Source organism: Mesocricetus auratus, unplaced genomic scaffold (genome assembly GCF_017639785.1).
Source record: "Mesocricetus auratus isolate SY011 unplaced genomic scaffold, BCM_Maur_2.0 Super-Scaffold_100007, whole genome shotgun sequence".
Lineage (NCBI taxonomy): Eukaryota > Metazoa > Chordata > Mammalia > Rodentia > Cricetidae > Mesocricetus > Mesocricetus auratus.
This window is the reverse complement of record NW_024429191.1, coordinates 46,221,772-46,365,627: the sequence shown is the minus strand read 5'-3', so window position 1 is coordinate 46,365,627 and position 143,856 is coordinate 46,221,772. Positions and strand designations below refer to the sequence as shown.

The 143,856-nt window shown below is 43.7% G+C and overlaps 2 protein-coding genes across 6 annotated transcripts; both read right to left on the bottom strand.

Annotated features, from left to right (window-relative positions):
- Positions 1-34,754: 34,754 nt before the first annotated feature.
- Myh13 (myosin heavy chain 13) lies at positions 34,755-97,615 on the bottom strand. Of its 5 annotated transcripts, none has more exons than XM_040748898.1 (42): positions 97,579-97,615; positions 87,982-88,039; positions 86,071-86,122; positions 83,653-83,868; positions 81,872-82,015; positions 81,634-81,790; positions 80,238-80,265; positions 80,037-80,148; positions 79,211-79,303; positions 77,568-77,631; positions 77,375-77,473; positions 77,170-77,273; positions 74,481-74,619; positions 70,735-70,853; positions 69,719-69,868; positions 69,445-69,615; positions 68,486-68,795; positions 67,176-67,249; positions 66,986-67,073; positions 64,753-64,870; positions 63,866-63,989; positions 62,769-62,905; positions 62,128-62,383; positions 59,855-60,097; positions 57,124-57,300; positions 56,083-56,228; positions 55,848-55,938; positions 54,682-55,071; positions 49,720-49,846; positions 49,511-49,629; positions 47,085-47,281; positions 46,075-46,258; positions 44,954-45,119; positions 43,973-44,097; positions 42,827-43,135; positions 42,542-42,745; positions 40,170-40,295; positions 39,713-39,883; positions 37,604-37,708; positions 37,410-37,505; positions 35,289-35,423; positions 34,755-34,856 (listed from the first exon to the last, which is right to left on the bottom strand). In XM_040748898.1, the coding sequence occupies exons 4-42, from the start codon at positions 83,854-83,856 to the stop codon at positions 34,842-34,844; spliced, it is 5,817 nt and encodes a 1,938-aa protein (XP_040604832.1). In that variant the 5' UTR covers positions 83,857-83,868; positions 86,071-86,122; positions 87,982-88,039; positions 97,579-97,615; the 3' UTR covers positions 34,755-34,841. The 5 variants fall into 5 exon arrangements, with proteins under 5 accessions (XP_040604832.1, XP_040604834.1, XP_005067661.2 ...); XM_040748900.1 differs by lacking the exon at positions 97,579-97,615 and adding an exon at positions 97,413-97,459 and having other exon boundaries at positions 34,755-34,853; XM_005067604.4 differs by lacking the exon at positions 97,579-97,615 and adding an exon at positions 97,413-97,458.
- Positions 97,616-112,907: 15,292 nt separating this feature from the next.
- On the bottom strand, positions 112,908-142,696 carry LOC101825198 (myosin-8). Its single transcript, XM_005067606.4, has 39 exons — positions 142,653-142,696; positions 141,009-141,248; positions 139,929-140,072; positions 139,690-139,846; positions 136,675-136,702; positions 136,469-136,577; positions 136,284-136,376; positions 136,090-136,153; positions 135,395-135,493; positions 135,200-135,303; positions 134,904-135,042; positions 133,636-133,754; positions 133,398-133,547; positions 132,400-132,570; positions 130,921-131,230; positions 130,746-130,813; positions 129,053-129,140; positions 128,854-128,971; positions 128,429-128,552; positions 128,196-128,332; positions 126,599-126,854; positions 124,373-124,615; positions 124,085-124,261; positions 123,861-124,006; positions 123,689-123,779; positions 123,067-123,456; positions 122,528-122,654; positions 122,090-122,208; positions 121,779-121,975; positions 120,359-120,542; positions 120,109-120,274; positions 119,806-119,930; positions 118,000-118,308; positions 116,842-117,045; positions 115,771-115,896; positions 115,514-115,684; positions 115,241-115,345; positions 114,499-114,594; positions 112,908-113,180 (listed from the first exon to the last, which is right to left on the bottom strand). The coding sequence occupies exons 2-39, from the start codon at positions 141,216-141,218 to the stop codon at positions 113,031-113,033; spliced, it is 5,814 nt and encodes a 1,937-aa protein (XP_005067663.2). The 5' UTR covers positions 141,219-141,248; positions 142,653-142,696; the 3' UTR covers positions 112,908-113,030.
- Between the last annotated feature and the right edge of the window lie 1,160 nt (positions 142,697-143,856).

Below are 143,856 nucleotides of genomic sequence, written 5' to 3'. Positions count from 1 at the left end.
TATAAAAGGGAGATGTCCCTGTGTGGACGAAATGTAGTGACAGAAGAACAACTGCTCACAAATCTATTTCTCAGAGGTAAGTGGTTTGGTTTGTATCATATGCCTGATGCTGGCTAAGTATCACACCAATAGGCTTCTTCACTTCCCACGGAAATTTAAGAGGCAAGGTGGAGTGTGACCTTCACTTTGTAGATGGGGGACTAAAGCTGAGCAAGGCTGAAAACTGAAGTCCTATGGTCATCCACACAGATTGGTGCTAGAGTCAGGGTTTGAACTCAATGGGATGGGATGGTGACCACTGGATTCATTCTGTATTTACCTTCATGTACATACATCTCTATTAAAGTTCATACTTAGCATTTCATGACTGGCTTTCCTATTCCCCTTAATTTTACATGTGAACTCTCTTATTTTATTCAATATCCTGGTTATTTATTCATTCATTCTTGAGATGGAGAGTTTTGCAATATTGTTCAGACTTGTCTTGAACTTGTAATCCTCCTGCCTTAGCCTCCCCAGTAGCTAGGGTTACAGATGTATTCCTCAGTGCCTGGCTTCAACTCTTACTTTTTAGGTTAAAATATTTATACATTTACCTTTCTGTTACTGTGACAAAGTAAACACCTGTCTTGGTTAGGATTTCTATTGCTGTGAAGAGACACCATGGCCACAGCAACTTATAAAGGAAAAACATTTAATTGGGGGTGGCTTACATTTTCAGGGGTCCAGTCCATTATCATCATGGAGGGACATGGCAGCATGCAGGCAGACATGGTGCTAGAAGGAGCGGAGCGTCCTACATCATGATCTGCAGGCAACAGGAAGTGGTCTGAGACAATGGACATGGCTTGAACATATATGAGACCTCAAAGCCCATCCTCACAATAACACACTTCCTTTCAGGAAGGCCATACCTGAGCTGGTCGTTGGTGGTGCACGCCTTTAATCCCAGCACTTGGGAGGCAGAGACAGGGTTATCTCTGTGAGTTCAAGGACAGCCTGGTCTACAGAGTGAGTTCCAGGACAGCCTCCAAAACAATACAGAGAAACCCTGTCTCGAAAAATTTAAAAAAAAAAACAAGGCCATACCTACTTCAACAAAGCCACACCTCCTAATAGTGCCATTCCCTATGAGCTTATGGGGACAGTTACATTCAAACTACCACAATACCTTAGTTAATTAACTTAAAAGGTAGAAAGATTTGTTTTGGATCAAGGTTTCAGATGTTTCAGTTCATAGTTGGCTCTGTCCTTTTGGGTGTATGGAGGTATCATAGAGGCAACACAAGGTAGAGGGGCCTATTCACCTCCTTGTGGGTGTTAGAAAGCAGGGAGGGAGGGAGGGAAGAAGAGAAAGAGACTGGAATAAGGCTCCCCTTGCAAGGATACCCCTTGTTCTATGACTTTATTTGCTCACATTAGTCCCCACATCCTTAATGCCCTACCACTTACTAATAACTCCACAGGCTTTTATGGAGTATTTCAGTTTCACACTATATAAACATTTATAAAGGAGAGAGCCAGCCTAAGAGACTCCCAAGAACCCATCCCACAACTTCAACAATTACCATCCAACCTTGTTTCTTCATCTGCTTCCCACTACAATAGCTAGATCACATGGTCAATATCATGCGACTATTTCAGAGTGTAGTTTTAGTAACTCTGCAATATTACCAGATATCTGCTTAAGACTCAAAATTGCCTCGTGCAGATGTTATTGTGAATGAAATTTGACTCTGGAAGAGCTGATGAATGGTGTACAAGAACCAGAGACCCAAATGACCTTGCTACTTCATGATAACCAGTAAGTCTGACTGGTCTGGAACTGGCTTTGTAGACCAGGCTGGCTTGGAATTCAGTGATCCTCCTGTCTCTGTCTTGCTAGTGCTAGGATTAAAAGCATGAACCCTCTTGCCTGCTGACCCTGATACTTTAGAGCTTGCAATAGCCAAAAGAAAAGATTTACTGGGAATCCAGATTTCCACAAGTTACAGAAGGAAAAAAGTTTGTAATTAAGATGACTCAATGTTGTGGCATTAGTCACACTCAGCTATTGACATTTAAATGAATTACAATTCAATAAAATTTAAAAACATGTCCCACATGTGGTCAGTGGCTATCATATTGGAGAGACACAGAACAGTCTCTCAGCACAGGAAGTTGTGTAAGACACAGTTGACCTAGCAACTAAGAAGGCATTGTATTTGGAAGAGGCCAGGAGCATCCTAAGCAAGTTTTAGATTTCTGCATCTCTTGTTGTGAATGGTGTTAAGGCGCGGGAGTCTCGTCCCCTGAGCCTTCAGGAGGACAACAGCTTTACCACAAGTGTCCTCACTTTGCCCGGTGCCAGCAAGAAGTTTGCCTTGATCCAGGCATGGTGGTGCATGCTCTCCGTTGATTCCAGCACTCAGAGGCAGACCCAGGTGTTCAGAGCAAGTCCAGGACAGTCAGTGCTACATAAGAGAAACCCTGTATCAAAACAAAAGCAAAAACAATGAAAAAGTTTTCTGTATCCTTCCTTGGTAGCGCAGGCCTGTCTTCCCAGCTACTGGGGAGACTGAGCCAGGGAGGTTCTAAATTCAAGGCCTGTCTGGGTTAGAGTAAGTTCAAGGCCAGCCTGGCTGACTTAGGAAGAACTTGTTTTAGTATTGCTCTGTGGTAGAGTTTGCCTAGCATCTGTGAGGCCTTAGCTTCAATTTCCAGTATTTTGGCTTTAATTTTGTAACTCACTTCCTTTCCCCCCAAAACCCCACCTTCAGCCTTAGCAGTGGAAAAACTGAAGTTAGTCCAATTTTATAAATATCAGTCCTGTCTGGTCACTTCCAGTTCCAAAGTTTCATTTTGGGTAAACATTTCATGACATGCAGATATTTTTATCCACTGTCACTGTCTGGTGTGGGGGTGCAGGCTCAGAGGTTAAGTGTTTAGCTTAGGTCTTGTTCCCGTTTGGCCTTCTCACTACCTCCCAACCCCTCAAGTCTACTCCAGAAGCTCCTTGCATAGATGAGAAGGACCATTTCCTTTTCCATATGGTCAGGTGTCACAACCTGATAAGTCCCATATATAGTCCGGCTGTGTATACTTGGCTTGCTTCATCCAGCTGGCATCCTGGATAACACTGTACTGAGATGTGGTATAAGGTAAAAGTGACAGCCAGTGTGTCTCTGTCCAAGGTGGTAGGGCAGGTAGACCCTCAAAGGCTGACAGCCAGGTCTTCAGAACCCTCATTCCTCCAGCCTCCAGCAAGTGTTCTCCTTACTCCCTCCAGACGTGGCTCTTAAGGATCAGCCCACCCTCACCTAGGATAGTGGATCTCCCCTACACAGAGGGATGATCTGTGATGCTTTTGGTACCCAGGTACCCACAGCCACTCACAGAGGCTTCCAGCTGGTGGTATGTGACTCTGGGAGAGGAGGTTCCTGTCCTTGCTTCCAGTGTCACTCTTCTACCCCACAGGCACCTCCTTTGGGGATCTATCGATCTTAGAAGATGGGCCAGATTCCTCATATTTCATCGAATGAGGGGGTGGGTAAAGTTATAATTCATTAGGAATCCAGCTTCCTCTCAAAAATGACCCTTTCCCTCTTTGTCTCTTCTCCATCCCTCCCACTTCTTTTTGTCATCAGACCCAGTAATCTGCTTGGATGGTTGTGCTATATTGGTTATGAATTTTTGGCAGACATAATTACCCCCAAACTTAGCATATAAAAATGACAATCTTATTATCTCCGTGTTTGTGGCAATTTGAATAAGGATGTCCCTCATAGGCTCATATATTTGTATGTTTGGTCTCTGGATGATGGACTGTTTAGGAAGGATTAGAAAGTGTGGCCTTATTGGAGTAGGCATGTCACTTGAGGTAGGCTTTGATGTTTCAAAAGCCCATGCCAGGTCCAGTCTCTCCTTCTGCTTCCAACTTGTGGCTAAGCTCTCTGTTGCTGCTCTCTCATCATTCCTGCCTGCTGCCATGCTCTCTGACATGATGGTCATGGACTGACACTCTGAACCTGTAAGCAAGGCTCCAGTTAAATGCTTCCTTTTATGACTTGCCTTGGTCATGATGTCTCTTTATAGCAATGGGAAAGTAGCTAAGACTACCTGAGGGTGTGGAATTCAGTGTGGCCTGGCTGGCTGGTTCTCTAGTAGGCTTTTATGCAAGCATAGTCATAATTTTAAGAATTTAAAACTCTTTTTTATCAACATTTAATTAAATAATTCAAAAAGACAAAACAATGCTTATTCATTTTTTAAATGCTGGGAGTTGAACTGAGGGTTTGTTTGCTGAGCAAACACTCTCATCCTGAGCTGCATCCCCAACCTACAGATTATTTATCACATACAAGATCCAAGCTATCATAACTGGCTTAGGCATCTAAACAATGACAGTATCTTAGAAGCTGCCCTCTCCCTTGTAACTACTACACTGCAAACTGTGGTATCATCCCCTCAAAATTTCTGTAGTGTGCCAGTAAACCCATGGTGTAGGTCTTCTTATACAAAGTGTTGTCTAGCTGGGTGGAAATTTCCTGTATGAAGATGGAATTGAGTTGTACATCTGACCTTTCCTGGGAACTTCCCCCTCCCCCATTCTACCTATGTGAGAATCATCCTTACAGGAGAGTGTGGCCACAATAAGCATGTGGATACTGGAATATTTCAGGGTTCTTGCAATTTTAAGCAGTGTTGCTGTGGCACATTCTAGGTCATGTCATTCTTTGCACATGTACAAGGATGGCTCTAGGGCAGCCTTTCCCAACCTTGTTCATACATTGGATCATGATGCTGCTAAAACTAGGGGTAGCTGGACTTCCAAGACAATGGTCGACCGTTGGTAGAGGGTCTGGCTTGGCAACCTGCTTTTTAAATTTTATTCTTAATTATATGTAGCGATGTGGGTGTGTTCTCTTGTGTGCAGGTGCCTTTAGGGGACAGAAGAGGAGGATGCTGGATCCCCTGGGGCTGGAGCTACAGGTGGTCGTGAGCCTACCCATGGCCCTCTGCAAGAGCAGCAGCCACCATCTCTTTAGTCTTGTCAATACAGTTTATGTTTTATTTTATTCTATTTTAGTTACTTTTTTTTTTTGGAAACAGTCTCAGGCAGCTCAAACTGACAGCAAACTCTCCCTATAGCCAAAGATGACCTTGAACTTAAAAAAATTAATATGTTCTTTCTTTAAGATATTTTTCCATTCCATTTTATATGTATGGGTGTTTTGTCTGCATGTGGGTTTGTGTACCATATCTGTGTAATGAACATGGAAGCCAGAAGAGAGTGTTGGATCTCCTGGGACATGAGATACAGATAGTTATAAGCTGTTGTGTGCGTGCTGGGGATTGCAGTCAGTGCTTTTGATTGCTGAGCTATCTCCCAAGCCCTGACCCTGAAGATCTTCCTACTTCCATTCTCTGAGTGCTGTGATCGTGAGACACATGGTTCATGTCATTCTTGGAATCAAACTCCAGATCTCATGTATGCTAGGCAAGCATTATCCCAATTAAGCTATATCCCCAACCCTCAATATATTATATCTACATCATATATATGATATAGTATGTGTATATATATTTAGCAAGCAATTCTGTTGGTCAACAAGATTTGGATGTCCTGCATCAGAGTATGTCCTGACCCACAGGACACTCAATGTGGGTCTGGTGGACACCTAGGAAAAAGATGGGGAGCAGGGGACACAAGGACGGACGTCAAGACAAGAATCTGATCAAGGCGACAACTTTATTCATCCCAAAGGGATTTATATAGGGGAAGGGAGGAGGGGAAGGAATGTGCTGTAGCTGCAGTGAGCCTGGGGGAGTGAAGGTCAGTGGGATGGGTAGGTCATCCTGTGTCCTCTGGTAACCTAACTGCAGATTCTAACTTTATCTTTCACATTCCACCTTCTATTGTTTAAGCCTACGCCCTAGATAAGCCGCAGGTCTGTTTCTGGAATTTAGCAGGTAGCAGGGCGGTCCAGAGTCACGTACTTTCTATGAGGGTTGAGTCACGCGAGGCAGCCACACCTGGTTGATGGCCGGAGGACCCTGACAAGAGTATATACTTTGCAATGGAATTCTAGTCTAAGGGAGTGTGCATTCGCACATGTGCACCTGCATACATAGTAAAAACTGTCAATTTTTTCCCCATAAGGAATGCACAAGAGTTCTAATTTTTCCACTTTCCCACCAATATATGGTATCTTCTGCTTCTATTATTTTGGAGCAGACTTGGTTCTATCACTGTGAGAGGATTATGAATTTTAATGTCATTGTTCTGTTTCTTCATGATCGTTCTTTATGGCCTTTGGAATGCTCTTTTACTAATCTCAGTCTGTTGCCTTTCATGTGCATCTGTTTTTGCCTAATGATGTCATGTTTCAGAAGTACATGCCTTCTTGTACCCTACAGTGGGTGCGATAAGCGTGTCCTGGCATCTTCCTTTCTATTGATCTGTCAATGGGCACTTTTGCTCTAGGTTCAGGCATCATTTGCTTTTTTCTTTTTGTACTTTTAAGTGTTGATGGTATTTTCTTAATGCATTCCTGAAAAAGATAAGACCTGATACTTGTCAGTGGCTTAGAAGGCAAACTGTTCTGTGCTCTTAATGGAGTGAGGCTTTGTCTCATTCCTTCTTGGTCAACAGTTGCAGTGAAGTTTGATAAGCCTGGGTCCTGGCACATGCTCTGGCCCACTTTTTTGACCAGCCCAGGCCGTGGCTCACTTTCGGGAGTAGTTCAGGCCCTGATTTGTTTTTTTTTTTTTTTTTTGTTTTGTTTTTTTGTTTTTCAAGACAGGGTTTCTCTGTATTGTTTTGGAGCCTGTCCTGGAACTCACTCATTGGACCAGGCTGGTCTCGAACTCACAGTGATTGGCCTGTCTCTGCCTCCCGAGTTCAGGCCCTGATTTACTTCCTTAACTAAAACAAGGTCTCTGTCTTCCCTTTGCTTCCTCCAGTGAGGATCACAGGCTTTGGGGAAGGGTCAGTTTAACTGATTGACACCAGTCCTGCCTACATTAATGGAGGGGCAGGGAAAATAGGGCCTTGGGGAGGGGAAGAGACAGACAATAATAGAATCTGAAGATTAACTGCAAAGAATGAGTTTAGAATTGCGTCTGCCAGATGGCAAACATTTAAAAATGGCCCTGCCATCATTATTGTTTTGTTATTGGCAAATTATCAGCTAGACCATGTGTTTGCCATGAATGTCTTCTATTATGCTCCTTCCTTGTTGATAGGGGTCTTTATCTATTTTACTTACTTCCTTACCCTCAAATGGGGCACTGTGTTTGGGAAACTCTCAAGATTATCTGTCAAATGTAAGAATTTTTGAGACTGTGGAGAGGCTGTAGGAAGAGTCCCTAACCAATTCAGAATGTGCCATTTTGAGTCAGACTTTGCACTGTTATTTATAACAGTGAACAATTTAAGTCAACCTGCACATCAAACATCAGCAATAAGGTCAACAAATCATACTTAATCCTATGCTGCAGGCTCTGCCGTTACAGCAAACTAAATTGTGGAATACTTTCAACAGAAAGGAGTTACAGAACAGTCTGCCCCTGCAATACGATCTCCCATAAAAAGTGTACATATTGAAAAATACTGACTGGTCGGGAGTTCAGCTCAGCCAGCAGACTGCTTGCTTAGCACGCACCAAGAAGCCCTAGGTTTAATCACCATCACCTTGTAAACCAGACAAGGAGGTGCATGCCTGTTACCCTGGCACTCAGGTGGTGGAGGCAGGAGGGTCAGACATTTGGGATCTTCTTCAGCTATGTATTCAGGCCAGGATCGACCAGTCTTCTTTGCTGCAAGCAATGAAACTATTCTGACCAGGTTCGAGCAGCAATGGACTCCATTTAGAAGAAGTGGGTAACAGATTGTCAGGAGCCCGGAGTACTGACGTTAGCAACAACCTAGCCAGTAACCACACTCCGAATCCTACCACCAAATACACTCAGCGTCCCCTGCAAACGCAGGCTGCAAGAGTCACTCTGCCATCCCAGGAGCACACTTCGATCACCAGGATAGTTGCTCTGTCTGAAGCATAGGTTTTCACCCAGGATTTCAACTATCATGTGGGAACAAGTCAGTCTTGTGCATATGAATGTCTCATCCAGACTCACGGCATCGGTCTTTTGGGGTGATACTTAGGAAACTGCTTAAATTAAGACACAATGATAATTCTTATGGGTACTAAGATTTGAAGTCTCTTTTCAGAGTCTATAGTAATATATTTGGATTGGCAGATTCTTGGTCATGTGCATATCCTTGTAGCAGGAAAGGCTGGAAAGTGAGTGCCAGAAATGTCTTATTCTGTTTTCTATTGCTAAAACAGAATATCACAGAATGGGTAATTTATAAGGCTTGGATGTTTGAGACCAGGTGGCTGTATCTGGCAAGGTCCTTTGTGCTAGAAGGGAACTCTGTAGTGGTTCGGGCATCAGATAGAAGAAGATGCATTCTATTAATAGCTCCAGCATCTCCTCCTCTTATAAAGCCACAGCCCCCTTGGATTAAGACCTCAGCCTTATGGCCTGCTTAACCTTAATTACTTCCCAAAGGTCTCACCTGCAAATACTGCAGTTGGATTTAGTTTCTACATTCTTAATGTCTCACAGTAGGGATTAAGTTTCCATATATTTTCGGATGAGGACATACAAACCACGGCGAGTAATGATCAGTTTCCATAGTGATAGCTGCCTCTACTTTGGACTAAGTTTTTGGGAAGGGGTTCTCAAGACAAAGGGACCAGAGTTAGAGATGCTGATATGTACAAAGCAATGACTAGAGTCTACAACCTACTCCAGTGTTTGGAGCAATTCAGGAAATAAGAATGGGACATTTCCATTGTGTCTAAGATGATGGTGTAGGTAACATTACTTGAAAATATTTTCCTCTGATCTTTGTCAAGAACAAATTTTCAAACAGAAAAACATACAGTAAGGTTGGATGCCATGGGGCACACCTCTTCTCCTAGAACTCAGGAGGTATTGTGAGCTCTGGGCCAGCCTGGGCTACATAGTGAGACCCACCTCAAAAAAACAAACAAAAAATAACAAATTATTTTGAAAGTAAATTGTAAACAAGAGTGCTAGGAGAGAGATTTTATTTAAATCAATTAAATTACTACTTCTAGGTTAACTAATTAAAAGTAAAAGGATAAAACTTAAAATATTTAAGGGCAAACAAGAAGACATTTTTATACTGAGGTAGTAAGAGATTCTATAAATCAGGCCAAAGAGCTTACATTGCGGCTGGAGCTCCAGTCCAGCAGTTAAAATCTACTGCCCCCTCCTGGCTTCTGAGGGTACCGACATAAGTGTGTGCACACACACAAATAAAACTGAAGATATATATTTGAAAAGAAACTTAAATTATAAAGTAAAAAATTGTCAAATGTGTGATAGCAAATTTTAAATATTTAGTATTTTATAAAAACACCAAGATCAAGAGCTGGAGAGATGCGCTCAGTGGTTAACAGCGCTGGTGGACTGCCATGCAGAGCAAGAGAGTCACATAAAGTTGATGTATGTGCCTTATGGTTCAGAAATCACACTATGTGCCCATCTTTCAGGAATCCCTGACTATGTGCATAAGGAATTTGGGAAGACTTATTTCCTTGCTCTCCATGGAAATCTCTCTTTCAGCAGGGTATTTTGAAGTGGTATGTTAAGATGAGTGGATTTGATTAGGCACCAAGATGGACACTCCCCCAAACCATCAAAAATGAGAAAGCCATGATGACACACTTATACAAAATTTTCATTGCAAAACCCAGTGATATATACTATTACTTTTTCATCATCAACTTTGTTCTTTTTAGGCAGGGTCTTGCCTTATAGTCCAGATTGTTTTCAAATTCACAATCCTCCTGCTTTCAGAATGCTGACATTACAGGTGTGTACTTCCAAGATCAGCTGTGCTGCCTATTATTTGTGGATGCATTCAAGTGTACCAAAAGTATAACACACAAAGAAATTTTTCTTTGAAGGTGGAGGGAGGTAGGAGTTGGACTTCAGTTTTACTGAGACATTTTATTTCCTAAAAATAATGACACAAATGTGATAGGATAGCTCTTGCCATTGGTTTCATCGGGGTAGGGGGTACAGTATTTATCTACTAACACAATGTAGGTATCAGCTGGTCAGTATTGTTGACTGTTGTAGGAGTTCAGTACAATGCCAGGCATTGCCTCATTAGCTATTGGATGTGGGCAAGACTGAGGGTCCTTGAAGGGATGGTGGAGGTGTAATGTGTCACCAGAGATAGGAGATGGGTTTGCAGATGGCAATCACTCAGATGGAGGGTGTTCCTAGCAGACTTAGCTTTGTTATGTTCAACAACGGAGTTTATAACTTGCATGAACAGTGTCACTGACCAAAGTTGAAGATGGTAGAAGACCAGAAAGAATGTTTAATTCCATATGTGGTTGAACCATCCACATATGTAATAATTTCAACAGGTGCAATGAGGGACCGGAGCCAAGTAGATATAATAAAGTCTCCTATTTAGTTTCAAAGCAGTTACTGTGGCTCAGTGGTAGAATGCTTGCCTAGTTTACTCAAGATTCTTGATTCAGTCTCTAGCATTGGGAAAAAACCTTGGCTTTAAAGCCAATTATAGGAGAGGGACAGCTGGCTGTATAAATGTCATTAGAAAATTCTGGTAATCTTAGACGTTTTATAATTTTATGCTAGAACTGAAATTTGATTTCTGAAGATAATTTGTTAATACATAGTTAAAGGCTACATAAAAAACATTTGTTTTGAAGTAGAGTCTTTTCATATAGCCCAGACTGGCCTTGAACTCAAAATTCTCCAGCTTCAACGTAAGTGTTAGGATTACAGGTGTGCACTAACTACAGCTAACTTGAAAGCAAATATTTGGATCCATAAATTCTATACATAGGTTATTAAGAAACTGTCAGGCAAGTATGCAGTATGTACAGACATATGTGTAGAATTGTTGTCAAGTCATTGTTTGTAATAGCAAAAACCCAAATGATATTTTAAAAAATCTGCTAATAACCAAATTGCACATCCAGCGAATACTAATTAACTATATGCATTGGAATATTATACTGTCAGTAGAAAAGACAACATAACTGAGAACATAAAATAGTCTGGATTTTATAAATGTATGTTCACAGCAATTATCACTTCAAGGTGGGGTGTCATAGTTTTTATTTATCTTTTTTATGTTTTTCAATTTTCTACAGAAATTATATATTGCTTATTATCATTATGCTACTTCTAAAGGAGTAGCATTGAGATTTTACAAATTAGTTTTCTATTAATAATAATATAATACAGCATGTGAAGGAATGATCATTTATTAAAATATGAGATTGGAAACTTGAATTATCCATGGGTCTCTTCATGTGTGTCTTGTGTTGGGGCAGTGGCCACATTTTAATGTTCTTGAGCAGGACACTAAGATGTTGATGAACTTGGAAACTATGTCTGTAAAGAACTCTTGGGAAGTCAGGACTATTTATTTCTTTTAAAGGCAACCAGTGGAAAATATGTTTCAATCAATGTCTGAATGGCCATAAAACGGAGAATGTTAATGTCATCCCAGAAAACAGCCTCAGGACACAGTGGTGAAAATGGAATGAGGGAGAGCTCCTTTGGATAGAGGAAGTTCCTGATAATTAGTGACAGTACCACTGTCACCATAGTGAGCTAAACGGATTCCAGTGTGTACATGCAGGAAAAATATTGGAGGGTTTGGGGTGCCTCATAGAGGTAAGTCAGGGGACCTGGGAATGCAAAATGACAGAATAGATGTCTAGAAGTCTAGGCAGTAGGAACCACTCCGGAGGATGGAGATGTTGGACTCATCTGGTCCTACCTGCCTTTAAAGGTCATGGTATTGTTCTATCCAGAATTAAAAGTTTGTAGAACAGACTGAGAGCTCTGGCTTGGGTAAGGAGAAACATGCCAACTTTACCATGGTGGAGGGAAGAGGAGGAGGAATAGGGCAAATGCATGAACTCTGGGTCCAGAAACAACAAATGGCTTTGTATCACCACCTTGTTCTCTGGAGCTGAGCTTTGCTTTCATCACTGAAAGGTGAAGCAAGACCTTAGTAGCTGATGATGGACAACTGAGGCTCTGGCTTCTTTTGGGAGCGACCTATGTGGGACTTGAGGGAGGGAGCATACTGACTAAGTGACTTCTGGGTTACTAAGGACCACAGAAGTTTCTCCCTCTGAGCCATGCTAGAGTGTCCTGTGGATAGTGGTGTCAATGTTCATCTAAGAACACCAAGAATGTATTCTCAAAGCTCTCCGGGGCCTACTCGGCCATGGTACCCATGAGCCAGGAAAAGCTTTCATGAACCAATACATGTGAAGTCTGCCTCTTTTCAGTGCTTAGTCATGTCTCTGGGGTTCATAGGTTCATGAAAAAGGGTGGTTACTATGTATGGTAGTTAATGTCAATTGCCACCTTGATTGGATTGAGAAATAATGGAAAGATTAGTAAATAGCATGTCTGAGTGTGTCTGTGGTGGAGTTTCCAGAGTCAATCAGATTATTAAGGTTCTGATGTGATGGACTGTTTTACCCATGGATAGATTCAAAATTCAAATAAATTCTTGGGAAGTGGCACGACTTCCTGCCTAATTGGAGGAGGTAGGTCACTAGAGCTGTGTCTTTGGGGACTATATCTTACCCTGTCCCCTTTTCTGTTGCTTCTTTCTCTTTGTCATGATGTGCACACCTTACTGTGTGTTCCTGTCACCTCATTGTAATCCCAGAAACAGATCCCAGTGACTATGGACAAAGCCCCTGAATCTATGAACCAAAGAAATCTGTCTTCCCTCAAGTAGTTCTCAGAGGTGTTTTTGTCACAGCAGTGTGACAGTAACGCATATACTATGAAAACAATTCATTCAGTCTCTGTGTTCTCCACTTCTGCTTCTGAACTTCACTGCTTCTTCCTTACTATCGTGTTTATCTATCAAACATCACTACTTAGGATAAAACCTGGGCGGAAAACAAGAAACCACTACTAATTGGCAGTAACAGTGGGCACTGGGGTTAGTAATTTGGCAGTTAGAATCCCAGTCATAAACCCAGAAAACTACTGATGATGATTAAATCAGTTAAAAAAATCTCTGTGTGAAGAGGGTAGTGTGTAGATTTTTCGGAAAGTTTGAGTACTTAGGTAAAGTGGTCAAGTAGGAACAAAATGGTGTTTTTGAGTTAATGAGCAGCATAAATCAGCCCACAAAACTTGTTGCCTAGTTCATTAAATTTAGAGACCAAGAGTATACACCATTGACCCCCTTGTCCTAGACACTGGGTGTTGACACAATGACTAAGACCACCATGGTCCCTGAAACTTCAGTAGGGCTCCTAAAAGTATCTTTGTCACCTTTCTTACCCTAGTTATCTTCCTCATCCTTATTCACAGCATGAGAACATGCATATCTGATTGACTGAATCTAGGCAACTGCCATGTCTCAGCTTCCAGGGACAAGGGAGGAGTACCCAAACTCTCCTATCTCTCTACAAGAGGACTATGTCATGTGTATAGCCCAACACAGCTGCAATCTGTTCATTCACTTAGCACATCCAGCTCTTCCCATTACCCCGTGAGTGGGTATTTCTCCCATTTGATAGGTACATAGTGGGTACTTCTCCCATAGTTACTTCAGCTGATTGAAGTAATTGGACTGAGATCAGACAATAGTGACTCAACTATGGTGAGGACCCCAGGCTACAATACCCCTTCTACACCAGACACTTTGCTTAGCCTTTGCCATAACAGCCTCCAAGTTAGCCATCAAGCCTATCTCATGAATGAGGAGACCAAAACCATTGAGTGTCTCAGCCTGTATGTAAGTGATGAGGACCAGGTGGCATGACATCGGAGTCAGATCATCCCACATCCTCCTTACTGACTCTGAAAGAGAATGATGGTGGACAGATTCCTTTCTCATGTTTTCAGTCTTTGTCAGGTAGACCTTGGAGCTATGCCAAATGATCACTCCAACACTCTTCTCCAGCAGGGAGACACTCATCACCCTGTCACCCAAGATTTAAAACTTAGAGTACCACCCTCTTTTGAAACCACCCCTGGATTCTCCTTTATGGAGCATGGCATACAAGATGACTCTTAAATCCCCTCCTTCTTCATGTCTACAGACACATCTCAGGCCTTGCTACTATTACTCTATGTTAATAATCTGCAGAATTTTCTCAAATGGTCTCCTGTCTCCAGCTATGGTAAACACCTGTATCTTATCACAGGGTATTGTGACCCAATGAGATATGATGGCTTGAGGGAGATGCTTTGGGATTTGTCTGTGTTTGGGTGTGTCACTAGAACTGCCATCATGACACCACTCAAGAATAAAGCCAACAAAGTGTTTTCAGAGTCTGCAGAGTGAAACATGGAAGGCTCATATGCTTCTGAGGGACCAGTGATGTTGTACCAGAGCCTGCCCCGCCCCCAACCTCTCACTTCAGGGAGATCATACTTGTCCTCATCGCTGAAACCAATTGTTTTTTCATTTGTAGGCAGGGTTTTGTTATGTATCGCTGACTGGCCTTGAACTCAGTGTGATCCATTGGCTTCAGTGCCCCCAAGTGCTGGGACACTATGACTATCCCCATATCCACAATCTTACTCTTCTCCTAGAATGCCAATATTATCCTCATGTCATATGTGAAGACTGTGCATCCAATCAATGTGGTACATTTGCTGAGTGCCTAAAATTTGCATACTATTAGGTAAGACACCAGCTGTGGAGGGAGGTTGCAAAGGACTGAAAACCAGTCTCTCATCTCACAAAGTTTGCAATTTACTTGGAGAGAGAAGAAATACTGCAGAATATTTCAATCACAAGAGATGAGAGCAATGCAACATGATTGAGGAGACACAGAAGGCAGCAATTTATTATACCATGAAAGAGGGACATAAAGAGTAAGAATTAAAGTGGAATATAGCACTTCTGTCTCAAAGGGGTCCGTGGAGGACCTCTGAAAGAGAGTTCATGTGGATTTTAGGGATCTGTGGAGGAAATCATTCCTTGTAAAAAATAGATTTAAAAAGTAAAAAGTGGCCAAGTATGGCGGCACATGCCTCAATCCAGCACTCAGGAGGCAGGGGCAGGTCAGTAACTTTAAGTTGTAGTCCAGCCTAGTCTACATAATGAGTTCAAGGCCAGCCAAGACTCAAAAACAAACAAAACAGAAAAAAGTGAAAAGTGCATTATTTCTAGACAAAGAAGAATAAAGAATAGAGAAAGCCCCCAAATAATGAATAAATATTTGTTACATGAATGGATGGCCTGATAGAAGGATATTTGGATGGATAGGTATGGGTTTATGAGGAAATATATGGATAAATGACTGTTTTGTTAGAAGGATAGTTGGCTGCCTGAGTAGGTGAATGGAAAGGCAGAGGGGTGGAAAAATGAATGGATGGATTGATGGGAGGATGGATAGATGAATAGTGGGTAGGTGGGTTGATATATTGGTGAGTAGGTAGATGGACAAATGAGTAGGTGAATAGATGAACAGACAGACAGACAGACAGGAACATAGGTAGATGAGTAGGCAGGTGGTTAGGTGAGTAGACAGAAATAGCCTCAGCTTGCAGAGGCCAGGACTACTTTACCAAGATTGCTTCCAAACACAGCAAGCATGCTGACGAAGTGTATTCTCTTCACAGAACAACACAATTTAGCTTGTCTACATGAAAGACAAGTGTGTGGGAATGAAAAATTATTTGTTGCAGTAAAATATCTAGATGTGGTCAATATCATAAGGACAGGCCTGGGCTTCGGATATAATCAGACCAGTGTGGCCTTTTGACATTTTTTTTTTGTGGGTTTGTTTTCCCACAAACACATGGGCAGAGACACAGAGAATTTTGTTTGGGTTTTTTCCTCTTTTCCTTTTTACTATGTGATGCCAAACTTATGTTTTGACTAGAGTGTCACTTTCCAACTTCCTATGTGTGGGAGAGCAGAGCCCCAGAATTGGCTTAACTGAGGCATTTTGACTCATGATGACAGTGAGAGCAGGAAGTTATATAAGAAAGAGCAGGACTGAGTTCAGCTGGTTAGGGCAAAGGATGGGCTTGGCTGGAAAGTGCACTTTATTTCTTAGCCCCAAGTCCAAGGTCAATGTTCTCCCATTATGACTGAGAAGGGGACTTGCTTTGAATCTCTAATAACAGAAGAAATGGAAGAAACCAAAGTATTGACCCAATAGTGCCCACTTCTGCCTTACTGCACAAGAATATGTGCCACTTTTCTTTCTGGTACCGATTGTCCAGCTATGCACAGAGCCTGGAATCACACAGCTGAGCCTGTATGCCTTCCCTACAGCAGCGGGGCTTTCCAGCCTTGGTTTTCCCCAAATTGACCCAGCTTGGATCCAAGACACAATGTTTAGGCTCAGTTTGAAGTGTACTATTTTTCTTTTCTTTTCTTTTTTTTAGATTTCCCACTCTAAGATGGCTTGAGCAACCTTCAGCCTTATGTCATGTGTAGTTACAAGCTTTTCTGCCAGACACTGTTTGTCTCTACAAGGCATTGCTGACACATTTCTTTCTCCTTACAGTCTCTGATTATGGGAGACTGGAATCAAAGTACAGGATTTCTCAGCCTCCTCTGCACTAGATGTAATCAATGTCATTTGAATGAGGCCAACGAGAAAGAGGGGAAGCCTATTTAGGGTCTTCTAGGAAAACTTTCCTTTTTTGTGTAGGAGATAGGTTGAGATGCTACCGGTGCTGGTAAATCTTAATTGTCAACTTGATGAGCTCGAGTCTCCTGGGAGATGTTAATTGAGATGAGAAGAACTGCCCATTGTGGGTGGCATCATTCCCTTGGATGAGATTCTGGATTTTGAGTGAGCCAGGAAACACAAGCATTGTTGTTCTCTGCTTCCTTCCTTCAGAGATATAATGTAGCCAGCCACCTTAAGATCCTGCTACCTTGTTGTTCCTGCTTGAGTTCCCCTCCTTTCTCCTCTCCAAAACTCTCTTGGCCTGAGAGTGTTTGCTTGCTTTCTTGTTTGTCCAGTTGCAAACCCAGGGCCTTGTGCATGCTAGACAGGTGCTCTACCACTAAGATACATCTTCATTTTGCCTTGAATGTCAATATATGAAATTCCTTTCTAGAAAATCTTATTCTCATGGCAAAGTGCCTTGTGCCAGCAGTTGTATTAGTAGTAAATTGAAAACTATCTTCACCTGGAATCACCCCTAAAACTTTCTTGCTGTCTTGTTTAGGGTTTATTTCTAAAGGCTGTAATAGTGTCTAGACAGTAGTAGCTCATTCACTGTTTGTTGAGTGACTTATCAAGTCTTTGTATTCAGGAGTTAGTTGTTAATCTGAAAGGCAGAAGCTTGGTAGATTGAGAGGCAGGAAACTTTCCGATGTGGCATGACATTTGACTGTGGTTGTCATTCTTCTTCCCATTAGTTCTTAGCTCTGCCTTGCCAACACATAAATAAAAATACATAAAAAGCACCAGTTTTGGGTGAATGGTCTTGGAAAAGGTGTTAATCCCTTGTGAATTTCCAGGCATGGTTCTGATGAAAGGAAATGCAGCTGGGCCTTGAAGTTGGTCCAGGAAAGGCTGGTTCACAGATATTTTGAGATACCTGAACAGCCCATGAGGATTCTTGTTTTATTAATTTTAATAGTACTTGAAGTAGCAGGTATCGACCCTTGGACAGTTAGGCTCAGTTACCCCTCTGCCCTCCAGCATCATCTCTCCCTCCTCCTTCCTGTCCCTGAGCCACACGCCTGAAGTGCTTTGCACTGCTGCTTAGGTGGCAAGCTTCCACACAACTCCTGACTGGGGTGGAACGTTTCCCAACTCACTCCCCACAGGGACAGTTGATTTGATCTCAGGGAGCCTCCAGTCTCTCCTTCCAGCCTCTGGATAGCAGCTGGTCACTCTACCTCACAAGCCCTGCTCTGTCCTTCCTATGTTCTTTCTTAACACAGACTGGGTTTATAGCGTGAATAATGATGGCGGTAGCTACTGTGTGCTGGGACACCCCTCTTCCCACATGGTTTTGGGTGCTTTGTAGTACTTAACTCTTTGCCTTTCCTAGTAGCCCCAGGGCAGGTACAGGTGAGCTCACTTGTGAGGATTTCACACATTCAGCAAACACTCACTGAACTGTTAACTCTGACACTGTTCTGGGGACAAGGGTTGCAGTATTGAGCTCAGGGTTCCTGTTCTTATAGAGTTATTAGTCTTGGCCCAAGGTAGGGGTCTCAATCTGTTCTCTTTGTCTAGTAACAAAACACTGCAGGTTGGATAAGTTGTAAAGAAAAGATGTTCCAACTCCCACTCCCAATGTCTGTACAGTCTGAAGAGCTCAGCCCCAGTGTCTGGTGAGGCACTGAGCTAATCAGCTATCTGTTACTGTGACAAAATGCCCAAGGTTACCAACTGAAGGGAAAAGGCTTACTTTGTCTCTTGGTCTCAGAGGTGTCAGTCTATTGTTGCTTGAGCCTGAGGTGGGTTAGTACATCATGGCAGGAGTATGGCCTGCTTACCTCATGATGACCAGAAAGCAAAGGGATAAGACCTCCAGCATCTCTTCCAAGGGCAGGCAGGTGGGCAGGCAGGTGGGCAGGCTGCTGGGCAGGCTGGTGGGCATATTCCTGTGATCTAACTCTCACTAGTCTCCATCTCTAAATGTTCCACTTTTCAAGAACAAAAAGGGCTGATGAGCAAGACTTTGTGGGGATACTCAAGATCCAAAGACTACAGGCCCTTCATGTGCAGCAGAACGGGTGTCAGGGGTCAGTGGAAGAGAGCAGCTAAGGAAGTCAAGCTTACTTTGCAAATGCTTAACAACCCACTGTGGTGCTAACTAGTTCAATTCCTTACAGACACACAAACACACACAAAGACACACACATGTATATAGACACAGACATACACATACATAGACACATAAACACATATAGAACACATAGACATAGACATAGACATACACAGACACACACACACACACACACACACACACACACACGAACACAAAGACAAACTACAGTCAAACAACAGCAGACGGTAAAGTCGCCAGAGTAGACAGATTGATGGGTTAGTATGTGTGGACATTGGAATAGATGAACCGATGTGTCTGGAAGGGACTTTCCTAGTCCATGGGCAGGAAGGGGATGCATCCTTGCATAGAGTACCACTATTAAAACACCCGCCGAGGCAGGTGCAGATAAAAGCCTCATCTAGGGAAACTTCCCAGCCCCCGCTGGGCAGAGATCAATCTTCACCTTGAAAAGAAAGCATGAAGAGGAGAGAGCAAAGCAGAAAGAGCAATGGGGTGCTGAGATGCACGTGTCCCAGCAGCAGGGGAGAGAGGAGAGTGCTTGCAGAAAAGCCTTCCCACATTGTCAGGGCAGCCAGGAGCCAGCAGTAATGAAAGGGATTCTTACAAGTGGCTGGAAATAGCTGGCAATGATGGTACAGGCTTCCCCTAAAAAGCCTTTGTTGTACTGGATAAGAAACGCCATTGTGGTCTGCAGGAAATAAGGGGCTCTTGGGTGCATGTGTGATTGATGGGTGAGGGGAGACACTTCTTATTCTATTCTGCCCTTGCACTTGCATCTGCTTGAGCTGAGGTCCTGGAACTGTACTTATAGGGATCACCATGGCGGAGCTGGGTTAGAGAGCCCCCAGAAGGCTGACTGGGCCTGCAGGACAGGATCTGACCTTACATGATCCCACATAACTCACCATATCCACAGCTGAACATAGAAGCTCTCGCCTGTGAACCAGACTGAACAAAGACCAGATTGACCACCTCTAAGGAGTCTACTCCTTGGGCGTCTGAATCAAAGAGCCAGGGATCTCTGGTTTTAGCTAGCCCATGGAGTCCCTTGGGAGTCCCAAGGAGCTCTAGGCATGGTGAGGACCTTTGTCAGGGTTGGGATTTTCTGCCTCCCTTCCATTCCTGCTGCTAGGCAGTGTGGTGAAGTACCCCGAAGCCTCGTTCTGAGGGGCAAATCCAGGCTCTCTTCCTTTCCACAGAATTGGCTTGGAGCAAATTCTAATCTGCTTCTGCAGCTACCGAGTGGGCTCCATCACATCTGCCATGTAAGGTTGTACGTAGATAAGTTTAGGAAGGGATGATCATAGCAGGCATTCAGTAAACATGTCACTACTAGTTTACTGTTTATTATTATTATTAAAATGGGGTCTCACTTTGCAGCCTCTGACTATCCTGAAATTCACTCTACAGACCAGGCTGGCCTTGAACTCACACAGGTCTGCTGCATGCCTTTGCTTCACATGTGAAACTAAAGGCATGCGCCACCACACTTGGCTATTTTTAAGATTTAGTTTATTATGTATCTGTGTATATGTTTCTTTTTGAGTGTGTATGCATGTGTGTGAGTGCAGTTACCCTACGAGGCTAGAAAAGGGAGACAGATTCTCTAGAACTGGAATTACAGATGATTGTAAGCTCCCCAACCCGTATGCTGGGAACTGAACTTGGTTCCTCGGCAACATCAAGAGCTGAGCCATCTCTCCAGCCCTGTTGTTGTTGTTGTTGTTGTTATTATTATTATTATCATCATCATCATTATGATTACTGCCCCTGAAGTTGTTTGGCAAGGAAAAAGCCCAGCTCTTTAGAATATATCGTTTTGCTTATTTCTTAGTTCCAAAGGCAGCAAAAATTTCAGTGTAGGGTAAAGTTAATTGGAGCCTTAAACTGAAATCCTGGACCTTTTGTGAGCTTCCTGTATTCTGTGTGGAGTTAAGGAAGCCTTCTGGCAGAGTGGGGTGACCTTGGGGTGATAACAGCTAGGAGTCACATGTGGAAACAAACAAGCTCACTTCCGCACTTCTTTCCAGAAATTGCAATCGCTGAGTGGCATTAGTGAGGTGCTCTGGATGTCTGATGACCTTCCGCCTACCCCACAAGTCTGTCCTTTTTTCTGGGGAGACACTGGAATGCTGGCCATGAGGAGACACTTAGAATGCTGGCGGAACCTCTCCTTCCCCCAACACCTGCTCCCTGCTCTGTTTTTTCTCTCTGGAGTCTTCTAGAGCAGGCAGGAGTAAGGATACATTTTAAGAACAGATTTTTTTGTAGCTCTTGTTAGATGCCAGGAGTTTGGAGAAGGGCATAGATATTAAAGAAGAAAAACAAAGAGAAATATTCTGGGAATTTCCAGTTTGTTCTTGGCACCAAATGAGAATGGGAATGTACTGAAAAGTTTCTCATGTGGAATTTGTTTCCATCCTGTTCACCCTGTCTGTGTCCACTCCTTCCTATTCATACCTACTGAGCTTCCTCAATGCTTGGGAGCTAATGTGAACCTGAAAGGAACTCCAGCTTATCCTAGTGTTCCCCCTCCATCCAGCTCAGAGGGGTACTAATCTCTCTCAAGTGGACCTACCGCAGGAGAGACTCCACTACAGAACCTGGCTATGGCGTGGCTCTCACAGCTACTCTTTGGAACTTTGGAGCCTTGCCGGTATATCACCACATGAGAAGATCACCCCCGAGCAGGAGTTTTCATCTTGAGGGACCCAGATTAGTTCCTGTAAGCCAACAGAACTTCTTCAAACTGCTTTGCAGAAACAGAGGAGGGAGTGGCTCATGAGAGCACAGCTCGGCCTTCCCGGCTGACCTCCAAAGTCCACCTCATGTACTGTACCAGTTCTTCCTCTGGGAGACCTAAAAGTTATGTCAGCTCCCAAAGATGAACTTAACCACCCGATCCCTTACGTGTTCTCCCCAGAGCATACATTTTCACTACATCTTTTTGTTTTCTGTCTTTAGTTGATATATTGGTTTGGATAGCTGAACCTAGTCTGTTAAGACCAGTGGAGCTGGGGCTAATATTGTCTTAAAACTGCAGGGACACCAGTGTTTCTGTGGGTGCATAAATGCTGGTGGAAACCTTGACTATTCATTGGCTTCACAGAGGTATCCCCAACTCCCCAAAGATAAAACAAGTGAAATAAACAAATTAAAAGTCAAAAAATGAGCCGTTTTGTTTAAGACAAGGTCTTACTCTGTAGTCTAGGCTGAACTGGAACTCACTATGTACGCATGTTGGTGTTGAACACACAGTGATCCTCCTGCCACAGTCTGCATAATGCTGGGACTATAGGCATGAGCCACTATGCCATTTCGAATTAGCATGATTGAGGGAAGTCTGTGATGGGTGTTATGACAAGGTGTTTTTTGTTTGTTTGTTTTTTGTCATTTTTGTTTTGGTGGGGCTGGTGGTTGAACTGTACATTTGGGGTTTTGAGACAGTATATATAGCCAGGATGGCCTCTAATGCTCCTCCCTCCTGCTTTCAGTCTCCTATATTGTGGTATTGCAACCGTGCTTTACTGTACCAGGCTTGCTTGTTGAATTTTATCACACAGTATTTTCTTAAGTAGATTAAACAGGCTGCCTGGCCAGCAAACCCCATGGATCAGCCTCTCTCAGCTTCCCCAGCACTGGGATTACAAGCAAGTGCCACCATACCTAGCCCCTCCCTTTTTAAAAAAATATGGGCCCTGGGGCTCAAATTTATACAATACCAACTGGGATGTCTCCCCAGGCCCACTAATAAGTTTTCTAATGTTGAGTCAAACTTAAAAACCTGAAATTCACTCAGTCTACCTTGGTGTGTATTATCTTCTTAAATTGTCCTGGTTTGTGCTAGCCCATTTACTTTCTAGAATTCTGTTGCATCTGAACTCACGAGTGGGATGGAACTATAACTTTTGTTCTGACATCAGGATGTTAGTAGCCTCCTGAAATGACCTGATTGTCACTGCCCTTCTCTGGAAACTCAGCTGAGACTGGAATTATTTTTTTCCTTAATTGCTTTCTTCTCATAGGTGTTGAAAGCTACAAACTGTGGCAATCCTAATTTGAACCGCTCAAGGCATCTTACACCATTTTTTTTCTAGAGCCACAAGTGCCCTTTTGTGGCAACCTTAGTGATTGATGGCTGAGCAGAGCATATATCTGGGCTTCATAATGCCAGGGGTAATGGGTTGTTTCTTAGGTGGGTGGAGAGCTAGTTTTTATAAGCTTGTAGTATATGGGATGGAGGGCATACCTGGCTATGTGCTTGTTGAGGAGCGAGAGGCTTTAGCTTGTTTAGAAAGCCAAGGGCTTGAGTCTCCACAACTCAGTGTAGCAGCTAAATTCATATCTACCACAGAACTATGAACTGCAGCCTTTGCAGAGCCATGCCAGCATCATGTTCTGACAAATGCTTCTCGTTACATGGCTAGGGATCATCCTCCGTTTCCCTCTTTTCCCTTTAGTCTTGACATCTTCAGCCCCGTCAGTGATAGGGAAACTGCCATGGCCATCTGTTTCAGAGCATGGGGTGTGTTACTTCCCCTGGCACTTGTAGATAGGCTGTTCATATTTCAAGAAAGGAAGGGAGAAAAGGTTTCTTGTTCCCTTTCCTGAACTATGCCCTGGGAAGCTTCCCTCACTGGGGGCACGTTGAACTAATGTTGGAAGAGTAGTGGAAGAAGACATCTGCCTTACATCCCAAGGCTCTGCTCACAGCAGGCTTCTTCAATGTCCTGTTGAAAGAAATTGTAGACCTTATGATCCTATGGTTTATGTGGGTCCTAAATGTTAATATTTACTTGAGTAGGAAACAAAAAGGAAATTTTAAAATAATTGATTCATTTGAAATAGGAATTATTGGGTCAAGTGTGGTAGCACACATATGGTATTGGATTTCTAGTTGAGAGTCCTAGTTTTCCCCATGTGGTCCCTGGACCAGTAATATCAGCATTGTTTGGAGAGGGAACCTGCTAGAAATGTAAGTTCTTGTCAGGTCCCACCTCAGGACAGTTTAGGCTTTAACCAGCTCTCTTCTGGATCCTGAGATAGGCTGGAGGTTGAGAGAAACATGTTTGAACTCAAAATCCCACAGTGATGGATTTCCCTCTCAATCTGAGTGTGTCTACAAGGTATAGCCTGCACCTCATCCTATAGTACTAGAAATGCATCTCACTCAATGGATGGGCCTCCTGACCATGATATGGATGTCATAGCAATGTCAAGTTGTTTTAAAAACCTACAAACACTTGGTTTCTGTTTGTGTCTTGTAGAAGAACATTACTGAACAGTTCAGAAATGAACCCTAGTCCTAGACCATAACTTGAATGAAAGTGCTCCAGATCTGTGCCTCTTACATTTAATGTGTTCACAAATCACCTGGGGATTTGGTGATGGTGCACTGTGGCATTCATTACATCCGGGAAGGGCTTGTGATTCAGCATTTCTAATCACCCACAGATATTGATGCTAGATCATGACCACACCAGACTCCAGATTAGAGCAATATGTAATTCTTTCTTTCCTTACTACCATCTATGCCAAGATGTGAAGCTCCCATCACCTCCCATTTCCCAGGGTTCATCTTTAGGCCAGACGGGACCAGTTCCCTTAATTGTTCTTTATGCATGGTTCTCACATCCCTGAACCCAATTCAGGCTGCCTTATATGGATGCCATGTGACCTCCATCCTTGAGCTGATACCCCTCCTCTCCCAGCTTCTTTCTCCACATCACTCCGGCACAGCAGGCACTTCCTTTCACATTTCCTGGAATGGTTGTGGGTGTGGGTATTTTCATATTGCTGATTTTAGGAAGCATGTGAGACTTGAAGAAGTAAACTACCACTGGGCTGGAAAGTGAAATGTCTACCTGCTTGACTTGGACATAAGCCCTTTTGGATTTCTTATTCCCTCTCCCCTCTTGGAAGCTCCTTTCTGTTTTACCCCATCCAGAGTCCCCTTCACTCAAGACTGCCAACCTGAGATTTCTATTCTCTTTTCATCCTTAGACACTCTGTAGAAGTAAGGATGAAGGGTAATAGGGCTTCTGTACCCTGATAATGGGTTTCTCCACCAACGCAGTGAGCCAGATGAAGCCAAATTGAGAAAGTATAAAAACAGGTTTATTTGAACAAAGCAACTCCCAGGTAGGTTCCCCAGTTCCATAGATCAAGACCAGAGAAGCTGTCCACTGGAACTGAAGCAGGGAGATTGTATAGCCTGTACTCAAGGGGTGATGACAAGATGGGTTTGTGCCTAAGTATGGTCAAAAGCTAGAATGCTTAGGTGGGTACTTAGGCTGCTGGTGGCAACAGGGGAGGAAGTTGCAATAGTTACCAGGAATGGGGAGCTGGGCTTTTTGATGCCTTTTCTTTGTTGGAGATTCTCTGAGAGGGCAGGGTTTGGAGAGAGACAGAGAGATAGGAATGGGGCTTTCTGGGTCATACAGGGGTGAACTAGAGGTTCCAGCTGAACAAAGGGAACAGAAGCTAACAGTGAGAGAGAAAGCCTTCCTTTGCAGTAGGTCATGATGAAATGGCTATTGTGACCCTGTGACTCTGTGATCACTTTCTTTAGGACCCCTCTGACAACTAGCCCCTGCTTAGCCACTCAGGACTACCATGGCCAGTCCTTCTCCAAAGGCAGCCTTGAGCCAAAGCCTTGTTTCCAGAAGTTCTGCGGCAGTGCCTCCTGGCGGTGTGCAGAGGGATTGAGGCTGCCTCTCTTGAACATTTTTTTTTTTTTTTTGGTTTTTCGAGACAGGGTTTCTCTGTGGCTTTGGAGGCTGTCCTGGAACTCGCTCTGTAGACTAGGCTGGCCTCGAACTCACAGAGATCTGCCTGCCTCTGCCTCCTGAGTGCTGGGATTAAAGGCGTGAGCCACCAACGCCCAGCCTCTCATGAAGATTTTAACAAGATTCTTCTGTCAAATTAGTGAATCACTTGCTGAGCCCTGAGGACAGAGCCCCTGAAGCAGTTAACTTACAAATGTTATTCACACCACTGCAAAGAAAGGAAGATTCATGTACAGTAGAAATCCCATTTCATTCCCCCAAATGTGGGCTTTCCTGACACAGCTGTATGTTTTCACATGATGAAGACTTGTATGTACATATTAACGTGGACTTTAGTTTAGCACCCACTAGTATAAGCATTAATATGTACATTTGGATGTAGCTGGATTTCATTTGTGCTTTTGCCTTTTAAAATATACATAGTCCTGGAGTAGCATGGTGGATGCAAGCCTGGGTTCTGACATACGCGTGTAACACTGACAGATTTTTTTTTTAAACTATCTGTGCCACATCTGTCAAATAAAGCAAGAGCCTCCAGCACAGGACTGCAGTGAGAAATGAGATGATCCACAGAAAACCCTTCAAACAGCACCGAGCATGTAATATGCACCCAAGTCTGGCTGCAACCACAATGCTTATTACCATATCAGACCCAGGCAGACCTTTGCTACTGAGCATTTTAGGTTTTAATCGTTCAATTATAACAGTGCAGTTATGCATGCCCTTCCTTTCCAACACTCTCCTGTATGTGCAGAGCCTGGTCTATGCAGGATATAAGGTGACAAAGAGCCTGCCAGCTCTTGATATAGTTGGCAATCCTGTGGTGAGAAATGAGTGATTCCAACAGAGCAAAGGGTTGTATGGGATGTGATGTAAGGATGGGAGAAACTGAGGCAGGCGTGTGTCTTGGAGAGGACCACACTAGTCATTCTTGTTTATTTAACCAATGGCTTGTTTCCCGTACCAGAACAGCTCCTGGCATGTCATGGGACCTCAGTTAATTCACTGTTAATCAGAGGAGCTGCCTGACAACTCTCCAGAAGGAGCAATCCTCTTAGCCAAGCCAGCAGCCTGCTGTGGGTGGCCCTGGGTCCTGATGGAAACCATCGTCCTGATTGGGGTCCAGATGTTTTGACTGGCACCACCCACATCTGTCCTTCCTGACTCATGGGACAGGAAGTTCCTAATGGTGGTGGGGCACTGACTCCGAACAAGAGTCTCTCCCTCCTGCTGTCAGCAGCCAGAGGCATCATGTGCAATTGGAGGCATTGGCTGAGGAGGAAATGATGAGCTGTTAGGAGAGGCTGGAGTCTGTGGATGAACTGTGAAGGATGGGAGTTGTCTGCTGGTCTGAGCGCTGACTGATTCAACAGTGAGCAAGGAAAGGGGCATATCCATATTAAGGGTCTCATGGAGTGGCGTTGTCATTCCTGGGAAAGAGACACATGAGGGTGAGTGAGAAAGAGAGAGAGATGCCCACTGGCATTTGTGCTAGTGAGGTGAGAGCCATTGTATCACTTTGTCCCTCCAATGACCCATTGGGAAGGCAGGGTGTGCCCAGCCTTAAGAAATGCAGACTCATTCAGCATCGTCTCCAGCTACAACATGAGCCACAAACTGAGCATCTACTGCCCTCCCCCAAACATACAGTGTTTCTTTGGGGAACAGGAACTTGACCCAGTGGGAGGGTAGGAAACACCTTTTTTACTCTCACTTTACAGAGCTGGGAAGGAGCTGATGCTACTCAAACTTCTAGACCCATGACTCAGACCTGACCAGCCAGGCTCCACACCCTCCCACCATCTCCTGCCCACGGACATGGCACCATATTCAGCAGTTGAAGCCAAGCAGTTCTTTGTTTTTCTTCTTCCTTGCAAGTACCTTTATGCTGCTATTTTCAAGTATCAGTTATAAGTCCATCCATTTTTCCATTTTGGAACCACAGAGGCAGCTGTTCTTGTTTGTTTGTTTTCTCTATTGGTGGTGCTGTTGATTTAGGACTGATGAGATGGCTCAGCAGGTCAACACACTTCCTAAAGCCCTACAACCTGAATGAAATCCCCAGAACCTACATAATGGAAGAGAAAACTGACTGCCAGAAGTTGTCCTGTGATCCACACATGTGCATTATGACACACACATACCGACACACGTATGCACATACAGGCATGCACACACACATAAATGTAATAAAAATTTTAGAAATTAAAAAAACACAGTTAGTTTAGAGAGGAAAGAAAGAATGAATCATTTGAATGCCTATACCTGGCCATGATGTATCCGTGAATACAGCCAGTCTGAAGATTGACTGCTCTTCGAATTTCATTTAGATGAACTAATAAATTTCCTTTTTGCCTAAGTATTTGGAGCTGACTTTCTGAAATAGTGAACTCAGTTCTTACATTTGGAGCATAGCAGCAGCATGGGGATGCCACAGCAGAGACACACCCCCAACCTTGAGCTGAGCAAGATAGAATCCCTCATCTTAAAAGCTTTTCAATTTGCTACCTTGATTAAGCTGACATGGGCTAGTGGGCCAGGCAGGCTGGGTTTGGCTCTCAGTATTCCAACAACTTTCATAGACAGAATTTTAGGTTTCCTTTTGCCTATATTTCATTGTTTCCACTCAGTGACATACTGGTAAAGGGCTTACAAGCCTCTACCTGTACTTTGTCACGTTTACCAATTTTCATGGTGTGATATTCACGCTATGGCCAATTTCAAGGAAGCGACATCACATGTCTGAATGGAAGATGAAAAAGTACATCATTAGATAGTATTTCCACCACACAGATTTCCTAATTGTAGATAAACTCAAGAGATTAGAGGTAATAAAATACTATAGGTCATTAAGAATGGGTGGCCTTAAATATTTTGCCTTTGTTTTAAATTCATGTCATTTAGTTATAAGTTTATAAAATTTAAGATTTTAATAATGCTGGGTCCAATAATTGGCTCACAGAGTCCCTGAATTTTATAATTGGCTCTGCAAACTAGTTATAGCTCACCACAAACTTCACTTTGATGGGATGTGTGGCCTCTACATGGGTCAACAGTTTTTAGTGAAGATTGATGACAGATGAAGTATGTAAGGAAACAGAATGCATTATCACCCATCTGCATAGGACTGTGATTTCGCTGATAGCTGGGAAGTAGCAAGAACTCTTACCGGTATGCGTACCTCCAAAGGAAAACAGATAAGTCCATCACGTACATGTGTAGAATAGGAATCCTGTATCAGCCATTTTCCCTAAGAAGTAGCTAGCACACCCAAGTTACTACACTAGGAAGAATGTTTGAGGAAAAGACTCTTTGCAAACCTGTGGCCAAGCATGGGAAACTACAGGCTAGCAGGGCTGTAGTTTTACTAGCTGAGGTCTCCATTAACATGTCTAGGTCTAAGGTGCCTTAAGGGAGCGAGAAGAACCTACCAGAGCCTGGAATACCTGACAGAGAATACTAGGATACCTGACAGGCAATGGGGCCTTTGGCAGCAGCAAAGGATGATGAGAACAAATTTGATCCAATCTCATCTTTCCCTCTGTTTTTCAGTCTTGACTCCCTGTTGGCAGGACCCAACCAAAAGCCAGAGTACAATGGAGCCCATGGATGTCAACCTCCTGGGGGCAATGAACAGGGTGGGAAGAGATAGAAATGGTATAGTCCCACAGAGTGGACAGCTAGCTAGTCTTTTCTCTTGGGTCTGAGAACAGTTAGAGAGAACCTGCTTTTGGAACTGCTGTTTGCTCCCTACTCACCTGTGCTAGAGGGAGGGAGCTTCCCCTGCAGGAACAAGGCATTTTTTTCTGGTCTGACTGAGGCTCCTGTGGTGAGAAAGGGTCAGTTAAACAGACTATGCTGTGGTCCTGTACTCTCCCATCCCTGAAACAGGGGCCATCAACAGGGACCATTTTCTCTACTCGGCCATTTTAGTCTCATTGATGTCTGAGGGTCCTTTTCTGTGGATAGTCGTTTTCAGGGAGCCCTGGTCTGGGACCCAAGAGACCAGATACTGGGATGGGTATCTGGCTCAGATCCCATTACTAATCTAAATTTTCTAGTTTGAAAAACCAGGGACTAGGAACAGATTATCATGATTCTCCAGGACACCTCTGGCTCTCAATGTCTCTTCCAAGAAATGAGTTTAAATCTCCAGATCATTTGCATAACGCAAAGCACATCTTTCCATAGCCAGAAGGTGGCAGCAAAGTTCTGTTTTGGAGGGGGCTATAGACCAGGGTAAGAGACCTCAGTGCCCTTGGTAGGGCTCAAAGTTCACATTCTATACCTAGGTTTTAGTGCCAAATAATAATTAATAATAAACAGCAGAACTATCATAACCATTGGTAGTCGAATAACAGTGACGATCCCACCTTCATTTGGGGGGAGGGCTGCACAGTTAGGGGAAACATTTGCATGTTGTTGTGTAGGAACCTTTTACCAAGCTCATCTCATAGGCAGCTGGCGGATAATCAGACTTTCTATTCCATGTTGAGACTTGGGGGTGTTTCTTGACTTGTGCACAGCCTTTGGAAAGTAGAGATGTCCTGGGAGAACCCCAAGTTTTCTTGTTTCATCCTGTGTCTGCTCTAGCTTGTGGCAGACTCCCTTCCTCTTCATCTGCATTTTGAAGGACAGTCAGGAAGCCAGAAGGACCTGAGGGCTCAAGACTGGTCCAAGCTGCAAGTTAGACCTTAACATGTAGATGCTGATGAGGGAAAATCAGGGCATGAATCTCATCTTCACTCTTTCTCTTTCAGTTCCAGAAAAGGAAATTATCTTGAGTTGCTTGGTTCTTACAGGTGATACCTGGTGGCTTGGCATTAGAGCCTGGCATCCATCCATCAGTCTATCCATGCTTCCATCTATCAGTCTGTCCTTGCGTCTTTTTATTTGGCAATAAGAATATTGATTAAGTATAAAACACTACTCTGTGAAGAATTACGAGCATTGCTTTTCCTTTAACTCAGAGACCCAGGCAGGGGCCAACATCTCAAAAACAAAGGCTGGGTAAGGGCAAGGGGAGCTCCAAATAAACTGTGAAGATAAAACTCATATCTCATTTTTGGGGCTACCAAAGAGAGATTGTACCATAGCAATTTCACAGAGCATAGCATGTTAACTTCTCAAACCATAGGAGACTTGTAGAGAAAGGTCAAGACTCAGACTGTTTTCCATCTGGGCCTGCACCTTGTGACCACAGCCCCTCCCCGAGGGTGAAGTCTCAACTCTTCCTATCACAATATAAGAATGTTAAAGTGTTTACTGTATATCAGACTCCACACCAAGTGTATTTCTTAAATGTATGCCTGGGCGCCTGATCTCCAGGGCAGAACTTCCCCTCTGCCCTGGATGTAAATAGAGTGGTTAGTCATCTGAGCCCACTAAACCTTCAGTTAATTTGGGGAGAAGATAGAAACCCTCCTTCTTTTTTCCTTTCTTTCTCTCTCTCTCTCTTTCTCTCTCTCTCTCTCTCTTTCTTTCTTTCTTTCTCTCTCTTTCTCTCTCTCTTTCTCTCTCTCTCTCTCTCTCTCTCTCTTTCTTTCTTTCTTTCTTTCTTTCTTTCTTTCTTTCTTTCTTTCTTTCTTTCTTTCTTTCTTTCTGAGACATGGTCTGTCTATATAGCCCTGACTGTCTATATAGTCCTGGCTGTCCTGGAACTCACTATGTAGATCAGGCTCGCTTCAAATTCACAGAGATTCTTCTGCCTCTGCCTCCCCAGTGCTAGAATTAAAAGTCACCATAACTGGCTTTCTCTTCTTGAAGTATTTGTTTTTCAGATTTCTTGAGGTATAATGGAGAAACAGAGGTTTTTACAGTGCTAAGGTGTATAGCTTCCCCTGCCCCACGTGTGATGGGTTTGAACACAGCATCTCACAGATACATTGGCTGGAGTTTCTGTGCACATCAACACATCTCCAGAAATATTCACCATGCAACCTGAGACTGACTTTCTTTTGGCCAGCATTGTTAAGAGAAGCTTTTTCCTTGAGAAGGAGCCGTTCCGCCAGCCTGGTTCCAGAGCCGCTTTCCCGCCAGCCTGGTTCTAGAGCCGTATCAGTCCCAAATAAACACACAGGAGGCTATATGAATTATGAAGCTGTTGGCCTTGCTTGTTTCTTACTGGCTAGCTCTGACTTAAGTATTTACCCCATAATTGTTAATCTAAGTATGTCTCTTACTGGAGAGGTTTCCGGGCTTCCTACCCCAATGGCGTTACATCTCAACTCTCTTGTGTTTCTCCTTCCCAGAATCCTTCTGGACTCCTAGTCCCACCTATCTAGATTCCTATTGGCCAGACAGTCTTTATTGACAAATAACAGGCAAATAACAGGACTTCCCCAACACAGCATTTTCTCATTTCCTCCAACTTCTAGCCCTTTCCAACTACCACTATGCCTCTATGAGTGATTGTTTTAATTCCACACACGTGATGACCACTCAAGAGTTGGCTTTCTGTATCTGGCTTATATCATGTAGCATAGTGTCCTCTGAATTTATCCATGTTGCCACAACACAGCAGGATTTCCTTCTGCCTAAAGGCTGAAAATAGTCTGTTGAAGTTCAAGGTGTCAGCCCACCAGGAGGAGACTCTGATGGGTGAATCTTGTTTAGGCAAGGCCATGGGACTGCAGACCCTGCAATGTCTTTTGCTTCTGCTGTGTCTTTACATGTTTGCTGCTGCTCTCTTTCTCTGGTATCAAGCATGGTGTGAGTGAATGTGGGGAGATGTCCCCTGCCTGTAATATAGTGTATTTATCTCTTAGAAACACCATGTTCTAGGGGTCTGGAGAGATGGTTCAGAGGTTAAGAGCACTGACTGCTCTTCCAGAGGTCCTGAGTTCAATTCCCAGCCACCACATGGTGGCTTACAACCATCTACAATTCAATCTGGTGCCCTCTCCTGGCAGAACACTGTATATGTAATAAATAAATAAATCTTAAAAAAAAAGAAACACCATGTCCTACTAGGCATTTTAACCTGTGGATTGTCAAGAAGATGACCCTTCCATAAGCTGTACTGTCTAAATTAATGGTAATAATGATAGCCTATACAGAGTTTTGATGAATAAAAATAAATACAAGGATACGCTTCATAGCCAGGGCCTGTGAGTTTCACCTAAGGAGCTGCATAGATTGTAGCTCAAGTTAATGACTAAGAAAAAAATTGAGTCCCAGTAGCCCAGCTAGTTTAAATTCTTTTAACCTTAATATCTGGAGATGGGTTCATAGGTTTTGGAGTGCATCACAGCTGAAACAAAGCTTTGAAAATAACAAAGTTTTTCTAAGATGTTTTTGTTAAATAGCATTAAGGCGGAAAAAAAAAAACCCAAGAAGGCAATCTGAAGTTTTAGAAAGGCACATAGCTGAATGAGGAACTCATGAAGGTCAGGAAACAAGAAACAAAGCATCCCAATTACTATAGGTTGGCATACCTTTCCTGCTAGGATTGGTTGATGACCAAAGAAAGGTGATGATTAATTCCTTATACCCATCTCTTCCCTCAGTCTCCTGATATAAAAAACTATTAATAAGTGGGTATGTATCCTAAAGGTTAAAGTAGAGCTGACTTATTCTTTTTCATATATAAAAGTTTAGGTTTGTGATTCCTTTAAGATTCCTTGTATTGATTGACATTGAAGCATGCATGTTTCTAATTTAAATAAAAAATACATAAAATAAAAAGATTACCTTTTAATCTAAGTAATAAACCACCTGGTCTTTTTTTTTTTTTTTTTTTGTAACTACAAAATGCAGCCTGCCAGTAAAAGTCCTGACAAGAACACCTTGCTTGCCCTCACGGAGAATCTATAACAAGTTGTTTGGGTACAAATGTATGTGGGTTCTTGGGATAATTTGTTTTTCCACAAGTAGTACGTAAAATGTTTAATCATGTAAGGGATCTGGAAAACATGCTGTTTTTTCCCCATTTGTTTTGTATTCACTGCAATCATTCACTTGAAAAACAAAATGTTAACACACTATAATTCCTATATTGCCTGAAAAACTTTTTTTGGGATATATAAGCTGTAGGAAAAAAAAGGTATACAGTTAAAAAAAACAGAGAAAGAATAGAGAATGAACACAAGTTAAGAATAAATAAGGAAGCCAACAAGAGAGCATGTGTTTCTTTTCCTAAATACCCCTGGGATAGAAAAGTGTAGTTTATACTGACTCTATAGACTCCTCTTAAAGCCCTGTGTGGCTGGAGGCCAGCCTCCCAGACAGCAGTATTGACATCCTTTTCTATTGTTCTCCATCTTATTTTATTTTTGTGACAGTGTCTCTCACTGAACATAGAGGACAGCAGTTGGCTAGAGGGTAGACTAGCTACCTAACAAGCCCCCAGGATCCTCCTATCTCTGCCCTCTCAGCACTGGGGTTACAGGTACACACTACTCCTCCTGGGATTAAATCTGAAACTGAACTCAGTTCTCATGCTTGCACAGCAATCACTTTACCCACTGAGCCATTTTCCCATCCCAAGACACCATTGTTTTGGATAGTAGATTTCTAAAATGTACTCATCCAGCACAGACATTTAGGGTGCTTCTTTATTTTTGGCTATTGTGAATAATTCTTTAATAGACAGAAGTGCAACAGCATTATCAAGATCTTGACCCCGTTTCCTTCAAAAATGCACCCAGAAGATTTCAGGGTCATACCGCTGCCTTGCTTTTGTTTACTGAGGAGCCTTCACACTGTTTTCCATGATGGCCGACCCACTCACTTTCTCAGCAACAGAGCACAATAGTTCCCTCTCTCTCTGTCATCACCGACCCTTGTTAGGCGTCATCTTTCTGTAAGAGCTGTTTTAACAGGTGTCAGGTGTGGGCTGGCTGATACAGGGTCTGTGGCTTCTGTTTATTTTTGTTGTGTGTGGTGGTAAGGATGGAAAGTAGAGCCTCCCATATGTCAGGCAAACACTACCACTGAGCTGCACCCCCAGTCAGGTGTTTAGTTGAAAAATGTTTGTGGAAACTGAAGTTTACCTGGAAACGGACTTGGTTTTCATCTTTTCTACTTGAAGCAATAAGCAAACATTTTCCCATTTCTGATTTTCTTAACATTTACAGTAAAGCAGGCAAGAATCTAAAACTCAACCCCATAATAACAAACACAGCAGAGCCTGGATTCTAGGTGTTCTGGACAGTTTATTTTTCCCACATTCTCCTTCCACTCTCCCGGGGGTGGCCCATGGCAACCAGCCTCAGGAGACTCTCATTCTTCCATCTTCTGTGGGAGAAAAGAAATTGTACACAGGAAATGAGTCAAACTCCATGGGAGGTTCAGCATCCCCTTCAAGGGGAGCAGATCAGAGTTGGGAATTTCAGAAAAAATGGCATTAAGGAATGGCCTTGTCTCACTTTGTGTTGACAAAGAAACCAGTTAAGCTACTAGGGACAGGACAAGTCACCTCAAAAGCAGGGGCTTACTGGACTGCATCTTTACCAATAAGGAGAGAGGGAAATGACATGCATGCCCCCTGTGCTCCTTGCAAGAGCCTGGTACATAGGAAGTTATGCTAAAAGAGCATTTGTGGGTGCGTGAGCAGTGACAAGGATGAAGACACCAAAAGGCATCCTCCAGACTGTCCCTGGTTGGTCTGTCGGTTCTTGAGTGTGAAGAATCTGTTGGGAGGACACCATCTCAGATATTTGCTCTTACCTGGCCACCCACATCACGGCTCTTGGCCCTTAGCTTGTTAACTTGAGACTCTGCAATGTCTGCCCTCTCCTCAGCCTCCTCCAGCTCATGCTGGACTCTCCGGCACCTGGACAGCTGTGTGTTGGCTTGCTCCTCCTACACGGAAAGAAGACAGGGTCTATACAGTTGTGGAATTTCTCTGTGGCTCTGAGGCTCTGAGGAGTTGGTGGAACCAGGAAAATGGGAGCTTTGTTTTCACTGACAGCAGTGAGGGAAGAGGAGCTGAGTTTTCTGAAGAATATTGAACAGTGTCCCACTCACGACTAGGGTGGTCTGTGCCTCACAAGCTCTTCTTGCTGTTCTCCCAAGGGTCATCACATACCTCCTTGAATTCCCTCTCTACAATAGCTCTCCCAAGCAACTCCTATACACCCCAGAGATGGCCCAAGTCCAGATCTCTCAAGGCATCTGGAGATATCAGACCAATGGTCCAAGTCTCTTTTGTTTTATGCTTTTGATAATTGCCATGAATCTGGGACAGACTATTATATAGTTCTGTATAGTCTTGTGGAGACTGTACTAATCTGATGTGCACAACCCCCCTACTCTTCTTCAAGGTAACTGACCAGGCTCCTGAGTAGAGAAGAAAGGGTGGTGCTGGTGGTAGTGGTAATGATGGTAGCAGGATTAGTTGTAGTGCTGGTTTTTGTGGTGGAGGTTGTGTTGTTGTTGTTGTTATTGATGCTGGCAGTGGTGGTTTTGGTAGTTGTGGTGCTGGTGGTAGTGGTATTATAGGAGGTGGAACTGATGGTAGTCATAATGGTGGTAGTGGTAGCTGTGGTGGTGTTAGTGTTATAAGTGGGTCCTGGTGGTGGTAGTTATGGTGGTTGTAGTGATGCTGGTGGTAGTGGTGCTTGTGGTTGAGGTATTGGTGGTGGTCATAGTTGTGTTCGAGGAGGTAGTGGTGGTGTTGGTGGGTTATGGTGGCAGTGGTGATGGTGGGTTGTGTTGAGGGTGGTGTTATTGGTGAGATTGTTAGAGGTGCTGTTTTTCGTGTTGGTAGTGTTAGTGGTAGAAGTAAGAGTTCATGGTGGTTGTGGTAGTGGTGGATATTATAGTAGTGGTGGTGATGGCTGTGGTAAATGTGGTGGTGGTGGTGCTTCCTTCTTCTAAAGGAAGACCAATTTTTTCCTTGAGACATTGGTCTTGAGAGATGCTCTGCAGGTATTAATATGGTCCCCAAGGCAAGAAACTGCAGGAAATGCTCTGTTCTAAAGGGCCCTTTACTTTGGAGAGTTAATTACGTATTAGCTATAAAATCTGAGAAATCCTTGAAGGCAACAAGTTTAACCTCATTAGACTGAAATTTTTCTTTTTGTTTCATTTTTAAGACAAAGTATCTCCATGTAGTAATGCAGGCTTGTCTCAGATTTGCAATCTTCCTGACTCAATTTTGGAGTACTGGAGATCACAGGACAGTGTCAACACCCTGCATAATTATTTTTTATAAAGCAAAGGCTTCCTCTCATCTTGGTCCCAGCATTTTACTATTTAATAGCCCTCAGACCCAAAGCCCCTGGAAGACATCTTTCAAAGTGCTGGTTTTGGCCTGTCTACTGTTGATTTTATCTATTTGATCAGGGAGGCAGCTAAACAGGGATGGAAAGGAGTGTGGAGGTGTTGCTATAGAAGTCTGGGGGGTGGGGGATCAGGAGAGTAGAGTGTAGTGGGATGACAAACATTAGGATGGGGCGTTTCAGAACAGGAGGGCAGGAGCTGGTACCGGAAGTGGTCTGGTCTGGTTAGCGAGAGTTGGGATGATGCAAGGTCAGCAGAGAAAACTAAGATGCTCTAGGGCAGATAGAGTGAAGAAGGGTGGGGTGGGATAAAGGGATGTAGGCTGGGGATGGAGGTGGCTGGGAGAAGTTGGGGAGCTATGAGGGTACAAGAAATTAGGAGGTGGAGAAGATTCAATAGACACAGACCAAGGGAACATGCAGGGTACGTGCTTGTGTCATGACCTGCAGATGCAAAGTCAGCCCTGGGCTCTCTGAATGATCCTAATCAGGCGCTGGTTCCCACTCAGGCTTCACGAGGACACCCTGGTGGGTGACAAGACACACATGGACCTCTAGTACTCACAGCCTCCTCTGCCTGCCTCTTGTAGGACTTCACTTTGGCCTGCAGCTTGTCCACCAGGTCCTGGAGCCGGAGAATGTTCTTGCGGTCCTCCTCAGCCTGCAAGCAGAACATCCACAGCGGAGACCTCCAGCCCCTGCCTCCTTTTGCTGAGGTCTGCTCCACACAGCAGTGCCTGAGGGCTTGCAGCTTGCTACCTGGTAAGTCATCTCTTTGACTTTGCGTTCGTATTTGTGGGCCCCCTTCAGAGCTTCGGCTCCTCTCTTCTGCTCAGAATCCAGCTCACTTTCCAACTCCCGCACCTGCGTGGGATGACGGGCATACGGAAATGAGGTTGAGGCGACTAGCTTTCTCTGGCAGACTCACATCCTAGTCATCCTAAAGTAGCCTCAAGACCTTGCTGTGATTTATAGAGGCATCTCCTCTAGGGCCAGTCCACGTAGTGGCTTTGTACATATTGCAGCCATATGCCCTCTTAGGGTAAAGGCAGCCCCTGGTGCATAGCACTTGGCTCCTGGTTAGACTTGGCAAAGAGGCTCCTTCTTCTGGGACTGTTACTTTGACAAGGGTACCACAGGTTGGGAGTCTACCCTGTTTATCCTCATAGGTAAAACCTGCTGGGCTTTTTATGGATGTCTTGATTCCAATTAGTCAAGGGATTAAACATAGGCACACCAAAGTATGTCCAAGCCCAAGGCCATTTGATAGATCTAAAGCAAGCCAGTCACTATCACTGAGCATGGCTGCCAAGAGTGCTGCCCAACCCACCTCAAAGAGGCTGAGGAATCACCCTGATGCCATAGTTTTCTTTTGCCTTTTGTGAAGTCTCAGGGAAGAAGGGGGGCACTGAGATGGCAGATCATCAACTGTGGTGCCAATAACCCGATGCCACAACCCAGTGAGATTCAAGTGGGAATGGGGTTTCCAACCAGCCACACAGCCCCCTCCCTGGGGACTTTAGCAGCATCAGAAAGAGAGTACAGCTCATGCTAGGAGCCTCATTGTATCAACTTGGAAAACTCCCAGGGAAACAGGCTTCCCTTGGGCTCTGTTTCAAATGGAGTCCCACCTTCTTTCATCAGGTCTTATAACAAATCTCCCCACCCCCAGGCTTGCTCTCCACACCTTTGTAAGCTGTATTGGATATGTGAAACTGGGCAGCTGGGATCAGAGGACAGTTAAAGTGGCTGACTGTGCAAGGGCAAGGGGACTGCAGGCTCATGGCCACGCTAAGAAAAACCAGAAGGTATCATGGGAGTTGATCCTCTCCTTCTGGAAGGGGTCCATGAGAAGGATGGGCCACACTCCTTTTCATGGAAAGGAAGGGAAGAATTTTTTATTTGGAATGGGGAGGCAAAAATAAATAAATAAATAAAAACCTTTGCATCTTTAAAAGGAACCATGTGCCTAGTGACAGTGTTCTATGGAAACTCCAATAAAGAACAATTGTACCAGGGGCTTCCTGTTGGGAAAATTCCCTCCTCTTCCCTCCTCCTCCTCCTCCTCATTCCTGCCCACTCTTCCATTTTCTCTCTTCCTGGGACAAAAGAGATATTCTAATAACCTCCTCCATGCAGCCCTTCTCTGAAATGTCAATTGTTCCTGCAGCCCATTTCAAAAATGATTGAAATAATTCAACGCAGATCTGAAGGGAAAATCAAGAGGCTGAGGAAACAAAGCGCAGATCAGCCAAGGAAGTGAGCGACTGAGCCGCGTTCCAAGAGTGAGTCTGGAGCTCCGGCGCTGGGGAGTGAAGTGTCTCTGGAATGTTAATTTGGAGGAAGAAGCGCCAATCAAGCTCCTTTGGGGCTGGGGTGGGATGTACCCTAAAACTGCATCTGCAGATAGAGGTTAGAAAAGCTGCCAAGAGAATAACCTGAGTGTAGGAGACAGAGGGACTAGGACACTATACAGAAGGAGCACCGCTTATCAAAAGGAAGCTTGGTCTGAGATAGAACCATGCCCAAGTGTGGAATTTCATGATCACAGAGCACTTTTATATATGAGTATAATTGTGAATCTACATGGGTAACAGGAAGTGAACATTAAAAGATGTCATCTTTGCCCATTGTGTTGATACACACTGTTAATCCCAGTACTTGGGAGACAGAGGTAGGCAGGTCTCTGTGAGTTAGAGGCCAGCCTGATCTACATAGTGTGTTCTGCACAGTGAGAACCTGTTATGGGCTGGGGAGGTGGTGTTCGCCTACCACCTAAATCTAAATTTCTGGTTGGGGGGGTGGTCCTGCCCCAAGATGGCTGAAGCAAGACCACTTGGTACGACAGTGCCTTCTCAAATCACCCACCCTGGCCTCCAGTTTCTGGATCTGCTTCTTGCCGCCCTTCAGCGCCAGCTGCTCAGCCTCGTCTAGACGGTGCTGCAGGTCCTTCACCGTCTGCTCCAGGTTCTTCTTCATCCGCTCCAGGTGGGCGCTGGTGTCCTGCTCCTTCTTCAGCTCCTCTGCCATCATGGCGGCCTGGGTCAGTTTAGGGGACACATCTGTGGGCTACCCACTCAGCACCACCCAGGGCACACAGACAGTGCTGTGATCCTGTGCCTCGTCCTGAGCATCCCTTCCCCGTCATCACGTCCCACTATGCCTCTCCAATGACCCTCTCTCCTGGCATCTCTCCAGGAAGCCACCACAGACTGGCTGTGCTCAGCGGAGATGGGACCACCCCAACCCCCTGCCCTTGCCATACCCTGGATCTGAAATCCCCCTTTCTCATCTCCCACTACCATCTCAGCAGAGAACGACGCACATCAGTGATGGCCTTCTTGGCCTTCTCTTCTGCATTTCTGGACTCCTGGATGGAGTTCTCCACCTCTGCCTGGCACTGAGCCAAGTCAGCCTCTAGTTTCTTCTTGGTGTTTATCAGGCTTGTGTTCTGTAAGAAAAATTAGATCTGAGGGTGAAGGTTTCATATGGGCACTTAAAACAATGGGAAGGGAGGGCGGTGGGTGGGGAGGGAAGTGAATCACAGTCATGTTCCACTTCTTATTTTCCACATGAGTGGTCTGCTGGGTACAATATCATTCCTGACTGAACAGAAAGTTCTGAAACAGAGCCAAGAGCTGTACATCAGAAAATTGACTAAATGATAAAGGGAGAATTTCAAACATTTGAGGATGGATAGATTTTTCAGTAAAAAGGCATTGGAACAAGAACATGATTGATAGACACATCTATGTAAGATGAAAAGTATTTCTGCTAATTAAAATATGCCATGCATGCATTTGAAACTGGAACGGTAATGACAAACCAGAAAACAGTATCTATATATGAAAAACACTCCTGTCCTTACATAAATAATATATATATATATTTATGAAAAAGGGGAAAGAAGCATAAATAGTTAAAACACATAAGAAATATGATGGATACCCAAGTGATGAAATGTTTTATCTCATCCTTAATAAAAAATAGTAATAATAATAATAATAATAAACCAATGACCAACAATAAAGTTGGTGAAGATTTAACAGCTATGGTCTTTTGGAATTTGTAGGAGAGTCCTCACATGGGAATAAATGGGAATAAAAATTGGGACAGTCTAGTTAAGTAGAAATTTGCATGTGTTATATACAAGTGTCTTTGTTGTTTTGGCCCTGAATTTATTTTCTTCTAGATATATTGACAACAGATGAATTCAAAAAATTAGTTATGACAATATTAATTAGTCTTTATAAAAGTAACAATTTTATTGGTAACAATCTAAAATAGCCAGCCATAGAGGACTGACTGCAGTAATAATATTCAATTTTCATAGCCTGCCTTTATTTTTTTATTTTATTTTTTGGTATTGAGATCCATGGCATTGAAAACTATTTAAAGAGTTAGAAATGCATTCTAGACATATTGTTAAATGAAAGTTAGAAGCTGCAAAAGATTGGTCAAAGTTTCACAAAAGTGTAATATTTGTGTAATTCACAAAGACCTAAGAATGAGAGAAAATAGCACGTTAACCATTTGATTGATTTTTTTCCTTCTATGTGCTTGCTTATGATTTGTGTTTTAGATCAAGTATTTTTAAAATTATTGTAAAATTAATAAAAATAGGTTCTTTGGGGGGAAAAATCACAATATCCTAAGATTTCAGCTTTGAATTATGAGGTTGAACATTCATTCTCATTTGAACATCTGAAATCCAGACAAGATCAAAATCCAAAACTTTGAGTAGCAACATGATAGCGTAAGTGGAAAATTCTACATCCAACCTCATGCAATGGACCATAGTCACAATCATCTTCAGGGTGTGTATATGAAGAAATAAGCTGAGTGTTGCGGGATTCCCGCCTGGATCCACTGCTTTAGCCCCCAAATAGCACACAAGACACTATATTAATTATAAGCTGTTGGCTGTTGGCTATGGTTTCTTATTGACTGGCTCTGTCTAAATTAATCCATTTTAATAATCTAAGTATTTCCTTGAGGCCTTATCTTACTGGAGAATAGGTTTGGGCCTCTTACCCCCTTGGAGCCTACATAGTGTCGATTTCCTGCTTGTTCCAGCTTATACACTGATTCTGCCTTGCTATGTCACTTCCTGCCTGGATCACATGGTTACTTCTCTTTACTACATTTCCCAGAATCCTCCTTGACTCTTAGTCTCACCTATCTTGCTTCCCTATTGGCCAACAATGCTTTCATCAACCAATAAGACAAACGTAGACAGAAGACCATTCCCCATTAGCTAAGTTTCAGGTTTAGGCTTGTATTCTCATGTATATGCAAATATCCACACTGGCAAATCATCCCAAATTGAAAACACTTTTGGCCCCAAGTAAATACCTGCCATGTGTACTTTGGATAAGGGATTTTACCCTGTATTTTCTCTGTGAATCGTCTGTACTTCCTTGCTCCAATCCTGCTGCATACAGCCTGCAAGATTGTTCATCTTTATTTCTGGTCAAACAGATCTCAGATCTCTATCAGCTAAGAACCAGGGTTTTCCTGGCTTGGTCTTGATTGCTAGTCTGGGAGAAATGGGGAGTTCCTTGCCAAGGCACCTGGGGCGCTATATTACCTCAGGTGGATCATGGAGTAGGGGGAGGTAGAGGAGAAGTTATCTGTTGAGAGGAGTCAGAGCCACTGCCCTACTGCCCAGGGTGGAGCTGAGTTGAGACAGTATACCTGGGAGTGCAGCAGCTGGACACGGTCACTGGAGTCCAGTAGCTCCTGCTCCGACAGCCTGCGGGTCCGCTCTGTCTGCTCCAGGGCCACCTTCATCTCCTCCAGCTCTTCCTGCAGAAGGCCATTCCTGCGCTCCACGATGGCCAGCTGCTCCTTGAGGTCCTCGTTGCTTCTCAGGGCATCATCTAGGTGCAGCTGGGAATCCTTCAAGGGAAACCAGGAATGAGGGCAGAGCTTCAGCATGGGCTCTGGGACGGCAGGTCTACCAAACTGGCTGGAGCTCACCTTAAGCTGGCCCTGGACGGTGCGCAAGTGTTTCTGGGTCTCTGCTAGCTGACGGTTGGCATGACTCAGCTGAATCTCCATCTCATTGAGATCACCCTCCATCTTCTTCTTCAGTCTTAGGGCGTCGTTGCGGCTGCGGATTTCCGCATCCAGCACACTCTGCATGGCCTCCACAGCACGTTGGCTATTTCTTTTTATTTGTTCTATTTCCTCATCCTTTTCTGTGACCTTGCGGTCAAGCTCAGATTTTACTTGGCTTAACTCCAGCTGGACACGCAAGATCTTGCTTTCTTCGTGTTCCAAGGAACCCTAAGAGCAACGAGAATTTTGTGAGTAGCACTGTATCTTCCCCCTTCTCCCCGAAAGGGTCATGTAGTCCAGGCTAGCCTGGAACTTACTATGTAACCTAGGCTGTTCCGAAACTCATGATCCTCCTGAATGCTGGGATTACAGGTGTGGGCCATTACACTTTATACACACGTGAACAGTGCTCTGAGGTTCGAACCTTTGACAGGCTCCTGAACTACCCCAAGAGTAATGAAAGTTAGATTAAAACTTTATATCTGCTGTTATCAATCTTACATCTTGAGATGGGTATAACATCTTTTTGGCTGTTAAATAATGTATAAACGGCGTATTTAACAGCAACTATAATATAATGTATATGATAGTGACTATAATAGTGTTCTAGTCTCTGCTGCTCTCCTGTTATTCTGCATGAGCCAAATTCTAGAAGCAGCTTGGCTGGTTGTCATGTATGGACCACCACTGGTCATGACACCGGGAGACTCTGGGTCTATTTTGATGATGCAGGATTTCCAGTAGCCAAGGATGTTACATGCCTCCATATGAAACAGGCACTGGGGGATTCTGAGCTGGCTCTGGGGATGCTTGGTGATTAACAGTTTCCTTCCTGAGAGGAAGATATTGAGGACATAAAGAATACACTTATTTTTTTTCTCAAAAGGGGACACAGGATAAATGACACCAGAGGATAAAGTGGCTCAACCCAGGGTTTGCAGATCCAGGGCTGGCTGACTGCTCTTTCCAGTGAGGATTCCATGGCCCTGGCAAGCATGGCTCCATGTGGGTGGATGAGCACTGTTTCTTTCCATTTTCACATCTGATTGCAGACAAGACACTTGCCTCCACTTCTTCTAATGCAGCCTGGAGCTCAGACTTCTCCTGTTCCACTTGTTTCTTTGTCTTCTCCACTTCCTGGAGGTTTTTACCCATTTCTGCAATCTGTTCAGTTAAGTCAGAAATCTCTTCTACAAAAGACAGAATGGTTTAGGCTTTCAGTGGGCTCCAGCTCCCAGCATAGGCGTTTACCAGGCAAAGCTAGTGGATGGCAGTTCTCTCATGGCATTCACACAGGAGAGAATACAGGAAGCTGTTCTGATGAACTGTAGGTAAGACACAAGAGTGTTGCTTCACCTGAACTGTGTAGAGAATGAGTTCTGTGGAACAATCATTGTACACTGTAAACATGTATTACTCTCACTGGTTAATAAAGAGCTGGCCTGCCAATAGCTGGGCAGGAAGAGAATGGGTGGGAGAGCCAGAGTAGGAGGACAATGGGAAGAAGAAGGGTGGAGTCTGGGGAGTCTGGAGAGATGCAAAGAGAAGCAATATGCACTCGAGGTAATGCCAAGTAGTAGAATGTGGATTAATATAAGTGGATTAATTTAAGTTGTAAGAGTTAGTTAGTAACAAGCCTGAGCTACTGGCCTAGCATTTATAATACTAAGTCTCCATTTTGGTTACCAGCAGAGACTTGGGGAAACATGGATGCTGTCTAATTATAGAAGTCTGAAGTTGTCAAGAGCTTTAGCCACAGGCACAAGTGAGGTCACACCTGAAGCCTAGAATCCCAGAAGTCTCTTGTTTTCTAATAGCAATGCACTTAGCAACTCATTAGGTATCTCTAATCCTCCATCTGAGAACCAGCTGCCATCATATCAACGTTCATGTAGAGGGTTTGAACCTTGCAGAACACTAGTAAATGGGAGGTTTGATGGATGAGGGTGTTGTAGGGTCATGGGGAGGAGTAATCTGTGGCTAAATGGGGCTAGAGTTGGTAGGAGAAGGGCAGTATGACCCAGCTGTGCTCCTGAGGAAGCTCACCTTGCAGGTTTTTATTCTCTCGCTTCAGTGTCTCTAACTGATCCACCACCTCCTCATAGGCATTCCTCATCTTGAAGATTTCAGTACTGAGAGACCTGGACTCTTTCTGGGCAGCTTCCAGCTCAGCTTGACTTTCATCCAGTTTTTGCTTCCACTCTGCAAGGACCTGTAATGAGGGAATGGGAAACATGAGAAACAGAAAGGCCAAGAGTAGGAGAAGGAGGGAGGGAGGGAAGGAGGGAGGGAGGGAGGGAGGGAGGGAGGGAGGGAGGGAGGGAGGGAGGGAGAGAGAGAACCAAAGGAAGATGGTAGGCTCTACTCTAGACCAGGAACTCCAAAGTCTGATGTCTCTACACATGGCCTGCTGGGTTCTTAAAAATACAGACAGGATCACTGAGATGACAGGTAGTTTTTTTAGATTTCAGAATTTGGAGTGTTTGTGTAGACATGAGATACCTTGGAAATGAGACCCAAGCTCCATGCAAATATGTTTCCTATGCTCTGCTATGGACATAAGGCACTTTGTACAGTACTTTTAGCATGCTTTGGTGTATGGGGTGTATATGAGTACATGATACATACATGTGTGTGTACATGATGTTTGTGCATGTACAATACGTGTGTGAGAGAATTTGTGTGTGAATGTAGGTGTGAGCATGTTGTGATATGCTTGTGAAGGTTGGAGGACAACCTCAGATGTTGGTCTTTACCTTCTACCTCAAGGGAAGATGTTGAGTATGCCAGACTAGCTGGTCTGTGGGTTTCTGGGGATTGCCCTGTCTGTCTCCCATCTTCCAGTAGGAGTTCAGGGACCATAGATGCTCATGCTTTGTATTCAGCTTTTATGTGAGTTCGGGGACTTGAACTCAAGCTCTCATGCTTGGGTGGCAAGTATTTTTACCCCACTGAGCCATTTCCCCAGCTAAGCATATTCATGTTTTAACTACCACTTGTCACATGAAATCAGAGTGGAATTTTCTTCCCTTTGTAGCATCATGGTGTTTAGAAATGTCATACTTGGGATTTGGGGGATTAAAAATATTCAGTCTTCAGCTCATCAAATTCATGAGTGTAAAGTTATCACTGATACCACCATGTCCATGAAGCAATTGGTGAAAGACCTTGTCGAAGTTCCTCTGCTTCTTGTCCAGGGTGGCGCAGGCAGTGTTGGCTCTCTCCAAGTCCAGCATCAGGTCATCCACTTCTCCTTGAAGCCTCTGCTTGGTTTTCTCCAAGGAAGCACACTTGGAGTTGGCTGCCTCAGTGTTTTCTTCTGCCTCCTGGAGCCTCTGGGCCAGCTTTTTCCTAGGAGAACAAGACATTGTTTTGTCTCCATAGAATGGGATATTTTAGCAAGTAACTATCATGTTGAAGGAGAATGGACAGTCTGAAAGAGGCTGATCAAGACCTTTCATGTGAGTGGGGAGTCACATGCTACATAATGATGTGCCATAGACCACAGAACCAACAGTGTTATTGCAAGACCATGACAGAAGTGAGAAACTCCCATCACCTATCAACACACAGCCATTCTAACATTGCAGTACAACATATTATTTGTTTGTAGGATGCTGGAATAGATAAAACTACTATGCTTCTGGATATTGGAAAGCAAGGCACAGGCAACATTGTGCAGGTGCTTACACCTTCATAGTGACAGTTAACGGCTGTGTCACTGGGTACGTATCTGCTATGCTACACTTTTTGTTCTACTTATTAAGGAGAAGTTCACTATAAAATGCTATTCTTTGTTAGGCTGGTAGAAGTTCACATATGCCAGGAATACTGAGTCTCTTGACTTTATCAAGAGGCTATACAGAGGATTGGCTTTCACACCATTTAGGTTTGTGGACTCACTTTTGAAGATTCTTGTGATGATAAAATCCCTAATGACAATTTCTCAGAACACATCCCCATTGCTAAGCTGTGTGTCTATGTCACCAGAGTAATCCTGAAATTCTTGGTGGCAATTGAGCCAGGTGGAAGGACAGTCCCTAGGAGAGTGGGGAAACTTTGAAAGCATAGGAAACTGCAAAGGAGAGAAAGAGGCACTTTCTAGGTGGGGGCAGGGCTGCTCTCTATCTGAGACTTTTTCTAGGGCTTTCTTTCCCATGGGGAACTTGGGCTATACTTGGCCTCCTCGAGTTCCTCCGTGCGCTGGATGGCATCCGTCTCATATTTGGTCCTCCACTGGGCCACCTCGCTGTTGGCCTTGGACAGCGCCCTCTGCAGCTCAGCCTTGCCTTCCTGCTCCTCCTCATACTGTTCCCGCAGCAGGTCACAGTCATGGCGGGAGGACTGCAGGGCGTGGGCCAGTGCGTTCTTGGCCTGGGGATTACAATGGTAGCCAATTAATAAGCACCAGTAAAAGTGTGCTCACTTAAATAACTACTCCAAATATGAATCATTTCCATGTTGCTTTGCAAGTTTTGTAGTATCAGCATACCTAATTTTTAATTCTTCAAAATTCTCCCCATAATTATTATATATTTACTTTTTTTGTTTGTTTTTCCAGACAAGGTTTCTTTGTGTAGCCCTGGCTATCCTGGAACTCACTATGTAGATCAGGCTGCCTTTGAACTCACAGAGATTCCCCTGCTTCTGCCTCCTGAGCGCTGGGATTAAGGTTATACACCCACCACCACCTGGCATATATTTATTTTTTTAAAGAAATAATTGTACTATAAGAGAGAAGGGCATTAATATTTAGCCAACCATGCATGGTAGCACATATCTATAATCCCAGTACTTAGGAAGCTGAAGCAGGAGGATGGTGAATTCAAGAGCTGCCTAAGACACATGATGAATTCTAGGACATCCTGAACTAAATAGTAAAATCCTCTCTCAACCCCCTTCCAAAATGCCATAAGAAACATTAGAAATACATACAATGGACATAAAGCAACACCTTCAGCATTTATCTAGACAGTTTGTATGTTGTAGCTATGTGTTTGAGGCTTGCCCTCTGTTTCTTAATAAAATAATAGAAACTGCTAAAGGGCTATTGTCCGCATTGAGACTTTCTCATGGCTATAATGCCAAGAATTAAAAAGGAATTAAAAGGAAATCATCTCCTTACTACTTCATGCAGTATGATGGGATGCTGTGACCACAAACAACTACAGCATCCTTCGGTGTCTCCATAGACCAGCATCCCCACACTGGGACCACTGGTGTGGACAGATGCCCAGAGCCTCCTCCCTCCCTCATGACTCTCTGGTCAGGACAAATGTTTACCTCTAGCTTTAACAGTTACAACACATCCTTGGCTGCCACCACCAAAGAAAAAAGTTCTATTGAACCAGGACAAAGATTTCTGCATTTTCACCACTTTTAGAAAAGACAAGAAAAGGCTGAACTTTGCCTAAGGATGGAGTCTCACAGCTGCAGTGAGAGACAAGAAAGGGTGGCCTCTGGCCTCCAGTGACCTGCACTGCTTTCTCAGTCTCTGGTTCTTACCACTTCTCTCTTGTTCCCTAGTCCACCTAAAGCCTTCCCTTGGAATCGAAGCAGAAAGACAAGAGATAAATACGGTAATGTTCTTTGCCAGACATGAAAGATAAAAAGAATTTCAAAAGATTGCCTTGTAAATCTCACCCAGATCACAGCAATCACAACCAGATCAAAGTAAATTCCTTTCATGTGGGTTCTTCGAATGTCTAGATTCCTCTAATTTAATGCTTGAAACACTAGCATCAGTAGCACTTACTGTGTGCACTGCTCTACTGAAGTTTGTTTACTGTCCACGACTACAGTGGGGGAACAATCATTCCTATCAGTTTACAGATCAGTGGGTAGACTGTATTATATGTGCGTTAGACTATATCTAGATGCTGGAGATGTTTATGCTGAAACACCCAAAGGTTTTCCCCAAGTCATGTAGTCTTTTGGGAGAAGGGGTACTTAAGAACAGATGTTATAGGAGGTGGTCCACAAAGAGGGCCGTGCTCTAAGCAGCTGGTGTGAATTTCTGCATGAGATGGTCTAACTAGTGTGGTAGTGGGAAGGGGTGCTCCTGACTGGAGAGGAAGTTCATCAGGCCACCCTATGGGAGATGGAGGTGTAAAGGATATGGAGTGTCTTGTTAGGGCTTTCGGGTCCTGAGGAAAGAGATCCAATGCCAAGGTCCTCTATCATTCAGGGATAGGTCATTATGGCATTCCACGGCAGAGGGATGAATCATCGTTGATACTGTACTGCCTACAGCTGGTCTTCCCTCTAAGCCACCCACCCCTAGTCAACTTCACCCAAGGGTTTCAACCTACCTCCTGCCAGCCTTACCTGAGGGTCACAATCCACTTCATGTCAGCCTCACCTGAGGGTCTCAACCCACCTCCCATCAGCCTCACCCGAGGGTCACAACCCACCTCCCATCAGCCTCACCCGAGGGTCTCAACCCACCTCCCATCAGCCTCACCCGAGGGTCACAACCCACCTCCCATCAGCCTCACCCGAGGGTCACAACCTACCTCCCATCAACCTCAATCAAGCCAAGGGTCATATCACTTGGCTTCTCAGATTTTGTCCGGCAGCTGTTCCCCACAGAGTCCACCTTACCTTGGTCTCTTCCTCCAGCTGCCTCTTCAGCTCCTCCAGCTGCTGGGTGAGGGCCTGCTTGCTTTTGGTTAACTGTGAGACCAAAGACTCCTTCTCTTCTACTTGGTGGCTCAGCTCCCCTGCCCAACAGATGTGACTCCACTTGAGCATTGCTGTGCCACCAACCACCATGTCCTCCCCGCGGGGCCCTGGAGGCCTGCCATCCTCACCATTCTGGGTTTGCAGCCTTGCCTTCTGCATGTTCAGATCGTGGATTAACTGGGTCTGTTGGTCATCCTTGGCTTTGATTTCGTTAAATTGGTCTTCTACGGACCGGCACATTCTTTCCATGTTACTCTGAAAAACAAAAAGGCGAGTGGGAATGTGGAAGTGGGTTCCTGGTGCACAACACTGGAATTGGACGTTTTGATAGTCTGGCTTCTCGTTGGGCCAAATGAATACACGGAGCATATAAAGGTTGGTTTTAAGAATCATCATTTTGAATTTGCTTTATTTTTTGTGTACGGTTGCTCTTTAATGAACAATAATGTGGAGCGTCAGCTTTGATAGGTCTGTATCTGATGATTAGTAAACCAGTTTCTGATATGATGCCACTCACAAGAACCCTGGGATCACAGTGGAAGAGAAGCAAGTCTATTGCCAGATGGCTACTATCCTCAAGCCCCATGTTCATGCTTAAGTGTTTCTTTAAACACTGCATGGTTTGGGGGTTATTGAGATGAGGGAGTCAGTATCCCAGCCTGTCTTCCCTCCTCATAACAATATTGAATAAAGTGAGCATGTGCTTTCCCTTAGACTGGAAGCAGCAGAAGCAGAGGTGTTCAATCCAAGATGATCCTCAAGGAGCTCCAGACCTATTTCAGGATGATGCCCAAGGGAGAACTTCAGCAGGGGAAGGGTCTGCAAGGCATGATAACTCACAAATAGAAAACTCAAAGGACACAATAACTTAGAAAAAAACATAAGGCAAATACAAACGCTGGACTTTAAAACTGAGCACAGAGTGACATAAAGCCATTTCAGAAGTAGGATGCTGTGAGGTGATGCTTGACTTCTGAGGTGGTGGTATCAAGGGGTGGTGAAACTTTTTATGAGGCAGGGCCTAGTGAGAGGTACTTAGGTATATCTGAAGGGATTAGTACTGGTCTCCTAAGACTAGATTAGTTAGTATGAGTTGATATAAAATCGACTGGCATCTATGTTCCTCTAACAAACACTCCTACCACTGTGCTGTCACGTGCTGTGAGGTCCTTACTTGAGCTAAGTAAATGCTGATGCATTTTCAGAACTATAGGCTAAATAAAACTCTTTACTTTATAATGTACCAAGCCTCAGGTATTTTACTACAGAAATGGAAAATGAGTTAAGGAAGTAACCAGGTTTGATTCCCAGTATCCCTGTCAGGCAGCTCACAACCACTTGTAAGTACAGCTTCAGGTGATCCAATGATTCTTCTGGGCTCAGTGGGCACCTGCACACATATGCTCTCCTCCAATAAAATAAATCTTTAAAAACAGAAGAGAGAAAGCAATACTATGTGAAACAGACCCTAAAAATAGACAGTGAAGGAGCCTGTGGTGGTAGCTCAAGGGTAGAGCATTTGCCTAGCATGTTCAAGGCCCAGTGTGTGTGTGAGGGAGGGAGAGAGGGAGAGAGAGAGAGAGAGAGAGAGAGAGAGAGAGAGAGAGAGAGAGAGAGAGAGAGAGAGAGAGAGAGAGCACAAAGCATACGATATTCCACGGGGCTCATTTTTCTTCCCTGTCTTCACCTCCTGCTCCTGTCTGGTACACTTCCCGACCTCCTAAAGATCCCCTTGAGAGGCTCACATGCCCACTGGGGTCAGCGGTCCTTCTCCCAGTCCAGCTAGCCAAGCAGTTCCAAGTATGTCCTGGAACACCCTGAGACAAAAGCAGCCCTTAAATCAAGGAGGCCATGATTGCTCTCTGAGGAGGATTTTGTGTGAAGTCACAGGGAGGGAGCTTTGCTGTGAAGGTGGTTGGGTTTAAGTGTCAAAACCTCCCTTTGCATGAGTCCCAGGGAGCGTGAGGAGCCCTAGAAAGTTCCACGTATGGAGGGAGGGGAGACAGAATATATTTGTGGATAAGCATTTCTGGGAAATGACTTAGCGAGGCCTTAAAGGAAAGGAGACCCTGTGTCCCAGGCTTCAGTGATCTGTGCCTTTTCTTGCTTACTTTCACATCTGTAATAGTGTGCTGGCTAGTGACAGAACGCTGTCCTGCATGTATGAGGGCCTAGACTCCTGCCTCATCAAAATCTCTAAGCAAGAAAAAAGAAACAAGCAACTTAATGCATGTTCATTACAGGCTTCATCTCTCTAATTTTGTATACACATAGTCCTCAGTATTCCATGTACTAGCATCCTTAGATCGAACTCACAGCAGATCCAAACAACTAAAACAGCTGTGTGGTGGCCCATGCCTTGAAATCCTAGCACTTGCACTTGGGAGCTGAGGCAGGAGAGTGCCACAAGTTCAGGGCCACTCTGGGCTGTATAGGAAAAACTTGTTTTTTTTTTTTGTTTGTTTTTTTAAAGATAGAGAATGCCCTTTCAATAACTGGGAAACACACAAGATGGAGACAGAGACACAGAAGACTGTACACACACACACACACATCAGAGAGTGCAGGCAAGGAGAAAGGAAAGGACACATGTAATCACCTTCACTAGTTCAGGGCATTATCTGAACAGGTTTTGTGTGAGGAGTTTTAACTGAGTTTAAAAACACACAAGTTGGGTGTTGGTGGTGCACACCTTTAATCCCAGCACTCGGGAGGCAGAGGCAGGCGGATCTCTGTGAGTTCAGGATCAGCCTGGTCTACAGAGCAAGTTCTAGGACAGCCACCAAAACAATACAGAAAAACTTTGTCTCGAAAAACAAAACAAAACAAACAAATAAACAAACAAAAAGCACACAAACACTAGTCCTAGGTGGTTACACTGTGACTGTGAGGTGGTAAAATGTTTATACATTTTTTACTATACCAATTAAAAATAAATTTAACTTAGACTAGGGCAATGGCTCAGTGGATAAAACCACTTGCCCTGAAAGTCTGGTAGCACGTGTTCCATTCCCAGAACCCCCTGTGGAAGGGAAGAACTGACTCCCAAAAGTCATCCTATGACCTCTACATATGTATGTTCCTACACACATCTCAGGCACCTTAATAATTAATATAAGTAAATAAAAAACCCAAAGAAATGAAAATATTAACAGCAAATGACCAGTGCTTAGCACATCCAGATTACTTTAGCTTTAGTTTGCCTCAGTTTTAGGGTTTTCTGAGACAGCATCTCCCTGTGTAGGCCTGACTGGTTTAGAACTTGCTATGAAGGTGGCCGACCTTGAACTTATGGCAGTCCTCCTTCTCTGTCTCCCAAGTGGTGGGGTCACAGGTGATCACACCCTAGACTTTTCCTTCTGGTCATTATTGCCCGAATAACAGAACATAATGACTTGCATAGATTTTATATTTACATTAGCTGAGGAGTGTGAGTTGAAAAAGATTTAAGTGGGAAGGTGTACACAGGAGAGAATGTGTGCATGTTCTCATGCCGTCCTATTGAGGCCCTGCACCATGGCTTTGGTATCCATGGAAGCACTGGAACCCATCCACTGCAGATACTAAGAGGTGATTATTCCTTTCTATTCTCTCCTTTCCTCCCTTCCTCCCTTTCTCCTTCTCATCCCCCCCCCTTTTGTTGAGACTAAGTCTCATATAGCTCAGGTTGGCCTCACTACGTATCTGAGGATGACTTTGAACTCCTTTTTTTTTTCCTCAGACAGGGTCTATATAGCTCTGGTTGGAACTCAAAATGTAGACCAGACTAGCCTCCAACTCACAGAGATCCACCTGCCTCTGTCTCCTAAGTGCTCAGATTAAAAGTGTATACTACCACACCAGTCTGATTTTGAACTCTTGACCTTGCCTCAGCCTTTCAAATGTTGGGATTGTGGGTAAGCGCCACCATGTCTGACTTGTACTCTCTTTCTCTGTAGGAAGATTATTTATTTTATTTTTATTTATGTGTATGCGTGTTGGTGCAGGATGTGTGCACATATGTGTAGGTGCCACTGGAGGCCAGAGCTACTAGATCTCCTGGAGCTAGGCTCATATGCTATTGTATAGCTACCAGACTTGGGTGCTGGGAAATGAACTTGGGTCCTCTGCAAGAGCAGGATATGCTCTTAGCCCTGAGCCATCTCTCCTGCCTCTTATCTGGAGTTTTATCTTCAAGATCTCTGGCTCTGCTATCTCTGTCTCAAGAGCCTGCAACTACCAATGACCCTGAATGCTAATTTCACATTGACTGTGTCTCCCAGTGACAAATACTGTGTGCTGAGAAAGAAGGTGGCATAGAGGAAACCGTAGCCACAAAGCCTAGGTGTTAACTAAGCTGTGAATTCGGTTCTAGGACACACCGGATGGATTGGAAGAGTCAGGAGGGAAACTACGACTTTGGTGGTAGATCACTAAACCAAGTTGGAACAATTTTGCTTTGCATTTTTGTGTTTTCTCCAAATCCATAAGTTGAAATGAAATCTCTATATATTGATAGGTAAGGGCCTCTGGAGGTGGGTGGTAGTTAGGTCCCCACCTTCATAGGGAGTGACAGTCTATAAAAGAGGTGAGACGATGGGTATGTTCTCACACGCCTTTAATCCCAGCATTCTGAAGGCACAGGCAGGCAGATCTCTGTGAGTTTGAGGCTAGCCTGGTCTACGTAGTGTTCCAGGCTATCCAGGGTTGCGTAGATAGACCCTTTCTCAAAAATAAATAAAGAGCTGAGAGCTTGCTCTCTTGCTCCTTGTGACATGGGAGGACATGGAGAGAAGGTACCGTCTTTGAAGCAGAGAGTGAGTCCTGGACAGACACCGAGTCTACTGGTCGTTTGTTCTCAGACTTTGTAGCTCCCAAACCATAAGCAATGCTTTCTTTGTTTATAAAATCACCCAGTCTAAGGTATTTTGCTGCAGTAATCTCAGGTATTTAGGACATGTGGCTTGAATGAATTTGAGGAGTTGGAAAGATCGAGAGGGGAGAGGGGAGAAGGTAACAGTTTAGAACACAGAGTGAGTTTGGGACATTAAATTCCACTTGCTCACAGGGTGGGAAGATATGACTGCCAAGACCAGGAGGGTTAGTCATACCTTGGACTTGGAGACTGCTTCAATGTTGCTGGCCATGTCATCGATCTCCATCTTCAGCTCGCTCTTCTCCTTCTCCAGCTTCTGCTTGACCCTCTGCAGGTTGTCGATCTGCTCCCCAAGCTCAGCCACGCTGTCTGCGTGCTTCTTCCTCAGGGTGGCTGCTGTGGCTTCATGCTGCAGGGTTGCCTCCTCCAGGTCCCTGCGCATCTTCTGGAACTCAGCCTCTCTCTTCTTGTTCATCTCGATCTGGGCTGCAGTGGCCCCACTGGCTTCCTCCAGCCTCTCACTGATCTCCTCCAGTTCCCGGGCTAGGTCTGATCGCTGCTTCTCGATTTTGGCTCTGACTGTGTGTTCTGCCTCGATCTCCTCCTCCAGTTCTTCTGTACGGGCCTGAAAGGGTCAGTGTAAGGAAAGGTTGTTAGGTAGAGAACAATCAATTCCGGAGCGACTAGGAGCTAAAGGAATGGAGGTAGGCAGTACAAAGTTGAGAATGGGTTATGATTTAGTGGGGGACAAAAGGCCAAAGGCAGTTGTTTGGAAACAGCCGAATTGTTCATCACTAGGGGAATGGTCAACCAGTTGTGATGAGGGCTTGTCCTGATGCCGAGCAGCAACGCAATGCTGCAGCAAGTCCACCATGGAAAGCCCTGCAGGACATGCTGATATTTGAAAGGAATAAGTTGCATTCTGTGTTTAGGATGAAGAGACTTACACTCAACATATGAAGAAATGTGAATAAATTCTTGCATATATGCCATATCTTTTCTCTGAGTCTTCAGTATATCCATAAACACATAGCAAAGGGATCCTGAATGATCCATAACTACAGGAAACCAGCAGTTCCTCCTCAGAAGACTGGGAGGGCCCGGGGCTTAGGGACACTGGTCAGTGCATCTTTACCAGCAACAATTGGCCTGCTAGATCACATTCTGATTCTTTCAAAGGAAATGTATACTTAAATGCCACTTAGAAATTTTAAAATATGTATTTCAGGAACTACGGACAAAGGCCCGCTGTGGTGGCATGCTGCTGACGTGGGGAGGAGAAAGAAAAGAAAACAAAGAAAGAACAGCTCTGATACAACAAGGAAAGGAAAGTGGGGGAGAGCAGGCTGGGCATTTGCAGGCAACCCGTGTGGCTGGGAGGGCCCTGATGCTGTCCGTCACCTGCAGTTCTTTGATCTTCTTTTGCAGCTGCAGGCTGAGGACTTGTTCATCATCGATTTTGGTTTGTAACTGACTCATTTCAAACTCCTTTCTGCAAGCAGATAGAACAACAACAACACAAACAAAAAAAAAACAAAAACAAAACAAAAAACACAGAGTGAAGCAAAGGCCGTTGAAGGGGGACGCCCTTGGCTTTCGGGCTCAAATGGAGGGGGTAGAGCACGAGTCACCCTACTTCTTGAGTTTCTCCTCTGTTTGTTGCTTGTCGTTCTCTAGGTCCATGATGGATTCCTGGGACATTTTCAAGTCTCCTTCCAGCTTCCTCTTCACTCTCTCCAGGTCAGCCCGCAGTTTCTTCTCCTGCTCTAAACTGCCCTCCAGCTGGGAAGACACAGGTGGAGAGAGAGGCTGGGACAAGGCTGAGGAAGCAGGCTTACCAACATCAGCCAGCATTGTCACACTCACGCTCTGGAAGGAAGGAAGCCGCACCTTCTGTCCCCCACTTCCCTGTTCCGTATCTTAGGGGGTGGGGTATACTGGAGGCCTCCTGGTACCTCCATTCAGCCCATTCCCGCTTGACCTGTCCCAGGCCATGTCTCCCAAGGGAACACGTGACAGATACTGTGGAGGCCTGTCACTCCTCAGCCCACCTATATCACTCAGCCCTCAGGTCAGTCAGGCAAGGAACTCAAGTGTGTGTGTAGGACTGGGCTCAGGAAAAGAAGGTGTAACAGGGAACATGCCTACCTTGGCCTTGTTAAGGTAGAGACCTATGAAAGGTCTAGTCACCAAAGGGACTAAAAATGGCTAACTTGAAACCTGGGTCCTACATCATGAACAGTAATTCATCATGAAGGAGAAACAGGTTCATTTTTCTAGCCATAAATGGAAGCATTTGGGGGGGGGATTACATGTAGAAGCCAGGGCCTCATGCATGCTGTCCCACTGAGCTATACCCCTGACTAAAACGAGTCTTTAAACACTGTAGAGAAGAATTGGAAGTTTCTGAACCCAAATTGTCCACAAGTGGATGGTAAGGACAGCAGCAGTTTGTTTTACTGAAAATGTTGTGTGGAACGCTGTCCTTAGATGTCCTCTGAAGTGGGAACTGAGACCTCAGAAGGTCACGTGGCCTGCGTGTCACTTCAGATGTGTGTGTCTGGGATCGGGGCACAGCTGGGCTCTGGACTCAGGCTCTGACTCCAGCATCTGAGTTCTCTGGCCTGGTTCCTACTCAGCCCATTCTTTGCAAAGCACAGAGGTCACGTGTTCTCACGTCATCTGTCTGCTGCTCCAGCTTGACGTTGATCTTGATGAGACCGTTGACTTTATCCTCTTCAGCCTGGAGGTCATCCAGCGCCTGCTGATGGGCCTCTTGGAGAGATTTCTTTTCTTTCGTCAGTTTAGAAATGTTTTCTTCAAGCGCTGTCATTTCTTCAGAGAGATTCTTCACCTAGGAGTAAATCAGCACCTCATTTAATATTGAAACAATTAATCCAGTGGCTCCCAGCAACAGAAGCTGTGGTGGCTTCCTGTCTCTCTAGCTGCCTAGCATTCAGGGACAGCTAGCTTCTCAATTCTTTTTCTTAATTTCTTTTTTTAAATTATTTTGATTTTATTTCATCTTATTTTGGGGAAAGGTCTTTGTACAGTTCCCAGGCTGGTTCCAAATACCCAGGCTTAAGAGATCTTGCCTTGGCCTCCTGAGTAGCTGAGACAAAGCACATAGGTCAGCCAGCCTTGCAGGTTTGTATGACACAAGTCTCATGTGGCCTAAAGTGACCACATCAAACTTGTTATCAGTCAGGGCCGTCTCAGACTTCCAACCTCCCTGCCTCTCCCTTCCAAACGCTGAGTTGTAGGCATGAGTCACCATGTTTAGTTTTACATGGTTCTGCGATCAAACGCAGGGATTCTCCCATGCTAGGCAAACACTCTACCAAGTGAGCCACAGCCCAGCCTTTCCACTTCTAGTCTTCCTGGCCTGCCATGGCGTCTCAGATCCTTCCAGTAGGACTGTTTCTTTCAGAGTACACTCCCTATATCTCACTAGGAAGACACTTTTCAAATGCAAATCCACTAGGTGTGAAGGGCAACACATCAATCTGTCAGTCTGTGTTTCCTCATCATATACCTCCGAGTGTTTATCAGATGGGCTGACGGGGCTTCGGGATGAAGCAGGAAGGGGAAGGAGAGGCCTGAGGTGTGAGGCATGAAAATCTAGATGTGCTGACAGGATGGGGCCTGGGCACCATGCACGGAGCTTTCAGGCATTAAAAAGAAACTTCCCTTGAACAGCAGTCTTCCAGGTGAGAGGTCGTTAACTCTCACCTGTGACCTGACTCCAACCACAGATACATTTAAGTTATAAATTTTTTGAAACGATATCAACATTGGAAAATAAGAGTCCACACAAAATCTGGAGTTTAGGCTTCTTGTGGAAGTCCAAACCTCCGGCAGTGCCAGCTTCGCCTTCCCATCTGACAACCATTTGCTGGGGTTGAGTCATGGCTGCCACCTGTGGGCAGCATTTGCCGCAGTCTCCACCCTCCCTATTGTCTATTTCCACTGCTATTGTTTATCCGTCACTGACTCTGAGGTCAGCTGTCATTGTCATCTCACACCCAGCAGACCTCCCCCTTCGGGTAGCCCTTGTTAGGTGAACCATGCCAAGTTTTTAGCATCCTTGTGAAGCATATACTTTTGCGCTGTGTGCATGGACTTTTCCTATGAGCAAATGTTACCACGCTGCTCATGTCCCTCACACTTCTCCCCACTGAGCACTGGGTGCTTCACATTCATCCTGGGTACCAGATTCACCCAGCCTGGGGCCCCCAGTGCTGTATGGTTCCCTCTGTGTGACCCCATCACATTCTTCCTCTCCACCCTGTGACATGGTCCCCAGCTCTGTCTCAAGCAGAGTTGCTGCAAGTGTCCCTATATATGCAAGCACTTTTATGTGTGTTTCCCAAGCCACGAAGAGAGAAGAGACTTCCTTGGTTTACATCCAGAACAGAATTGTGGGTTCATAGGGTTTGTAAATTCCTGTCTCTCTCCCTCCTTCCCTCTCTTTCTTTCTCTCCCTCCCTCTCCCTCCCTCCCTCCCTCCCTCCCTCCCTCCCTCCCTCCCTCCCTTCCTTCCTCCCTCCCTCCCTTCCTTCCTCCCTCCCTCTCTTCCTTCCTTTTTTATGCAGGGTTTTTATTTAGCTCTGTCTATTCTGGGACTTGTTATGTAGACCAGGCTGGTCCCAGACTCACAGAAATCTGTCTACCTATGCCTCCTGAGTTCTGGGATTAAAGGTGTGCCCCGCTACCTTTAAGTTTTGTGTTATTTGTGTGTGTGTTTTGCCTGCATTTGTGTATATCATGTGTGTGCAATGCCCACAGAGACCAGAAGAGGGCATCAACTCTCCTGGGAAAGGAGTTACAGATGTGTAAACCACCTTTGGAAAAGCAGCCAAAGCTTTTAACCACTGAGCTATCTCTTCAGCCACTACATTCTTAATTGGACTAAGTAATGCCAACTGGCTTCCTCTGCATCCTTCCAGTAATACATGAAGGTCCTTGTAACTCACTTTTGTCCAACCCTTGCTGTTACCCAGTTTTCTGCCTCCTCCATCATCTACCTGACTCTGCCTGCATTTTTGTTGGCTTTCCCTGCACTTGGTAAACGAGAGACAAAGATGAGCAGGGCACAATCCTTGTTGTCAAGGAAATATACAAGTTAGCAACACTACCAGGGAGAGTTGAGGAGATGCTATGGCACTTGGTAAACAAGAGACAAAGATGAGCACGGCACAATCCTTGTTGTCAAGGAAATATACAAGTTAGCAACACTACCAGGGAGAGTTGAGGAGATGCTATGGAGTGGAGGTCGAGGAGGAGGGACCGGACCTGCCAACTGCTTGTTATGTAGACCAGGCTGGCCCTAGTTCCTGCCTCCCACTTCTAGGCCATGAGTGAGGATTGGTTGAGAGCCTATGAGGAACCTTCAGTGCCCCGCTCACCTTGTTCTCCGTGGCGTGCTTCTCCTTCTCAACCTTGGTCAGGGTCAACTCCAGGTCGTCGATGTCTCTCTTGAGAGAAGAGCATTTGTCTTCCAGATTCCTCTTCTTGGCAACCAATTCAGCATTCATCTCCTCCTCCTCTTCCAGCCTCTCATTCAGCTCCTTGACTTTTGCCTCCAGTTGGATCTTGCTTTTGATGAGCCCCTCACACCGTTCCTCGGCATCCATCAGATTTTCTGTTTCCTGAAAAAGCCAGGTCACCGGAAGTTCTAGTCAGCTGCTTTGTAAACCCTGGGAAGGAAGGGCTTGACCCTATGGAAGACCACACCTAAGCCGAGCTGGAGTGGGTGAAGTGCAGGTGTACACAGGGGTTTACACATATGTCACGTATGTGCTCTCTTAACTACTGAGGACATCATTTGACAGCCAACCGTTCAAAGTAATTTCACATGAAGGCATTCATGGAGGTGCAGGTTCATGGTAAACAAGAGAGCCTTTAACTTTTGGTGAGTGTGGTGTCTGGGTATCTCATTCTCCCACCAGTCAAAAAATCACGTGACCCACATGTACTCTATGCTGTACATAGCAGATCAATGTTTTCAAAACTCTACTACATGTTAACTTTCAACAGAAGGGGGCTGTCCATGTGCCCTTGGCTGTGCTTTCTCCAGCAACAGGATAGGAAATTAGAAACACATGAATAGTTGACTGAGAAAGTCCATGTCCAGGAAGACTGTAGCATGTTTTGAGGATGGGACTGAGACTGGCTAATTATGTTTTCAAGCTAACCCAGCTGCTGCCTTCCCACCGTAGAGGATGTAAGCCCTAGATACACAGCACAGGGAAATGGATGGAAGAGCTGGGAAGAATCCAAGCTATGCGTTCTAACCCTCTCCACACCTAAGCACATGCTGAGCACTTGACACGGGTCAAGCCTCGGATTCCTTGACCACCATCCACCCTGAGTCCTGGTACGATGTTCACTTTCCGATGGGAAAAGGAAGGCAGAACGAGAACGGACTGGGCTGAGGCGACACTGCTAACAAGTGGGGCACCTGGGAGGTCAACCCTGCAGGTTCTTGGACATCCTGTCCTCTGAGCCTGGGAGGGGATGCTCCTGTGAAGAGCGCTGTCGCCACCTGGCAAATGTAAGCCAGAGCGTGCGACTCTGTCCACATTAGGCGGAGACACAAAGAAAGTCTCTGAGGGTTCATTAAGGGAAAAACTTATAAATTTCACAGAGAGGAGACAATTATGCTGCTGGAATATTGTGGCCTGCAGATGTGGCTCTGCCCCCCCCCTCATAATTTGGATAAAAATGAATTCTCTGAAGCACTTTTTGGAGCATGATCATATTAATTGAAAATCGTATGTGGAGAATTACTTTCTGTTTTCAGTTGGGTTATTTAATTTTGATGATTTATTCTTACTGATATATTTTTTTAAAATGTGTGCATTTAAACTTAAAAAAACACTTTATGTGTATGAGTGAGTGTTTTGTTTGCCTGCATGAACGTGCAACAAATGCATGCCTAGTGTACAAGGAGGTCAGAGGGAGGTGGATCCCATAGAACTGGAGTTACATGTGGTTGTGATCTTCCCTGTGGGTGCTGGGAACTGAACCCAGGTCCTCTGCAAGAGCAAGTGTTTCTTATCCACTGAGGTACCTCTCCAGCCCCAAGATGTACACTTGCCCCCCCAACCCCAAGAAGGGTTTCTCTGTGTATCCATGGCTGTCCTAGAACTCACTCTGTAGACCAGGCTGGCCTCAAACTTAGAGATTTGCCCTCCTCTGCCTCCTGAGTGCTGGGATTAAAGGCGTGCGCCACCACCACTGGGCTAAGACATGCACTTTTGAAAGATTTTTTTGTTTTTGCTTTTTGCTTTTTTGTTAAGACAGGATCTGATATTGTTACCTAAGCATCTTAGCTTTCACTGTGTATCCCAGGCTAGCCTTGAACCATGGCAATCCTCCTGCCTTAGACTTCTGAGTAGGAATTAGTTATGTCATACCCAACTCTGACAAATTTACACTCTTAGCCTTCATGTTTACTGAAAAATATGTCAAAATCTACTGTGGAAGACAAAGAGGAGACCAGAGAGAGCACGAATTCACTCTGCCAACGTGTTTTCTGACAGGGTAGTACTGCAATACTCGGCGTGACCACTGGGTGGCACCACTGCCTCTTAAATAGACAGCTTATGGGGTCCTTCCTGCTCCTTCACTGTCCTGGGAATCTGTGTTTTGCACTCTCAGGTAGAAAAAAACTTACAGTCTGGACTTGCAACTGGAGGTCATTTTTTTCCTGCAGCAAGGAGACCATTTTCTCTTCTAGCTCCTTCCGGCGAGCCTCAGACCTAGCCAGTTCTTCCTTGGCCCGTTCGAAGTCTTCCTTCATGGTGGCCATCTCCTTCTCAGCCTCTGCGCTCTTCAGCAGGGGTTTGATCTTGAAGAACAGGCTCATCCAGGGCCAGTGCTTGACATTCATGAAGGAGCGGACATTGTACTGGATGCAGAAGATGGACTCCCTGTGCACCCGCAGAACTCGGATTAATTACCCACAGCACTCTTAACCTGTTTTCCACTTGAACCCTCTGCCCCCCCCCCATCATGTGTCTGCTTCCCACGTCTCTGTGAACCGATGGAGGGCAGGGTTCATTTCCATAACCCCAGTGCACAGGACAGCAGTGCAGTCAATGTGGCCAAATGATTGATCGAATGAATGAATGAAGAGTAGGTGAATATTCAAAGACTCAAAGCAGGAAGTAATAACTAGCAGCTGATTAGGAAGGGTAGGCCAGAGATGTAAGACTGCCTACCTTCTCTCCATCATCTTCTTGAACTCCACCCTCATCAGGTGGCCCCTGCACACAGCCTGAGTGCATGTCATCAGAGAGGTAAGACTCTGCCTACCTTCTCTCCATCATCTTCTTGAACTCCACCCTCATCAGGTAGCCCCTACACACGGCCTGCGTGCGTGTCATCAGGGTCACCAGCTTCTCATCTCTCATCTCCTCCAGAAGCCCCAGGAGCCCGGCTTTGAAAAACACCTGTATCAAAAGAGCGAGAGCCCATTTCATCCTCAGCAGGTGTTCAATCAGCCTCAAGATGGAACCCGTTTCTTCCCCAATCCAGCCTTGACACCGAGTGTTTCCAGGCCTCACTTCCCCGTGGCTTTGCTCTCTGTATTTGCACCTCTCGGGTTACTGGTAAGACAGTGTGCTCTCATGTGGGTCCCAGGCCCATCAACCACCTGGACTAATTCTGCAGAGACCACATCACGGCAGTCAAGATGCCCAGATTCTGAGATAGTCACAGGTGCATCTGTCTCCCACCTCCCGGGCTCTTTGTCCCACCCTCAGACCCATTGACCCTAGTGTCCCCACTGTCCTAAGCAGGAGCATCCCCTGGACCAGCTGGCAGCCCAGGTTCTTCTTTCTTAGGAGCAGGCTGCCATGGAAGCTAGCCTTTGGCACTCAGTGCTTCTTATGTGGCTTACCTGTCCAAGTGGCCTTGAGTATTTAGCTGCCCTTGGCACCCTGGGACCTCTGATTCTCTGACCTCCTAAGATCTCAGTGAATGGAGTGCTCCTCCTTATCAGCTCCCACTTTAGTTATTGTGAGAAGTCAGTGAAACTTGTCTGGATGGCTGTGCACTGGGCACACACGCACACCCACAGTGATTAGAAGTCCTTCCATTGGTCCTAATGACCCTTCTCAAGTCCTCATCCACCCCGGAGTTTGTCCTATGATCTATGCACTCTGGGATTTTTCCCCCTTTGAGAGTCTCTCTCTCTCTAGGGCACCAGGGGTCTCCAGATTGATGCTCCATTTTCTAACTTACTAATTCTTGCCTCTTAAAGATCAACACAGAGCCAGAGCTGTCAGCCACAGTCCCAGGGCTCCTCTGCCTGAGCTAGGAGTCAAGGTTGGTCAAGCTGACCAGAAACAAGCCTCTTCCCTCTGACTGGCTGCCAGGGTTGAGGGAGTGTCCAGGCCACTGCCTCTCACCTTGGTGTGGCCAAACCGGAACTGCTCCCGGTCCACATCGATGGAGTTCAGGAGTTTCTCAGAGGCGTTCTTGCTGTCAATGAACTGCCCTTCAGGGATGGCACTGGCATTGAGGATCCGGTATCTGGGGAGAAGACAGTGTTTTTGATCTTTCAGAATGTCCTCATGCCTGAGACTAGACCTTCTAGAACTTTCTGCTCCAGTCTTAAGAAGGTGAATACTGTGCTGCTAGTCTGGGAGTGGAGAGTCCAGGGGTGGGTCCCGGAGTGTGGAGGAAGAGAAGCATGAAGGATGGAAGATGAGCTGAGCACATATTTCAGAAAACTTGTCTTCATAAGAAATGGCTCTTCTCTGACCTGGAAGAGCTTTGGATTTAGCTGTGGCTTCGAGACTTCATTCATCCTACCTCTCAAGGGGTCTGAACTTCCGGAAGGAAAGAGGTGTTCCTACTAAAGCAGTGGGTTTCACCTGGCAGATTTGGCTTCCAGGGAACACCTGGTAAGGTCTGGTACTTTAGACAGTCACAATGCGGGAATGTGGTGTGTGACTTGGTAGCAGCATCTTTGGGTAGGGGCTAGAGATGTGGGTAGTCTCCTCTAACATACAAGAGCATCTCTAGACAAAGGATCATATAGTTCCAGATGCCAATCACGATGACACGCTCCTTTAGAGCGACTGTCAGGCTAGGTCTGACTATGACTGATAGATCAGTTAGGGCCATCCCAAGACTCACTGTGGACATGGAGTTGTCATTCTGGCACAACAAAGTCCAGAAACCCTGAGAGTCTTGTTAGTTTTCCAACTTCCGAGGCAAAGGGTGCTTTGGATGGGGTGTGTTTGCAAAAGTTATCCTCAGAGGAGATAGACACGGGGAAGTGGTGACCTACCGCTGTTTGAAGTCAGCATAGAGGATTCGGCTGGGGAATCCTTTCCTGCAGATCCGGATGCCCTCCAGGACCCCATTACAGCGGAGCTGATGCATGACCAAGTAGTGGTCCATCACTCCTGGGGGAAGAGGGGAGTGGGAAGTGGGTGACTTTCATTATTTGTCTTTAATGATCTGAAACATGATGAACTTAGTGTGTTGATATCAGCACTAACTGACTCCAACTTCTATAAGAAGCATCACAGAGGAAGTGTTCCAGTCTTCCGGAGACTCCAGCACCCCAAGGCTATAGAAAGATCTTTATCCTGCTAGAGGTCCAGTATTTAACTGGGCTCCAAGGAAAGGCAGGGATGTGTGGAAAGGCCCCGGGACTTCTTGTTAGACGGCCTGGAGAGTCTTCCCATCTCTGCTCTGGGGAAGCCGGGGATGAGTAGAAATGTTGGGGCCAGAGGGATAGGAGAGACCAGTGGCAGAGATGCCATGGCCATTCTTGTTAAACAACCTAACCAGAGGGTTAAAGGAGAGATAATATGGCAGTGGTGAGTTCTCACTGTAAGCACCCTGAGTTGCTGGGAAGAACTGGGGATAAAGCTGTGTTTGACTTCGTCTTACAGAAATTTCTAGAATGCCTACAGGCTTTCCTGCTTGCTCCAAAAAGAGATCCTTGTAACAGTTTTCACAACTTGACTAGAACGGTAGCCCCTCCCACTGCAACAATTATCATCTTTCACACCTAAATTTATTAACAACAGGATTTATCTTATTTGCCTTAAGCTAAACTTTGTGCGGCTGGCAGCTACAATACCAGACAGTGCAGATGCAGAACACTGCCATGGCTGGGGATTTCCTGCATAAAGACTGGTTAAGGCCAAGGAGGAAATATATCTATCAGTATTCCAGAAGCGTTGTGAAGGAAACCTTAGATATCTAATCTGGTTCCCCTCCCTCTCCTCCCACTTTTGTTCCTTTCTCTTTTGATGGTAATGGCTTCATTTTACTGATATTTTGGAAAAAAAATCCATTTAAGTAACTCTTAAGATTCTCAAGATCCAAGGGTGCCGTTAAAATTTCTCTTCCAGCTTTATCACAAAATGAAATACTCCTTTTGGAAACCTTCTGACGTTTCTACTTCTTGGTTATATTAAAGAAAAAATTTAAATATACAAATAAACTTTCCTACTTCTTTAAAAAACCATATTGGTATTCCTTTCTCTTGATTTTATAACATGCATTATTTTTAGTTTATATTTTTCAATTTTTACATTTCTTCTTAATATTCACTGATTTTTTGTTTTAGCAGATATACAAAACATTATGATTATGCATATTAATGAGGTACAGGCTATTTCAGTACATGAATGTGATTCCTACTGGTTCAAAGCCCAGCTGCATTATTTACCAGCTGCATGAAAGGGGGCCCTTCTGTGCCTTGAAAAAAAAAACCTCCAAGGACATGATGCTCCCAGGTGTGAATTGAGGTTTATTGTAGATATGCCTGGAGAGCATAGCCTCAGGCATCTGGAATAGGGAAGAACACATAGCCTCAGGTATCTGGAATAGGAGAACACATAGCTTCAGGCATCTGGAATGGTCCAGACTGAGCATGGCTGGCAGACTGAACCAGGCCATGAGAGAGGAAGATAAGAGAGGTGGGTGAAGGGAGTTCCTCAGAATCCAGAGACCAAGAATAGGTAGCTGAATTGGCTGGGTTCTATAGGAGCAGGGAAGGTGGGGGAAGGAATGTAGGCTCAGGTGCTGGAGAGGCAGAGGGTAGCAGGTGGGGTGAGAAGTGCTGAGAGGAGGGAGCCTGGACTCTGTGTGACAGGTGTGGGTCAACGCTGAGAGGGACTGGAAGCCAGTGGTCCACTTTGATATGATAAATAGGCACCTGGGTCATGGGCTAATGGGTGAGCATAGGTCCCTTTTGCTAGAGTAAAGGGAATGACTCCTTTTAACAAACAGGAACACCTTCTTAAAAGTCAGGGAATGATGGCTTTTGTCTAACTAAATGCCACACTTTGGGAAAAGGAGTTTAAGACCTAACATATCTAGGATTTCTTTATTTGTAAAATATGGAAAACGGTTGCTTCTTCTTCGTAAGATATAGGATTGAGTCGAAGTGAGTAACAGTATTAAAACCCTAGTGTGTGGTAAGGAGCCCCACTGGCCCATGCTAAGTAACTCCACGAGAGTTCTGTTCTCTTCCAAAAATGCTAGCCTGGGTTGTTACTCACCAGGAGTCTTGGTCTCATTGGGAATCAGGCATCGGACAAAGTGAGGATGGGTGCTCCGCAGGTTGGTCATCAATTTGTTCAGATTTTCCTGGAACACAGACCAAAGCAAGCACATTTCTCTTAGCACACACCATTGCACTGGGCAAAGAAACAAGTGAATGGGGAAGGTACTGAGACAGAATCCACATACCCTGAACACAGCCGACACGGTCTGGAAAGAGGAGCCCTTCTTCTTCCCGCCCTTCTTGCTTCCTGCAGAGTCACCTGCAGAGTGACACACGGAGCTGGGGTCAGGTGCAGCACAGGGGACCCACAGAAGGGGCCAGGAGTGCCTCATCCCAGCCCCACCACAGCCACAGGAGTGCTGGCTGCATTAGCCCAAGGAGCCAAAGCTTTCTTGGCTTGTTCTCAGCACACACCTTAGCTGCCCAGATATGGGGACACTCAACTTTATCACTGTGCTAATGGGCTGGGGTGGGATGTGGTGACATTTATCTGGGAGCATAATGCCCATTCCTGGTGTAGAGGGACAGGTCCTTTCCTCAGGGACTCTGACATTTAATTAAATGGGTTGAGACATCCATCTCCATGATCAGAGTCTCTCCCATATGTTCTCTACTTTTATTATTAATTAATTATTCTTGGTTTTTGAGACCAGGTTCTGCTATGTAGCCCAGGCTGGCTTTGAACTTGCAGCAATTCTTCTGCCCCAACTACACCAGAGCTGGGGTAGTAGGAATAGGTCTCAATACCCTGGAATTTGACTTCATGAGAGAGAAACTGAAAATAACAACACTACATTTTTTAAAGAAAATTCTATAGTCTGTTTTCTTTTTCTTTTCTGGGAGAAACAACCTAGTTCCTTATTTTAGCTTGAAGTCAGTGGTGTTTGGTCTAGTTTTACAGAACGGCTCTCTTTTTTTTTTATTTAGCCTCTGGAATTTAATCATGATTCAGCTTGGGGATGAAATATTCTCTTTGTTTTTCTTGTACTGATGTCACTTGTCCCTTTCTGTCCCCAGGGGCTTCCAGGAATGCATGTTTGGGTCAGCGAGGAGGGTAGATCAGAGGTTCCAAGGACCTTGGGATGGGAATGGTGAGAGTATGGTGTGTATGGGTTATAGCGGTGATTAAGGTATTCTTAAATTAGATAGTAGTGATGGTTGCCCAACATTACAAACATAAAAAGAAACCCACCGAACTTTTTAAGTACGAATTTTGTTGTATTTTTATTCTATCTTAATTTAAAAAAATCATTGAATATCATTAAACAAAATCATTAAGAATTATTAAACGAGATATTGACTACCACATCCAGTTTACCTAGTTTAGAATTCAATTTACCTCCATGGAGTTCACTGTTTTAAGAGGAATATTTGGAATATGAGGAAGAAAAATGGAGGTGAGAACCTGAAACTCATGTTGGGTTGTTTTATCTATGATTGGCTTTGGTGTGTGAGTAATTACACAGAGCTTTCCATGAGGGAAACAGAATCTCACCTGCTTCTGCACCAGCATAGTTGGAAAAGAGGAAGGACAGCAGCTTCAGGGAAGACTTCTGGTACAGTCCCACCACGGTCTCATTCAGGGGGTCCTTGTTCTTGTCCAGCCAGCCGGCGATGTTGTAGTCCACAGTGCCAGCATAGTGCACCAGCGAGAAGTGGGCTTCAGCCTTGCCCTTGGCAGGCTTGGGCTTCTGGAAGTTGTTGGATTTTCCCAGATGCTGGTCATACAACTTGTTCTTGAAGGAGGTGTCTGTCGCCTTGGGGAACATGCACTCCTCTTCCAGGATGGAGAAGATGCCCATTGGCTAGAAGAAGGTAGATGGAGATGGTGTCTTCACAATTAAGAGGCCTTGCCAGGGGCTCCATAGGTGGAGATAGCAAAGATAAATCCTTTGGTGCCACTATTGTGGCGCTAAGAGTACTGGACTGTGAGCTGCAATAACAAGGCTCCTGGTGTGTTTGATGCAGTAACAGAACAGTGGTAGATACCAAGAGTGCGGTCTTGCTGGATATATTAGTCTGAAACTATCTGTCTGTTTCAGATTCCCAGGTGTTGGGATAACAGGAATCTACCAGTATTCTCAGCATGGAAGTTCTTTGTAAAAAGTTAACTTTATCTCTTGCTTTTACAGCAACTTTCCACTAAGAATGCCATTGTCTCTGGCCTCTCCTCTTTGAATGTTGAGGCATGTCAGTAGGTAAGAGACACCACAATGCATGCTGGGATTCCATGGACATGCTTATTGGTCCTGTATTTTAACCACTCAGGCACCTACTTAGGTGTGACAATGGTTCTGAGTGCTTTCTGAGTCTCCTTCTTTCAAAGCTTACCATTCTGCAAAGGGGATGTTATCTGAAGGGGAGAGGAATTAGGGGTGCCCACCTATGAGCAGAGAAGAGGCAAAGGAGAGAAGTGGGGGTGTCCACCATGGAAGAAGGAAAGAACATCCCTACCTTCTCGATGAGCTCGATGCAGGCGGCCAGGTCCATCCCGAAGTCGATGAACTCCCACTCGATGCCCTCCTTCTTGTACTCCTCCTGCTCCAGCACGAACATGTGGTGGTTGAAAAACTGTTGCAGTTTCTCATTGGTGAAGTTGATGCACAGCTGCTCCAGGCTGTTGAACTGGGTGCAAAAATGAAAGAATTTAAGTCCGAAAAAAAAATCCCTGTGAGTGAATTTGGAAACAGAGTTAAGAGTAAGCCAGTCATTTGCCTAAATAGCTCACATCAAAGATCTCAAAGCCAGCAATGTCCAAGACCCCGATGAAGTACTGTCTGGGCTGTTTGGTGTCCAGCTGCTGGTTGATGCGGGTGACCATCCACAGGAACATCTTCTCATAGACGGCCTTGGCTAGGGCGCCCACAGAGTTGGTCACCTTGAGAAAGGACCATCCACTTAACATTCATACTAAATTATTATTATTATTATTTTTGGTTTTACGAGACAGGGTTTCTCTGTATTGTTTTGAAGGCTGTCGGTTCAGTCCAGCCTCGAACTCACAGAGATCCGCCTGCCTCTACCTCCTGAGTGCTGGGATTAAAGGTGTGCGCCACCACCGCCTGGCTCATACTAAATTATTATTCCACACTCATTGGTTGCATTAAGTTGAAGCATGAAATTGACATCATGATGGTCAAAAGTAGTCGAATGTTGACAATTTGGCATCATTCAGTATCTTATTAAATATTTCTTAAGACATCTGTCTAGCTCATGATAGTCTCCTATCTCTAAGAACAATTCCACTGTAAACATAGCTTCTTAACAGTCATGGATATAGCGCATGACAGCCCTGGCTGTGCTTCATCCTATCAGAGGAGAAGGTTTGATACAGGTTGGATGGATTCACGTTTCTTGATAGAATTTGGAATTGGGATCAAAAGATAGTGGTCTGAATCTCAGCTTGAAAGTGGAAACATGGTGGCGTAAATCTGAAAGCTCTGAGGGATGTCTCAGTCGGGAGGAGAGGAGGAAGCTTATCTAGCAAAGACTCAACAGAAGAGAGATCTGATAGCATGAGGAACCACAAAGAAGAAGTCAGAGAGAGGCTGCCCAGCCTTCCTTTCCTGGGTCCCAGTCCTGATAGCACCTAGTGGGCAAGGCTGCATTGGCATCCCTTGGGTCACCTTGATGTGGATGTCAGTTTCACACAACTTTCCAAATGTAGCTAGAAGAACACTGCAGCTGCAAATGTGCTTAAGATAGCAGAGCATCTAAGTTAACCAGATTCTGAGGATCTGTTACCTGCTGGACATTCTGTCCTTTAGTGACGTACTCATTTCCAACCTTCACTCTTGGACAGCACAGGCCTTTCAGCATCTCTGCAGAATTCAGTCCCATCAGGTATCCGGCTTTGTCGGCCACTGAAGGAAGAGGAGACATGGTGCTATGCAGAAGCATAAGCCACTGGGCTCTCCAGTTAGCCTAGGCTCCTCCCAGAAATGTATTTCTTAGTCCGTTGTCGTCTCTCTGTATTCTCTTGTGTTACCAGGCCTGGACTTTCCTATAAAGCTTCAACCCATAGCCCAGGGGACTTTTGTTCTCTAGAATTCCCAATCTGTCTCCTAGATGCAAGTTTTTCAAATAGCAAGCTTGTGTTTCCCTTCCTTTTTTAAGGTACTGGAGCTGTCATCCAGAGCTTTGGGCTTGCGAGTGCTCTACAACTGAGTACATGCCCAGACAATATGCTTCTTGACTAATTTTTGACATTTCAGCTTCATTAACATAAAAGCCAGTGGGGAATAGTAGTGTACTCCTTTAATGCCAGCATTTGGAAGTCAGAAATAGGCAGATCTCTGTGAGTCTGAGGCCAGCCTGGCCTACAGAGTGAGTTCCAGGACTATCAGGACTATATAAAGAGATCCTGTCTCAAAACAACAGCAATTGAAACAACAACAAAAACTCCAAACCTAAAAGCATGTTAGCTCTACAGCAACACCCGTGAGTCCCACAAACCACGAACCAAAAATACTAAGAAAAACATTACATCTGGGTGGGCTAGATGGCTCAGCAGGTACATTCTGCCAGGCCTAATGACCTGAGTTTGATCTCTAGGACTCACATAATGAAAGGCAGGACCTGAATCCTTCAAGTTGTTCTTAGACATCAATACCTGGACCCTGATGTGCAACTCCCCCACACCCAACAACATAAAAGTAGTACTTAAAGAAATAATTGTATTGCCAGTCACAGTGGCTCACATCTTTAATCCTAGCACCTAGGAGGCAGAGTGAGATAGAGCTCTGTGAATTTCAGGCCAGCCTGGTCTATATAGTAAGTTCTAGGCTAGCCAGGGCTACTTTGTATGATCCTATCTCAAAAAGACAAAAACAAATAACAAAGTCATCTAGAGAGTATTTACAGTACATTGGACGGTGTACATCAGTTGTGCACAAATACTACCACAGTTTATACAGGCGAGTTCGGCTGCAGAGGGCTTCAGTACATGCTGGTTAATTTCTGTCTGCTTGACACAAACTGGAGATACCTTGGAAGCAGTAACAAATGAGGCATTGCCTTCTTCCGATTGGTCTTGTGGACCATCATTTTTTTTTTTTTCGAGACAGGGTTTCTCTGTGGCTTTGGAGGCTGTCCTGGAACTAACTCTTGTAGACCAGGCTGGTCTCAAACAGTGATCCACCTGCCTCTGCCTCCCAAGTGCTGGGATTAAAGGTGTTTGCCACCAATGCCAGGCTGTTTTGATTGCAAATTGATAGAGCTTACTGTAGGTGGTGCCATTGCTATGCACGTAGTCCTGGGTTGTCTAAGAAGGCAGCTGAATATGAATCTAAAAGAATACCAGGAAGTGGCTTACCCCCATGGTCTCTGCTTAGTTCCTGCCTCTGTGCTTTGAGTTCCTGCTTTGGCTTCCCTCAATGGTGGACTAACCTGTAAGCCAAATAAACCCTTTCCCCCCTTGAATTTCTTTTGGTTATAGCTTTTATCAGAGCAACAGAAAGCACACTAGAACATAATAGTTGTAGGCAGTCCTTGATACCTAAGCATGGGAAATGCAAAATGACAACTGCAGATATGGTCCTGTAATCAGTGTACATTGACTGAACAGCTGAACCAATCAAGAAGGCAGAGAAATGCTTCTTCCAGGAAAGCCCTTCCCTGACTGGAACTCTCATCTTGGTTCTGGTTGTAGAGGAATGTTCATTAAATCCCAGGGTGATATTTTTTTAAGTACTTTATCAACAACCACATGCACACTTTATTCTGCTCAGACTATCACCTCTCTTTGCTTTGCTCCCATAAGTGGATGGGACCAGTTATTCATTGTTCATCACTCTTATCCTTGATAACTCCATGTTCACTTTATGCCCTCCAATCGCTGGCCTTTCCCTTGCTTCCAGCAGCTATGGAACAAAGCAAAGAGTCTGGACTCTGGGATCAGACTGCCTGGTTCCAGGCTGAACTGCCCAGCTCCAGATTTTGTTTTTCCATGCTTTAGTTTTGTCATTTGCAAGATTGGAGGCTAGTGACAATGTTGGGGTTCTAGGGTTATCAGGGGCCATGCCTGGGGTTTTGTGAGCTCCCAGTGGACTACTTTTGATACACAGATTGGAATCATCATCATAGGTGTTCATGCCTGACTACAGTTCCCCACTGTCTCCTTTGTTGGGGTTCTTTTTTCTCTAAACATGAAGTACATGATCTCTAGGGCAGGACCCTGGTGCGTTTTCTCCAAGGTCCCAAGCTTGAAGTAGGCTGAATGTTGACTGATTTATCCCCCTGCTACTTGGAGTGTCAGTGGTTTATGTGGTTTCCCAAATGTAAATGTGTCACACATCCTTTTTTGTGTGTAGCCAGAGTGGACCATCTCTCTTCCTCAGTTTCAACTACATTATCTCTCTTGTATCCCTGCTTACCACAGTGTGTCTGCCTCTCCCTATATCTTTCAGAATCCTAACTATCCTTCAGAGTCCAATTTACTGTCCTCTACTCTAAAAAGCTTCCCACAGTTACCCTGAGCCAAATGTTCCCTGTTCTGAATTCTGTTTCTCTTCCTACCATGTACCACTGAGGTAGGCAGGCATCTAAGATAGCTCCCAAGACAGCTCCTGTGCACATCTTGTGTAATCTTCCCCTGAGTGTGGGTGTGATCTCTGAGTATATGGGCTATCATACCCAGGGTAATGCTACTGACCAGGTGGTTTTACATTGACAAAGGGGGGGATTAATCCAGGTGGAGAGAAACAAATCAGGTGAGCCTTAACACACACTGATAAAGTCCTTTAGATCCTAACCTTTAAGCCATGCTATAGAGCCTTGATGCCCCCGGGCTTAACCAACCCAAATCACTCACTGTGGGGGTAAATTAACAGGTAGGATTATTAGCAGAGGTGGGGAATGGGGGGGAGGGGTGGGGGAGGGGAACCCACAATTATTCATGGAATATTTAGGATGCATATGAGAGAAGAAATGGCCAAAGAATAGGCACCATCAGGTGGTGTGAGTTCTGTTGACTTTCCTCTCTTCCCACTCCCCTCAGCTTCACTTTCAGGATTTCTCTGGGTAAAAGAGAGTGGATCCATCAGCCAGGTGAGAATTATGAAGAGGAAGAGTTGTTCACCAGCTTTTGATTCAGGGTCAAGTTCAGGGTGGGAGTGACATGAGGAAGAAAACTTGACTCCCTTTTTATCAGAGGGTTTTTCATTTTAGGTCCAAATTATCATGACAGTGTCCTGGTCATTGTTATTAGTATGCATAGAGAGAAATGGAAGTTCACTTAGCAATAGTCTAATAGTTCACTCATTCAAGTCCACCTTAAAATAGGGCAAACTTTGACGTCGAGAGTAGATGCCCATTTAACACTATAAGTCTTAATGTAATGAGTGGACTTGTTTAGGATATGAGTAATGAACCTTGAACAACTCAAATTCAGGGCATATCATTTTGGTAGAGAAGAAAAGTTTATCTCACATAGCTTGGGCCACATGTGAACATGGGAAATCTGCTCCCATCCCCTCCTCAGGTCCAGTTACCTTCAGTGCCATCTGGTTCTGCCTGCTCCTCTCTCTGCTTCTGTTTGAACTTCATGTTCCCATAATGCATCACGGCCCCTGTCAGCTTGTAGATCCCAACTTTTTCCTCTGGGCTGAAACCCAGAATGTCAATGGCATTCTAGAAGGAAGAAGAGGGACTCAGGGATCCTTTCTGTGTATGATATGAAACACTGTTTGCTCATATAAGTAGATGAATGCATCATGTGTCAAGTTAAAGGCTAAAATCCAGCTTTAAGTATGTTTGTTTAGGTGAATGAAGATTGTAGGAAGAGAATGAGGTATTTATTTTCTTTCATCAGATAAGGACTAGCTATTATGTTTCCCACTACATGTAGATGAGTTATTTTCTGAATGAGGCTATAAAAAACACTGTATGATATGGGAAAAAGAAAATTGCATAGACAGTAATGGAGAAATAGTACCAATTTTCAAACAAGCAAAGGGCAAATTTTTGTAGAGTACCCTTTTATATAAGACATTGGATGAGGTACTATCTATATGCTATCTTGTTAAATCCATACAATACCTTATAGGTTTATAGATGTTTTGTGTACATATACCTGTGTGTGTGTGTGTGTATTTGTGTGTGTATGTGGTGTGAACACCCTCATGTTAACATACCTTGTAGATATACAGACTTATGGGTGAAGAAGTAGGATTCTATGAGGGTAAGAATCTGCCCAGAATCCTATAGAGAGGATGTCATGGAATGGGGCTAGAGCTAATCTGAATCCAGTGATTGTTCATTTGGTTTCAAAACCATTTTGCCCGTCTTCTTCCCATAAAATCTTCAAATGAAACACAAAAAGGTCTTCTCTGGGTACATACATTGATTATGTAGCAGGTTTACAGTCCATGCACTGTCCTTTGGTAGGGCTGAAACATGCCTGGACATGTCTGAATTGGTATAATAGACCCAGTGAGTCAATGGGATGATAATGAAGAGTGAGACACTGCTGGGATGGTACACCATTGTAGGCAGGAAAGTCCATGCGAGGATCTAGTGAAGGATGAAGGGTCATGGGGCAATGGTAGCCATCCATGAGTCCATATCCTATCTCACGGGTATATATCTATGTCTCAGGGTGAGGTTGCACTACATTAAACAACCCTTTCACTAAATTCTAGAAGGGACAAAGAGAAGGCATTACTGTTTGGGGAATATAATCTCCAAAAAGCATTCTTCTCTCAGACTATTAACTGTCACCCAAAAGAAATGCCACCAGTAGGGAGAGCAGTAGGAGAGCTAAGGTGTAGACATGTGACAGTTTCCTGTGATGAGCCCTTATCTGTGGATTCAACCACCAACAACTGAAAATATTTGGGGAGGATTCACTGTACTAAGCATATTATATACACATTTCCACTTTCCATGTGTGTTGACATTGAATGTGACATTGTAATCTACAGAGTTCATGTTTGAGAACTGGGTAATTTTTAAAAACGCAAAATAAACTGATAATTTTCAGAGCAAGTTTATGATTTTGTTGGACCACATTCATAGCTGCCTTCAACCACATGCATGACCTACACACATGCCTATATAATACAGCTGTCTTATCATTTACACTGTCTTAGGTATCATAGTCTAGAGAGTGCTTAAAGCACATAGGCAAATGGGTGCAAAGAGTATGGTATGGTACTCTATAGAAAAGATTTGAGTGTCAGAGGATTTGAGATCCAAGGATTGCCAGGAAACTAATTTGCCACATACACTGAGGGACATCTTAGGAGACCCTTCCTCTGGGGTTGGAATACCAGTAAGCCTGACTCTTCTTTGTGTTCCTAAACTGGAGACTAGGGAAACCATTGTCTTTGGCTTATTTGATTATGAAGAAATTTCTACTTGCCTTAAGTAATCAGTGTCACCTGGAAACATCACAAAATAAAAGTAGGGGTGATGGGTGATGGATACGTCCTGATGAAGGACAAGATTCATTTCCATAGCTTTAGAAGCTTCTATGAGGGTAGGGTCAGCAAGAATGGAGATGGGACCCCACTCCTAGTTGACTACACTTGAGTTTAGACAAGTTTACATTTGCAGAAAGACTTTGTATTTTCAAGAAAGTTGTGTATTTTCTTTTAAAATTCTTTGAAGAGTCAGCTTTCTGCACCCATAAAATGGGGCAATAGTGGTAGTCATGTCAAAGACGCCTTTAAGACTTAAGAGAATAATGAAGGTAAAGTTCATTGTCTTTGTTATGTGCCTGTTCTCAACACATTTAGTTATTAGTTATGATGGTTAGATCTGCAGTCTCCAGAGAAAGAAGTTTATGTGTCTGCCCAGTGTGCTGAGGAGGAGATAGTGAATCTAGAGTGAAGAGAGAAAGGAAAATGAAATGACCACTGCAGTGTGGAGGGTTTTGTCTTGCTTTATTTTTATGTTTTCTACTTTTCTGCAATCTGAAAACTTCCAAATAATGTTCATAAACATTATAAATTCAAAAAAGAGATTTGTCTCCAAATGGCAGAGAGTAGAACTGGTACTCTGCTTTGAAGAACTATATGGGTTCCCATTTTGAAATATTGTGATGTGGTGTGGGTGGGACAATCTGTAAGTCTAATCAGCTAGTATCTATGGATCCCTATTTTCCCATGAGCACATTAAGATGCGTCTCAGCTCATGAACTCCGTAACGCTCTATGCAAACAAATAGATACATGCTTACATCAGTTGCCAACAGTTCCTCGCTGTCATCAATGCTGGCTACCGTGACCTCTCCTTGGCTCACGAAGGGGAAGTCGAAGGGGTTGGTTGAAATCAGGAGCAAGTCTATGAAAGATGAAGGTGCTTCAACTCCTCAGGCAGCACTCAGTCTGGGTACTATTCCCACTACTGATCAAAAGGTTAAAAACAGCATCTACAGAGCTTACCAATTAGTTCTGGCTTCTTGTTGGACATGATTTGGTAAAAAATGTGGTAGCTTCTCTCACTGGATAACTGGAATGTCACTCTAGATTTTTCCAGGAGATCTAAAGTATCAACAACAACAACAAATCATGAAATTGCAGAATCTTGAGTGATGCCTTCAACTAAGCATCGTTTTTGTACATTATGTGGACTCACAAGTTTCAATGTCCGCTGACGCTAGCTTCCCCGTGGCTCCAAAGTGAATCCGAATGAACTTCCCCTGTCCAACAGCATGTTGACAAACAAGTTATTTTATTTATGCTGCCTCTTACTCTCTGAGATGTGGGTAAGGAAGTGGGTAGACATATGTGGCTGGGAGTGATGCTGGAAGAAACACTTCCTTCCTCTCTGTGTCCTGACACCCATGTCTCCAGGCTGGATCATCCAAGGCTATGAGAATTCTGCTAAAAGTGCTGACCATGTTCCTGCATCTCTGGGGAAGTCCACAGACTCACTTTCTGACTTCTCTGCTTAGGACAATGGCAGTCTTGATGGCTTCCCTGCTCTCAGACCTGGCTTCTCACACTTTTCCTGAACACCCTAGAATTTGTCTAGCTTGCAAGACTTCTCATCCTAGTTTTACACGCTGTTTCCTAACAACAAATCCATCTTCCAGGTGTACCCAGCCCAGACCAACCTCCCTGACTCCCAAATGAACAACTCAGGGTTTGTTATTCCCCTTTTGGGTGTGAGATCTCTCTCTCTCTCTCTCTCTCTCTCTCTCTCTCTCTCTCTCTCTCTCTCACACACACACACACACACACATACACACACATACAAAACACTATATATCAAATATTTGTGTATTATTTATATGATATATTTATGAAACTGTATTTATGTTAATTTACAATGATAAAATGCACCCACAATGTATATACTCTTTTCTTACATTATCTGCTTAACTGGCCCTCTACTACACTGTGAATGAATTTGAGGGCAAAGTCTTGGCATAGTCTCAGAATGTTATGACTAGTCTACAAAAAGTTAGAGGACTCCTCAGGATTTAGTAACTTAATGGAGGACAATACAAGTTAGCCCTTAACCTGTAAATGCCTGAATGGTAGAAAGTAGACAGATCTGAGTGTGGCTCTGAATCGGTACCAAGCAAAGAGACCTCATGACTAACTGGGTGTACCAATGCAGAGTTCCCAAAGGCATTGTCAACACAATAACCAACTTGATCCAGGTGTGTATAACACATGTAATAGACAATTATATCCCTCTCTAAGGGGGTGCTTAGCTGTGTACCCAGAAAGACAGGTGTGCATGGGATAATGAACTGAGTTCAAGGGGTATAGCCAAGGAAGGAATAGTCAGGGCTCAGTGCCACAGTCTCTGAGAGATGCACCCACTGCTGTGAGATAACCCTTCTTACACTGTGAATATATACATTGCTCTCACTGATTAAAAAAGCTTCTTTGGCCTATAGCAAATGAGAATATAGCTAGGCAGCAAAGCCAAACTGAATGGTAGAGTCGGGAGAGACCCAAGCAGCTGCCCAAGAAACAAGATGCCAACAGACTGGTAAAAGCCATGGCAATACTTAAATTAATAGAAATTGGTTAATTTGGAAGTAAGAACTGGTTAGTAATAACCCTGAGCTATAGGCCAAATGTTCTGTAATTAATATTAAGCATCTTACCTTTGCCAGAAATAAGCCAACACCTTCCTAATTCTACTTAGATCAACTGATCTGAAGTGTAGACTAAGGCTCAATATATCTAGCAGATTTTCATACGTAGAATTTAAGGAATGGGTGCAACTGGACAGAGTTGAAAAACTGATTTGGCTCTTACGAATCTGGAAGAGTTGTCATTCCTCACAGTCTTGGCATTTCCAAAGGCCTCCAGCAGGGGGTTGGCTTGGATGATCTGATCCTCTAGTGTTCCCTAATAACAAGCAAAGAAAGGAAAGGTGAGAACTTCAGGCCTGCTTTCTGGGATGGGTCTTTGGTGACTAATGGTCAGGGCTGATATGTGGACAGCCTTCCAGTGGAGTCTCAGGATTCCCTCCTGGGGAGGCTTTTATTAGGGAAGCATTGTGGTAAATTAGCTGTAGCAGATTACAGACTGGAACATGTTCCCCTCCATTTCAACACCCTTTCTTTCCTACTGATGCATTATTACAAATGATAGCCTTTTAAAATATGCACTTCAGTAAGAGGAGTCAACCTGAGACCTAGTCACTTGCAAATTCTCCACCTTCTTAAGAAATCTTCTTGGCTATTCTGGTGTGTTCCCTCTTAAAAACCCATGATACTCCTAAACTTTCTCTAAAGGGGGAGGTGGGAAGTATGCTAGGGTCACACAACTGCTGCTGACAGAGCTGGTGCTAGGTAGACCCCAGATCCACACAGACAGAACCAATCCCAGCTGTGTCCCCGGTGTGACTGTGATTTAGGCAGAGATATGTACCCTTGAGCTTCATCCAGTTTCTCGGCACAAACCTTTGAACACTCTTCGGGTCTCTGAAGTGACATGATGTCGTATGTCGTGGCATGGTGTGACGTGGTCTGGTGTGTATGGGGTGGCTGGGAGCTGAAGCCTCAGAACAAGGGTTTCGTATGCTTAGAGGGCTGGGGACTTAAGAGGAGACGTGAAGACTGAGCACAGAATCCCTCACCTGCATTTTGCCTGGCTGCTGTTCTTTCTTCTTGTCCCCAGTGACCGCAATGGTGGCAAAGTACTGGATGACACGCTTGGTGTTCACAGTCTTCCCAGCCCCAGATTCTCCACTGCCAATTAAAAAGTAAGGGGGATAAAGGAGAGTGGAAGAGAAGTTGCTGGCCTCAAAGCCATCGTGATGTGGACATGGGCTACTCACGTGATCAGGATGGACTGGTTGTCTCGATCTAGAAACACAGAAACAGGCAAAACCAAACTCATAAGTAATGGGTAGGTCTAAAAGCAAACAACCCTTTGAGGACTCCTCGAACACAAGCTCTGGCTTTGCCAGTTTGCTAGGCTTGTCTAATCATTGTAGGAGAATTTATGCAGATTCCCTGAAAGTGGGATGCTCATGCGGTGAGCACCATGGGATAAAGGCTCTATTTTTGTCTGTAGATCTGAACTCCTTGCTCATATTTTTTTTTAACAGGGGAAGCAAGCCTTGTGTCTTGAGCTGTTGGGAGGCTGTAACTTTTAGCTGACTGAATGTCATCTCAATTTTTTGGTCTTCACTTTTTACTTCCATAAAGTAATACTGATTTTCCATTTATGAAAGTGTGTGAATAGAATTGCGACACTCCAAAATTCATATATTGAAGTCCTGACACCCAAAACCTCAGAATGGCCTCATTTGGAAATAAAATGTAAATGAGGCTCAGGTATTATTAAAGATGAGATCAGACTGGGATAGGCTGAGGCCTGATCCACATCACTGTGTCCCTGTAGTATAGGAACAAATGAAGACATATGCACATGGAGAGAACACCAGGGGAAGATGAAGGCAGAGAGGAAGAGGTGGTGTCCTAACAAGCCAAGCAACACCTGAGGTTGCCTACAAACTGCAGAAGCTTGGTGAGCACCCCTGAATACATTTCCTTTCACGATCCTTACAAATACATTTCTCATTGAGATGCCCAACCTGTGGCATTCTGTCCCAGTGGCCACAGCAAGCTAATACAAACATTGATGCCAACCTTCCATTTTAAATGTATAAATTCAGTTAATCAAAAGGAAATAAATTGGAGGAATGGTGAGGATTCTGAAGGTGCCCTTTGATCTTTAAGGGTTTTCTGATCATGACTGCTCACCTCCTATTCTGTGGTAAGTCAAGTCAGATGACAGTTGAGCAGATAAGTGACCATAGGCCCAGTGATGTGGCAGTGTGCCCATGTGTCTATGTCTTGGGAAGGATCAGAGGAGCACTCTATACCCCTCGGACTTTGCATTCCTTAAATGGTTGGTGGTTAGTGCCTCTTTTAAGTGTATATACACATAGTGGGGTGAATTGGTGGTATAGGGAGCAGTGTCCTTGTGTTCCATAAACTCCCAAATGAGTACAACTTTAGAGTACTTTAGCTAGGATCCCTGGCTTTGCCCTGAACCATTACTACTGTAAAGAAAAATGCAACAGCTTTGGTCATTTACTCCCAAGTCATTTGACACTCCCAAGTTCACACTGACCACTGTGTTGTTTAGATGAAAGAGGTCTGCAAAGGGCCCAAGTACTTAGCCAATAATGACTTACAATCATATGGGTCCAAGAGCACACTCACCGGTCAGCATGAACTGATAGGCGTTGTCAGAGATGGAGAAGATGTGGGGCGGGGCCTCCTGGCGCTTTTTGCCTCGGTAGGCTGCCACCACCTCGGGGTTGTACACTGGCAGCCACTTGTAGGGGTTGACGGTGACGCAGAAGAGGCCCGAGTAGGTCTGTGGGAAATTCAAAAGATTATGGATCTTGTTTTTCCTCAGAGAGATAAGTGAAATAGAAAGAGGTCAAACAGCTCTCACGTAGATCATCCAGGCTGCGTATCTCTCTTTGAGGTTGTACAGCACGGCGGGCTCATGGAGGTGGGTCATCATGGCCATGTCCTCGATCTTGTCAAACTTAGGCGGGTTCATGGGGAAAACCTGGTCACTGTTCAGAGTGAGCTCCTTGGGTGGAACAAGGGAAAGCAAGTGATGGATGCAGAGCCAGTGAGCTGTGCTCTCCTATGGCAGGTGGCATAGGGAACACTGCAGTGCAGCCGGGGCATTGCCACAACAACTTAATGGACCATGTCCATGCCCAGAGACGACCTGGCAGTAACTTTCCTTGACTAAACTGATTCTAGTCTGGTGCCCCCAGGCATTCTGGCATCGTGTGTGCCAGTAAAGCGAATTGGGTGTATAAAGCTAAAGAGCAGTTTGGTCCTTAGAGTTGCCAGGTGGGGCTCAAGGTAGTCAAAGGTGAGGCCTTGATTTGACCTGCTGCTCTGAGTGATGTTATGAGACAAAGGTTGGAAAGAGCTTTTCTCGTGTGTTCCGTGCTTTCCCTCCTCAACACCCTGCTTATAGGCTTCTTTGGAATATCTTTATTAAAGTTGTCTCCAGAAAGAAAGCCCCAGAGTCCTGCTCAGGTGCCCCATCTCACGCCCCATTTCTTTTCTCCTGTTTCTTCAAAGCTCCGATAATTGCTTGTATCTAGGCTGTCATAGTTAAACATTTGGACAGGTATGATGGTTCGTGGCTGAAAACTGTTTGGAGATAATTACTGAATTTCACCTCTCTGTGTTGCTGCCACCTTTGCTTCCTATCCAGGCATATAATTGGTTCTGCGCTTCATTCTCAGGAGGCACAGAAAGTAGGGCAGAAGAAGAGAGAGCCGAGAAGGTTTGCTGGCTTTTACTCTCCTAAAACTGAAGTTCTTAGAAGAGCTTTGGGGGTGATGGAAGGAGACTTGCTGGTGTGGGCTAAAGTTCACGAGGACAGAAGGTCTTCTACCCCAACACCTGAGCCCACAGAGAGACACACAAAAGAGCCCACAGGGACGGAAGTCTCTGCATCCTGACACTCATTTCTTAGTAGATCCACCATGAAGGCAATGGGTCCAGGATGACTTCCTGTAAGGTTGTGAAAATGGGGCACAACTCTGAAGTGGGGGGAGACCCCAAGAATGACTGAAAACCGAGTTTTTATTTTCCCTATCTCAGTGAAAAGGAGCTGGAGTCAGAGGTTAAGTTCAATGAGAAAACATGTAAACAAGATCTGTTTGCTGTGCCTGCATTTGAATTAGTATTCATCCCTGACATGCACCCCCTACAGTAGATGGCAAACTTTTGGAAAGTAGGTGCCACGACTGACATAGATTTGCAAAGAGACTGGAATGACAACAGAGATCTGATCTATGTCCCATAAGGATTGAACCGAAGAGTGCACTGTGATTATCCACCCCGAACTAATGAAGGTCCCTGAGTTTGCTCTGTAAGCATCCTACAGCCTAGAGCTTGTATTGAGTTGGTCCAGCAGGCAATGGCCAACATCATTTTCTTCTTAAAGTAGACCAGTCTATTTTACTGTTACTTGTCCTATTCCACCAAAGCAAACACCACAAAACCCTCCCAGCCCAAATCCTCGGAGGGAAGTGGCAGAAGCAAAGGTGTGGTGACAGCAGCCTTCTCTCCCTCTTCCACCACAGAATGCCAAAACTAAGTTTTGTCCTGACTCCAGATGATTATGTCCCAGCATGCAATCTCCAGTAGTTTGCTCCAAAGGCAAGCGAGGATGCTACATCATTCCAGATCAACACTTACCCGGTCATCTAGGGTCTTGACAATAACTTTGTCATTTTCCCTGCTCTGAATCATGCCTTTCACATACATTTCCTTATCGTCCACAGCAAAGCAGGCTTTCTTAGAGTCGAATGGGCGGTTCTGAGCCTCAATCCTCTCCTTCTCTGGTTTTCGGAGATAGGGAGCAGCTTCTCCAAAAATGGCCATCTCAGCGTCTGAACTCATGGCTGCTGGGGGCTGAGAAGACAGCGGGGACTGGTGAGGCTTGGGCTTGGGTAAGTACGCCACCCACTCTCTGCCCCTTTATTGCTATTCCGTATGGGAGGAGGGGCAGATTCAGAGGCTCTTGGGACAAACCTGTCTTTTGAGAGATCTACAACCAGATCTAGAGATCAAGTGGGCAAAGTAAAGGCAGCCACCGTATTCAGTAAAGAAGGTTCCGGCAAGCACATCCTAGGCAAGTACGTCCTAAACGATTCATTCTGCTTGAGCCCTGTGACCTGAGTGCCATGCCCTTATGTAAATGTGGGAACAGTGTTTGGAATGCCAGCAATTTCCTAATAGAGAATTCATACAGCTCAGGGTTAACACAGCGATTTGAACGAGAAGATTTAGTTCACTTGATGAGGTAACAAGGTAATTAAGGGAAGGCACGCTGGTCCAGTGCAAGCAGTCCAGACTTTAACATGTGTCAGAACCCTCTAGGAGCTAGTTAAAGGAGACAGCTGGACCCCAGCTCTCTCCTGTAGGATTCGGTGAGCTGGAAATGGACATTTCTAGCGGGTTTCTAGGTGATGTGGCTGCTGTTGGTCCAGAATGCTCTCTGAGAGGCACTGTGGCTTTGTCTTCCTGCTCAAGTGTTGCCCTCAAGCTATCACATCAGGGGTCTATCAGGAAATATAGAATCTCAGACCCAGCTGAGACAACTCAGGCAGAGCCTGCATTATAGCAGGATTCTCGGGGGGGGGAGTTCTATGCTTACAGAGAGAAGAACACCAGGCCTGGAACAACTGTTTAAAGTCCACTTGTGTATAGCACTATCAGGTTGGGACAACGTCTAACTAACACTCGTCTTAGAGCCCGCTGCATCATGTGGGGGGTACATATAAGGTCCTCCCAGCCCCGTGCCATGCTTTCCTATAGTCGTCACATTTCTTTGGCCTTTTCCTCTATGCGTGCATTTTCTCTGCTTTCAAGCTAGAAAACTCATCCCATCAGTGACCTTGTTCAAGTCACATGAGTTCTCTGGGCTCCCGCCTCATCCTACTTAACATGAAGAAACAGCCACCACATCCAGGTGTAGCGTGGACCCATGTCTCTCTCCTCCTGTCCGCTTCATTCCCTCTTTGTATCTTTTCTCCCATCTCCTCCTTGTTGCCCCCCACACATCAACCTTCCTTTCCTTTCTCCCCTCTCATTTCCATCCCCTCTCATTCTCCCGTGACTGAAATAGAATATAATTACAATGAAACGGATTAAACCACACACACACACACACACACACACACACACACACACGCACGCACGCACGCACGCGCGCGCGCACAGCTTCAGTATGCATCTTCCTATATTTTTCTTAAACAGCTAGTGTTTTCATATCTTTTCAAGTCTATGTTGAAAGCGAGGACAAGCTCTCTCCAGTTCTCTCTTCCCGTCTGGCCTTTTGGGAACTGCTCTTCATTAGTCACTGTTGAAATGCCTTTCTGTGATTCTACAGATGCTGCCTTCAATGGGGTGAAGGGTTTGCTTAGCTCTGGGCTTTATTCTGATGAATTTTCGCTTCAGTTTTATTTTGGCCAGTGGCTCCTTTAAGCCAGCTGTGACTCGTGGTTAAGATTTAATGAGAAAAAACTGGGATTTAATATAGTATCCACAAAGAGGGCTCCTAGGCTTCTAGCTGTCATGCTGCTTTAAAATGACTTGGTTATTTTCTGAAGAATAAAAAGAATCATAATTTTTCCTTCCTTTTCCCCCGAAGGGAGCCTCCACTGTTGTGGCTTAAGTGGGTTACATTACAGTGGCAGTTCTCCAACCTTGTGGTCTTAGGACCCCTACATACTCTTAAAGTGAAAAATGCAAGGAGGTGGTATTTCCAATGTGCACCAGACGAGAAATTAGAATTGAGAAAAAGTATGAATTCTTTAAAATGTACTATCAAATTCCTTATAAATAACATATTTTTGAAAATGGTGTTTTTCAAAACCAAGAAATGATAGAGAAGAACAGCCAGCGTTCTCTTTCATTTTGAAATCTCTTCAGTGTCTGCTGAATTGCCATGCCCTTTGTTAGCTTGGTTAAAGTAAATCTAATTTTTTAAATACCAGCTCTTTATGCCGTAGTATAATTTAGAGAAGGAAAGGGACAGCAAGCATTTGGGCCTGTCAAACTATCTTTTAATTATCTCTTCAAATAACAAAGTTATTACTCTTAGACACTTACGTTTTCAACTTGACAAGCTGTAGAGTCTCAAAGGCTTCTTGCAATGTGGAACCTGAAAACATCAACATTTTAATTTGATTACATTATAATACACTAGTATAGCTTGTACGTTAATTTAATTTTGCTTCATTTTGAGATAGAGTAGCCCAGGCTAGCCTCATGTCTGTGTTGGCAAGTGCTTCACCATCAAGCAATCTCTCCTGCCCTTAATTTCTATTTGATGGATTTATAGGTTTTCTGTTTCTGTCACCTGGTTGGTGATACATGAATAGCGCCTGCAGGTGGGAAAAGTGAGCAACACCTGATGGTTGAATTATATTTAGTCTTTCTAGAAAAACTAGACTTTCCCTTCTAGGCCTCAAATCATCACTAATTTTCAGATAGAGATTCTTTCCCCCACTCCTTCTACTGGCTGCTGTCTAACTGTAGCTCAAGTCTAGTGTCTCCTCATAGTATCACCTGGGTGAAATGAGTTGTCTTTACAATATTATTTCACAAGTGTTTTTGCACACCTTCACTTACAGCTCTCCCCATGTCAGGCAGATTTGACAGACCAAAGGTACCTGCTGCTTGAAGTAAAGTCCGTCTATAACTTTAGGATGATCAGTTACCGTCCCAGCTCTTGATAAAGGAAAGACAAGTCCAGGTTCTTCTGTAAGATTACCCTGTCCCTGACTGTTGTCAGCTCTTCATAGCTTTATCATCTCTGTGCTTCGTGACCCCAGTTACATCTTCATTGTTTCTCCCATCATGTACTTCTGTATCTCCTTTACTGTCCCAGTCACTCTACCCAAGTGGACGTCTGTTAATCTCATCAAGTGTGATATCCAAAACACGTGTCCTCCTCCTCTTCCTCCTCCAGAGTGCCCTCACCTCTCTTGACCTAGGTGTAATGACCGAGGTGGTGACTGCTCATTGGCAGCCATGTCACTCTGCTGACTCTCATTCATGGTTCAGCAAAGTCCTTCAATCCTCTCTGGGCATGCGGTTGCTAAGTCAAATCTTCTCCCCATATTTATGCAACAGAGGGCTGAGACTCAAGTGTAAAACCATTCATTCTTGCCCGATGAATATCATCTCCTTAGATCTGACCAAATTCTCTTTGTAAATGACTCACAGTGGCCCCCAAGCTCTCGTTCACAGGGTCCCTTAATGAGCCCTTTTCAGTTCTTCCAGCATGACCAGCTCTCACACTGCATAGCTGTGCCCTTTCAGCCATCTGCTCTGTTCCTGTCTCCAAGGGCCTTCTACCTGACATGTTTGCCTTCCCACCAATCTCCATCACCATCCCTGAGTGCTCCTCTGTTTGCTTTGGATGTACCCTGTCATTGCCCTTGACTTATCCCTCTCCTGGAAATTTCTCAGCCAGTTTCTTGCCATCTACAGAGTGATCACAACTCAGTGGCCCTTGGATGTTTTACTCCCAATTCATTTAGTATTACCTCTAAGAAATACAAAGTTTGGAATGAGAAGGGTTTTATTACCACCTATGAGTAGGTTTGAATGATCTTGCCTTGTTCTTTCCTTATTGTTTGTGACAGAGGCATGACTGTGTGGATTCAAGAGTTCAGACTGTATCCAAGGGTCAACCACAATTTTCCAGGCATGTAAAGAGTGACTCTTGAGTGTCATGGTCTGGGCTGATGAAGTATATAGACCTACAGCTCCCATGTGAAACTCAGTTCTCTTGTTCAAGGCATTTCTGAGCACAGTGTAAGCAAGGGAAGGTATTCTTCCTTCAGTCGAAGTTGTGATTTTGTAATGTCACCTTCAAGAATGCTCTAGTGACCAGTCTCAGCTCACTGATTTCAGCTTCTTTCTTACTGATATATGGCAAGGTTGAAAATGTGTTAAATGGTGTTTGCTAAGCTCAATGACTGCCATTATGATCAAACTGAAAGCAAAACTTACTGTTTTGGTTCCCAGAGTGACTTTCAGTATCCTTCGGGAATGGGATGTCCTCTTGGGGCTGATTCATAGAGCAAAAACAATCAAACAAGAAATATGAATACAAGAATATTTTTAAATATAGAAAACATGCTTATTCTGATTTGTGTTTACGCACAGTGGAGAATGTAGGATGAAAAGAAATTTTCTAGTTTGTATATTTTTACTTTGGGTTAATTCATCATTCCCTGTAATTGTTTAATCACACCACCTTTTTATTTTATTTTTATTTTCAGAAAGAAAATAATGGATGTGGAAAGTGGCATTTAAGTTCCTTAAGAAGTTTAACAAAGAAAAAAAAAAAGAAGTTTAATAAAGATAGACTGTCTCTGACACAGGAGAGTTCAAAATTTAGTGAAGGTCAAGAAAAATGCTCAAATAAGTCTTACACAAAGAAGAGTGAGAGACAAGCCCATGAGTCTAGACAAACCATCATGGAAACATGATCAAATGTTATAAACAGGACAGTTGAAGCCATCACAGCAGGGAGCCTGTGCACACTCTCAAGTCTCCTGGGGAAAGTGGAGATGGGGCATCCAAAAAGTTATCTAAGGCCAGAGAATCCCAAGCTCATGAAGCACATTACCATCTCAAGGAGTTCTCTGCAAAATCTTTATTATCAAACTTGATTTCAACAGACTTCCAGTTACTGCTTTAAAGGAGCCAGAGACGATGGCATGGTATGGCTTGTGGCAGAAACATTCGGTAAGGTTTTGGTATACTGGCTGCTTCCTTTGCTTTCACGTCTTTAATATGCCTCAGTAATACCATGAAGTTCAAAGAAAGTTTTCAGAGACATTAGCTCATATGCTGAGTCCTTTACTCAAAGGATGTGAGACTCAGAGGCAAAGCCAGCTCTGTTTAAGTAGCTACTGAAAATTCTTTGGATTTTCACTCCTTCCTATAAAACAATACAGAGTTACCAGAAACCCCTCAAGATTCCTTTTATCCCCATGAGTTCCAAGACAGGAAGTTCTCAGGTAGAGATGATAGCCTGAAAGCAAAGTGTCATGAGGCTCCAAAAGCTAGAGTTGCCATGATGGGTACTACTTGTGCTGTTAAACTGGACCCAGTGCAAAATCCACAATGTTCCCCATGCAAGACCAACATACAAACCAGTCAGTAATAACTAGGTTAGGATGCATTTCAATATGGATTAACAGTCAAGCAGCACTATGGGAATTTTTGTCCAGTAATCCAAGATTTATATCATCATAAAACCTCCAAATTGTTTAAGGTAATCACAAAGAGTTACCACACATTAACACGTTGTTAATCTATTAATTGAACGATGTGGCATCTACCTAGAAAATCAGTTTTTATTCTGCAGGTGAGTTTTCTTTTTTGTCTCCTAATTGTATGAATTTTTATAACTTTTCCCCCTTGTAATATCCTCCTAAAGTACAAGGGCTTTGGCAGTGTTGCCGATCTCATTAGTAAGGGTGACTGTATTGCCCTTGACTGGTAACACAACCAGGTTAATCAACACTATGTGGGAAATAAGTGGACACTTCTGAGTACTTACCTTAGATGCTGCAGTCGGAGCAATTTCAGGAGCGTGGCCCCCAGCTTTCTTTATACTCCCAAATCTGCCAGCCCAGCATTCTAGCTTGGCTCTATTTGGGGGATCACCATTTACTCATTAGATGTAAATGCGTCGTAGTCCTGATCTCTCACTCTTGTTGAATTACTTGGATAAATGACCAGCGGAGGCTTTATTATGCCAAGTCAGCTGCATAGGGATTTTGACGTTGGACACAGATCTTTGAGACTTAGAGAGTCCTAGGGGCTGAGTGGAACTGGGGCAGAGTGTGCTAAGAAGGTCAGGGAAGGGCAGAAAACTTCTCCTGGTCATTTGTTATGCAATAGATGATCAATAGTGTGGGCAATGACCACACCTTATTTAGTTAACATGATGTGGGGTGACCTTCATGACCACCCTCTCATGTATAAGCTTAAGTTTGCCTCTTTTGTCTTTGTTTTACTCTTTAAAATCTGCTATAGTTTGAGAAATGGATTACAAACTAGTATCAGGTTAAAACAGGAATAAAAGAGTTTTGAGTGATGTTGTGGGTTTTAATGGAAATATATGATAGGCCCTATGGTCACTGAGGAATTTTTTGGAGGATGGTGGTGGTGAAACATAAGTGATTCTGAATACAGATAGAAGTCCGAGTCATTCAAAGCACCACGGTATGGTTACAAACAATGCTTACTGAATGCATGGAAGATTCAGTGTCAACTCCTCCAGATGCTTAAGGAAGCCACTTCCAGAGGACAGGGGACAAGGTAAATAACATTCTATAACACACTTTTGAGCAGAGGAAGAGTGGGAGGGAATAATAAAAAATCACACAACATTTTTCAAAGTAGATCTGACAGAATGAGGGTAAGAGAAATAAACCATTCCATAGGCAAGCAACTTATGAGATGTGCAAACTCTACTCACTCCCATTAGACAGTCACACATTCTATTCTGTTAAGGATCCTAGGAAGCTTTCAGTAAAGGAATGTGAATACCCTTGAGTTTTATTTTGGTTTCCTTTGCCTAGAATCCAGAGCCTTGTGTACACTAGGTCAGCACTCTACTACTAAACCACAAGATGAGCCCTGAATAACTGTGGGTCTTGGCATTTGTTACAGTGACTTAACGTTGGGACAGCATCTTATTTGTTCTCTGTTTTATGAAACAAGAGAAGAATGCTGAGGGATGCAACCTGTATAGAAACATTGGTCCAGCACCAAGCAGTGAAGAACTTAGTGGGCTTCTGTAGCTGCTTTTACTCAAGCTACCATGTCCTGAGTTAGCAGATGCTCAGTCAATGCTCTGTGAATGAGCAAACCAAGGTGACTGATGAGAGAATGTGGACTGAAAGAGACCTGAAGTGATAAGGCAGGAAAAAAGGAGTGGATCCCCAGCTTCTTTAGTTAATAGGGATTAAGGAGTTACCACACTTTCCCCACTCTGCCTCCTTGGAACTTCATACCCATTCTATTTGGTATGTGCTTGTATCATTCCTATTTTAGAATGTAGGAAACCCGGTCTCTGAGAGATGAAGTAGCTGCTCCAAGGCCATAGAACCAGCAAGCATCAGGAATGGTACTCAAATCCTCTCTGTTTCTATTACCCATGCTTCTAAACTCTCGATGTGGAGGCAAGACACTGCTAAGTGCACATGTGACACGAGGTTCTGTGCTGGGATGGCAAAGAGGGATATGAGGTAGGGTCACTGTCCTAAAGTGCTTGACAGTGGAAATAGGAACAGGATACACAGACATAGACATGTTAAGTCATTCTCTAAAGATTAAGTACCCAAATGAGTAGGATGAAGAGTGGTCAGATTTAATTGTAAGCATCTGAAAACCATGAAGTGATATATATATATGAATGACTATGCACAGTGTTGATGCAACCTGTTATCCTCTGTCTCTGGGGAGGCAGAGACAAAAGGATCTCAGTAGACTGCTGCATGGTCAGCTTGGCTGAATGAGCAAGCACCAGGTTCAGTAAGAGACCCTGTCTCAAACAACAATAACACCACAATCAATACAATTGTAGAAAGCAATTGATCAATAAACCCGATATGAACCCATGGTACACACACACACACACACACACACACACACACACACACACACACGTGCACGCGCACACAGGCACGCACACACTACTAATTATAATTAGAGTGGAGTGGTGGTGACTGTGGATGGAAAATGATTTTTTTGCCATTCACATAAAATGTCTGTTTTGTTATGTTTTGCTATCATGAGAGAGTTATACTGTTTATATTCTTTTAAACATCCTTATTCAAGTGAGAAAATGAGGCCTAAGGGAGAAGGTAATTGTTCACAAATAATGTAGATCCAGAGTTTCTGTTCCCAAAGCGACCCTTTGATTCTGTCCTCTACCTTACCCTCCAAAGGAGGAGAGCTTTATTATCTTCTCTGTGTCATGGATTAAACTCAGGTCCTCATGTATTCAGGGCAAGTGCTGTGTCTTTAAGCCATATTCCAGTCCAAAAGAGGTAGACTTTATAAAGGTTAGAAGAATGAGGATGAGATTAGGCATGAGGGAACTGAAGAATCACAGCTTGGAATCAGACTTCCCAGGATGTATTTTAGCAGGTCAATCAAGTGAGGCTGGATGAAGTGCAGGACAGAATGGACAAGGTTAAGATGCACGTGAAAACTGGAGATAAAGACTGGGCTGGCTTACAGTGGACTTCTAATGCCCAGCAATATAGCCAGGTCACTGTTATGATATCATAGGGGAACATTTTGAGTAGATTATATATATATGGTGTTACATATCATTTTTGAAGATGAATCTAGAACTGATAATAGAATATAATGGTAAAAGAAGACCCTGAGAGCCCTAGATATTAAAGAGTTCAGATCCGTGTTAAAAATTGCCAGAGCAGTAGAGTGGCCGTCATAGTCTTTGTGCCCTTAGTGGCCCTAGGTCCAGCTGCAGATCCAGAGAGAAGAGCATTGTATGTCATCATAAGTTGTGGTTGCCATGGTATTCCACTTAGATATAATAAGAAAAGAGATCTAATTCCCCACAAGCAGTCATGCGATGAATGAAGTATGTTTGGGAATAATTAAGATCCTTGTGAGTTTCAGGCTTATGTTTTGAGGTCTTACCTTCATTATGCCAATATATTAAAATTGGTGTCATATATGTTACTTGCACTAAATGGAAAAATAATGGTATAAACTGAAGAGGGCCTTGATTAAGAGGTTTAAAAGGAAAGAGAACACCAGAGGGCTATCCCGAAGGCAAGACTCATGGGACTTTGATAACTACAGGGCTGGAGGCAGGAGGAAGAATCAAAGACTGTTGCTTTTTTTCTGCCCCTCATTTCAGCCTGGTAATCTAGGTCCCTGACACTAGCCTAGAGGAGAAACTGTAGGCAGGAAAATGAGTTTAGATTTAAAACATAGCTAGCCGGTAGAGACTGGGTTCATACATGTAAACAAGCGAAAGCTGAAGATGCAGGTTAGGCAATGTCATTAGCATGGAGGTGATAGCCCAAGCTATTAAGGAAAATATACACTCATGGGGAGACTGTGTTGAGAATGCAGAAAGAAGAAACAAAGCAAGGGAGAAATGAAATACAAATAAAGATCACTCTACAAGGACACACCAAAATGAAAAGTAGTACCCCATTGTTGCAGTCCAAAGACCCAAGTGAGTCCTCATCTGCAATGGTTTGTATCTCAAAGTTTCATGTGTTGGAGGCATGGTCCCCAGTGTAACACTATTAAAGATGGTGGGTCTTTAAGAGGTGAGCCCACTGGGTGGTAATTGGATCATGGCCACCTTTGTGAAGGAGTTAATATTGGTCTATCAGAGTGAGTTAGGTCTCACAGGAGTGGATTAGTTCACAAGACGGTTCCCCACCTCCTTTTCTTTATTCCTCCATCCCTTCTTCCCCTCCCTCCTTTCTTTGTCTCCACAGTTGTATTATAATTTGATCAATACATAAAAACCTACACATGCTTAATGTCTTCAAACAGATGAGTTGGACCTTTAGATGAAGCTACAGTCCTATTGCCAAAATTGAGGTAATAAAAACCCATCACCTTCAAGAGTCTCATTGGTTTGGAAGTCTTATCTTTATCCTACCATTATGCTATATAATTTATAGCTTCTACATCATGCCAGTCCTCTTCTCTCTCATATCTGAGAGGAGCTCTGGGAATGAAGATTTTGTCTAGTCTCCTTACAAAATCTTTTCTCACTTTACAGTGTAGGTCACTTTATTATTGGAGCCAACAAAGAAGTCAAGGGTGGTAACATCTTCAAGAGGGAGATATACGAAAAAGACTATTTAAAGAAGCTGAAAAAGAGAGGATCAGGGATAGGACATTGTATCGGTGAGGAGGGTGACCTGACAGTGACATTAGCAGGATGCTGAGGGTGGCAGCTTAGGCTAGGGATTAATGGGTGAACAGGTGTTGAGGAGGAAGAAAGCAACTCCCTGATTTTCCTAGGGGAAGCTGGGCACCAATTACAATGGAAGATGCAGTCGGAGGAAATGTAGATTCAGATAGGACAGGAGGACTGTAGCAAGGCCAGAAGGAGAGGACGAGGAAAGAAGCATGGTCAAGGTCATCCCTTACCAGGATACTTGAGAAGAAAGGGCAATTAATTGTGCTGATAGCAGGATCATGCCTCACTCCTCACAACTTGGGCTACCTAAGCGTTTATGTGCCAGATGAAATTTCAAAGAGCAGCAGGGAGTTTCTCCAACAGGAATAGAGGTTTCTGAATGAATGTCTTAGAACAAGTACATTAGTGGACAACACTAATTCATACTTGAATTGTCCAACTAAAGAACTGAATGCCTCTATTGGATAGTAAAGGGAGCCTGGAATATTTTCTAGTCTATCTCTCAACTTACAGAATCAGAAATTGAGGTTCTGTATAGGTCACCCAATTTGTGCTAAAGGTAAAATCTCACCTCTCCTCACCCTACTGAAATCCAAGAACACATAGATCAAAATTTTCAAATGTAACACATAGCCTTCTCCACTGCAACCATGCAGCCTTTTATTTATTGAAATTTTGCAAGACAGAAAATTTGGTTTTCTTTTTTTCTTTCCTTCTCTTTTCTTTTCTCCCTGCCCCCTTCTTTTTCTGAGCAGTACGTAAAAGTTTTAGACCCATGGTGAAAATGCTGCTCAGCCTCCCAAATGCTGTGAGTCGAGTTATGAACCACCAGCCCCAGCTGGGCACACAGACATCATAGTTTTGCAAGTGGGAGACAGGCGTGGTGAGGTTAGCAGTCATCTACAGGGAATATGTGGTAGAGAGAGAACTCAAACAACTATCCTTTGGCTCCAAGTTTGTTTTGCCCTTTTTGCTACAAGGTAACTGGTTCTGGCTTTGCAAGATTCTCTTATACACTAATGCTTTAGAATTATATGCACTTTTCAGAATCACAAACAAAGCAGCTAACTTTCTCTGAAGATAATAAGGGAGATTGTGTGGCTTGAAACATTCTGTTCAGAGAATAGATCTAGCCAGCTAGGTCTGTTTTGTAAACTGGAGACCTTTGGCATGGCTTCAAACCTGTGGCATATACCTGTTAGTTTTAGTATCTTCTTTCATTCTTTGTTTTGTCTATCAGCTTTGTTTTGTATAAAGCCTTATAAGAACTAAGGTCAACATACTACAGTGATGTTAGTTACTACCAATGGGACTACAACGTATCATTTTTTAAAAAGTTACGTTTTTGGTGAACACAGTCAAAATATGGATTTATAGCATTAAAGTCTGCATGATTATGTAGTAAACAAGAGAAAATCTTAAATTCATCAAATTCTTACCATTTAAGGTATGGGGATTAGGTAGTAACAACCTTTCTGAGTCTTAGTTGAGTTCTCATTGAAATGAGGGAATACAGCAATGCTTAATTCACAAAGTTCTTGTGGCAACTAAATGAATTAATGAATGCATTGTTAGGGCATTGCTTGGAAGTAATGTGATAGTTTAGGAAAGGGAGAAGGATTGGGGCCACGGAAACAGAAGAACCTGGGCTTTAGGAATGATCAGCTTCAGGAGAATGTGGCAACCACTGCCAGAGACCTCTGGAAGCCATGTCACCATCATCTGTGTTCATGCTGCTGTCTAGAGAGGTCAACCAGATGAGCCAGCCTACACACAGTCTATCACTCTTCCAGTCCTACTCACTGCATAGAGCTAATATTCTGTTCTTACAGGCCTGAACATTTTTTAATCTACTATACAACTAAATGCAACAGTAAAGGAGAGGGGAAGATTGCAAATCGATGCTGGGGGCAGGGTGATCTCCCGTCTTGGTTTGCTTGAGATTGAGGGAGTTCTGGAAATTTTCAGTCTAAGAATTGTCAGGGCTAGGAAGATGGATAAATGGTTAAGAACACTTGCTTCTCTTCTAGATGACTTGAGTTCTGTTCCTACAGCCATGTCAGGTGGCTCACAACCACCTGTAACTCCAGCTCCAGGAGATCTGACTCCCTCTTTTGGCTTCCTCAGATATCCACATGCAGCTAACATACTCACACATACATACATACATACATACACGCACACAGATACAGACACACCCACAGACACATACACACAGAGAAAAATGCACACACACACAGAGACATATACACATGTTTTAAAATCAGGACAAACTCAGCACTCTACCTGAAATGTGGGTAGAGTATAATGGAAAAGTCCTCGAGCTTGACCTCAAAGATGGGGTTCTAGTGGACCAGTTTAAATATCCCCTCTACCCCCACTAGGATGATTTTTAAAAATTGCATCTGAAACTGTTGATTCTAGCATTTAATACAGTAATTTTAATACAGTGCTTAGTGGAGAGCCAACAACATAATGACAGCATAGCCTCATTCCATCATTTATTTATCCAACATTTGTTGAGGACCTACTATGTGATAGGGAGTTTTTTTATGTGCGGAGCTCTGTCTTCATGTAAATTACTATAGCAAATGTATGTCTGTGGAGCAGCCTACAAACTGACGTGTAATATCACCTAGTGATAAATTCTTTTGGGAGGAAAAAGAGGGACAAAGAAATAGCAGATATGTGACATTTAAACAGATTAGGCAGTGAAACTCTCTTAAGAGGTAATATTTGAGCAGACACCTGGTGACGTGACTGTTAAAGTGGGACAGGATTCCAGGCAGAGGGAGCAAGAGCAAAGGTGGGGAGGAAATGTGCCTTCACAGGGACACAACAAGGGCCAGTCGGAAAGAGAGTGCCAGTGGTAGCCATAATGGGCGGAGGACAAACACCCTTAGACCCGTAAATGAAGGTGAGAACTTTGAACAAATTAATTCATCACTTAATTATTTTTTTGTGGTTCAATACACCAACCTAAGTCCCCTCATGTGCTAAGCACACATCCCATTACTGACTGAGACCTCTAGTTATAGGACTTGGATTTAGAAGTCAGTGATTAGTAAAAAGCCAGTTTTATTCTAGTACCTGCCCTCCTTTTATTTATCTGCTTTACTGAACCCTTGGAGTTGTATATATTTATGGAGTATAGCTTGGGGTTTTGGTGCATGTATATATGGATATTGGAGAAATCAGAGCAGTCAGCATATCTATCACCACAAGCATTTACTATTTGTGACGAGACCATTTGAAATCTTCTAGCTATTTTGAAATATGCATTGCCTTATAGTTAACTTCAGTCTGCTGTGAAATAAACATCAGAATTTACTTCTTCTTATAACTTCGCACCTGTCATACCCACCCTTACCTCCTCTCCTTTCCCATCTCCCCTTTCTCTCATCCCTTCCTATTCTCTCTTGTTACCGTCACCTTCCTTCTCATCCCCTCATGTTGTGGTAGCCATCAGTCTCTACACTTTGACAATATTGCTTACCTCTCAACTTCTTGAGTGCAGCACTTTGGGGGTGTACATGTGTCAAGCTGCAATCAGAATTTGTGCATGCTAGGTGAGGATTTGTTGGCTTTACTGACGCTGTAACGATACGCGACACACAATTACGGAAAGTGAAGCTAAGTATTTTATGTTGAAAATTACTCACACGATACCAAACCCCGAGAAGCCCAGCAGATCTCAGCTAGCGACTGGACCGGAAGCCGAACTCCAGGAAAAAGAGAGCGAGACTTCCTGTGCGCTGTCTTTTATGCCTTCCCCAGTAACGCCCCTAGCCATGCCCAAAAGTGGGCTTGGCTAGTGACGTAGTTCTGCCTACATACGTATACGTCTTTATGTCCAGCCGTATACGTCTTTAGTCCTGCCTAAAGTGGGTGTGGTTAGCGGTGTGGTAAACCGCCCTTTTATTACCTCATCTGTATGCGCCTCTAGTAAGTCACATGTTTCATGGCGGCATAGACTTCCTCCTACAATTCCCCTTTTAGTCTAAAAAAGGACAACTAACTTGTGTCCATGAACAAAATGTATCAAACATCTATTCTATCTAAACCTAAACTTATCTTAAAGAAACACCCAAATATGAACACCTCTTTCCAATCCCAACTCTAAAATAATTGAAAACTAACACTAACAGGTGTAATCTTATAATATCAATAGTAGGGAGAGGGGGCGTGGAATTCTCAAAACTACTTCCTGCTGAGATGGGACGATGATAATCTCATGGGGACCTGTGAAAAGAAAATGTTAGTATAACAAAATCTGAGTAGATCAGACAGTCTCAGTATGGCAGGAGCTGCTTGATTGAAGTTCCTGACTGAGGTTCTAGTGTTGATTGAAGCTCTTATCTTGAAGCTCTGGTCAGATTGTAGAAGATGTGCTATTTCTGTACCTTGGTCTGGAGTTGTGTCGAGTGATGTAGTTTCAAGCCAGTTTCAGGATAGTGCTTGTCAGGTGGAGTCAATGATGTGGGGCAATTCAGATGCCTCCAGTCGAATCAGGTGAAGTCAAGGAAGTGGATCCTCATTCTCTTTCAGAAGCAGTTGAAGATTGCTGTCAGGAAATCCCTTGTTCTCTGGAAAACTCGAACATTACTGTTAACAAAGAAATATTTTAACTTTCATATGTAAGCATACAAAAGAGGTGACAATAGGGAAGATGGAAAACCTGGAGGAAATTAGACTGTTCAGAAAAAGAAATCCATAGATAACAGTCCCTCATTTTATTTCTTCTGTCTCATATCAATGGCTCTTTGATATAATACAGAAATTCTGAATTGTATTTAAATAATATGCTTGGGTTTAGAGTAGGAGAGCCAATCCAACTCCAAAGCCAGTTTCAGTTAAATGAATGGGAACTGAGGTATGTGAAGAAATAAAGATAAAGGTGTACTATGAAAAAGCAATATAGAGAGATTTAGACTTTGATACCACACAGTGTGTGTTTGATGGTCCTCAGGGTAGCTATTCATTCTTCTACAGGAATCCATGTGTCCAGTATTCTTTGCTGAGTTTACCTGTGAGGACAAAAACAAAGCACTTCTCTTTCCTTTTAGGAGGTCACTTTACCCATTGTGGACTATGAATTCGTAGATGGGCTGTTATCTTCCTCCTCCTGAGATGTTTTCTGTTCTGATCGAATTTTAATTAATTTTGATGGAACCCAAACCTTTTCTTCTCCTGTGGAAACAAAAGCATAACCCCTTCCCCAACGTAACACATATCCTGGTTTCCAGACTGAGGTCATAACATCCTTAAAATACACCGGTTGGTTCAGTTCAGAAGTCTTCTCTGTAGTCCAGTGTCTTTCTGCTGCAGTTTGTCCTTTTTCATCAGCATTAAGAAAATTCAACGTTAGTAAAGCATTGTGTAACCTGTGTCTAGGTGTCTTTGTTTTCCCTGGCTGTTTATGAAGCATCTCTTTTAAGGTTCGGTTAGACCTTTCAATTATTGCTTGTCCTGTGGGATTGTAAGGTATACCAGTTACATGTTTTATATTATAATATTTGAAGAATTGTTCCAATTTACTGGAGACATATGCTGGACCATTGTCAGTTTTTATTGTTTTAGGTATACCCATAACAGCCATTACCTCTAAGAGGTGTGTAATAACAGAGTCAGCTTTTTCAGAGCTGAGGGCAGTAGCCCATTGGAAGCCTGAGTACGTGTCTATAGTATGGTGTACATATTTCAAACTGCCAAATTCTGGGAAGTGAAATACATCCATTTGCAAAAGTTCATTTCTGTGAACACCTTTAGGATTACAACCTGCTGGTAATGGAGTTTGATTGTACAATGAGCAACTGGGACAATTTCTTACTATTTCTTTGGCTTGTTGCCAGGTGATAGAAAAATCCTTCTTTAAACCTTTGCTGTTAACATGGTGTTTCTTATGAAAATCTGAAGCTTCCAACACATTACCTACTAATAAACGATCAATTTCATCATTGCCTTGTGCCAGAGGACCTGGCAGACCTGTATGGGATCTGATGTGTGTTATATATATAGGATGAGTCCTGTTTCTGATGATTTCCTGCAATTGTAAAAACAATGAGGTTAATTCTGTATTATCAGGAACAAATTCTGCAGTCTCAATGTGCAGGACAACTCTTTCCGCATACTGAGAATCCGTGACTATATTGAGAGGCTCTGTAAAGTCTTTAAGTACCATCAGAATGGCATATAACTCTGCCTTTTGTACGGAGTTGTAAGGGCTTTGAACTACTTTACTTATTTTTCCTGATTTATACCCTGCTTTACCTGATTTGTTTGCATCCGTGTAGAAGGTAAGAACTCCAGAAATAGGTGTTTGCCTCACGATACGTGGAAGAATCCAAATTGTTTTCTTTATGAATTTGATTCTCTCTGTTTTGGGATAGTTATTACTAATACTTCCCAAAAAGTCACTGCAAGCTATTTGCCAATACTCATTATCCTTCCATAAGGAGGAAATTTCCTCATTCGTTAACGGTACAATAATTTCAGCTGGGTCTTTCCCAGTCAGTTGACGAAGCCTTAATTTACCTTTTAATATCAAATCAGATATCTTTTCTATGTATGTTTTCAATTTTTTATTTTGTTTATGTGGCAGAAATACCCATTCTAGAATGATGTCGTCCCTCTGCATTAATATTCCTGAGGGGTATTCTCTAGATGGTAAAATAACCAGAATACAGTCCAGATTTGGATCCACACGGTCCACATGTGCTTCTAATATTCTCTTTTCTACCCATTCTAATTCTTTTTCAGCCTCAGCTGATAGTACTCATGGGCTGTTTAGGTCTTTATCTCCTTTTAAAGCCATTTTCAGGTGTTTTAAATCATGCCCTTCTACACCAATAATCGTCTGTAATTGAGAGATTTCTCCTAATAGTTTTTGAAGATCATTAAGAGTCCGGTAACGATCTCTTCTGATCTGTACTTTCTGTGGTCTAATTTTCTGAGCATCTATTTTATAACCTAAATAGTTAATAGAATCTCCTCTTTGTATTTTTTCTGGAGCAATTTGTAATCCCCAGCGAGGCAAAATTTCCTTTACTGCCTCAAACATCTTTTCCAAAGTATCCTTATTTGAATCAGACAATAATATGTCATCCATATAATGATATATTAACGAATGTGGAAATTTTTTACGAATTATTTCTAGAGGTTTATTCACAAAATATTGGCACAAAGTTGGACTGTTTAACATACCTTGAGGTAGTACCTTCCACTGGAATCTCTGTACCGGACGGGAATTATTATAGGTAGGTACTGTGAAGGCAAACTTTTCTCTGTCGTTTTCTTGTAACGGTATGGTGAAGAAACAATCTTTTAAGTCTATAACTATAATTGGCCAATCCTTAGGAATTAGAGAAGGTAACGGCATCCCAGGTTGTAGAGACCCCATAGGCTGAATTACCTTGTTGATGGCTCTAAGATCAGTAACCATTCTCCACTTACCAGACTTCTTCTTGACAACAAAAACAGGCGAATTCCACGCACTAGTTGATTCCTCAATATGTCCAGCATCTAGCTGTTCCTGAACTAACTTCTCCAAAGCCTCTAACTTCTCAGATGTCATAGGCCATTGACCCACCCAGACGGGTTCATCTGTCAGCCATTTTAATGGTAGAGCTTTTGGTTGCTCTGTAGGTTTGGCACTAGCATCTTGCTTCTGTACAGCCTGTACATTTGGCATCTGTTTTCTGTACTGTCTCACTATATTCTTACTACCACTAAGAGCTTGTCTATAATTCCTAGCTGATACAGGAGGAATTTTAATCTGCGTATTCCATTGCTGGAGTAGATCACGACCCCAGAGGTTTATAGCAATATCTGCAACGTATGGCTTTAACCTTCCTCTCTGTCCTTCTGGCCCAATAAAGTCAATCCATCTAACGCTCTGTTTAACTTCAGATAGGGTTCCGATCCCTAAGAATTGAACATTAACCTCTTTTAATGCCCAGTTTTGTGGCCAGGACTGCTGATTAAGGATAGTGACGTCACTTCCGGTGTCCAGTAATCCGTAAATCACCCTATTATTTACCTTAACCGGAAGTTTGGGTCTATGATATTGTATAGAAGTTTGCCAAAATATATGTTTTGTATCTCCTCCTGATGTAATTGATTCATCCTCTGGAGCTAATGTATTATCCAGTGCCGTATTATTTACAATGGGCAGTGGATCTTCTAATTGTCCTGGGAGAGGCTGTCCTCCACTGTCACTGGGAATGACCGGATAATCTTCCTCTTCGGGGCTCCATGGAGCCCCGGAAGCCCGTTTCCCTGCTGTAAAGATCTACCTTGTCTGTCTATTGTGGAAAAGCATTCATCAGTCCAATGGCGCCCCTTCCCACACCTCCTGCATAGACCAGGAGGCTTAGGCCTTCTGTTTGATACATTCCTGGTAAAAGCATTAATTCTAGGAATGCGTTGTCTACAGTTCCTACTAAGATGTCCTATTCTACCACAGTTAAAGCATTTTGCATCTTTACACCTATTTAAATTCCTTGAGATTGCCTTCCCTACCCATGCCTCTATATCATCACAGGTAGGGTATTTGGCATCCTGGTGCCTCCTCAAACCTGTAGAAATAGCTTCACCTACCCAAGCTCCTGTATCCTGACTTTTACATTCCAGGTTCGCTGTATGCAGGACCCATTCCTCCAATGGCGCTGATCTTATTTTTAATGGCCAAATTACCTGCCTGCATTGAGGATTCGCGTTCTCATACGCCAAAGATTCTATAAGAAGACGCCTGGATTCTGGGTTCGCTACCTGTACCTCTACTGCTCTGGATAATCTCTCTAAAAATTCAGTGAACCTTTCCCTTGGGCCCTGTAATACCTTGGTGTAGGGCTGCATTATCTCTCCTGTTTCACAAACCTTATCCAAGGCATTTAAAGCAGCTGTACGGCACAAAGACAACATGTGCTCGTCATATGCAGATTGAACCTGCGTGTCAGCGTAAGGACCCTCCCCAAGAATCTTGTCTTGGGGTACTTCATGACCGTTCTGCAATTCCTGAATCTCAATTGCTTTTGCTTCTTGCCTCCACAAAGCTCTCCATTGAATTTGGCAAGAATTTTCGAGTACTGCAGAGGCTAATTGGGCCCAGTCTTTTGGGGTTACTTTATTTACAGTAGCCCATGAGGTTAGGAGCTCTCTGACAAAGGGAGAATGAAGACCATACATGACAATGGCCTCCTTAATATTTTTTAGATCCTTCATCTGTATAGGCTCCCAGTGATAAGCAATGGGACCATTTGATTGTTTTTTCGTTGCTGGTTTTTCTGATACAGATACTGGAAAAACCATAGGGAACGCATAGCAACCTTAGGGAAATCATTCCGGCATTTGAGAAGCTTTGGGAAACTCCTGTCCTGACCTGTTGCCTGTATTTCTGATTCTGAAGTATCAGATTGAGCGTCTTCTAAATCCTGCAGTCTATTCATCATTGTTTCTCTGAGCTCTTGAAGTTCTTGGGACAAATGATTTTCTAAGGATGTCATGGAATCTTTCATTTTTTACATTCATCATTGACATGTGATTCCAAATTTCTAATATTCTCATCCTTAGCAAGTACCTCAATAGCATGTAAACTGCCTTCAACAAATGATATTCTATCAGTTAGTTTACCATTGCTCTCAGACATGGAACAATTCTTTTCTGCTAGCATTTCAATTTTATGTTCCAGTCTTTGTAATTTGCTAGTGAAATCATCAAACATGGAACCATGTTTGTCGTTAAATGTTTCCACATTATGTTCCAATTTTTCAATTCTATCTATGGAACACATTTTTCCTGAAAATAATTCAATTTTGTGTTCCGTCTCTTTAAACCTGTTCGTCAGACCTACATTATCATTTTTAATATCCTGAATATTTTCTACCAACCCTTTCTTACTCTCCTGCAATGAATTTTGCATTTCCTGAATCCTTTGTATTAAGATTTCAAAACTATCCTGCGATGACTGCATGACCTGTATAAGTTTATTCCTATTTTTGAGCCATTTCATTAACAAAATTATATTGATTATGAAGCTAATAATCACCATCATGGGTAGGAAGCACCTTTCAGGTAGGTCCTCAACCCTTTCTAAAATCCCATCCATACAAAAAACAAGAAAATTCTTAACATCCTGCATCATAGTGTTAGCTGTTGACATTGTATAAAGCAGTTACGTTTGTTACCAATGGAGTAATTCAGGCCAAAATCAACAGGCTGCCAGCGAAAGAGCACGTGGCCGGAGTCAGCTGGCCGCCAGTAAAACAGCACGTGGCCGCGAGAGAAACCTTGGAATTCCGCCTAACCTTACCGGCAGGTAGAAGGTGCTGGTTCCTGGCGGCAGGAATCGTGCCTTGCCGAGCGAAGTAGTGAGGAACTTAGCGAAAGGAGAGTCCACGTGTGCCTGGTCGGGCCAAGAGAAGCCGCTTTTCCGCGGGGCGCCTGGATCCGGATTTCAATCCCACTCCTGACACCAAATTGTTGGCTTTACTGACGCTGTAACGATACGCGACACACAATTACGGAAAGTGAAGCTAAGTATTTTATGTTGAAAATTACTCACACGATACCAAACCCCGAGAAGCCCAGCAGATCTCAGCTAGCGACTGGACCGGAAGCCGAACTCCAGGAAAAAGAGAGCGAGACTTCCTGTGCGCTGTCTTTTATGCCTTCCCCCAGTAACGCCCCTAGCCATGCCCAAAAGTGGGCTTGGCTAGTGACGTAGTTCTGCCTACATACGTATACGTCTTTATGTCCAGCCGTATACGTCTTTAGTCCTGCCTAAAGTGGGTGTGGTTAGCGGTGTGGTAAACCGCCCTTTTATTACCTCATCTGTATGCGCCTCTAGTAAGTCACATGTTTCATGGCGGCATAGACTTCCTCCTACAAGGATTGAGCCACAAACCCAGACCTCAAAAATCCCAAATGGGACCAGGATCTTGTGGTTATGTTTTAGTTTCTGTTCATCGTTGCTTCATTTATACACACACACACACACACACACACACATACACACACACACACACACACACACGTCTCCATTTTATTCAACAAATGATTAAAAACAGTCTTTTGGGCATTGGGTATCAAAAGCTGTCCTTTGAAACTTCTCATGTTCTAATTGGCCAGTGCCAGCTCTCAAAACACTTGACAAGGCAGAGTGGGGTTTGAGGGAGAGGCACCCAGTGCCTCCAGAGAGAAACCATATCCCACTGACCCAAAGGTGGTGGGAGTCACTTCCTGTGCATCCCAGAGCATCTGGGAAAGGATCAGACTGAGGGAAGAAAGAGCAGGAGATGTCTGAGTTGGGACAGGCCTGGCCTGAGATCAGTGAATGTGCCACTGACTGGTTTCAGACTGAGTGAGGCTGTTGTGGGGAGTGTGTGAAATTTGGTGTGGACAGAGAAGAGGACAAGGTAGGTGACCTGACCAGCTGGAAGGAGGAACATTTTGGAAATTCTGGATCTGAGTTTTGCTCTCAGATAAGTTTTTACTGGGTTGCCCAGGCTGCACTCAAGTCATCCTCCCGCCTCGATGTCCAAAATTGTGGGATTATAGCCATACCACTCATCAGGGTCTCCAGACTTCCATCTGAAGTTTTCAGGCACCTTTCATTGCTCACTTACACAAAGACCCATATTTAATGTCATAGCGGGTTAGACATGGGTACTGAAATCTGTGAATTATTTCAATTGTTACAATAGTGGTGGTGGCGGTGGGGAACCCCCACAGCAGCCCTTGCCTAGAGTACTATCGTCCTTATCCACGCTTCGAGCAGAATTTCTCATAATTTGAACCCCACACTGCTCTGAGTCCCATTTCCCCCAAGAGTGCCCCAAGGCACGAGCCATAGCTTCTGTAACAACCTTGAGAACACAGTCTGCCCTGGACTAGTGAAGGTCAGCCTAGGGGAATCTAAGAAAAGCCCTGTTTTGGATGTGATTCCTAAGGCAGGATGTTTTCTCCTTCATCACGCAGCACAGGCGTTCATTTTTTCCTTGTGGCCTCAGGAAGCTGCATCTTGGGGACTCTGGCAGCCAGGAGGGCGGAATCGAGCTGGCAAATTCCACACTTAAGCAGGGCTTAGGGATCTGCCCACGGCTGATTCTTCAGCTTCCCGCATAGGAAAAAGTGACCGATCAGTCTGTAGTGAGGGTGGCTGGGGACACTGATACTGGTAACATGTGCCCAAAACTCTACCCCAGCCAGGAGTCAGAATGTAAGTTCTACCCCTGACAGCTGCTGGGTCTTAGCTCTGGAATCTTAATCCCCACTGAAAAGCTTGCATGAAAGGCAACAGCTTTTAGCAGCTGTGCTAATGGTCTCATCCATCAACTGGCCCTCCCTCAGTCTTTCTGCTGTCAGCTATGTCCCTCTCTTTGATGAGAAGTGGATATAAAATCTTAAGAGGCAAGTTATTTTTATTTATTTTAATAATATGAGCACTGACAAAAATTCCAAAGTAATACACTCTTGGAAAAGTAGGATCAAACATGCCGAAGAGCCATTTTATTAAATAAAACATATTGGGTTGGGGAGATGGTTCAGTCAAGTGCTTGCTGAGGAAGCACGAGAACCCAAGTTCTGGTTTCCCCAGAGCCGTGGGAAAAAGCTAGGCCTGGGCACAGCAGTACCTACTTTCAATTCTGGGGAGATAGAGAAAAGAGGAGCCCCTGGGCATCCTGTCTAACCACTCAGTGAGCTCATAGGCAGTGAGAGAGCCTTTCTCCGAAAATAAGATGGGTAGCCCCCACACTTGCCTACACCACACAAAAGTTTACTAATTCAAAAGTAAAATTTTTAATTTAAAAATTGACAAAAATGTGTTTTAAGAATAATGTATTTTGAAGTGTATGCATATATGATGGGGAAGTTCTGTGTATATGTCAATAAAGTACTGTTGGCCAATAGGGAAGCAAGATAGGTGGGACTAGGAGTCTAGGAGGATTCTGGGAAATGTGGTGAAGAAGAGGTCGCCATGTGATTCCTGGGAAGAAGGGACACAAGTCTTCGTTCTCAGAAAGATAAGTTCTTATAAAAATATATATTGGTGATTATAGGTCAATAGTTAAGTCAGAGCTAGCCAGTGAGAAACAATAGCAAATGGCCAAAGCTTCATAATTAATACAGTGTCCTGTGTGTTGTTTGGGGGTTCAGACAGCTTGGCAGAGCCCAGGCAGCTGGCAGAAAGACAACAGGTTACACATATATATTTATGTATGCATATTGTTTTAATTAGGGTTATTATTGCCATGAAGAAGCACCATGACCAAAAGCAACTTGGAGAGAAAAGGGTTCTTTTGACTTATGTATCCTGAGTCACAGCCCACTGAGCGAAGCCAAGGAAGGAACTAAAACCAGCAGGAACCTGTAGGCAGGAGCTGATGCAGAGGTCCATGGAAGGGTGCTACTTCCAGTTTGCTCCGCATGGCTTGCTCAATCTGCTTATGAACAGAACCCAGGACCACTAGCCCAGGGGTGGCACTGTCACAATGGGCTGGGCCCTCCTTCATCAATCACTAAATAAGAAAATGCCCAACAGATTGGCTTACAGTCATCTTATGGAGGCATTTTTCTCAATTGAGGCTCCCTCCCCTCCGATGACTAGCCTGTGTCAAGTTGACATAAAATCTAACCAGAACAAACACATGTATGTATATGCATTTATGTATTCATACTTCGGTGCATGTACATAAGTATACATTTATACATATATGAATATGTATGTATTCATATCTACTTACTTGAGTATTTTAACCTAGCTAATTAACAAATGCATTAATTTCCATAGTTGTTTTGTGCTAAGAACACTTGTTATTCATTTAGCATTTTTCAAGACTACTAGATATTGTCATTAACCACACTTAAAATGCCAAGTGTTCTATTTTTATTTCTGTTGTTGTGATAAGCATCATGGCCTAAAGTAACTTGGGTGGGAAGGGCTTATTTGTTTTACATGTCCCTGTTATAGTCCATCACTGAGGGAAGCCAAGACAGGAATTCAAGCAGGGCAGGAACAGAAGCAGAGACCACACAGAGATGCTGCTTACTGGTGGCTTGCTCTCCATGGTTAGCTGGACTTGCTTTTATATACACCACTGAATCACCTGCCTAGGGGTGGAACCTCCTGAAATGGGCTGGACCCTCCAACGTTAGTCATTAATCAAGAAAAGGTCCCCACAGACTTGCCTGCAAGTCAGTTTCTGGAGTCATTTCTCAGTTGAGATTGCTCTCCTTAGATGAGCAACTGTGTCACATTGACAAAAACCTAACCTGCATGCTGTATGTCAAGTCTATTGAGTTCATTTCCCTTGTTTAGCTAATTTTGTATCCTCTGACCAAAAATTGCCCAGAAATCTCCTAAAATTTTAGAATAGTAGTCTTCTCCTTGGTTTCAATTTTGTTATGGTTTCTTCTCCTATTTGCACACACTCTAAACATGTATAATCCAGATATGGATCTGTAAACATGGTTTTAGATTTTTGCTTTTAGGCATGATTTGAAACTTTCTCGTGGTAGCAGATGTCTCACAGACATGTGATGGTCATACTTTTAAAAGTTTAATTTATATCAGTTGAAAATATACTTTGAATTATGTTCTTTTCCTGGACTTCTGTGTGGTACATTGCCCACTCATGACCCAGGTCAGCTCAGAAATCTCAATGGAAAATAACCAGTACTCTGAACTTCTCTTAGGTTACTGTGTCAAATGCATTTTCACTTTAACAATATTCTAGCCAATGATGGGGTTTCCTGAGACACAGTCTAATTGCAAGCTGAGGGAAGTCTGCACGGTATTATTTACAATTGCTAAGGGGCATGAGTGTATGTACATGAAGGAGATGTGTATGCTAAAGGCTACAATATGCTAGTGAAGAAATATAAGCTCTAAGTAAATGGAGACATAGACAGTTTCTTTGAAGTTGGAGATGGAACCAAGTTGATAGGTTTGTAGTACTTCCTATAAAAAGAATTCCCTTACTTTTATGCTTAGTGTACATTATCTTGTTATGAGTTCCTCCAAAGTCCTGTAGTTGCAGCATTTCCCTAATGAAGAATTTATTTTTATCCATTAATTTATTTTTAAAAATCACTTTATTGTCATGAACTCCCAAAAACAACTATCACACTTTAGATTAATAAAGCCACTCAAGCAAACACTTACCCAGCCTCAAATCCCAGTAGTCACTGTAAAGCCACAGAGCCGGGGTTTTACACCTTCACTGTCAATTATATTTTTGCGGTCTTATCTACTACAAAAGAATAAAAAATGACAATATTGAAACTAAAAAACTAACTAGCATTATAGTTCCTTTTGTGACTCATGTGTCTTGTTGCATTTTCAGTCCTCCTCATCACCTAGGATCTACCCTTTTGGGGGAGAACTTAACATTTTATTCCTAATTTGGCACACATGCTTGTCAGGCATGAGTGTGGCGTTCAGAGGACACCCAAAGGAACCTGTTCTTTTCATCTACCATGGGTATCTGGGGGGACTGAACTCAGGTCTTCAAGTTAAGCAGCAAGCTCCTTTACGCTGTGGTGCTATCTTGCTGGTCTCCAAGCCTTGCACTTTTACATGTAACTTAAAGCTTCTTCAACTGAAACTATTGCCTCCATCAAGATAATGAGCATGCTTATTAATCCCTAAGTTTTCCTCTGCTCTTTTATAACCTGCACTATCTGTCTGTGAACTCCATAAGCCCTTCCTCTGCATCAACAGATAACCATTGGTCTCTACCATTGTGGTTTATGTTTTCTGGGAAACTGTACATATTTGTGACATGAATGTACGCATATGAATGAAACCATGCTTTGGGTGATAACTTAGCAGTCAGCACAGGTGTCCTCAGATTCTTTCTGTTCGGTTTTCACTCTATCCTTTGCTATAAGATACAGTTCACTGTGTGGATATACCACAGTCTGTTTACCCATTTTCGGGGGCGGGGGGGGGGGGAGGACATCTGGGTTCTATCCTGCTTTGACCTTTTACTACTTGTACTGTGAGCATTTCCATGAAAGTCTTCGTGTGGTCGATCCTTTCATCTCTCTGGAGTAAGCAACTAGTGTTGTGCCCAAATTCTGAACCCCAAAATCACTAAGAGGCCCATTTCAATGCAAAAGCAAAGAAGATCCGCCTGCCTCTGCCTCCAGCGTGCTGGGATAAAAGGCGTGCACCACCCCTGCCTGGCGCAAAGTTTTTTTTTTTTTTTTTTTTTTACGAGACAGGGTTTCTCTGTATTGTTTTCGAGGTTGTCGGTCCAGCCCAGCCTCGAACTGAGTCTTTTTATGGTAGTTGTTTAACGAGCTAACCCTTTCGTCCATTCCCCACAGCGGATGGCTGGAGAAAGACCTCAAAAAACCGCGAGGCAGGGATCTTAAACGGCAGTGTAAGGGGAGTGTCTAGGTGTGAAACAGTCTCAGGATTGGTGCACTTCCAGACTTGGGCAACCTGCCCTGTGTTGATTGGTCAACTGGTTGTTATGGCCCATAGGCCCTCCCAGGATGGTTGCTATGCTCTGTTGTGCACTTGTGCATAAATACCCAGAGCTGTAAAGCCCAGCCCTGCCAGTTAACTTCTGATTTGCCACGAGGAGGCATCTGACCTCTTAGTGACCAGGACAGGAACAGCAAGGTCAGAGGAGCACATGTCAGCCTGTCATGGCTGCTAAAACGGGGGGGGGGGGGCTGGTCACTTCACTAGCAGCAGAATGGTGGTGCTATAGGGGCTATTTCCTAACTTTAAAAAAAAGCTGCCTAACTGTTGTGTCATTTTTCACTAACAGGTGTGATAGATCCAGCCCTACCTCTGGACCACACTTCCAGGCATTTAGCAGCTGTGCCTTGAGGTGTCCCTGAGTTTCGTTCTTTTCCTAGCACCCACACTGCTCAAGTGTTTCAGGCACCTGTTTGAATGTCTGCGGGAACATCGTCTTAGTGTGTGGCTTCTCTTCTCATTCTCTTTAACAGCGGTTTTCAAAGAACAGAGGCATTGCATTTTTAAGTCCAGCTTATATTTTTTTCCCCATTTATGTCTCATGCTTTTGGTGTTAGACCTGAAAATCTTCACCTAAGCCAAGACCACGGCAGTTTCCTCTCGTTTACTATTGGTCATTTTTATGATTGCGATTTTTATTTCCTCTGTGATCCAAATTTGTACTTGAGAAAATGTTTGGTAATTTTCTTCCCTTTTTCTTTTAAGCCTTTACTGTTGCTGTAGACTTACCTGAGACTGTGGCTTGTGCCATTTGCATTATAAAACACTGATTCTGATGGGGTAGGGGAGCATAGACGCCAGAAAGTGGAAGGAGGCTGTGGGAAAGGCAAGCTTTGTCGAAATTGCTTTTTTTGCTCTACTGCCTCCACATGTCTGGATGCCAAACCCGTGCTGTTCTCTGCCACGCCTTCCTTCCCCCTTGTCACTCTTCAGGGTTCATTCTCTTGCTCTTTTTCTGCTTCCCTCCTCTCTCCCTTCCTCCTTCCTCTCTTCCCCCTTCCTCCTTCCTTCCCTCCCTCCCTCATCTGGCCATCGGAATGTCTCCTGTGCTCCCTTCAGTAAATATAGAATCGACATTTTAATTATCTCCCAATGCTTTTTCTCTGGTCTAATCCATTTTAAAACCGTAGGCTTCACAGGGGTTCCTCGCAGGCCTGGTTTCTCCCTCTGTGTTATTTTTCAGCATGCCAGACAGAGAGATCCCTTTGAAATGCATGTTAACCTCACTTCACTGCCTAAAACCCTCTCCAGCGTCCCTACTGGCCTCTGAGTAAAGCAAGCAAGGCCTCCAGTGTCTCCAGGGCCACTGAATGATGAGCCCCTGGACCTGCCACGGTCCCATAGCCACAGCCAGGCTGACTTCCTCTCACCAGGAGCAGCGACAGTCCCCCTGCTATAGGGTCTTGGCATTTTCTGTTCTTTCTGTCTTGAAATGCCTGGTCCCCAAACACTCAGTATGCCTTGCTCTCTCGATTCCTTCTTTGCTTGAAAATGTTCGAAATGGAGAGGCCTTCCATGACTAGTCTCAGTAAAATGCAACTGTTTCCCTCAATGACTAGCTTTTCTGCTTGCACTGATTTGATATGTTTCATAGTTACTTGTGGATTGCCTTTCTTTCTTTGAAGAGTGTAAATTCCCTGAGGGCTGCTGGTTCCCTGCAACTTCCACAGAATTTAGACAGTGCCTGGCACAGGGTAAATGCACCATATCTAGAGAGTGAGTAAATGAATAAGCCTTTCTGCAAAGGCCCCCTCAGAGAATCACCCTCAGAGAGAGAGATACCCTTAGAGAAATACCCTCAGAGAGAAGAACCCTCAGAGAGAGGCACACTCAGGGAGGCACCCTCTGAGAGGGATTTTCTTAATACTTTGTAGCCATCCAGAAATATTTATTAGAACAAGATCTGGCTAAGCATGGTCCTGCACTCCTGTAGTCCCAGCAGCAGAGAGGCTCGGGCAAAGAGATCTTAAGTTTGATTCCAGCCTGGATAGCATAGGGAGACCCTATCTCAAACAAAAGAACTGTGTGACTGATAGGGGTGTGGGAGGGAGCTTCCCGAGGTTGAAGTCGGGAAGTGGCTTCTGGGTGGCCAGCTTCTTGTGCCCATTAGTGTTGGTCACCTTGACACAAACCAGAGTTGCCTGTGAAGAGGGACCCTCAATTGAGGAATTGCCTCCATCAGACTGGCTTGAGGGCCTGCCTGTCTGTGGGTAGTTCTGGGTTGTTTAAGAAAGTAGAGTAAGGGGTGGCGGGCAAGCCAGTAAGCAGGGTTCCTTTATGGTCTCTGCTTCAGTTTTGCATTCCTGTCCTGGCTTCTCCCACTGATGGACTGTGACCTGTAAGCCAAACAAACCCTTTCTTCCCCAAGTTGTTTTGGGTCAGTGTTTTTATCATGGCAACAGGAAGTGAATTAAGACCGCTCCACATAGCCATATGTGATAATAAGTAGCAACAGCTAGGTGAGCACTGGCTTCAACAGCAAACAAGGAAGTCTGGTTTAGTTTATGAATGCGCTGTAGTCTTTATTGAGCTGACAGTAGGTGAAAAGTGAAGCAAGTGACTGGAAGCAGCACATTCTGCGCATTTCTTCAGCCACACGGCAGCTCCGGGAAGGTGTGCTTACTCTGCACTGATTTTGGTGTGAACCTCTCGACTCTTCACACGCAGCTTGTTGACTTGGGACTCCGCAATATCAGCCCGCTCCTCAGCCTCCTCCAGCTCATGCTGGAGCTTGCGGAATTTGGCCAGGTTAGCGTTGGATTGTTCCTCCTGACAACAGACAAGAGTTCAGGCAGTTAGATGCTGTGGGTATCACCATATGTGTCACCAGGCCAGATCATCTACAATCATATTCCCTTCTCATGTGCCGTAGGTCGTGTCTGACCTCCAACCTCAACCCAATTTGTAACTCTAGTGACAATTTTGACTTGAAGGAAGGAAAGGAAGGAAATTGTTTTCAGGTAGAAGGGACCAAGCTTCTATTAAACCTGCTTACCACCGCCCTGCTTTATGAAAGATTTATTTTATTTTTATTTTATGTGTGTAGCTATTTGACCTGCATATATATCTGTACAACATATTCATGCTGTACCCAAGGAGGCCAGAAGAGGACATTGGATCCTCCTGGGAATGTAGTTACATATGATTATGAGCCACCATGTAGGTGCTGGGAATTGAACCTGGGTTCTCTGAAAGAGCAGTCAGTGCTCTTAAACAACTGAGCTGTCTCTCCATCTCTCCATCTCTTTGCTTACTTTTTTTTTTGGTGTGTCTCTTAGATGGAAAGGAAGAAATGACCCAGGTACCCCCAGAGACCTCAGTAAGCAAATCTTAACAAATGGCTTTGAAAATCCCACTAGACATTGTTTCCCCCATGTATTTTTAAACTAACACACAAGAAGGAGAAAAGTGGGACTCAAATAAAAAATTGCCTCTTTTTGTGTGGCCGTTGCCGTTTGTGCCCTTTCTTCCTTCCTATCACATGTATCTAGAATGATGGGGCTGGGCATATGGGGGGAAGTGCCGCTGGAGGGTCTTCCAGCATCGTTTCTTTGCTGATTGATACCACAGACCCCGGGCCTCACACCACTAGCTGCGCCTCCAGTTCTCCCATCATGTTCTTCCGGTCGCTGGGATAGATACAGGGAGGAAAGCCTTGCCTGTATAGTGAGGTAACAAGTCAGTTGGGTGTGTGCATGGGGGCGGGTTGGGGGAGTCAATATTTCATTTTTGGGAACACTTGAGTTTGTGTATGTTGAGAGACAGGAATTTTTCATCCTGGCGGTAGTGATTGTGTTGTGTGTTTGTCGCTGTCAGTTAAGGCTGGCTACTTGGAGCTTTCTCGTTCCCCAGCCTTCCTGCCTAACAGTAAACAGCTCTTCTTGAGGCCTATTCTACATTTAGCATGTGAGTGTGTGCATTTGTATTTGCAAGATCCGGGCCCCCAGAAAACATACGAATGGTAGATTCTTACTGTGTGCCCTTCTTCCTCATCAATACGTTTATTTTTTATTTTTGTTTGTTTTTTAAAACATTTTCCCCCTAAACAGAAGTTTGCTTTGTTCTACAAAACCCCAAAGACACTTACAGCCTCCTCAGCTTGTCTCTTGTAGGATTTCACCTTGGCCTGTAACTTGTCCACCAAGTCCTGTAGCCTGAGCACGTTCTTGCGGTCCTCCTCAGTCTGAAAGTTTGATTAAAAAACAAAAACAAAGGTGTGACGATTATTTATAAATACAAGAAAACATAAAAAACAAACAAACAAACAAAAAAACAAAGGTGTGTTTCAGTCGGAAGGGAGATGGGGCAGAATTGGGGGATAAACTTGACCAACCTATGCTGTGAACAGTGATCACCTTTGCTAAATGTGTCTAGCTGGCCTCTGCACTAAAGAATCGATGTGCCTTCTCTAGTCCTTAGCCCTGCTGTTCTGGGAGAGGCCACACTAGGACTGAGGTCTAGCTTGCTTTGCTTTAATGTCTATATTCTTTTCTCTCCGAAGCTACCTTCCCTGTCTTCCTTTCTTCCTTTCTTTCTCTCCCTCCTTTCTTTCTCTACTGTCCTCCCTCGCACCTTACTTCCCTTACTGGGGATCAAGCCCGTGTGAAATATGTACTCTACCACTGACCAGCATGCCCTGTCTATGTTGTCGTGTAAAGGTCTGCCTCACCACCCTGGCTTGGTGTATGACTGTGATTAGCAACTCTGCCTTTCTCCTTTACATACATGGAATTAACATACATGTCTTCGAGTGCTATGAAGTAGTCATCAGAGTTTTCCTTTCCCTTTGGGCCGGATAGCTGTGCATTCTAGAAAGCTATCCCTCTTACCTGGTAGGTAAGTTCCTTTACTCTTCGCTCGTGTTTTCTTAACCCTTTCACAGCCTCAGCGTTACGTTTCTGCTCGCTTTCAACCTCTCCTTCAAGTTCACGGACCTGTAACCGAGAAAAAAGATGTATCTCTGTATGTCCAGTTAGTGCTGGGGGATGTTAATTAGCCTAGGGTCTGCTGCAAGTGTGGGCAGGGTGTTCCTGATCCCACGACAAGAAGGGTGTGCCTCCTGCCCCCCCCTGCTTCCCAGGCTTAGGGATGGAGACACCCACCCTGGCCTCCAGTTTCTGGATCTGCTTCTTGCCGCCCTTCAGCGCCAGCTGCTCAGCCTCGTCTAGACGGTGCTGCAGGTCCTTCACCGTCTGCTCCAGGTTCTTCTTCATCCGCTCCAGGTGGGCGCTGGTGTCCTGCTCCTTCTTCAGCTCCTCCGCCATCATGGCAGCCTGAAAAGCAAATAAATCAAGAAAATAATGAGCCCCGGTGGTGGCAGGCGGTATGGGTGTGAGGAGAATGTGGGCTTGGCGCTCACATCAGTGATGGCTTTCTTGGCCTTCTCTTCTGCGTTTCGTGACTCCTGAACTACTTCTTCTACTTCACTCTGCAGTTGGGAAACATCGTTTTCCAGCTTCTTTTTGGTGTTGATGAGGCTCGTGTTCTGTTAAAAAAATTGGAAATTTATAAGATTTTCAGGTTTCCATGTTGGGGTTTTTATAGATGTTCTATTTTTGCCTAACCCAGGAGACCTGATGCCAACATTTGCACTGTTGGAATCCAGTCGATTCCTGCCTATGTGACTTACATAGGGGGCCTTCGGAAGTTTCAGGAGTGCCTGTATTGAGAGGGAATGATGGTAGTAATGCCAGCAGTTTGCAGGCTAAGGCACATGGATCATAAATTTAGAGCCAGCCTTTGTTACATGGGAAGACCCTGTCTCAAAACAACAACATTGAATGCCCGTATTGGTAGTCATCTCTCATTTGTTCTTTCTTTTGTTTTATTTATAATATTCTCTCTGCTTAAAGGGTTGTGAATAATAGGCTTTTCATGTGTGTGAGTTCATGGCTCTGGAAGTCTCTCAAGAGAAGTGTGTGTGTGTGTGTGTGTGTGTGTGTGTGTGGCAGGGCAGTGGGGAACGTGCCCTTAAAATATCAAGCCAGTATTCTCAAAGGGGGGTATTTGGAAATGCTGGAGTGTGGTTATTTTGGTGTTACAGAGATCTTATGAGGGGCTGCGACTACATTTAATGCCTGAGCAAGAAGGGATGCTAAGTGCTCTGTGAGGCACGAGAACAGTAAACACAGAGCAGCTGAACGCCAACATGCCCCGGGTAAGCACTTCATGAACTGCATTTCAAGTTTGGAGCCAAAGGCATGTAGGCTTAATGTTTCTCGTCACAGTTTTAAATAACCCTCAAAGCCTAACCTTATTTCTAAACTCACAAACCCTTTTGGGTAGAAAGTCTAGAAAGAAATAGGAATGCACAACAAAGTCACCTTTTACCCTGTCATAACTGCGGTGGTGGTTTAGACACAGTCATCCTTACACTCTAGACTCCTTACACTCTAGACTCCTAGTTCCCAGTGTGCCAGCGTTTGCTCACCTGAGTGTGGAGGAGCTGCACGCGCTCACTGGCATCCAGCAGCTCCTGCTCTGCAATCTTCCTGCTCCTCTCTGTCTGCTCCAGCGTGGCCCGCAGCTCCTCTATCTCAGCCTGCAGCAGGTTGGCTCTGCGCTCCACAATCGCCAGTTGCTCCTTCAGGTCCTCCTGGCCCCGGAGAGCATCATCCAGGTGCAGCTGGGTGTCCTGTTGTAAGTTAAGAGGAGATGAACACCTAGGAAATGAGCTACAACAGTGTATTGGTTCTAGGAACAGGAGGTGAACTTGCCTGTCATTTGCATGAGCTTAAGAATGATGGTGGCATTTGTTTAGTGTGTGAGAAAATCATCAAGAGACAGATTCTCTGCCTTTATCTTGTTTTCTGTCACATACATGTCACTATTCTTTATCATTTAGAGATTTCTCTATATCCTCCACATAGTAGTTGACATTTGCTATCTCATCTGATCCTCACCATCATCCTTGAGGTGGGAAACTTACTCTTATTATGCAGAAGAAGTAACAGGCCTGAGAGGTTAAATAACTTGCCTGAGTCAGGGCGTGACAAAACTAAGACTCAACCTCAGGCCTGTTTGTGGAAAGCCTGTGTATTTTCTATCTTGTCATTTCTCCATCTTTTGGCTTCTGATTGTGCTACATATAATTTCTGGAAACTATTATGTTTTAGACACTTTAAATTGGCTTCCTGGGTGCATTCAACTGAATAATTTGGTAAGTGGCAGTGACTATGATAGTGTTGTCAACTTGACAGACTCTAGAATTACCTGGAAGAGGATATTGGGCATACCACAGGGCAATTATCATGATTATGTTAACTGATATAGGAAGACCCTCTGTAATTGTGGTCAGGACCATTCCCTGGGCAGGGGATCTTGGACTGTATAAAATGGAGAAAGCCAGCTGAACACTAGCTTGAATTCCTTTTTCTCTGTTCCTGATTGTGGCTGCTTCACATTCCCCCTGCCTTGACTTCCCTGCCATGACGGACTGCAAGGATGACCTGAATAAACACTTTTTCCTTTAAGTTGCTTTTGCCAGGGTATTTTATCACAGCAGTGGGGAAGGCTGCTAAAACAGATTGCTTAAGAAGTAATTGTGAGAATGGCAGACAGGTGTGTTCTGAGGTCAATGGACGTCTACCTTGAGGATGCCTTGGGTGTTCCTGTAGTTCCTCAAGCTCTCAGCAGCCAAGCGGTTGGCATGGTTCAGTTGGATTTCCATCTCATTGAGGTCTCCCTCCATCTTCTTCTTGACTCTCAGAGCATCGTTCCTGCTCCTGATCTCTGCGTCCAATGTGCTCTGCATCGTCTCCACAACTCTGATGTGGTTTCTCTTCAGCTGATCGATCTCCTCATCCTTCTCAGCAATCTTCCTGTCAATCTCAGACTTGACTTGGTTCAGCTCCAGCTGGATGCGCAGGATCTTTCCCTCTTCATGCTCCAGAGATGCCTTAAGGACAGCAATAGGGGACATCAGCAGGAGAATGGAGGTGTGCAGTGTCCTGGGTCAGTTAAACTAACCTCCCTCACTAGTTCCTGTCTTTGTGCTACCATCATAATCATTATACGCATCTACTATGAGTTTGTGAAGACAGCTCTTATTGCTGTCATCTTGCTGAACTTTAAAGTTAATGTAGTTGTCCTAAGAACCTATGAGGCAAATCCTTTTTTGGTCATGGATTATATATGTCAGCTCTGTAATAAAAGTACTGTGCACTGTCTAAAGATTCATGGCAGTGCTGAGAACTATCTGATTAATTTTATGTGTGGCATACATAATGTTCCATAAACTACAATTCTCATGTGTAAAATACTAATCTGGCATAGAAATGATCAGTTTACAATTTTTTCTGATTATATAATGCATACTTATTGTATAATGTGGAGATAATATATAAAAAACACTTTCCCATTGTCCCTCACAGAGAGACAGCTATTTTAATGTGGTACACTTTATATATTAATTTTTAAGGCAGGTTGTCTTGCTTTTATGGTTCAGTGTGGCCTTGGGCTCCTTCATGATCCTTCTGATTCCCCTATACTATTTTTATCTAATCGAAGTTGTATATGCAAATACATGTTTTGCTTTTTAAAAGCAAATATTTGTGTCTATCATAAATCTTTCCCCACATTAGTCATACGTTTTTGGTTTTTTTCACTTATTTATTTGATAAATAATTGAGAGAGACAGATAGAAAGAGAATGTGTGAGTACATGAAGGTCAGAGATAGATCTATGTGAGTTGTACTTTTCATTCTACCTTGTGGGTTCAGGAAATTAAACAGGGGGTATAAGGTTTGGTGGAAAGTGCCTTAACCCACTGAGCCATTTTTCTGGGCCCCTTTTGGTCTTTCAGGGTGAGACTTTGCTACAAAGCTTTGGGCAGCCTTGGTCTTACTACGTAGATCAAACTGGTCTCAAATTCGGGATAATTCTCTTGCTTCTGTCCCCAAATGCTGGGATTTCAGGTATGTGTAACCTCTCCTGGCCTATTAATGATACTAATTTGTTATTTGGAATTTTCCTTGTAGTAAATTTTAAGAAGCTGAAGATGGGTTAGAGTATTTGTGTTTTTCTCAAATGTATTTTTTTGCATATGTGATTGTGTGGCTGTATGTCATGTGGGTGCAAGAACTCCAGGAGACAGACAGTGTCTGATCCTCTGAGGCTGGAGTTAGAGGTGGTTGTGAGCCACAGATGTGTGTCCTGGGAACTGTACCCAGGTGCCCTGGAAACAGGTCCTCTGGAAGAGCAACAAGAGCTCTTACCAGCTGAGACATCTCTCCAGCCCCAGTATGGGCATTACTAATTGCCCTGTGCACAAAGGTCCTATATTTGAATTATCTCTGCTCTATAATAATGTATTCAGTTCATGGTACCGTTACTCAGCTTGATAGTTTTGCTCGTGTTTGTCTTTTATTTTCCCCCATAACATAGTAACATGTACCTCTGCTTCCTCTAAGGCAGCCTGGATCTCACATTTCTCTTGTTCCACTTGCTTCTTTATTTTCTCCAGCTCATGGATGTGCTTCCCTCCCTCTGCAATCTGTTCAGTCAGGTCCGAAATCTCCTCTGTGGAAGAGCAGACAAGAGAAAATGTGGCAACATGGGAGGGTATAGCCTGGGCTAAGTAGGATCCAGAAGGCTGGCAACATGGGAGGGTCTAGCCAGAGTTAAGTAGGATTGGAAAGGCAGGCCATATGGGAAGATCTAGCCAGGGCTAAGTAGGGTTGGGAAGGTTGAGACTCACGCTGCAGATTCTTGTTTTCTCTCTTCAGAGTCTCGAGTTGATCCAGAGACTCCTCGTAGGCATTCTTCACCTTGAACAGCTCTGTGCTGAGAGAACGAGACTCCTTCTGGGAGGACTCAAGCTCAGCCTGAGTCTCCTCATACTTCTGTCTCCATTCTGATAGAACCTAAAAAAGCCATAAATTGTCAGCCAGGACAGGGAGAAGGAAGACCAAATAAAGCTTATGTAAAGTTTAAGCAGGCTAAACCACCTTGTCAAAGTTTCTCTGCTTCTTGTCCAGGGCAGCACAGGCCGCGTTGGTCCTCTCCACATCCAGCATGAGGTCCTCCACCTCATTCTGCAGCCTCTGCTTCGTCTTCTCCAGGGAAGCACATTTGGCATTCACGGCTTCCACGTGCTCCTCAGCAGCCTGCAGACGCTGAGCCAGCTTCTTCCTGAGAAGTTAGCCAGACTGTCAAGACCTGGCCAAAGCCAGGAACAAAGCAATAACTGCTGTGGTTCCTTCTCATTGTCCTGTCCTATATTGGCAAAACCAACTGATTTTCAAAGCAGTGATCACAAGACTTGCCTTCTAGAGTAACGAACTGGAAAGTTCCAAAATTGGTGAAGTTCCCAGAACGTTGCTGGATTCCCACAGGCTGCTGTCAGTGCTAGGTGCCTTATACATTCAATGACTTGGGATTTATAGGAGTTCTTATTGGGGATAACTGTGAAAATTATTAGCTAGGGCAGCATTGTGGATTGGTCTACATAGCCCTGCTTAAGCCAAGAAGAAGTTGAAGCTTACTAGATACCTTTATTGGGCAAAAAGATACCAAATATGTTTATTTTCTCAGACTTTCTGATTCCTTTAAAGACCCCTTGCCCCCAGAAAATAGATAATTTGTTTAAATCATAAATGTTTGGACCATCTAACTAGAGAGCACAGTTGATAGATAATCTGGATAATCCACACAGCAGAAGCAAAGGGGAGTTTGACTTTCATTTGAATACTCTGTATTCTTGCTTCAATCCCAGTGCTGTACCAAGGCCACTTCCTTAAGACACAGAAAACCCCTTTAAACGTGACACTCAAGAATGTTCATTTGAAGGTGCCCTATGTATACCAAGACTAAAGTTGTATCTTCTTATATTTTTGGTTGCAAGCCTAGCCTTTAACGGCGGAGCCATCTCTCCAGCCCAAGTTATATCTTCTTTAGACCAACCCTAGACATGTTGTATAGTTTGGAGAACTTGATTGTGCCTTTTTAGAGAGATGTCTGTCCACTCAGCTTAAGAAGATGACCCCTGGAATAGAACATCTGGTTCCAATCCAGCCGTTTCTCTGAATAAGTCTATACCCTCAGGTTAGGAAGTTAACTTCTTGCAGTCTCAGTTCTCCCATCTACAAAAGGAGAGAAACGGTGACAGCAACCTAACAGTGCTGTGAAAGTTAAATGACCCCATGAGTGTGAAGCACTTGAATGGAGATGACTAGGAAAGACAAAACTTGTCTTTGCTTCAGCTCCTGAATTGAAACAGATGTGGTTAAAGGAAACCACACTCAATAAATTTTAGCTACTGATATTTTTGTGTTATCATCAACAAAACCACCGTGACATCCCATGGAAGTTGCTGAGTTAAGCAACATGGAGAGCATAAATTTATTTTCTTAAGTTCACATCACATACTTGGCCTCCTCCAGCTCCTCTGTGCGCTGGATGGCGTCCGTCTCATATTTGGTCCTCCACTGGGCCACCTCGCTGTTGGCCTTGGACATGGCCCTCTGCAGCTCAGCTTTGCCTTCCTGCTCCTCCTCATACTGTTCCCGCAGCAGGTCACAGTCATGGCGGGAGGACTGCAGGGCGTGGGCCAGTGCGTTCTTGGCCTGCAGAAGTGACAGTTCAGCGATTTCAATTCATTGTAATACTTACACACCTTAAGTAGAATGTAACTGGGCATCTCAAGTTTGGCTTGTGAAGAGGATTCTGGTAAAACTCACCTTGGTTTCTTCCTCTAGCTGACGCTTCAGCTCCTCGATCTGCTGGGTAGATGCCTGCTTGCTTCTTGACAGCTGAGAGACTAAAGCATCTTTCTCGTCTAACTGTCGGGAATACTCCCCTAAGGACAGTAGAAGTGCGAGAATTCACGGTATAACAACAAGCTGTGTGCAGATGTGTGTGGTTTTTTAAATTCATTTTTAAACATTGTTACAGAAATTAACAAAAAATAAAACTCAAAATGCAGATTTTCAGGCAGGATTGCCACAGAAGCATAACAAACCAGCCTATTTAGTTTTGCTTCCCTACACCTTTGTGGCCTGCCATGAAAAAATTCTGATAGTTTGTTCGTTTCCCTCTAAAAAACGAGAGTTTGCCTGTATGGTAAGAACCCCTTTCGCGCGGTGCAGGATGTGGGGAACCAGAGAAGGCGCCTTTACCTGCTTCCGTCTGCAGGCGTGCTCTCTGGGCTGTCAGCTCGTTGATCAGCCGCTGCTGTTCCTCCTCCTTGGTCTTCAGCTCACTCACCTGGTCCTCCAGAGTGCGGCACATCTTTTCAAGGTTTCCCTGAGGACAAGGAAAAAAAAATCAAACACTGAATATAGGTGGAAAAAAAGATAAACCCCAATTCTTTCAGGATTTAAGATGTTTTAATATTAAAAATAAATTATATTTTAATTATATGTGAGATGTGAGTAGAAAGGTATTATATTGGTGCTTTAGCATGTGACAGAATTCAAGATAGATGCTACATTCCTTGTTGGGAGCAACCCATGTATCCCAATGGTGTTGACACTCACTTAAGTGGATTTTGAAGACATCGTAGTTGGTAATTTTAGAAAATGAAACCACAGGAATATATTAGGATGGGAAATATTTGAATAATACTATAAGATCCCTGCAAACCATGTTTGATGCCAAGAACGATAGATGCTGGTTTTCTGGCTCATTGACCTCCTCCAGAGACCGTGTCAGGTACCTTGGCTTTGGCGATAGCCTCTGCATTGCTGCTAAGGTCATCGATCTCCATCTTCAGCTCGCTCTTCTCCTTCTCCAGCTTCTGCTTGACCCTCTGCAGGTTGTCGATCTGCTCCCCAAGCTCCGCCATACTGTCCGCGTGCTTCTTTCGAAGTGCGGCTGATGTGGCTTCATGCTGCAGGGTGGCCTCCTCCAGGTCCCTGCGAAGTTTCTGGAACTCAGTTTCCCGCTTCTTGTTTAGCTCCACCTGAGCAGATGTGGCCCCGCCGGCTTCTTCCAGCCTCTCGCTGATCTCTTCCAGTTCCCGGGAGAGGTCAGAGCGCTGCTTCTCTGCTTTGGCCCTGGATGCCCGCTCTGCCTCGATTTCCTCCTCCAGCTCCTCAATGCGGGCCTGGAAATCAAACAAGTAGGTTAACACATCTCAAGTTCATTTCTATTTCAGTTTTTTTTGTGGAGTGTAGAAACAAAGAAAGATAAGAGACTGGGTGGTGTAGTCCATGCCTTCTCTACCAGAACTCAGGATGCTGAGGCAGGAGAATTGTGAGTTTGACGTTAACCTAGACTACTTAGTGTGGCCCCGTCACAAAACACCAGATAAATCAATAAAAAGAGAAATGGTTCACCTGCAACTCTTTGATCTTCTTCTGCAGCTGACTCTCTACTGCTTGCTCATCTTCAATTTTGCTTATCAAATTGCTGATTTCAAACTCCTTCCTTTAGACACAATAGCAGACATGTTAATATGAAAATTATTTGAAAGATGGCATCACATAGAATTCTTTCTAGAGCCCCTACTTTTTAAGCTTCTCATCAAGTTGCTGTTTGTCATTTTCTATGTCCATTGTGGATTCTTGGGCCAGTTTGAGGTCCCCCTCCAGCTTTCTCTTGGCTCTTTCTAGGTCCATCCTCAGTTTCTTTTCTTGCTCTAGCGATCCTTCAAGCTGATGGGGGAGAGAAATCCGTTAAAACCGAAATGCATTTAAAGAAATATTTCAAAAGGACATTTAAAATGTGCTTACATCATCCACTTGCTGCTCAAGCTTGGTTTTGGCTTTGCTCAGGGTGTTGACTTTGTCCTCCTCTGCCTGCAGGTCATCCAGCGTCTGCTGGTGGGCCTCTTGGAGGGCCTTCTTCTCCTTGGTCAGCTTGGCGATGGTTTCGTCCAGGCCTGCCATCTCCTCTGTGAGGTTTTTCACCTTAGGAAGCGAACATGCTTTGCATTACATGTTATATTTTAATAGATTTGCTCTTACGTTTTACTTCATAATTCAAAAGAGCCATAAACTTTCCGTGTACACATCTCATACCTTGTTCTCTGTGGCATGCTTCTCCTTCTCAACCTTGGCCAGTGTCAGCTCAAGGTCATCGATGTCTTTCTTCAGCTCTGAGCACTCGTCCTCCAGCTTCCTCTTCTTGGCCGTCAGCTCAGCATTGATCTCCTCCTCATCCTCAGCTCTCTCTGTCACCTCCTTGATTTTGGCCTCCAGCTGGATTTTGTTTTTGATCAATTGTTCACACCTTTCTTCAGCATCAGCCAAGCTGTCTGCTTCCTGTGGGTTCATTAAGACACTTAATCTGTTTCTTCCTTTGAAACTTACTTTTTTTTGCACAAAGTGTTCATTGGAATTGTATTGAATTTCTCAGCATGAGAAATTCATATATAAGAGCACCTTTAACTGACTATTTTATCTGACTGAGAGACGTGCAACTAATTAAAAAGTAAGACTGGGTGTTAAGACACAAAGAAGTGTACACAAGGATTGGGCTGGAGAAGGTATTTTTGTGTGTAGAAGAGAAGGAGCTACACACAGGGCAGTAAGGAGCTTGGATTTTTGTCTCCAAACACCCATAGCTGTTGTCTTGGGCAAATTGCTCCCCCGCTAGTTTTAGGGAAGTTATAATAAATAATCTCTGAGATATCTAGTTGTTATAATCAAGGATGTTGATTTAGTGACATTGGTTAGTTTTGATTTCAATTATTTTTTCAACATACTGGTTGTCAAATAGAATTAAAAAAATAAAAGTAAAAGTTAAATTAAATACATTTCCATGAAGCAGTATTTTTAATCCATTTGGACTTTTATGATGGTCTGTAACAATACTATAATGGCTTGAAGTTTCCGTTTCTGTTTAAAGAATTACCTATTATCCTCAAAATGAATTTCAGAATATATAAGAGCAAGTAATTCTGAGAAATTATACTGCTTCATAAAATTTTATAAGTAACTAATTAAAGGACTCAAAAATTCAGCCATGAATTTGCTAGATTGCTCTGCTCTGGGGCTTTCTCCAGCTCCTTCAGAGTTATTTCATTTCGGTGTTGGAAATGGCTGAGGCCGAGGATGTCTCAGGTCTTGTTGTTGTCTTTCATAGTGATACACTCGGTGTGTATTTACTTACTGACCATGGAAAGAGACAGACAGGATCAAGTCTTAAGCATTTGATAAACTATCTCACAATTTCTTCCTAACAGTGTTGGACTTGTTGACCAAGGAAATGGGAGGCTATGTCTGACTGAAGTACTGTTGCTAAAGTCACTCCCCACCTTGACTACAGCTTCTCCTTGGACTTATCAATAGTGACCTTAAGAAACTCCTTCATACACACAGAAGAGTTGGGGGGGATGCCCTGCACTGCCTTCCAGGGTAGTAAGTAGTTCTGCCTGAGTAAATGCAAGTATGTACATTTAATAAGCTAAATCTCAGGGGTCAAGGAAAGGAGGGATGGTTGTCTTGACCTTTTCTCTTTTGGCTTTTTGAAACAGGGCCTCTCTACTTAACCCAGACTGTCCTGGAACTCACTATGTACACCCACTGGCCTTGAACTCACAGAGATCCGCCTTCCTCTGCTTCCCGGGTGCTGATTATATTGACATATAAGACAATCTAAGCACCTGGATTTTTTTAAATAGAACTATCCTGGCACATCTTATTGTTTGTTTGTTTGCTTGCTTGTTTTGCTTTGTGTTGTGCTAGGGTCTAAACCCAGAGTTTTGAGCAGATGGGAGGTGCTGTACCAGTGAACTGTATCTCCAGCTCCTTTTAACTTTTTGAGACAAAATCTCACTCCATTGCTGAGGCTACCTTTGAACTTATTTTATAGCTCAGGTAACCCCTGAACTTGGGATCCTTCTGGCTTAGCCTCTGTAGTAGCTGGCATTAAAGGCCTGTACTAGTAGGCTTAGTTCAGAATTTTATTTTTAAGGCTGGGACAATGCAGCTAAGCCAAAGAAGTAAAATATTTGAGTAAGATTTGGGGATTTAGCTTTAAACTACTTACTTCAAAGTTGTTAAATTTTGTGATGTTACTGAATCTTCTTCCCTTTCCCCTTTGTAATGTGGAAGTAATTGTACTCTCCTCAACACAATATTGACAGGTAAGCAAACTACTAACAAAATAAAGCCACCACCATCCCTCAAAAAGTTTTTCTTCCTTTTCCTCAAGTCAAGCCCTGACCCTGTGCTGTAAGTGTTGGAGGCCAGGCAGAGTTCCTGTAGCATGGTGAAATGAGGCGGCCACCTCAGAGCACTCACAGATTGAACCTGGAGCTGCAGGTCATTTTTCTCCTTGAGGAGCGTGACCATTTTTTCCTCCAGTTCCTTCCTCTTTGCCTCTGACTTGGCGAGCTCATCTTTGGTTTTCTGGAACTCCTCCTTCATGGTGGCCATCTCCTTCTCGGTCTCTGCACTCTTCAGCAGGGGCTTGATCTTGAAGAAGAGCTTCATCCAGGGCCAGTGCTTGACGTTCATGAAGGCGCGGACGTTGTACTGGATGCAGAACAGGGCTTCTCTGGAGTGTGAGAAAAGAGGGTGCAATTGTCCCATTGGCAGCAATTTGATTGACATTTATAGCAAGCAACAGGCTTTTCCTGTACTGACACATGTTCATTCTCACAGTCAGAAATACAGTCTGTAGTCCTCAGTATGGCTGCTTTGCTAACATGAGTGCTATTCACATGGAGCGATTTAGTGTGCTCAATCCCTGGTGAGCTGGTAAAGACAGACTGAGTCTGTAGGGCACAGACTGTACTGTCTGAGCAACCGCTGCCACAGAAAGAGCATCCTCAAATGAGAATGGTGGCTGGGAGAGCATGCCCATTGTAATGGGACTGTGCTGTCCTGCTGTTGCAAGCTGTGAGCTGCAAGGTGAGGGGCCATATGTTGAATGATTTGCCTCACCTCAGCCCAGCTGCTCTTTCCTTCAAACCTTCCCTCTTTGATCACCACTGAATCAGCCACTCTTCTCTTGTGAGTGTCTTCAGATAATAAACTGGCTTTTCTAAATTCTTTAAGTGACTCAGTCCTGTCAGCTCAAGAAGTTCATTAACATCAGAAGACATTTTTAACAAAGATTAAATTCCAAAATTGTTTTATTTAAATAAAAAATCGAAATGGTAATATTGGTACAATCCTTCAAATGGTAGCAATGGGCTGGCAAGGTTTGACTGGTTTATAGCAACAACACGTAGGCATCTTTAAGTTTGTTAGCATGCAGGTTTTATTTCTGTTGGTTCAGTTGCTAGGAATTCTGACTTTGAGAAGATAAAGATGGGTAGGAAAAAAAAAACACTTGTAATACCAATCTACAAAATACAGGTGAACAGAATGAGCAAACTGTGTGTGTGGCTAGTGACTAGAGCAATGAGTAAAAATGTCGTGCAAATAAGTTGTGTGAAGTTAACTGGGGAAAGAAGACAAGGTAGATATGGATGAGGGGACAGGACCTGCACAGGCTTGAGAACAGGAGTTGTTTAGCACGGCTGGGAAAGGCTGTGTGGTTAGACATGGAAGATGATATGGTAGAATATATTTGATATGACATGATATCATGAAAGATACGGTAGAATAGAAGGCCTGGACAGCCAAGCAAAGCAAGGTGGATTTGGCATGGAATACCATGGGGAGCTGGGGTCAGAGATGTGGGGCAATGAAAACTGCCTGCTGCCGACTTTCTTGTGTGTGAGATAGATAGGGCAGGAGAGAAGTTCTGGGAAGTCTAGCCTGAAGGGCGACACTAATGTTGATGTGCTATAGGGGTGGAAGCTCATGCTAATCAAAGAATGTAAGCATCAGTGCACAGGGAAAGCTGATGGAGAGTCCACATGATCCCGCTGCCGTACATAGCCCTTACCTCCTCTGCAGCATCTTCTGATACTCCACTCTCATTAGGTATCCCCTACAGACCGCTTGTGTTCTTGTGATAATCTGGGCCAACTTCTCATCTCTCATTTCTTCCAGGAGACCCAGGAGGCCAGCTTTGAAGAAAACCTGGAGAAACAGGAAGTCACAAGTCATCCCCACACTCAGCAGACACAGAAAAGGCTGTGGATACATGGGTCAGGTGTACCGGAATCGCGACCATACCTTGGTATGCCCAAATTTATACTGGGTGTGGTCAATGTCAATAGAGCCCAGGAGTTTCTCCGAGGCCTTCTTGCTGTCGATGAACTGTCCCTCTGGTATAGCACTTGCATTTAAAACTTTGTATCTGTTTGGTGAAAACACAGACAAAATGATCAGAAAGGTGCAATTGCTTACCCAGCTGCCACAAAAAAGTACCTGTTTAAATCCCAGAACAAAAATGAAAGTAGAGATCTAATTGTTCTCTAAGATCAGATTGTGACCCAGCCTATTATACTACCCTCTACCACAGGACTGAATTATTTGACTTCTTATTTGTGTAGTTATGCTAAGTGGAAGACACAAACTATAATGGGCAAAGCCCAATTAGGATAATAAATAATCATAGCATTCATAGCATTCAGTATCAGACAGCTAAGAGGCCTGACCTCTGTTTAAAGTCCCCATACAGGATCCTGCTGGGGAACCCCTTCCGGCAGATGCGGATGCCTTCCAGCACACCGTTACACCTCAGCTGGTGCAGGACCAGTTCGTGCTCCATGGCACCTGCAAACAGAAAAGGAGTTAAGTCCTGGGGGCTGATTTTTCAGATTGGGCTTAGTTTGTTATCAATGCTCAGTGTCTTACCGGGGGTTTTCGTTTCATTGGGAATGATACACCGCACGAAGTGAGGATGTGTGCTTCTCAGGTTGGTCATCAGTTTATTTAAGTTCTCCTAGAAAGTGAGATAAAAGGGCCTTGAGAAAGTCGTGTTTTGATTTTTCTTTTTCTTTCTTTTTTTGGGAGGGTAGTAAAAATAATACAGTACACTCTTAGCTATTGGATGTAAGCATATGGGGCTTTAGCTGCTGCGTTTTTTGAAGGCTTCAGTGTTTAACCTGCTAAACAGCCAGAACGCCAAAATACTGGAAATAGATGCAGATTACCAAGGGATCCATTGTAACACCTAGATCCAGACAGCCAAGTCAGTAGCCTCCATACACAGGCAAAATTCCCAGCCAGTACCACAAAACAAAGACTACAGGATCCCTCTGCCACCACGGCCAGCTGATGCTATGCGTGCCGTGTCTCCCTGGGCCTCATCTGAAAACAGTGAAGATGATCTCTGTGGCCTCTTTTGTTTGTTAGCACTCATAATGTTCACAGTAGCTACCAATTCTCAGCGCAAACCTGGGTTAGCAGTCATTCCAACCTTTGCTGTTACTTCCTTTAAAAAAATGATCACAGCATTTTCTAATTTATTGTTTTGTTTTATGAAGAGTGTGACAGAGACTGTTTCACTAAGCTGTAGAGAACACACGTGTAAATATCTCTTCGTGCAAATATCTCTTACATGTGCTTTTTTCACATCCCAGTCATTAGGAAATCAAAACAAATACCATGATATCTAAGCCTAAAAATACTCTCACAGACAAGTTTACAAAGCAACCATCAGTTTTGTTGGATAATGCAGATTATAGAGAAATGGAAAAAGAATAGAACAAAATTTCTGGGTAGGTCAAAGGTCATAGGTCACACCTGCATTTTAGTTTTGAAGGCAATGAGGCAAAAAAAAATCCTCCCAAGCAGTCTTCAGAGTAGACATCTTACATGTTCCTCCCAAGAAGAACCTTGCTCTTGGAGAATTATAATTGCATTATGGAAATGTGCAGGTATATAATGGATAAGCTACACTATTTTGTAAATAGAAGTATTATTCTTTTGTAGTCAACCATCCATTCAGATCACTGGGCTTGGTCTTATGTGGCTTTCATCTTTTCTAAAAATGTCAAACCCATCTCAGGGGAAAATGTGTTTTGGTAGGAGAATGTTCTAAAGAATGCATCTCATGCTCATTTTCAAAGGAAACTTAAATCCTGGCAAAGCGGCACATGCGCGAAATTCAACACTCAAGAGCCTGAGGTAGTAAGTTCACAAGTCCAAAGTCAGCCTGGCCTGAGTATGAAGATCCTGTCCCAAAGAAAACAAAGGGAAACACAAGAACATCCTCAAATGATACTGTTAGTGAGATAGGAATGCAACCATCACAGGGATAACACTGAGGGTCAGAAACACATTTCCTTGTGTGTGTGTGTGTGTGTGTGTGTGTGTGTTGTGTTCAAGAAGCTTCTAAGGGTGTGTTTGTGTTCCCAAATGCTTTGGGTAATCACAATAAGGAATAAATAATAAAGCATCTAAGTATTGCTTTAGATCTATCCCGATGAGAGTGAATATCTTAAGTGATTCCTGTCACCATCCATTCCCTTCTGATTTATTCTAAATCCCATACTTTAATCCTTAGAAACTGAATATATTTTTCCAATTTAAATTCATACTGTACCCTGAAAAGGGCTGACACGGTCTGGAAAGAAGAGCCCTTCTTCTTCGCCCCTTTCTTCGCACCGCCATCTGAGATCAAAAGAAAACTCATCAGTAGAGTGGTCTCCCAGAAGCCAGAGCAGTACAGGAACATTTTGAGGGAATAGTCTGATTTAGATGAAGGACATAGACAGTACCTGCTTCAGCACTGGCATATGTGGAAAAGAGGCTGGCCAGAGTTTTCATTGCTGACTTCTGGTACAGTCCCACCACGGTATCATTCAGGGGGTCCTTGTTCTTGTCCAGCCAGCCAGTGATGTTGTAGTCCACAGTGCCAGCATAGTGAATGAGGGAGAAGTGGGCTTCAGCCTTGCCCTTGGTAGGCTTGGGCTTCTGGAAGTTGTTGGATTTTCCTAGGTGCTGGTCATACAACTTGTTCTTGAAGGAGGTGTCTGTTGCCTTGGGGAACATGCACTCCTCTTCCAGGATGGAGAAGATGCCCAGTGGCTGAATTCAGAAAAGTAGACATATGTCAGCTTCACTTCTCAATAAATGTAGACATGGTGTCTGTCATTTGAATTATGAGCGCCCCCAAGTAAATATAAACACAGAGAAAGTCAAGCTTCATGCTCAAACAGTTCCTTTGTCATTCCTAGAAGGACTTACCCACCATCTCATCTCTCATTCAACCAATAGCATTAGGGTCAGTTAAAAGAATAGCTGGACATGAATTCCAAGGAATTTGCAGGTGATTTGTTAAATACATTTTATTATCATACACCCACTCCCTGTTAAATGAATAAATTTGTTGTCAAAGTTTTATTTTATTTCAAAAAGGATGTACTGGAATTGAGAAACTAACTCAGTGGGGGAGAGGACTTGCTGTGCAAGAACCCACATAAAAACTAGGCATGGTCATATGCATACCTGTAACCCCATTGCTGTGGGGTATGTAGGAGGTCTCCAACCTAGTGGAGGTCCTGTCTCAAGAGAATACTACAAAATGTGATGTGACACAGTAAGACACCTAGCTTCCTTTTCTGGTACCCACATGTGCACAGGAGATATACTTACATGTGTTTAAATGCCTGTGTGCATGTACAATCTCTCTCTCTCTCTCTCTCTCTCTCTCTCTCTCCTCTCTGTCTTGTCTGAGAATAATATCTGAGTGTATCCATGTTTAGTGAGAAAAAATAATATAAATAACTCAAACATTACTTAGGAATTTTTAGATGTTTAGTCTCCTTAAATAAAGATTATTGAGTAGTACAAGCCATTTGAGTTCTTGATTTCTAGTGTGCTGACTGTATCATCTCTGCATCAATTTTTATTTAGAAAATAATTAATTTGTATTAATGACACTCTGGACTATAATAGAGGCAGATTAGAACTAGTGAGAGCATTTCCAGTGAAGTTGACAGTCGCAGATGTAGTTTCACAACTGTCTTTAAACTGGATATGAATCAGTATTGGAACAAAATGGGGAAAGAACTAAAGGAAGCTAACTAACCCCTCCCAAACCGTTCTCTTATAAAAATTGTAAAGAAGAAGTGATTTCTAAATAGTGTGCTTCCAGTTTGTTCAGCTCTCAAAAGAACAGTAATGCTTTGTAGAATTCTTTAAGAGATCTGAGAGTCATCCTCACAGACAGACCCTTCCATGAAAGCTGTACAAACCTTCTCAATGAGCTCAATGCAGGCAGCCAGGTCCATCCCGAAGTCAATGAAGGTCCACTCGATGCCCTCCTTCTTGTACTCCTCCTGCTCCAGCACGAACATGTGGTGGTTGAAAAACTGTTGCAGTTTCTCGTTGGTGAAGTTGATGCACAGCTGCTCCAGACTGTTGAACTACACAGAGCAGAAGAGATTTCCCAGGTTTAGTGGATATTTGTAGGAGAGAAAGGGAAAGTGGTTTATTAGGAAAGCTTACTAATAGAGGTGGAACCCTCTGTTCTCTAGTTCTAGAAGAGTTCACACTCTTAACTTTGGCTGTCCTGTTATTAAGGAAGACTTGTGTTAAAACCATCACTTGATGTATAAAATGAAATTGACAGTTTAGTTTCTCTTCTGTTGACATCAATTAACCTCCTTGTCTGATCTTTGAAAGTAGAGATCTGGTGCAGTGTAGCAATTGAAGATATGAGAGTCTTTACAATCACTTACTGTCTCACTTTACTCAAGATAATGCCCAGGCCTTCAGGTGAAATAGTTTATATAAGGCAAGCATGGAAGACGAGATGCCAGCACCTATGACTGGGCTCCTGCCTCTGAGTTTTCTCCCTTCCATGCCCAAGTATCAATGCAAGATGCCAATTGCTGCAGACAGAGCCTATCATGACTTTGTGTCGCATGACCATGGAATCTTTAGCACATGTTTGATTTTCCTTGTATATCCAATTTCTGGTGTAACAATAATGGTAGCATTATTGAATTCTCTGTATTGAAGGTTAAATGAGGCAACATTTTGAGTTCCTAGAATAGTATCAAAAATATACTGACTGTTCAATAAATTTAGCTATTATTGTTATTATTTTATTATCTCTTAGATATTTTGGGGTTAACTCTTGTACTAGGTACAGTGTTGGAGAAAATAGTATGTACAATATAAATGATTCTCAGTACATCAAAGTTCAAAATTGTGCCCCTCACTTTTTATTATTGTGATGATAACTCACATCAAAGATCTCAAAGCCAGCGATGTCCAAGACCCCGATGAAGTACTGCCTGGGCTGCTTGGTGTCCAGTTGCTGGTTGATGCGGGTGACCATCCATAGGAACATCTTCTCATAGACGGCCTTGGCCAGGGCACCCACTGCATTGTACACCTTTATAAATACAGTAATATTTGTTAGTGTTATCAAGCCATATCATATAGGCCTTGGCATATGTGATTCATGTAGGACATGTACTTACTTGTTGCACAGTCTGGCCTTTGGTGACATACTCGTTGCCAACCTTGACCCTGGGGTAGCATAAGGCTTTGAGCAGGTCAGCAGAATTTAGATTCTGAAGATAGGCAGCCTTGTCAGCCACTGTGATGACAGAAATCAAGAAATGTTTAACATTTATCCTCATCCCTTTGTCTTTCTCCTATCTAATTACTCTGTTATTTGGGTTAAAAATAACTTTAAACAGTTTCAGAGAAAGTCAATTAAGATTCTTTGTATGTATATTAAGGCATATGGTTGCCACTGAACGGTTGATCATTTATATGGTTTTTAGTGACTTGTTGCAAGTAGGATTTGAGAACACTTTCACTAACCAGAGCAATGTTTATTGTGACATTCTGCTCAAGGTTTGAAATATAGCCCCCTCCCACACTTTTAAGATCAGGTATTGCCAGAAGAGTGAGATAAACATACATAACACTCACTATTAGGGAGGGTAAAAGGCTGAATACTTGGACTCTTATAGGACTTTTACCTTTCTAGGTTTAACCAGACTGGCTCAAAGGTACTTATTTCTTCATCTGAAAAAGTGGGTGTTAATTAAATTGGGTGATCCTCTCTAAAGGTATGTGTAATGCTCTATGTCAGTCTCAAAGGTATAGAGAAGATTGAGGGAGAGGGAGAGGGAGAAGAATGTCAGACTAGGTTGGTTGGGGAAGGGTTTGGGGCAGGGGAATAACTGGGTGGTAGTTCCTATGTACTGAATGCATGCTTTTTCATATGTAGAACACATGAGTTTTCTATGTCAGTTCCCTTTGTTTGTATCTGACTTGCTTTCTGCATTTGAAGGATTTACATATAGACAACACCTACATACATACAGATGTACCTAGGAGCATCCTTCATCACTCACCCTGTGCAAAGATTCTCTACTGCCAGTTCCTAGGCTTTCCTAGCTAGTGCTAAAACAATTTATAAACCTATTGTATACCTACCTACCTTTGCCAAGACAAAACAGGAATATTGTTCCACCCCAGTCTGTTTCCAACCCTGTAGCTCTCAGTTGAGCTCCTGTGTGGCAGCGGGGGTTTGTTATAGCTTATTTGAACTGACAGTGATGATGAAGTGATGGAGATAGGAGAAACAAGGGTAGTGGGGAAGGCGTGCACGTTGACAAATGTGCTCTAGTCTTCAGAAGTGCAGTCACAAGGAGATGTGAGTTTAGGGTGGAATTTAAAGTGTTTCAATTTGAAAATTCTGCCATTCAAACCTAGCTAGGGGGTCTTTTGATACCTTCAGTGCCATCTGGCTCAGCTTGCTCCTCACGCTGCTTCTGCTTGAACTTCATGTTCCCATAATGCATCACGGCCCCTGTGAGCTTATAGATGGATACTTTTTCTTCAGGTGAGAAGCCCAGGATGTCAATGGCACTCTACCAGGAAGGATGAAATGGCAGAGGTTAGGGTAGAAGACACTATTTATGAGAATTTATAATATACACCAAGGTGATCACACCTCTGTGGATTTGCTGCTGCCATTTCCATACATAATGGACATTTAAAAACATGTGTGTATGTATTATAACTTACATCTGTGGCCATCAACTCTTCTTGGTCATCAATGCTGGGCACTGTGATCTCCCCCTGACTGACAAAGGCGTAGTCATACGGGTTGGTGGTGATCAGGAGCATTTCTGGATACACAGAATTACAGGTATATGTTTACCACGAGAAATTGTTAATACAAATTTTAACTCCCATCCACAAATTTAAGTCCTTTCTTACCAATTAGTTCTGGTTTCTTGTTGGAAGTGATCTGATAAAAAATGTGGTAACTTCTTTCAGCTTTTAGCTGGAAAGTGACTCTAGACTTTTCCAGAAGATCTGGGAAGAAAGAGATGGGACTAGAAAAACAATCCATTCTTTTGACATATTATAAACGTTAGCATCTTTGGCCAAAACTGGGGACACTACATTTGGCTCCACTGAGATTTTGACATGGTTCTCACCCTGCAGTTACATATTAGAACTGAAATGCATGTGATAGCCATCATGTACCTTTCCATGTAGGTGCAGCCACTGGAGTACACTTCCCTGGGACAAGTTTCAAATGAGGAATCCATAACCTCTGTGTGTTCACTGACTTAAATTGTCCTTGGATCACCTCACATTATCCGAGATGAAAGTCTACCTTGGAGACTTTTAAATCAGAGAGAACCCAAAAGTAACCATGGGGGTGGAAGTTAGAGTTGATTTTGAGGTTTGGAAGTCCTCTGAAATGTGAGAGAGGACTGTCACCCTTAGACTGAGATAAGGGGTACAGATAGTGAACTGTGGGTGAGTCTGGCATGAACTCACAGACAACTCTGTGGGCACACTGCTGCTCTGCAGGCTCCTTGTACAGAAAGTGTAACAGAACGCCCCTGCAAACAAACTGGCTTGCTTCCTCATTTAGATTTTTCAGCAGGTCAGTTACTCACATGTTTCGATATCAGCTGATGCCAGTTTCCCTGTGGTACCAAAGTGGATTCTAATGAATTTGCCCTGGAAAAAAATGGCAATGTGTTTAGCACTAAACATGGAGGCACATAGAAATAAGCACTGGAAATATTCAGATATGATGACCCCCACCAAGTAAAGATCGAAAGGGTCCCTTTTTGACCAAGATACTCACAAAGCGAGAGGAGTTGTCATTCCTCACGGTCTTGGCATTGCCAAAGGCCTCCAGCAAGGGGTTGGCACTGATGATTTGATCTTCCAGAGTCCCCTGCATAGGAAAGAGTAGTCCTTGCATCTGGGGATCCACACTCCTAGGCACCCTAGCAGAGTCTGGATCACTGTTCTGGCTACCAGGCCCACCTGCATTTTGCCAGACTCCTCCTTCTTCTTCTCCCCAGTAACTGCAATTGTTGCAAAGTACTGGATGACACGCTTCGTGTTCACAGTCTTCCCGGCCCCGGATTCTCCACTGCCAAACAGAAGGGAAAGATGATCAGAACTGTGGCACATACTGGCAATGGTTAAGACAGGCACTGGCTCCCAGAAAGAATGAGAAAGTCACATACGTGATCAGGATGGACTGATTCTCACGGTCTGCGAAAGGAACAAAGACCACCAGTCAAACAAAGCAAAGCAAAGCAATGTGTATTCAACATAAAGCAACAGAGTCATGCAAACTCAGACTTGGCCCCTTCAAAGATGGCACCTGTGAGTTCAGCTTTGGGTTTCGGTGAGTAAAATATGTGAAAATGAGAGGCAAGAATCATCTATTTCTTTTTTTTAACTTTTTGTTTTTGTTAAATACATATAACATGAAATCTACCTCCTTTTAATTTTTGCATGTGTTCCTGTGGTTGTTTGAATGTGTGGACGTGTGTGGATGCGTGTAAGTGCATGTGCACCTGTGTGTGTGTCCGAGCCTTCCATGATCACGATCACTCTGCACTTTATACACTGAGGCAGAGTTTCTCAATTAAACCTAAAGCTCTCAGGTACAGCTAGTCTAGCTATCCAGCTTGTTTGGGAGAATCCCCATTCATGACTCCCCAGCTCTGTAATTCTGAGTAGGCCTGGCCCAGGCTGCATTTGCTTGGGTGCTGGGGATCCATAGTCTGTCCTTCATGCTTATGTAGCAAGCACTTTATTCATGAAGCTGTCTCCCTGGCCAGATACACACCATTTAAGTGTGTAGTTCTGTGATATTATGCTTCCTCATGTGCAGCCATCAGTACCTTCCGCTTCCAGACCTCTTTTCATCTTGTAAAACCCACCCTCCATATCCATTACATAGTGGTCCCCTTCCTTAAGACCTGAAAACCACTCTTCAGCTCTCTGTTGACTAATTTGACTACTATCAAGCAGAGACCCACAGTGTTTGTCCTTGTGACTTTTTCACTTAATGTGTCCTCAAGATTTGTCTAGTGGTGATACTATCAGAACCGACTCTTTTAAAAAGAAGAGTAATATTATTAAATTGTATGGATATACCACCCTTGGCTTAACATCTGCTGGTGGGTGTGTGGGTACCTTGCATTTTTTGCTGTTATAAATGCTGCTACTGTGACCATGGCCTACAAAGAGCTCTTTGAATTCTTTTTGCTACCTTTCCAGCAGTAGGGAGCACAGATCAGGCCCTAATTATATTCCAGTTGCTTGAGATCCACTTTATTGTTTTCCATGGCAGTGTGTAGCCTCCTTATTTCTCCATAGACTTTCTAACACTTCCTATTTTCTTTTTTTAAAATCATAGCTATCCAAACGTTCATGGGGGCATATCTTACTATTATTTTACAATTACGCTATTAGAAAACTTAAACACACATAAGAACAGCGACTATGATAATGAGACCCTGGGCGCCCGTCTTACAGAGGAATAGTCATTAGTAATTTGGCCAATTTCATGTCATTTCTGTGCTAACCCAACCTCACTGGATTATTCTGAAGAAACCTCAGGCATGAGGCCATTTTTGTTGTGAGGAATATGAGTCACAGGATTGTGAGGTCATTAGAGACCTAACTATGGCTTAGGTGAAATCCTCTGCTTATAAGACGGGGAAGCTGAGACTCAGAGAGGAGGAAATGTCTTTTTAAATATGAATTAAAAAGATAAGGTTGCAGATAACTGGGTCTTTTGGCTTCCAGTTTACATATCATTCACCTTCTTGTTCTCTGCCCAGTCTTTGGTGTCTCTCATTTGACTGCTGGAGATGCCAAATAAGATATGGTCTGAAGTTGTACATGTTTGTCATTTTTTATTTTCCTTTTTATTATAGATGTTTATATATTCATAATATGTTTGTATCAATTTTCTAGTTTATTAACTCTGCAATTCTGGATTGACCGATAATTTTAACTTTAAAGTATTTCCAGAGCAAATCACTATAAATCTAGATGTTAGTTGGATATATATACACACTTCAAAATTCTTAGGCTTCTGTTCCAGGAAATGGGTATGGAATTTGATTAATAAGATTTTTTTTCCTAATGGGAATAAAACCATGGACAACCATATTGCATTTAGAGAACAGACAAGAAAGCAATCTCCTGGTCTTTTGGGCGGTGTTCAAATACTAAGCAGGCCACTGCCAGGGTCCTGCATAGTTTTGTACGAAAAGCATGTTTGGGAGCCTAGGTGACTTTAGATTTAGGGTAGCCCCAAAGTCTGTAGAGCCTTTGGAGGAGATGATGTACATCACAGCACTGAGTATTGAAGCCTCTGATGGAAGCCGGGTAACTTTGGGGGAGGTGACTAGTTTTTGTGGGCAACCAGAATACAGCTTCTGGACACAGAATCTGTGTGAAAGTCCCAGCAAGTCTGTCATAGGGGGTCCCCGGTGTGTCACTTTCACCTCTTCCCATCTTAAAAGACAATCTACAAACAAGTGCAGCAAAACTAACAGGAAAAAAAAAAAAAAAAAAAAGAATGTCCCCAGCAACCAAAACTCCCCAGAAGATCAGGGAATGGGGGAATTAAGACCATAGCCAGAGGCAGCACACTGGGTGTGTGAAGACAAAAGCAGTTAGTGCTGTCCTGGGGCCTATCATGAGAATGCTTTGATTAGGTGGGGCTCACAGACTTTGACAGGAGAATGTTTCAACGTCTGTGGGAGAAATTTCAGAGGTCTCTCTCTATCCCCTCTCCACCTCCAATTCACTCCTGCTCAGTCCCCAAGGCTGGCAACATCCACAGAAGAATTCAGAATTCTCTGGATGTGGTTGAAATCTTTCCTTGGACTGCTGAGGAGGTCAATGTTTTTTAAGATCTATTTCAACTTTTGCATCCAAATCAGAAAAAAAACAATGGGAAGTAACTTAATCTGTTTTCAGAGACCTGCCCTTTGTTTCCTCTGAGCTTGCATTGCTATCCCTGTTGGCTTGGGCAGGCCAGTGAATTCCAGAGTGTCACTGTCCACATCCTAAAGTGGAGGTGACTGCTGGAAAGAGTAAATGTCATGGCTGTGTTGTTCTTTGGAAATGGCAAGTCCCATGAGGCAGCAGTGTCTTATAATAAGACTAGGGTGAGCTCCGTTTGTCTATACCAGTTGCGTGTACACGTTCCTATAAACAGATGTCTCACTCACCCGTCAGCATGAACTGGTAGGCGTTGTCAGAGATGGAGAAGATGTGGGGCGGGGCCTCCTGGCGCTTTTTGCCTCTGTAGGCCGCCACCACCTCGGGGTTGTACACTGGCAGCCACTTGTAGGGGTTGACAGTGACGCAGAAGAGGCCTGAGTAGGTCTGGGAAAGAAATCAGAAAATTTAATACAGTGCCTCTTGCTTTGTTTTTAAGAGAAATGAATGCTCTAGAAAGGCCTCTCACATAGATCATCCAGGCTGCGTATCGCTCTTTGAGGTTGTACAGCACTCCGGGCTCATGGAGGTGGGTCATCATGGCCATGTCCTCGATCTTGTCATATTTGGGTGGGTTCATAGGGAAGACTTGATCTTCCTTGACGGTGAGAGTCTGGTAAGAAAGCAGGCCAGTCTGAGATAGGGTTTCTGCCTGCTTGTTTGATTTGGTTATAACTATGATTAAACACACTTTCCATTATATTATTATTTATGCTTTTTAAAGGGTATGAGCATATTTGTTTTGGGGTCTGATGCCAAGAAAGACTATTTCCTGTGAAAATGTAGGGGTTAGTACTTCTTGTGAGCATATTTTAAGTGTACAAATTCGGAAAGTTTTTTTTTCTCCCAAAACAGGGTTTCTCTGTATTGTTTTAGAAGGTGTCCTAGAATTCACTCTGTAGACCAGACTGGCCTCGAACTCACAGAGATCCGCCTGCCTCTGCCTCCTATTGCCGGGGCAAATTCAGAAGGTTTAACATGATTGTTTTTCATACACTCATGCAGCATGGGTTGATTGAATCCACCCACCCTCCATGACCCAGCTATCATTACTTCCATGGTTGTATGGCTGGAGGAATTGAAACCTACATACAGAACAGAGGCCCAAAGGCCCCTGGTTATTGCAGCTCTACTCAAGATTCATTTTTCCTTTGTTTTTATAGTCATTTCACTAGGTGAAGCATTTTTAATTTTTCATCCCACTCATTACAAGAAACTTCTTTAAACATATCAATACTTTATAGAACCAAGTGAGTAACCCAGGAATTTTTGTCACAGAAGGGGGTGGTTTTCATTTTTTCAGGCTTGGAGATTTAAACCTGATGTAGGGAACTGAAGGGAGATGGTGGAGGCTATAACGGATTGAATCCTGAGGGAACTTGGGAAGGGGAGATTCTGTAGTCTGAATTCCTTTAGCTCCCAAATCTTAGAGCCACACACTAGGAGGAGGATACTTGGGTGGTTGAAGGCTCAGGCAGCCCTAGCAAGGGAGATCTCAACTCTGGAATGAAATGAGCCACAGAAATGAGCTCAGAGCATTCTCACTTACTGCTCCACTTTCTGTCTTCACGGTCACTTTCCCTCCATCCTTGCTTTGTATGATGCTTTTCACATAGGACTCCTTGGGCTCCGCCACAAAGACAGACGTTTTTGCATCAAAAGGCTTGTTTTGGGCCTCGATCCGCTCCTTCTCCGATTTTCGAAGGTAAGGAGCAGCTTCACCAAAAATAGCCATCTCTGCGTCCGAACCCGAACTCATGGCTGCTATTTATTTAGCCGAGGTGTCTGTCTTGGGGAACAGGGGAGAGGGAGAAGAGAAAGCAGAAGTCAGACTTGTGGATGAGAATCTGAAATGCGGTCTACAGCACAGGCCGAGACCCTCCCTTCAATCTGGCATCTTGGCCCACATGCTAACACGGTGTGAAGGGCTAGTTAGGAGAGAAAATGTAATTTGAGGACCGAGTTTTAGGTCTTGGCAAATGTCCTTTCCAGAATCTTGAATCCCAGGAGTGGGTACCTACATCTGCCATGCAAATCTTTTCCCTACCCTTTCCCCCCCTTGAACTCTAGTGATCTCTGTAGTTAAATCTGTTGAGGGATTGTTTTACAGCAACTGTCATTACTTTAATCCACTTGTCTCCTGCAGAATGTCTGCATCTGCCACAAGCTAGGACAGCCACCTAGTTAGGAAGGAAGCATTGCTTTGTGCAAATGGGAGTTGGTATTTTCAAAGCTATCAGAAACACTTTCTGATCTTTTAGATGATCATTGTTGATCCAAATCAAAGGACTGTTTTCATTCTGTTGGCTTTTGGTGTTGTGTCTCTTGGTGGGCTGTTAGAACTTCCTAACCAATCCATGTTCTGGGTTTTCTTCCTTTGGCTCGGGAACAGGAGACTTAGCACTGCCCTGTCCCCCAAATCTCTTTTGACACGAGAGATTTCAACTTTCAGTTTAACTGATTTGACCACAGAGGGGAAATGAGTGCTTCCGCATGGAGGCATTTTTTTCCCCAGGAAAATTCCATGGGGTTCTTTTCTTTCTGCTTAGGAAAAGAAAAGCATTAAGAGTTTGTCACATGCACAACAGTTACTGACTTATGATAGACCAGTGAGCCTCTGCCTGGAGCCATGTAACTGGCGAATTTTTGCTTTACTCTCAGGTAGTAACCTCCTTAGGGAGCAGCAGACTGGCTCCTAAATTATGCATGGCATTTAGCACTCCGAGGCTGGAATATCTGTGACTTTGAAAAAGAAGACCAGTGTATTGTTTTCTCACAAAATTAAGCAAATCCTTAAAAATAACTCAAATATGGTTTTAACAAGATGTTTTTGTTTCCAGTTTTAAGTAAGGCTTCCTGGAGTGTTAAGGCACTGTCTATAAAGTGTATGCGTTTGATGCTTTGCAGCGGAGGCCTTGGCACACAATAGTTTATTGCTACTGGACAGTCATAGTTGCTAACTCACTGTCAAAACTCATCCTGTCCTAAATGTCCCCTTAATTTAGGGCTTCAGTGAGGCTAAGCGGTCTCTGAAAATAAAACCTTGTGGAAAAATGATTTCCAACATGTGTAACCAACCAGTCACCCCAAAACGCTTTCTGCTCTAAAACCACAGAAATGTTGGGTAATTAAGAACTATTCACAGGTTCCTTAGGTTAAATCCCTTCTTTCATCAATAAAACCCAAGTCTTACCTCTAGGGTTTTGGATGAAAATGCAAAATCACAATGGTCCCACACTGCAAAACATGAAGTTTCCTGTTAGTGATGCCCAGCAACCCTGGCCATGTAGTATAAAATGAAAAGTTCCCCTGACCCAAAACTTCAAGCTTAAGAGGAATTGGTTCATGCTCAAGTAGTTATAGGGTGCTTGCTGCTTGCCCCCAAGGCCCTTAGTGTCCCACGTCTCCAATCACTTACCCCAGGGCTCTTGGCGAAGATAGGACTTGAGGGGCAGTCCTGCTTATATAGGAACTGAAGTGCTGATGCTGCAGCTACCTCCCCTTTGTCAGGACAAGGCATTTGGCAACAGGAGCCCTCGGCGTAGTTTGTAGTGACATTTGGCATGTTCGGATATAATTAGAAGTATTCATATCATTCAGAGTATGTGAACCAATCTCCTATAAATAATTTGACAAGGACCATTCTGCCCTCTGAGAATGCTTTCGAGAGTGTGCTGGGAAGGGGATCTTTGACAGTGCCTGGTGGGACTTCTTATAAGTTAGTTCTTAAGAGCTATATTCAATTTGGCAAACTGTCATGCACGCCTGTCTTGTGCTGCCAAACGATCAGATGCCCAGCAACGCACTTTCCTTATTTGTTCCCTAGGAGCCCCCACACTGCATTCCCTTGGGTCATCGCCAGGGCTCATCCTTGGAATCTGCCTGGGGCAGCAGAGCCAAACTGAGAAGAGCCTTTATGCTGAGTCTCCACCATTGGGCCAATGCCCACCCAGAGAACATGCAAAGGAATTATTATTAGAAGTTAATGCGTTCACGGTAGGGAAAAACATAGGACAGAAAAGAGAAAATGCATCTAGACTCCAGTCTACAGAGATAAGATGGGGGATATAAGTGGGGCTGTGTTTTATGTACACTTATGTCTTACAACCTGCCTTAACATTAATGTAGCTGATTTTCATACTATTTATATAATTCACATCCTTATTCTCTAAAGAAATTATTTTATGGCTATGCTTTTAAAATTAAAATCTTTTTTGAAGTCATTTATATTGAGATATGATTTATATATAGTATAGCTTACCCTTTATAGGTGATAATTATGTTTTTTAAACTTCATAGTAAAGTTCACTTCCTGTGTCGTGTTTATGCGTGCACATATTCACCTAACCATAGAATGTGGTACAGCTAAAGGTCCAAGAGCTTTGCTAAGTGTATAC

Bases quoted from the DNA above. Each gene is read 5' to 3' on its own strand.
- Myh13 (XM_040748898.1), bottom strand. From the start codon at position 83,856: ATGAGTTCAGACGCTGAGATGGCCATTTTTGGAGAAGCTGCTCCCTAT. The intron at 77,274-77,374 runs GTAAGCTCTGTA...CATCTTTCATAG, and splicing joins CAAGAAGCCAGAACTAATTG to ACTTGCTCCTGATTTCAACC. The intron at 43,136-43,972 runs GCAAGTGTCTTG...CGTTGCTCTTAG, and splicing joins CTGCATTAGAAGAAGTGGAG to GGTTCCTTGGAACACGAAGA.
- LOC101825198 (XM_005067606.4), bottom strand. From the start codon at position 141,218: ATGAGTTCGGGTTCGGACGCAGAGATGGCTATTTTTGGTGAAGCTGCT. The intron at 136,154-136,283 runs GTGAGTATCTTG...ATTTTTTTCCAG, and splicing joins ATGACAACTCCTCTCGCTTT to GGCAAATTCATTAGAATCCA. The intron at 122,209-122,527 runs GTAAAGGCGCCT...TACTGTCCTTAG, and splicing joins ACGCCTGCAGACGGAAGCAG to GGGAGTATTCCCGACAGTTA.